The sequence below is a fragment of the Ictalurus furcatus genome, chromosome 23 (genome assembly GCF_023375685.1).
Source record: "Ictalurus furcatus strain D&B chromosome 23, Billie_1.0, whole genome shotgun sequence".
Lineage (NCBI taxonomy): Eukaryota > Metazoa > Chordata > Actinopteri > Siluriformes > Ictaluridae > Ictalurus > Ictalurus furcatus.
The window spans coordinates 5,472,064-5,595,745 of NC_071277.1; the positions used below are offsets into that span (position 1 = coordinate 5,472,064).

Here is a 123,682-nt window from a genome sequence, read left to right on the forward strand (position 1 = left end):
TATGTTGAGTTCCATCAGTAACTGTTTATAGCATCAATTCAGAAATTAACTGTTCCATGTTAACAATAAATTTAAGTTAAAATTAATAATGAGCAATAAAGTCTTACCAAAATAATTCTCATTGCTTATGTTTTTACAAATCAGCAATATCAAAAAAGTAGGTCCCTCTGAAAAACGATGAATTATATGCAGTTAATGTTTTTTTGTGTTTTTTTTTAAACCCAAAAAACCTTTGAATGAATTATTTCTAAAAGCTTTTCTACAAAACTAGATAAGCCTTTATCTGCTGTTGAATGTAAAATTTGGGGAAAAAATCTGTTTTTGCAGCCAATGGTAGCAAGCTAGATAGCTCAAGGACACAAGCTTGTTGAAGTCATCGAATCTGAAATAAATTCTGAAATATTATTGGTGTGTGGTCTGAATTTGTAACTATGACTATTCATTTAGATCCAAAGTATTTTCAGCTGGAGCTAGATAACGGTTAACTTTCCTAACTCTGAATTAAATTGGGCCAAAGAACTCTCAACATGCAGTTGCTTCTGACCGCTGCATCGGAGCTGGACTTTAAATACTTGGTGGACAAGTTTTTGAAGAGAAAAGCAAGAAAAGTGTAAGAACACCATCACTACTTAAAAACTCGTATGCATGGGGGTTTTTTTCATTTATTTTTTGTTCATGCTTAGGTTCTAACTTGTCCCTGGATGTGTATGTTTGAAAAATGCTTCCAGTTCGACCCCGACTGTGAATTACTTTTACAGGAGTTCCAGAGCGACTCATAGCCACTCAGGAACTGCTTTTAGAATATTTCCCCTTGTTTCATTTTTAGCAGAACATTTCCTCTGATTCCAGCAGGGTTTTTGGATGTCAAGATGCTGAAAGATGTAATGAATCTAAGAGCTCACTAAGAGCTCTGTCTACTCTCGAAGATATTCACATATAGAGAATATCACCAGTTTCACTAGACCCTGGCAATAAAGGTTTTGCTTAGCACTCTTGCTTTCTGCAGCAGTCACCCTGGCAGTGTCATTACCATTGCACTAAGGAGATAAATATACCAATGCTGACGTCGGTCAGAAAGTGTGACAGGATGAAAAGTGAGACTCAATGAGGTTAGAAATAACAACCATTGATCTTCCTCAGTGTCTCACTTCTGCTGAATCAGAGCACTGATATGGTGATAAATAGTGGCTGTGTAGTGTTGGCATGCTGAAGATAATGATTTTCTCCTTATCTCCTAATGTTTTCAGCGGTTTGAAATGCTAAAACAGACTTTGTAGTTCAGTGAAACCTTCCATAATATAAATGATGAAAAATGGGAAATAATTATTATAAATCGTTATGATACCTTTGTGTCTATTTATGTTGTAATCACTCTGGTACCAAAAAATGAATATATTGTGAAACATATTAGCACACAGTATAACCCATAAATTTGACTTGAAATTCATGTCCATCCCCTTTCTCATACATGCCAGTGGTTTCTATTTTCTGTCTATCTGTTGCGGGAAGAGAGAATACTAATAAGTGTCCTATATAGGGAGAATGGAGGGATACGTCACCCTAACAGAATGAGGATTGTTTTTCAAACAAAGGACAAAGCATCTGTTGAGTAGTGTCCTTCTAGTACACCATGAAGTATCATACATTCAATTGTCCCTCATCAAACAGCCTTTATTCCCTTTATGTCCTACTTGTAGCAGCTAGAAAGCTAAAACATCTGTCCCAGATATACTTGTGTAAGTCACTAAGCTGATAAATGTTTTATAGAATCCTTGGTCAAGAAAAAGCAAAATAATAATATGACAAATCAGAATTCTGTCTGATTGATGTGACTTGCATGCAAATATAAATACACTCCATGGCCATTTTTAATTGGTGTAGCTACCATACAGGTGCACTTTGCTCTCACTGGGTGGTGCTATCACCAATGGAATGACCTTGTTTTTAAACTTTTCACATCTCACATCTGGATCTCTTTGCAGAGAAGATGTTGTGTGATTTGAACTTTGATTTAGATTTGTATATATTTGCTAAACTACCTGCAGCGTTTGAATACTTTATTAATGCCTTATCATTGTCAGAGTGGTGGTGGATCCAGAACTTATCCTGGAAACACTGGGAACAAGGCAGGAATACAGAATACACCACAAATAGGAGAACTTTCACAGGACAAAGGTGTTCATGATAACCTCTAGAATTTTGGGCTGGGAGACATCATTACTACTAGCTGTGCCACTGTGCCATTCCCTACTGCAATTCATTAAGGTAATTTATTAGGGTAGTACCCTTAAACCCACCCCACAACCTCATTTAGGACTTGACCAGAATAGTAGCTTAGCGACTTTGGACTTGGCTTGATGGAAAGGGGGCTATGACTCAACTTGTACTTCAGACTTGTTGCCCTGAGACTCGACTTAGACTTGACACCTGTTGCCCTGAGAATCGACTTGAACTTGAGACCTGTTGCACTGAGACTTGACTAGGACTTGAGACCTGTTGCCATGAGACTCAAATTGAACTTAAGACCTGTTGCCCTGAGACTCGACTTGGACTTGAGACCTGTTGCACTGAGATTTGACTTGGACTTGAGACTTGTTGCACTGAGACTCAAATTGGACTTGAGACCTGTTGCCCTGAGACTCGACTTGGACTTGAGACTTGTTGCTCTGAGACTCAAATTGGACTTGAGACCTGTTGCCCTGAGACTCGACTAGGACTTGAGAATTGTTGCATTGAGACTCGACTTGGACTTGACATCTGTTGGCCTGAGACTCGACTTGGACTTGAGACCTGTTGCCCTGAGACTCGACTCGGACTTGAGAATTGTTGCATTGAGACTCGACTTGGACTTGACATCTGTTGCCCTGAGACTCGACTTGGACTTGAGACCTGTTGCCCTGAGACTCGACTCGGACTTGAGACCTTTTGCCATGAGAGTTGCGAATTTATTTCTATAAAGAAGCAAAATGTTGCTTCTGTGGTATTGGATTGGGTTCAAGCAGGGGTGTCATAAACATCACATGACATAAAGATAGTTTCTTCTTTGACTGTCACACAGGGAATGAGGTAAAGAAAGGAAGATTAAAAGGAAGGGAGATAAAGAATGTATAGTTGTGTAATTTATGGTGTCATCTACTATTCTGTTTTCTTTACATTTTTATAACTCACAACAGTAAAAAGAGTGTACTGAAAAACAGGTTTTGTTGTCACAGACTCATGGCCTTGCAATAATGTAGAAACTAACGAATGGCACTTTATGCTACCATTGTGATTACCCACCCCACCAGTGTTAAATATATATATTTTTTATTCAAGTGTATTGTATGTTGAACCATAGGAACATTTTAATCTCGCCTTCTGTTCCTTTTAGCAACCACTTCTTTTGATTTCACACTGAACCTTGGGTCCAAAGAAGCACCAAAATACTTTTTTCCCTGATTAGCACCTGCTCCCATGTTATTTTAAATGCATTGTTTTAGATTTTCTGTATGTTAGTCACGCATAGCTTCGACCTGCTGCCCTCTATTCCTTATCACACCAAATCCAGAGGGTTTACGCACAGCAGGGAATTAAGAATTGTGCTGAAGTGACTTTGGAGTTGAATATGTGTCTCTTGGGTTATAAGAGGCCACAGACATTCAAACCGAAGGAGAAATTTCCATATATATCTGCTGTTACACCACATCCACATGCTGCTGCAGCCAATACGGGCTGATTAATGCAGGTAGGGTTTTTCACACTTTAGTGTCTCGCAGCTCATCGTTTAGCACTTCAATACAAACACGCACACCTTCAGGGTTTACTCTGAATAATGAAGCCACACACTCATTACAGCAGAATCATGCATTTTGATTGACATACCAATCAACCATGTATGAAAGCAGTTTCAGTGCAGTCATGTTTTGTCCGTTAGTGTGTGTAAACAGTAAAAACACGTCAACAAGCTGCCAATAATCCAATATTAAGCTCACTAATTGTCTCAAGGGGCCTGCTGCTCTTGATTGCATCAAGCATTCATTGTAATCATGCGAGTACAAAGCTCAATCGATGACTACAGGGATTCTCTCTCACACCCCCCTCTCTCTTTCTCTCTTTTATGAAGTACACTCATATTGTAATGAAGTACACTCATATTGCAATGTTTTGTTTCGTTTTAAAAAAAACCTACTTTCGTCTTTTTGCCCTTTCCGGTTTCTTGTAGCTTTAACTATTCTATGTAGAATCGTATTTTTTCTTATTAAAGCACCTCCTGGTGTTTAATAACTGACACTGAATCCCTATGGCCCAATTAGTACACAAGCTTGGAAATGCAGACTTTCCCAAGGATCTCTTTATTTATCCAGTCATTTCCACACTGTTTTGGAGAAACATAAATGCCATGAGGAGGTTAATATGGAGGTCAAAATTTTCCCATTTTCCCTACAGATGAATACATAAGTGAGTTTACCCCATGGATCCTGGGAATACTGGTATACTCGGCATGAGGTATATTACACTGGATGGGATGCCAGTCCATGGCAGGGCACCATGCACACACTCTTTTACATTTAGGGGCAATTTAGTCACAAATACACCTACCAGCATGTCTTTGGGAAGTGGGTGGAAACCGGAGAACCCGGGGAAAACCCACACAAAGAAAATGCACAAAATATACACATAGACAGTAACCGAAGCTCAGGAATCGAACCCAGGACCAAAACCCAGCAATGATGCTCACTCCACCATGATAAGAAAAATAAAGAAATAGGTTTAGTGGTTTAGGTTTCATAGAAATTAATATATAAAGGTTTTCCATTGACCAATAAGAACAGTGTGTGTTATATATATTTTTTTATAAAGAAAATATATCTCATACAAAAGCTCGTTTTTGAAAATATAAGCATTAATCATAATCACACTTGTGACTGGTCGTCCACTGGGGAAATTCCTGTAATCTGGGAGTGACATCCATTAAAAAGAAACATGAACAGTGTAATTACAATAAATTAAATGGGAGCTCCTTTAGTAAAGAAAATGCGAACACTTCCACTGAGCAGCTGGTCACTGAAAATAAACAGCTAAAAGCAATAAAAACATACTGCATGCAGCTGTTTATACATTTGGGCTGTGTAAAGACGCATCTGCTTTCAAAGCCACCAGGGAAAGGAAGCGCACACACACATACACACATACACAATCCCATATAGAGAAATGCTCACAGGACGTCATAAGCCTCTCTGACAGGACCTCATTGCGTGCAAAGGCTTAACAGAGACGAGCAGCTTGGCTGGGTTAATGTGCAGTGAAGGACTGATTATGCTGGACAGAGGAAGAACGACACGTGTCTGAAGAAGAATCAAAGCATATTCATTAGCTGTCTTTTGCTATGACTTACTAATTAAACAAACACAGAGACAGCTGCCATCACTCACATTGTCATTTCATTCATGAGAAGTGTGAGCGTACTGTGTACACCGAGGTTTCCTGAATATGTTCACACAAAGCAGGCGCTTTTAGGGCTAAATACACTCGAGTGTGGTGTACATCTTCTCTCTCTCTATCTCTCTTTCTTTATCCTCATCCATCTTCAGAGCAGGCCTCCAGCTGGTCTGCTCAATACCCCCTGCTCAAACCCAGTCTGATTTCATTCTCTTTAACGCACTTCCTCCCTACCTCCTTTCATCTTTACTTCACTTCCTGTTTCATCCTTTTCTCTAATGTCCTTCCTCATGCCTTGGCTCAAGGTTGTTCTGCTTCAGTGTTGATTCAGTTTGGATTTATCACAAAAGAGCACCTGGAGTTTTTTTTTTTTTTGCTTTAATTTACAATAATATAAACATGTTACAAATGTAATGGGCCCCCAGCATGGTTTTCATAAGTATTAGGTGCCTTTAAGGGCTCAAAGCATCCCATTTAAAGAAGGTAGTACCAGATATGTACTTAACAATACTTAACAATACTTCATCAATAGTTCCATCCAAAAGGGCAGAGACAGACTCTTCTTAGAGACACATGCAAATACAGATGAAGCACCAGACCAGAAACTCAGGCTTCTTTGAACATGTAAGGAACAGAACATCGTCTGGTTACGTCCATGATTCGTACAGACTCACATGTTGATTGAGCCCTTGAGATCTCCTGATATGCGAAACAACTTTTAGGTCATATTATGCACATTAGGTCCTCAAGTAGTATGTAATCCACAAGCTTTTAGTCCAATGGATGCCAACTGCATCCTTGAGTCTCGTTAACATGATCCAAAGCAATTTTCTCTCGATAGATCTCAGTTCAAACGTCCAAGAATAAAGAAGGTCGGCACGTTATTCCCTTATTTAATTACTGCATCCAGTGGCCTCTTAAATATCCGGTTCACTGGGGTTCTTTGTTGGAAGCATGAAGTGATTTAGAACATGACCAGATTATGATCAGCTTTCAAAGGTCTTTAACATTTTGGCACACAGTTTACAGCAGATCAGCAGGTCAGGATTTTGATGAAGGCTCGCCGAAACTCAATGTTAAAAGTGGTGTAAATGACCGGATTGAGTGCGCTGTTGACATAGCCGAGCCAGGTAAAGGCGCTGTACAGCTCAGGTGGCACGTGACACTTCCTGCAGTGAGTGTTCAAGATGTGAGTCACAAAGAAGGGCAACCAGCAGATGAGAAAGACCCCTGGAGGATATCCATGCACACACACACACACACACACACACATACACACAGAGGTAAAAAGACTGGGTATGAACTCTTAATTAAAACATCACCAAACATGGCATGCTCATTAACCTGTATACCTAAGTGTGTTTATAGATTAGTGCTGTTAAAGGGTAGATCTCCAGTAGCTGCGCTTTCTACTTTCTCATTATCCACCAGTCAACGTGAAGCTTGTTCTTTTTTTGAAAAAAAGAGAAAAGAACCAATAACAAAAATGACCAGTTGGACTTTGGGCTGAGGCAGCTGTCATTAATGTGATTTAATTTCCTCACTAATTAACCAGACAGTTCAGATTACCATCAATGTCATTCATCAAGTTTAGGGTATGCTGGCTTTCACAAGGCACCGCAACACATCATGAGACAGAGCATTAATTGTGTGAAATTGTTTTCTAGGAACTGAGCAAGCCATCGAGCTCATTTTACAGAGCCTGACTTCGTCTGGATGGCTGAATGACACTCGTCAGGGTTCCCCAGGTGCCTCTGCTCCTCACAGTGTGATCTCTGAGATGTGATCTGTCGCTTTTAAATTCACAGGCATATGAAGCTAATAATGTGATGTGATACTAAATCAATGACTCTATAATCTCTCACTGGCTTTTCTTCAAAAGATTAGGTCAGGTGGTAAACCAGAATGGCATTCCGATAAAGATTTATCAGTGAGATACATGAGGGCTTTGGTGTTTGTTTACTACAGTGGGCCTGAGGCCAGATTCCTCGGAGCAGGTGCGCATTATCTTTCTTCGGCAGATGATGAGTTGGATCTCGTGCCAGGTACACAGCAGGAAATTGAGATAGCAGGTAAATGGCTCTGAATTAGCTAACTAAGTATTAATCTCCATCAACTTACTTTTTTTTCCATCGGCACCTCTTCACTGATTCATGCAAATAAGCTCTCTGAAAGTTCTGTACCAATGCAGTCACAAAGAAGTCCAGCCATTTTGTCAGGTTCCCTAGACATACAGTGGGGGAATTAATTATTGAACACGTCAAAATTTTTTTGAGGTTATTCACATGAAATTTTCACCAGACTTTGGTATTAACTCAAGAAATCCACGCATATAAAGAAATCCAAACATTAAAGTCCATAAATTAAGTTTTGTGTAATAAAGAGGAATGATACAGGAAAAAAGTATTGAACATGCTAACTGAAATTTATTTAATACTTTGTGGAGTAAGCCTTTGTTTATAATGACAGCTTCAAGATGCTTCCTGTATGAAGAAATTAATCTGTGCCACAGTCTTCAGGTGTGATTTTGGCCCGTTCTTCTAAACATATTGTCTTCAAATCTACTTCAATTGGTTTAAAGTCAGCTGATTGACTGGGCCATTCTAACACCTTGATTTTCTTCTTCTTCACTGAAACCAATTGAGAGTTTTCCTTTGCTGTATGCTTTGGATCGTTGTCCTGCTGGAAGGTCCACCCACGTCTCATCTTCATCATCCTGGTGTATGGCAGCAGATTCTTCTCGGTAAAGGGCTCCATTCATCGTTCCTTCAATTACATGAAGTCTGCCAGTACCAGGTGATGAAAAGCAGCCCCACACCATGATGCTTCCACCTCCAAACTTCACTGTTGGTATAGTGTTTTATGGGTGATGTGCAGTGCCATTTCTTCTCCAAACATGGTGTGTAGTATGACAGTCAAAAAGTTAAATTTTTTCTCTCGTCTGACCAGACTACACTCTCCCAGTATTTCATAGGCTTGTCCACATGAGTTTACAAGCAAACTTTAAATGAGCTTCGACATGCATTTTCTTTAGTAATGGAGTCTTGCGGGGTGAGCGTGAGCAGTGGAGTGCATCGCCTATTGTTTTCTCTGTGATGATGGCACCTGCTACCTACAAGTGTTTCTGGAGCTCTTTCCGAGTGGTCCTTGGCTCTTGGGCTACTCTTCTGAATCTTCTTCTGACTCTCTGGTCAGAAATCTTGCGAGGAGCTCCTCTGCGTGGCCGGTTGATGACGGCATGATGTTGCTTCCACTTGCGGATAATGGCCCCAATGGTGCTTACTGGAAGATTCAGAAGTTTTAAAATACGTCTGTATCCGATTCCATCAATATGTTTTGCAACAATTAGGTTGCGAAGGTCTTGGGAGAGGTCTTTGCTTTTACAAATCATGAGATGTTTCTTGTGTGCCACCTTGTTAACCAAAAGCCTTTTTATAGACCATCAATGTACTAACCCAGCTGATATTAATTTGCACAGACAGGAGGTATAATTACTTATGGATTTCAGCTGGTTCCTTGCCTTATCTTGCCTTGGAGACCTGCTTTTTTTTAGGCATGTTCAATACTTTTTTCCTGTGTCATTCCACTTTATTATACATAACTTTATTTATAGACTTTAATGTTGTGAATTCTTTGTAGTTCTGGATTTCATGAGTTAATACTGATGTCTGGGGAAAATTTTATGTGAATAGCCTCATTGGAAATATATTTACTGAAAAAAATGTTGACGCGTTCAAAACTTATTTCTCCCATTGTATAGGTTACTCAGTAGGTACACAATTACTGTTGTTACTGTATGTGCAATTTTGTCAGACCCCATATATCCTGGCAAGGATATCAAGAAAAAGGGACAACCATAGGAACACCACTGAACAGATATTATTTGAGTGGTGGGTCATCAGTACACAACTGACACTGACATGGTAAGGTGTGGAAGACTGGTATGAGTGTATTAGGTACAGTAGCATTGTTGGGTTTTAAACACTTTATTACACATACAGTACCTACTTTGTTGTAGGTGTAAGGTCTTTTTTCATGTACAGTATGGATTCATTTTCCTTTAGTCTTTATCAGGGTCAGGGATGTTCCTACACTTCATGCAGCAGTACTCACCCAGTACAATAGCCAACATCTGTGTGGCTTTCTTCTCTCTGGACTGTCGGTTCCTGTAGCGGGTCTGGTTGTTGCACCGCGAAACTCGAGCAGGCCGAACTGAAGTGCGAGCACGTCCGTTAGACATCTCCTTCACCTCGCTACTCCTCACAGTCGCCTGCTCTTCTTCTTGCCCAGCCTCTTCCTCGCGGTTGGGCTCGGGTTCAGTACGCGCAAAGGAAGCCTGGCTAATGCTGCAGTAGTTCGGCGTTTCCACCGGGGGAAGGAGGGAGTTATCAACGGGGACGGTTTTGGGTCGTTTACGCCACAGGCAGCCTGGGAGCAGCCGGGGATGAACCACCTTCTCTGTGCTCTCCTGGAAAGATCACAATACCAATAACAATATGTGTGAGAGTGTTCGTCTGAGTCCTCAGCTAGTTACTCCAAATGGAACAGTATTCCAACAACCTCAAGATATTAAAGGTGCAGTGTGGAATATATACAGGTGTTTATAGACCTTTAATAAGTATAGTATTTCAAAGACAAATTAGAGCAAAACATGATCCACACTACTGAAATGCAATATATATGGCTAGTTTCTTCTTTTCAGAGTTTTTTTTTTCCTGGGTCTAAGATTAGCTCCGCCCTCCACTGGATGTAAAAACACTGTAATGTTCATTTCTAAATCACCTGCTGGTGATATTGTTTTCTTCACTTATTGGTTTAAACGAATTATATCCTATGTGGTAAGAAAGTACTCTATTAATCTATACATCATATCAAGATAAGACCTCTCTGCACCTCCTGCTTCATTCTCATCTCACTCACTCTGAGACCCGAGCGTGTTCAGTGCCATATTAACTATCGTGTTCACTGGTGAGGTTATCTGTTAGGATGAAAATTGGTGTGAAATATTGGTATGACAGCGCAGCATTGAGACCCCGAGAAAGGAACGGAGCACCCAGCATGACGTGCTCCAAGAACCTGCGCTTCGGGATTGCAAATTTCCAGCTCGCAGCTTGCAGCCCCAGGAGTAATAATACAGCATGACAAAACAAACTCACTGGGATAAATAAATAGCATACTCAAAGAGCATGCTGTTTATTTCTCTTTATTTCTTATGCTCACTGGGCTAAATAAAGTGCATGCTGAAAGAGCATGCACGTTTAACACACACTAGATATACACACATTTACCACGTTGATCCGGATGGGAGACAGGTCATGTCTGTCTTTCCGAGCGTCCTCTTGCAAACAGGTCTCCTTAGGGAGAGAGTCAGAAAGAAAATCAGACGGAATAAGTTTGAGAGGAGGAGAAAGAAAAGACAGAAAGGGAGAGAAGGTTTAAGAGCAGGCTGGGAAAAAGAGCAGGAAGAGTAGGAAGAGGAAAGAAGAACCATCTTTCACATATTATACATGACTAGATGACTTGCACATCTATATTTTGCAAAGCCCTGCTGGTGATATCCTTGCTTAATAAAAATAATGCATGTCCATGACTTCTTTAACATGTAGTAATGAGATCCTCATGCGTAGCCACAGCTTAGTAAGGTGTTGGAATGAGATAATAAAATGCAGGCACATTTTAATAAGGCGTGATCATTGTGGTCTGTTGTGGCCCCATACAGAAGTGTGTGTATATACAAAGTTTTACGGTAACCACCAGACGCTCATCTTTTGTTTTTATTTCAGTTGAGCTGAAGACACTAGGAATGTTACATGCACACTTTATTATTAATTATGGTTCATGTCTAGAATAGAGCATTTGTTTTGCATACGTTTATTTAATTTAAAAAGACCTTCTTTTTTTAAAAAAAATGTAAACTGTATATAATATAAACAAAAAACAAATAATAAAGTTAACTTTTTTTTGATTAAGTATGGATGTTCACGGCAAGGCTCTGTAATACACCTTTTCATGTGCACACCGATTATTAGGCAATGGAAATCCTCTGTAATTCAAATCTGATTGTTTTCCACCCAAATTAATGTGCTAACCTTAGGATGAGTAGCCAGAAGTGGATAAAGTAGAATCCAAATGCATGGTAAAATAAATAAATACATACACAAATGAATAAATAAATAAATAAATAAATAAAACAGCATATTTAGTATTTAAAATGTATTAACTTTAGAATTTATTTTTATTTATTTTTATTTTTTTTGCAGTTGTGAATAAACTTCAAACAACAGAATCTCATTCAGATTTAAGCAAAAGTATATTCCCCCTCTTTTACTTACAAACACAGGTGTGGGATAAAGTCACAGTTTCCTCAGAATCTCCTCAGAATTTCTTGGCTTCTCGATAAATGATATATAATTCATATAAACTTATAAGATATATAAGGCAAGGTTAATTAAAGCCACAAGGTTTGCAATGTTAAAAAAATTACATTGGAGATCTGATATGTAATAAGCATTCATCAGAGGCAGATTTAAGAAATAATAATAAAAAAAACTATTTAATTACGGCTTCACCATACAAAAACTCATTTGAACTGTACTATAGGTACAACTGATACACCACAGTCACTACCAGCTAATTACCCACTACTAGGTGTAGACATCTTAATGCACTGCTACACTCAATGATTACTAGTATCTCATAGAAGTTAAAAATACTCACCATGAACATGCATAGTATTCTACTGCTATAAACTATTATTCTAAAAATGGGTTACAAAATAAAAGAAACGTTAGCTAGATGCAAATACTCTCGCAGTTGCTCATGGGGAAATAAGTCTGAATGAGCAGGAAAGAAGTCGTTTCAGTTTCTGAGGTGGGTTAAAGCAGGTAGATGCTGTAAGCATATTGCTAATTCTGATTGGCATACAGGGTTAGCTGAAATAAACTACATCCAATTTAGTCCCACTCGTTGAGAAATAAAAGTGGAAAGACTAACATGATGCTATAGCTAATTTAGAAAGATGCTAAGATGAAGCTCATAATGAAAATAAGTTGACAGAGGTTTATAAAATAAAAATCAGGTCAACCTGTGTTGTGCTTGGGTCAAATATCCGTGTAAACATTTTCATTGAAGGAGGGGGATAGCAAATAGCAGCGAAATGGCCTTGTTGGAACAGTTTCAAGGTCTCGGCTCAATTTGAAAGGAATGACATGGAAACCATGTTCAATGATAAGGGATATGGCTTAGATTGATCTACTTCAGTGATAGATGATGCTTTCTGACATGCTCTGCTGGGCAAAATGGATCTGAAATGGAGAAATATAATATCAACTTGGCATGTGATCCAAAATTGATCTGTAACATGCTATGTTGGAACACTAACACTTTACACATGAGAGATCCTTCTATTATTATTTTATGGTCTCTTGTATGTTTTAACAACATGTTAACACATTGACATGGCCAGGAACTCATTTCCGGTTGGAGGGGGCATGATCTGTGTGATCTGTACAATTATATTGATAAACATGACATGACATGCATTTTGGGTCGATGCCAGACAGTAAGTGCAGTGATTATGACTTCTGCCATGAACCAATCTTGTTATTTTAATAACACTGCCAAAAAAATACCTTTATAACAGTATATATGCATCATATCCTATGAAATGAAGGAGGAGCAGTGTGTGCTCTTTGTGATTGCAGCCATTGATCTGAGGCAATAGTGCAAGCACCGGACTGTCTGGGTCCGTGAAACAATTCGGATTCACAGGCAGCATGGTGGATCATGGATAAAGTGCACTCTACTGTCTTCATTCCCAGTAGCAGTCACTGCACCAAGTCACTCCAAATTTGCATAAAGTTAAACTTTTCTCAACTTTGTCATGTCACTGGACATGCCCACATCTAGTTGTCAACAGTTGCTGTCACTCATGTCATTCTCATTGAAAACTAATGGTCTCTTTGTCGCTGTGAGTTGCTGTACGTGTGAATTTACTTTAACATATTCGACCTGCTTCTATCTGTGCTATCTACCCTCTTCCTCATACATAAACTCACAGTTGCCTGTGATTGGTTAGTGTTGCTGTGATTGACAGGGGAAAGAGAGTATGCCATCCCTCCCACCAGGAGAGCATGGTCAATTTTGCTCCCTTGGCTCCTCTGGCATTGTTGGGACATGTTGTGATCTCCCACCAGTAAGATGAATGCCAGTTTGGAGCCTGGGAATATTACCTTTTATCTTCTCCTCCTTAAAACTCTCCTTTTTCTCAGAGCTCAGAGTGTAGCTAGCTATCTACTAATTAAACAGTAATGGGGGGGGAATTATCCTCTTTGATTAATTATGTTTCTCATTATAGCAGCTGGAAGGCAATAAAATGTGATTAAACAAATTAAGGATTCATGTTCATGTTCCCCCAGTCTACAGTATACCTCTGTGTGAACATGTGTGTTACTCTTACTGCAGTTGGCAGTGTGAATCCTGGCGGAGCTTCACTGCTGGCTTGCCGGAACGTTATCCTCTTCCTCCTCTTCCTGAGGAAGATGTAGATGCGCACGTAAACCAGCAAAGTCACCACGAAGGGAAGGTAGAATGACACTACAGATGAGTAGATGACAAAATCAGGGTTCGATATGGAGCACACCAGTGGATCATCTGCAAACACAAAGAAACCATAAATACATTTTATAGTACTCCTGGTAATAATAGAAAGTGTGTGACTGCCATTAGAAATCAGAAATAAACTAATGGGCCCATACTTTAGGCGATTTATTGTGTGTATACTATCTAACTGCAATTATTATTAGCAATTACCAAAATTAGCTCATTTTCGGTTGTGCGCTAGACATTAAAGCCATGATGTGATAACGGTTGGGGGTGATGAGTCAGCTGGGTCTAAATCTGCAATCAGTACTCTCATCTGTACAAATCTTTGGACTGCACATTTGAATGATCTTGTTTTTCTGGTGATATATTCAAACATCTCATGCCTAATCAGCCTTTAGTGAAGATGGAGCAGGAGGAATCTATTGGGAACCAATGTGACAAAGCTACTATATTATTCCTGGAAGATTTCTTGGTATATCATCCATTACATCTCAGCCAGAGACTTACTCCACATATCAAGTGGCTGCAGGGTTTCCTCTGCATATTCCACTGAAAATCCAAATCTAATTGAAAGGTCTCAGTGGTATTGACTATTTACAAAAACCAGCAACTCAGCTCTGTTAATTTCTTTACTGATGACTTTCGATCTAATATTCAGAGTCATGAAGCAGCGAATCCCATCTTTGATTCCAATCAGTCAGCACACAGTAACGTTCAAGTCTGATTCCATTATCGTGTGCTGTTTTCATTTATAGCACAATGCTGTTCAGTTGTCGATTGAGAAGGTGTTTAAATAACAGGAGTTCTGACAGTAGTGCAGGCTATAATTCACAGGTTCATATCACAAGTTTATATTAATGTACTTGTTCTAATACGTTATCATTTCCATAGTAGTGAGTAATTCATGGGGACTTGTATGGTGCATGTTCCACATAATCTAAGTCTAATCTGTATAATTGTGAACATTGTGGTATTTTGTAAGGAAACGTTTATTTTACATTTTGGAAGGAAACCCCAGTGTCAGTGTTTTGTAACAGTCGGTGGTTAGTCACTTTTTGCCTTAGTGTGGGGAAGATTGTTTTTTCGGTAACAAGCTGCTTTTCTTTGTCTGATTAACTTCAATAGAAAATATGGGAGTAACTGTTTATAGCTGCTGTAACATAAACGATAACTGGAACTAACTGGTTTTGTGGATATTCCACAATATTAAAATGTAACTTTGGTATATAAATGAATAAAAATATGATGTGTCATTGTTTAATAAATAATAATTGTAATTGTTGGCAAATTGCTGTGATATAAGAGGAATAAAGAGGAATATAACACTTTGGGACATGCCTTTATAAGAAAATAATCAACTGTGGTAAAAGTCTTCGCTTTTGTGTCACTCATTATTTTCTTGTAACAGCATGCCCTGTTGTGGTTTATTCCTAACTTAATTCATTCTGAAACACTAATACAACTTTGTCAAATTATATCTTTTTTTTGATATATTCCACTGTTGTGCACTAACAAGTACAAAACACTATGTTTTAATTGTCTGAAAGCAGTCAAGTTGAATACTGTGTTAGAAAGATCTATTTTAGATAATAATCATTAAAGAATAACAACAACACTGTGTTAGGAGACTGTATATTACCACTTCAATATATTATGGCCACACAGCAGTTAAGAAAATGCAACAAATGGGATTCCCAAGATATCTTTGGAATTCCATGACTGATACGGGACGAGAAACTTCTGCATTATTACCTGTAGTGTTGAAGCCAAACAGTAAAGGGCAGGAGACAGCAAAAGCCAGGATCCACACTGTGGCTATCATGACTGACACCCTTTTACGTGAACTGTCAGTTGTGTTGTAAAGTACAGGCATCACCACGGCTGTGTACCTGAAAAGAAACAGCCAAACTGCTCAAAAAGATGGTAAAGGAAGACAAAGGAAAACATTATTTCAAGGAACAAATACTGTATATGCCAGTGTTAATCCCAAAAGATTTCCTTAAGCAGTTTCCATAACTAAATCAAATAAATCAAATATATGGCAATAAATTTATATATATATATATATATATATATATATATATATATATATATATATATATATATATATATATATAGTATTTGCCTGTATGATTATAATAAAGGTGTGTTGAGACCAGCAGTCTAAAAAAAAAAAGCAAAGAGAAATATGGCTGTTGAGTACAGCAGTGCCTTCTAAAACATACATTTTTAATATTTTAATATAAAGTATACCTATCAAATCTGTAAAGTGCTGGTGGGAAAACGTTTGCAAGGCATTTCTCCCCATTTAGGACTTTTTCATGGATTCATGAATAACCTTACCTTCACATACTACATTTTTATTTTCTACTTCACACAGTACTTGTCCAATTTATTCTGCTGTCCCAGGGGTTTTAATTATTCAACTCTTCACTTTGCTCAAAATGAAGAGGCATTTATTTATTGCCCCTTAAAATATGATTACTATGGCAGAGGGATTTTAGGCTTTCTTTAGTAATGGTGTATTGGCATTAATAATAAATGACAGACAAGTCCAGGATAGGTGTGTTATTAGCACTTTCACCCAGCAGTCTGCATCGAGATTCAGGTTTAAATAGCTTTGACGGCGTGGTATGGAGTAAGAGGAAGAGCAGAGAGGAATGTGGACAGATAGGCTGGATACTACAATGTAAAGACAGGATGTGTGTGAACAGGGATAATTATCAAGATAGCTTTCTGTTTCTAAACAGAATTAATATTAATGTCCTCGTTTTGTAGTCTTGCCCATTTCACTCCATGCGGACAGACCTATTATTTCCCTCTGTTTAGCCGATACCTCTCCCTGTCTACTGATTGCATTTTGATTTGTCGCTGAAATAATTCATATGATAATGACAATGATGATAAAGGTTCAAACCTTGCTATTCATCTCGGAGTGTAATTAAAATCCCCTCAGATCCACGGACACTCTCACTGTATGCAAATTAATGAACTTTGAAAGTTAATTAAAAGTGTCCGTTTTATTGTGACAAACGGTGGCCCATTTCTAAGAAAGTCATCAAAGCGATAATTAAAATTATACGTAAAATTATGTAAATTGATATACTTTGCCTGCTCCTGATGGCTTGTATTATCATAAAATGCATAATGACAAAACAATCTGTTTTATTTAAGGATTAACCTTCATGTACACAAGCCTTACTGTCAGATTCATTCTTTTTAATAATCAGAGTATGAGCTTTGTCCAATTCAGTCAGATCTGGCCTTGAACTACTCTCCTTTATATCATACATCCATCCATCTTCTACCGCTAACTCCTTTATGATAATATATAACTTGGGCTGCCAGATTGGCTCATCTATCCATCCATCTATCCATTTTTTGTACCGCTTATCCTTACTGGGTCGCGGGGAACCTGGAGCCTATCCCAGGGAGCCTCGGGCACAAGGCGGGGTACACCCTGGACAGGGTGCCAGTCCATCGCAGGGCACAATCACATACACACTCACTACACCCGTCCATACACTACGGACACTTTGGACATGCCAATCAGCCTACCATGCATGTCTCTGGACTGGGGGAGGAAACCGGAGTACCCGGAGAAAACCCCCGCAGCACAGGGAGAACATGCAAACTCCGCACACACATGTGTTCCCCGGACCCTGGAGGTGTGAGGTGAATGTGCTAACCACTAAGCCACCGTGCGCCCTCCTTTATATCAATTAATCCCAAAGCAATGAATGTAATACAACTGGCTCTTAAATTGAGTGGCAAACAGTCAGGAAACACCTTCCAGGCATATAAATCTTTCCATTCTATATTTTATTCTAGTGCCTGGTACATAAAATATATGGCCTAAAGATGCCTTTGTGATAATATAGAACTTGGGCTGCCAGATTGGCTCATCCATCCATCCATCCATCTATCCATTTTTTGTACCGCTTATCCTTACTGGGTCGCAGGGAACCTGGAGCCAGTCCCAGGGGGCATTGGGCACAAAGCCATTGGTCACAAGGTGGGGGCACGGATTGGGGTGCCAATCCATCGCTGGTATAATCACACACATTCATACACCCATTCATATACTACGGATACTTCTGGACATGCCAATCCACCTACAATGCGTGTCTTTGGACTGGGGGAGGGAACCGGAGTACCTGGAGGAGACCCCTGAAGCACGGGGAGAACATGTAAACTCCGCATACACAGGGCAGCAGTGGGAGTCGAACCCTCGAACGCTAAGCCACTGTGCAAACGACCCCCCCGATTTGATAAGTGGTCGATTTTAAAATAGTTCCAAATTCATCATACATTGAATAAATAAAATTTCAACTAAGTTACTGTAGTTAATCTATAAGTCCAGAAAAATATTCAGTTTTTGACAGGAAATATACCCAACCTGGAAACAATATTTACAACCCTATATTAGGTTGATTCCATGATGGTGGTGCCATCTAACCCTTGTAACTCATTCAACTTCCTGTTGAACATGTGGCTTGTGGAATATTCCAAATATTTCATAGGGGTGAATGTGAAGGTAAAATGAATGTGAACTAAAATGTACACTTTTTATAACTTATAATGGATGAATCATGGAAAAGGATGTTTCAAGCTAATTGATTTAGATATTAATGTAACAATAATATGACTTTTGAAGCATTTAAATTATTATATTTCAGCATAAAGTGTAGATATAGTGGGCTGGGATAGGCAAATAATGCTGTTTCCTACATGTTTCCATTTATGTATTTGAAATGTGCATAACGTTTGATGTGAAGGAGACTTTACATTTTACATACACTTTACTTGACATATTTGTAAATGTAAATGTAATATCAGTGGGAAAGACATTGGGACACAATTGGTACCTCAATCGGGGTTCTCACACATTACGGTTTTTACTATCATACCTGCTTAGATCATTTTTTCCAGAAGAATGGTGTTGAGTGACCTAACACTGCAGAAGTATAAAACCTGTTTAAAGAAACTTCTAGCAGTTTTAAAACAGACGAGACAAACAAACCCAGTTTACAATTGACTGGTTTGTTGTAGGGCCTGTCAGATTGCAGCTGCTACTCAATAATAACGAATTTGAAACTCTCTGGATTTGGGGAAACTACAATTTTTCATATATCGTGTTAGAATAATTAGTGGTGATGTTACCTGTCGATGCTGATGGCACACAGGTTGAGGATGCTGGCTGTACACATCATCACATCCAACGTCACAAAAATATTGCAATACAAACGGCTAAAGAGCCAAGAGCCACCAACCACCTGCAAATGAAGCAGTTTTATACGCAACTCTCAGCAACATAATTGCTGTATTGGAATGGATTCTGAATAGACAAATACTGTATATTTCCACATCATACATACACATACAATGTAGCAAGATGAGTACACTTTTGTCCCTTTTGACAGTTCTTAAATCCCATGATCCTGAGTGAATAAGAAGCAATGCACAAACAGATACGCAGACAATTCTCATCTTCCATATTCCTTTGTGAAAAGCAGTTGTCATGGATGGTTGTGCTGTATCTAACAAACCCCTGATAGAGATGCTTCAGCTCCGGATTACAGATTCTGCTTTCATCAATGGAAATGTTTGTTCTCAATCGTAAATAGTGCTATTTCTGTGTCACGCTCTAATGAACTGAGAGATTTAGATTTAATAGCTTTGCTCCTCTACAGTATCATAGAGGCACTTCGGGTTTACTTCAGGTTTATATCACAGCGCTGTTGAATTTTTAAGTCTGATTTGATTGCTGTTGAGGTTTAGGCTATAACGTATGTCATAACTGGAACTAACTTGTTTCTCAGGTGTTCCACAACATTAAATGTAACTATAAATGGTAAAATGTAAGATATGTCATTAAAACTTGCAATTGTTGGCAAATTGCTGTGGTATAAGTTGAATAACACAATTTATAACATACTGTTTTTGGAAAATAATCCACTACAGGATGGTAATAGTAACTCTGCTTTATATCAGGCTGGATCTCATCACCCTCTCATGGATTAGTTTCCTATGACGCTGGCCCCCTAATTATTGCTGCCACTTGTTGCTCTGAATTATGTTCATTGTGTCTTAGTAATCTGTGGATATAGCCCATTGTTTGCCTTTGTGTTTCATAAAGTTTCTGACTTGGCGTTTTTGTTTTCCAGTTCTTTGTCCAAATTGTTTTGGAAACTGTCTTCTAGTTTGACTTCTGTCCATTTTGTACAGAATGATTATGGATTTGCATGTGAAGCCCCTGTCATTTTTTTGACCTTGCCTATGGTTATGGGCTCAGATTACAAATTTTGCTGTTGCATCCTATTGCCTCAGACTCCCAGCCAGATGGAGAGACTGAGACACAACAACATCCATCAATCAATTCGCCACTAAAATGAAATACAGCCACACTCACTCTCACTCACTCACTTTCAGTAACCACTTTATCCTGGTCAGGGTCAATATACCTACAGTGCAGAATAAATTTGGTTTTGATTACTTTGTGCTCACCTCTAAATAGACAGCCCAAGGCATGACGAGTGAAGCCACCAGCAGATCAGCCACAGCCAGACTAACCACAAGATAATTGGTCGTGGTTTGAAGCGACTTCTCTCGGACCACTGCCAAACACACTAGCACATTCCCGAATACAATCGCCAATATAAGTAGCGAATAGAGCATGGCGTAGTAGTTGCGCACCCCATCCTCCTCAGCTGGACCCAGGCTAGAGTTCGGTATCGCATTGGCAGATCGATCCGAGTCATTCCACCACCATTCACTGCTGTGTGACATTGCCATGGATAGCAAAACCTGAGAAATAGGCATGGATTAAGGAATCTGACAGGAAAACATATATTATAACATATTTATAAGATTGTCGTGAATGTTATCAGTACAATGGATTTAAATATGTAGACTAATAGCAAAGCTAAGAATGATCAGTTCTGACCATCTCAGAATGAGAGAGTAAAATACACGGACGAGAAGAGGGAGAGAGAAAGTGTATGGACATGAAGAAGACCTACAGCAGAACCTGGCCCTACAGTTTCGTCTCAACAGGGCCTGCAGTAGAGTATGGACTTTCCCTTTGCGTTCCCTTTCTGAACATGGTCTACACTTGGACCTACTTACCCCACGGAACAGAGGCTACAGAAGATTCTGGATCTGCTGCACATTGCCTACAGCAAAGCCTGAATCTGCTGTACCTAAATGAACAATGACCACAGCAGAGCACAAACTTACAGTATGCTTTCTGAATAGGGGCTACAGTCAGAACCTGTTGTTCCTCATTAAGCAGGTCTTACACCAGTGCGTAATTATGTTATCCCCTAGTGCATAGGCTGTACCACAAAGCCTGGATCCAGTAACGCTGGAAGACATACATCACATGATGGAATTTTAAGCAGCATACATGTGTCATGTGCTATCTATATATATTATTATTATTGTATTTTAACAGTTGAAGCTAAAGGAATCCTAAATGTCAGGGATGCTACAGCACTCTCATCATCCTCGCTTCCAAAGTTCATGCCTAGAGCTGCTATTCTCCACTGAATATGGCCTACATCAGAGCCTGGACCTGCTGTCCCTTACTACAGAGAATTCTGCATCTGCTGTCTCCCAGTGTACAGGAACAAAGCCTGGATCTGTCGACTCCTACTTAAAGGTCTTAAAGGGTCTTCAGCAGAACCTGAACCGCTTTAGTTTTTCAGTGTACAGGACCTACAAAAGATCCTAGACCTGTTGATTCTCAGTCAAGCACTGCCTGTTTGAGCAAGCGTTTAAATAATATAATTAAAAATGTGACACGTAATAAACCTCGAATATCTAATATGCTCTTGGAAACCTTTCTGGTCCTTTCTCTTTTATAGGGTTCTACGCTGAACCTTTAAGGATTCCCCTAAAGGGAAAACTGGAAAAAGTTCTAAATTTGACCTTTTTCTGTTAGAGTGAAAAGTCAATGTATGCAGAGTTCTGTAAGGTGCATTGGTATGCCAAAAAAGTATTTGCAAGGCATAATAAGGACAATATACACTAAATATACGGATGTAAAAAGGGCAAATCCTGGAACGACCTATTGTAAAACTCTGCAGTACCACAAGCTCAGCGAACACCACAGTCTCCTTACTCAAATGGCCCTGAGTCATTCTTTATTCTCAGCAACACACACTGACTAACTCTTCACAGGCTCAGGAGTACAATAAGACAAAAAAATCAATTTACCACATAGCATAAATGCTTTGTCTTTTGGATTTAACCATCAGTCTGTACAGGAATTTGATGAGTTTTTTTGTGATTGTTCCAGCCAAAAATGCTTGATTTTGCTGAGACTTTTTTCAAAATCTGTGATGCAATTTGCAGTTTTTTTTTGCTTTTTTGTTGAAAATTACTTGAATTGGCGAAATTGCAGGTGCATGAAATTGTCTTTCACAGTGGTGTTTTTTGGTAAATGAGACTTTTTAGCTGTACTCATGTTCGACGCACATGAATCGAAAGGGGGTTTGGCTGAATGTGCGTTGTGTTGATGTCACACGGCGTGTTGTGATGATGTCACACGACGGGTCTTTGCCCAAATCTGCAGAAAATCTGCAGTCATTTTGAAAAAATAGCTCCTGTATTTATATATATTGCGGAGTTTCCTGGAGGGACTGAATAATACTGGCAGACACTGAGAACCATGCTAGAAAATGTCATTTATCCTGAATTTAACAAACTTGTAAGTATTTAGGAATGAATTCTTTTGTTAGGGAGCACAGTTCATAGTATGTCCTTGTGTGTCACCATCAGAGGAACATGTAACTGACCTTGTAACAAACACACATACAAGCTAACACACATTAGCTATTAGTAGTAGTGGTAGTGATAGCAGTATTGTTGTTCTTGTTATTATGAATTATATTACAACTTTAAAATGTTCCATTTCCCAGCATTGGCAATACAAATGTGCCTTTGTCAGGTCAATAAATCACCTTTGGAATTGAGTGAGAGACTGAGAAAGAATGCCGCCACATACAGTTTTAAGTGTACATCAATTTAAACTGGGTTTAATTTCAGCTACAGCATTAATATTAACAATAGTGTGGGTCAGTCCTCATTCGACCTCTATTTTCTCAGTTTTGATGCTGCCATTTCAGTTAGCCTTGAGCTACAGTGTTCTCATTAATCCCTGGAAATTTAACAAAACATCCTAATATAAGCTACATTTTGTGCAGGAAGGGTCACTCTCTTAATATAGAGGGCCATAGGAATTAATGGGTTTTGTCAAATTAATAAATGTGGTTTGTTTTGTCTAATTGGTAATGAACAGAACGATTAGACAGATTTGGTTAAAGCTCATAAAGCTCTTTTAAATGAAAGAGGTGTCAACAAATACACAAATGTGAAACTGTCAAACACAATAGAATTGTTTCTGATAGATTCTGAATAATGACCAAGGGCCATGACTGTCCTAAAATCTTTTAAGCATTTTTTTTTCTTTATTTATGCAAAATCCAAACAGGATTCAAAGTGGAGGTCATATCAGCCTATTGTAGGTCTAATTAGCTTACTATGTAAATGCCATGACAAGTCATTAAATTCCCTTAAGGGTTTCTCACAAGTTTCTCAGGAAGGGGTGTGGGGGCTTCTAATACCCTTTTAGGATATGAAGAATGATTAACTTTTCAAAAAATAGAAAGAGTTGGGGTTATTTTTCAAATACTGTTTTAAAAACCATTCATGAAGCAGCAAACATCACCTCAGAAAAATACCTTGTCCATAATATAGTATTAAAAAAAATAAAGTTTCCTGCAGAATTTGATCCAGAGAATAATAATTAATAATAACTGCATGAGTGTTGAGTGTTATATGTGAATGATGTCTGTACATACTGGGTCAATATCATTCAGACAGGTAGTCCATTCAGACAACACATTTGGATGTACTGCATTAGATTATTCTAGAAAACGAAATGAACAATTTGCATTAACTAAGGTATAATATCTGATCTAATACTATGTGTGGATGAAGAGAGGAAACAGGACCATCTTGCTGATCTAAAACAGACAGACTTTCTGATGAGTCCATGGCTATGTTGCTGAAAATGTTTAATAAACTTTCTTACAATATTAACAGTGAAGTTTTGAAACCTAATGCATCAGTCACGTCTGTTATTTGGGTCTACCTGTTCACACATTGTTAACTCACATACACATACAATCATATACACCTTTTTAATCCATAAATATCTTCTGAATATTAATAAAAGTACCCATGCTTGTTATTTACCTGTGTTGCTCGTTCAGCTCGGGAAAGCACCTGCTCCTGTGCGCTCAAACTTCTGACACTTCGCCTGTCCTCTTCTCCATTTCCCCCCTGTTTTCTTCAGGATGGAGAGAACATACAGAGCTTCTCGTCAATGCACAGTGCTGCATATCGGATTTGAAAGACACCCACTGCGCTTTCTGGCCTCCATTTATTCCACTAAAATCCAGGGGGTTTTTGGTGAGCGCGCGCCGTGAGGACGCATCTCCGTGTGGCTCCTGATAGCGCGCGCCTGTTCCAGCTTTTCCCGTGTGCACGAGCCGAGCGGTTTTCTTTTCACTGGAGAAAACATTCTGCACCGGCTTCTACTTTCATTAAACAAAGGAAAAAGGATGTACTCGAGATTCGTCCATTCGCCCAGAAGTCCTTAAAGCAGCATTTGAGATGAGAAATGAGTGTTGATGGTCTTGCCTCTCCAAGCTGCTACTGGACTACTGAATCCAGTTTGCATACTGAACCCAAAGCAGTCTCAGTTTTTTATTGTCTAAAACATCAATACTACCGAATAGCGCACTATGTTGTCAGTTCGAGATATACTACTATTTACTGCTGTATGGTATGCTTTTCTTTGCATCTGGTTTGATTTGTTTTGCTTTTAGTTGTTTACAATGGAGACGCTGTTTCCTCCTGTACATGCGGATGCGTAATAATATCTTGTGGGAAATAAACACCTGCACTTCATACACTGTATACATAGGCGGGGGGGGGCGGGGGGGGGGGGGGGGGGGGTTGTGTTACACCCTATGGTAAATATATAGGAGGTCTATCTAACTGTATGTCCGTCTGTCTTTGCATCTGTCCATCATTCTAGCTATCTGACCCTCTATCCATCCATCCCTCTATCTATCCATCCATCCATCCATCCAGCCATCCTTCTCCTGTATTTATCAAAAATATATTTTTTTGATAAACCTGTGTTTTGTTTGCAATTGTTTGATATCCACGAGAGCAGTATTTTTGTGAATGTTTTGAACAAAAGATCAAAAGGTTAAACAATAAAGAAGATTTTTCACTGCCTACTTTGCTCATATTTACCAAGGGTGCCAATATTAGTGGAGGGCACTCTATCTATCTATCTATCTATCTATCTATCTATCTAACTGCATGACTGTAGGTCCTTCTGCCCTTTCGTCTGTCCATCCTTCTGTACATCTGTCAGTCTATCTTTTTTTTTATATCCATCCATCCATCCATCCATCCATCTCTATTTATCTGTATAACTTTCCATTTTACCATCCTGCTGTCCTTTCATCCATCAATCCCTTCTGTCTGTATCTATTTTAACATTTCTTTGTGTGTCTGTTTAGATGTCAGCCTGATGTGTCTGTCCATTCATCCATCTACTTGTGTGTTCATCCATTTATTTATCCATTCATACATCCATCCATCCATCATCTGTCCATCCTGCTGTCTACCTGTATATTTATATATCTACCCATCTGTGTCTGTCTGTCTGTCTGTGTATCAAATCTTATTTGCTCTCTACATTAATTATTGTCTGAATTCACCACTATTTTTTAAATAAAATTAACCACAGAGATATAACCCACTGATATAATCATACTGATGAAAAAATTATGCTTTTCTTTCCACTGCCTTGTCTGACCTTTATTAGAAACTAATTTATCATATTAACATATGCAACAGCCAGTTTGTGTGGAGACGTATTTGTTTTCATTAAAGCATTAGAGCATTAGGGAACTGCATATTGAGATTGAGAGAGAGAGAGAGAGAGAGAGAGAGAGAGAGAGAGAGCGTTTGTGATGAAGACAGACTGTAATCGACATTAACACCAATGTGAAGCAAACTGGAAATCCAGATGAAAGAAAGAGATAGTGTGTACTTTACTGATATCCGGACCATTTACGAGCCTCTGTAGTGTACAGAAACAATGCTTTGGGATTAATTTGATTGACTCAGTGACTGAAGGGATGTGTCAGACCAGTAATCAATAAGTAGACTCCTGAAAACTCTCCATCTATAGTTGTTGTGTGTTTTGTAATTGTCTTTTTTTTCAATGGGAGTTTGTTGCTGCACGATTTGTTAACCTTGAGCTGGGGATCAGACTGAGAAATGTGCTGCCCTTGAGTTGTGCATCAATCTGACAGCAAGGATGGCCACATCTATCCTGCATCAGTTTAATTAGCTCCTCAGCACCTGTGGCCATGAAGCTGGGTCTATAGTTCTGTCCATAAAAATACTACTAGTGTACCAAGGAAAGGTACAATAACGCTCTGCTGCCTCCTTCTGACTGCTGTTACACACAGCTTGTTTGTCCATGTGCTTCCTGTTTTATGTTTGGCAACCTTTCACCTTAGTGTGTCAGCGAGAAGGGTAAAAGGTTTGTCATGTGACATGGAAGTTAAAGCTGAACTCTAATATCTATCAGTAGCTCAACATTGAAGCTATTAGGTTTGAACAATGTACTATATCTCAAGGTTGCAACAATGGCATGATAAGGATGATGTGGGACAATTTATTACACACTTAAAGACAGATAAGCAGTTGTGTTCATAAATTCTCATTTTTATTTGACATGTTTAAAGTCTGTAAACATAAAAACTTACAGTTTTGTCATCTGTCCTTTTGTGTAATTTGTACTCGATTAGATAATATGTGTTTAGTGTATCAACTTTTAGTTTTTCCTCCAAAGGTTTTTTGGAGAAAATAGATGATAGAGTAATTAATCTACCTTGTTCACATTGATTACACCTACAGCAGTATTGTAAATGGAGTAAATGGAGATCAAATCTAGGGTGGTCTGTCACTCTGTGTAATCACCTGACACGATTGTCATGATTGTCACTGATAGATGACAACTGATGTTTTTTTAAATACTGTATGCATTCAAAGACAATATTCATACCATCACAAGCTCTTGGCAGATTAAGGCTAAATCCTACAAGGAGTGAACAGAATGGTAAATACATGACTGCAAAGGAAAGCAGAATCAATGATAGACGTTTACTTAAAAACGAAACGGTTAAAGTGATACTGGCGTGGCAAACTTTTCTCAATGTGCTTTACACACCGATCAGCTACTTCTTCTCTTTCTCAGCCCATTCACTGTATCCTCCTGCATAGTGACGTGCCCTGAAAGACAGAAACGGAGAGCGTGTTAGTTTAGCAAGCCAAGCCTAGCATGAAGCTCACAGTGCATATGAATACTGTTCTACTTGCCTGCTGAATCCTAGACGCCAGGCGGTTTCAAGAGCTGTTAAACTCCTACGGCCTCTTTGGCAATGGAAGACGATATCGTCATCCTCCTTTTTGGGGGCCTTCACCTTGAAAAGCTTTTCAAATTGCTCTGGAGAAAGCTTCAATGACTCCTCAAGCTGTCCCACTGTTTAAGGAAGGTAAATGACAGTATGATCAAACATTACATTTAGGCACACATTTATACAAATTGACTTATGGTTGAGTTAAGAGTTAGGAGACTTGCTGAAGCGCCTGACCTTTTAATCAGAAGCTCAGAATAGTGAGCCACTGTCTTCATCACATAAGGAATAAAACCCAATGTGGTGTGCTGTTATACGAAAATTATCCACACTGCGAAACATTACCACCACAAAGTGTTTTATTTCTCTTATATTACAGTATAGTGATTGCCAGTGATTCACATTTTTATTATTATTGAATGCTTTTTTAGTTATAATTACATTTAATGTTGTGGAACGTCTGCAAGACAAGTCCGTTCCTGTTATCACTTATGTTATAGCAGCTATAAACAGTCATTCAACAGCACTGGGGTTTAATGCAAATATGATGTACACCATTGTATATTTAAATGAGATGTTGCTCACGTGGAACATTGACAGAATCAGGAATGCGTCCTGCCTGGAACTCATCCGGATTTCGGACGTCAAATAATTGGATACTGTGATTGGCCAGCATCACCTTAAGCTGTTCAAGTGTCACGATTGAGTCTGAAATTATGAAACAAATACTGAATTAGTAGTCATTTAGGCTCACCACAGAATAAAAGGACAGTGCCTAAACTAATCTTGAAAAAAAAAAAGTTACACTCCCATCATCACAAAAGCTCATCATAAAGGAAGAAACGTGAGTCAATGTTTGAAGAACTTTGAACATGATAGGACACTAAGTTCTCGTTTACCTAGCTCACTTGGTGCCCTATGAACCCACAGGCGCAGGAGATAAAGGCTTTTTCAATTAACTGGCAAATGATCAAAGGCCATAAATAAAAAAATAAAAAACCTATCCAGGATGAAATTGCAATGTAGAAGTTGTGTATATTCAGCATTCTGGCTATGATATATGATATATGATATGTGTGTGTGTACCGTGTATACAGTAATATTAATATATATATATATAGCTAAATACATATCTTTAAGGACTTTTGCTTGCAGAATTGAATTCTTATATAGTTGTTTATAATCATATAAAATATATAAAATAATGAAAACTGCTCCATGGAAATAAAAACATAATGTTGTGGTGGAATTCTTTCAGTGTCATTTTTGTGCATGTTTTCCACATAATAAGTCTAAACGTATGTGTTTTAGTATCATTTTTAAAAACAATTTTCTATTATACAGAATGCTCTCAGACTGTAAAAAATATAAGCGATTCAATATATTTACCAAGGGCACCTTGGAAAATCCTTCATCAGCTGTGTAAGCAAACTGTAGGAGGGCATTAGGAAATGTGAACAAATTTTTGCACCTGAAATGGGTTTACTCGTACTGTAAATGTTATTGAAAGGTCATTTTAATTTTTAAATATAATGTGTATTGAATATTACTGATTATAATGGATCCATATGATCAATTCCCATACCACATAACACTTTTATACATATTTATATTTATATGCAAAATAGGATTTTATTTTTTCTGTCCTTACCTTGATGAGATTTGTCCTCTCTGGTGTGATGAATGCATGATGTCCTCAGTCCAGCTCTGAGTCCCACACAGTGACCAGGTCTAAACACAGACAGAGATACAATAACACGCCGTATACATGGGTACACCGTCATGGTCACTGGAAACTCAAAATCTCACTTCTGACTGTTGTTTTGTGAATTGAAGCAGTAAGTGTGTGTCACAGTAAGAGCTGGTGTCCACCCACTTTCTCTTCATCCTATAGGCTACTGCTCTACATCACTGAGGGTTAATTATTCACTGATTACATCACTGATTAATTATTATTCATTTATGCATATACTTCTGGAAAACAAAAGCACTAACTGGCTTACATTTTATTTTCATTGAAAATAAGCAATTATTTCCATGTAAGTGAAGCATACTAAATTATAGTTATAAATTTTTATTACAGACATTTGGGATTTCAAAGCCATTTGTGATTCAGCCTGATTTAGGTTATAGGGAAAAGCATCCATTCATTCATTTATTCATTCACTCATCTTCTGTTAGGGTTGCTACAGTATGGAATCCCAGAAACACTGGGTGTGAGGCAGGAATACACCCTGACTCACACAAGAGGCAATTTAACATAGAAAATACACCTTCTGGTATGTATTTGGGAGGTGGGAGGAAGAAGAACCTAGAGGAAATGTAATGGGCGTAGTGGTGGTGTAGTGGGTAGCATTGCTGCATGCCTCAGAGCTCCAGGGGCCTGGGTTTGATCCTAAGCTTGGGTTACTCTTTGGACTCTTTTTACCTTAACCTTATGATTGATTGACAGTGTGTCTACCTACTTGTCCTTGGTTCTCTGGGCTGCAGCTTTCGTGCTTCTGGCTTCTGCCACACTGAGCCACAGCCCCATTAGGACTTATTTGATATGCAAATGATTGCAAACTAGGCATTTGATTAAAGCAAACAAATCCGAAATGCATTGTATAGACCTTCTGCTAAATTTAGAGACATCCAGAGGTACTGTAATATTCTGCATTAAACTGTTACATTCTAATAAATTAAAAGGCAAGTCATATTAAAATAGATGTATGTAAAAACACAGCTTATCAAATAAATAAATAAAACAAGCACTGAATACGCATGCGCCGACAGGACGACTGCCTTCGGAATCACGCATGCGCAGTAGCATAATACCGGCGGACTCTTCAGATCAGTGGCCCGAACGACGAGGGGATAAATCGAGACTGTTTTTACAGGTCAGTGTTTAAAGAATTAGCTCAATTTCACTGATTATTTATTTATGTTTATTCAGTGAAAAATACTGATCAGAAAGCCGCTGAGAATCATCCCGAAGACACGATAAACAAGCCGTCCGGCGAAGTAGATCTAACCCTTGTCAGCTATCGACGCCAGTGAGGCGGTTATTTTTTTCCCTACTCATTTTCGACAGGTCCCGCCTCCTGCTTTAAGATTGGGTAATAGTATCCCGTTTCCTGCGATACGATTGGTTTATAAGTTTGTACGTACAAATCGTTTGGTGGACAAGCCAATCCTAGAAGAGTAGGCGGGGTTTTACGGAATGCGGGTAGGGAAAATATTCTCGAAAAAGCCGTTAGGACGACATTGCGGCTAGCTCTGCTATCTGTTAGTGGGTTTTGATTTGATTAGATTTTTTTGACACATACTCTGTGACGCAAGCGTAAATTAAAATATTACACAGAGGTAATGATAATTAAACGCGTATATAGTAGTGTAGAGATTCCCTACTAGTTAGGGACTGTTTGTGTAAGTGTACAGCTGGTTCTGGTGCTCAAGTGACCGAGCTAATGTTGGTGTCATAGCGAGGGGGAAAATAACAATAATAACAATAAAAGAAAATGTCATTTGGCGATATTATGGCGATTTTACTGGATCAATGTGTAAGTTTTAGGCTAGCTTTTTATGAAGTGTATTTTTATGCAGTGTACACTCTGTACAGTGGGCTTACTGCGCATGTCTGGAAAAATTGGTGATTCAAATGCACTCATTTCCATTCCTGGAATATTATGGAATGTTATGGAAATTCAAAACGTTTTGGGGAAAAAAAACGACGTATTTTCTGTTATCTAGATTGTCCTTAGACATCCCCTATTTTCTTCATTAATGCATCCTTCCTAATGCAGATCACATTTTATGTTTTTTTATGCTACACTTAATGACCTTTTTTAAAAAAATAGTAACAAAACTAGACACTTTTCACACTTTATTTGTTCATTCAATCATCTTCATTTAGCTTCATCCTGGTCATGGTGCAGTGAATCCGGTGTCTATCCCAGGAACACTCGCAGGCAGGAGTATATTCCTTACATGGTGTTTTTTTCTCCCAGCAGTCTTTTGTAGACACTTACACGCTCACATTCAGTGTATAGCCAGTCCACCTGCTAGCATGTTAAAAAAAAAAAATTTGGGGAGGAAACTGGCACGGATATGGGACGAGAGCATGCGCAGAAACTGCACGCAGACAGTATCCCAGAATACCCGCCCGGTTCAGAACTTGTTCTCGTGCAATGATTGTTGTTTTCCAAACACTGCAGATATGAGAGGTGTGTAATCCGCAGTACTTTGTTCTGGACCTTTAATCCAACTCCACCACAGTGATGTTCAGTGATGTTTCTGCTCAAACACCCGCTTCTGAAGTGATGACATTCAGGTGTATCGAGCTGCTAAAACACTCAGATGTGCAGTGCTGGCTTCGATGGTCCAAAAACACACTGCAGTGTTTCTTGTTTCCCCTTTTTGTTTTTGTTCAGTACGACGCACTTTTGGGATGATGATGAATGTTCTCAGCTGTTCATGGTTGCAAGGTTGTCGTGTTTTTGTGTGTGTGTGTTTTGTTTTTAATTCTGTGCCAATTCAAATTAAGAGCTAGTTAAGAAGCTTAAAGAGCGGCGAAATAAACAAATAGCGTTCTCTGTGAACTTTGTAGTCAGCATAAAATGAATATAATTCATCAGGCTTCAAGTTTTCAAGAAAAACCTTTTTGACCCTGCATACGTCCCAGCATTAGGATTGGGTGTACGTGTACTTTGATAAATTTTCACAATCCATTTTCTGCAATATCTCAGGCATATAAAATGTCATTTTTTCCAACATTGACCTGATTTCAGCTGATTTCATGTTAAAATATTGTTCTGAACCTTTAACTTTTTAAAATGTAAAAAAAAAAAATTAAGTTATAATTTAACATTATTAGAATAGTTTTCAGTTTAACATAATTTATTTTTGAAGACAAAACATTTGTAAACAATTATTTTTAATGGCAGCAGGTTACTAAACATGTATATCGTGAGACATATTTGCTACAGTTATTTTGGGACACACTAATTCTAATCTCGGGTACTGTTCAGGACTGATAGTAGGCGAATTGAGACGCAGCAGTTGTGTATCGTCAGAAATATCAGTATAGTGATCTGGTATTTATGTCATTTAAGTGTTCCTCTTGCACAACAGCAATTTTTCAACGATTACAATTAGTTTATGTTAAAAAATGACACACTTTAAACCTTTAGTTACATTTAATATTATGGATGTCTGTGTGACAAGTGAGTTTCTGTTTTCACTTGTGTTATTAGTCCCCATTTCCGTTTTTTTTTTCTTGTCTTGAAATTAATAAGACGAAAACACAACTTGTCATGTTACCAAGAAACCAGAAAGCATAAACTCCTCTGTTCTGTTGCAAAGCACTGACACTGGAGACTCCTTCCACACATGATAAATAAACAAACCGTCTTGGTAAGTGAGTTAAATGTAAACACATCCCAGGACAGCCACTTCTTCTTCCATTAAGATTTAATCCTCAGAATTTTGCAGTGCAAATGTACAAATTTAACCTGAATGCATGAAGTTCATGCTTAACACACTGTAATTATTATTATTTTTATTATTATTCCCTGAAGGCTACACCATGAGTCAAGGAAAGGACAATGCGCGACTCCGAAGCTATAAGAACAAATCGCTTAACACGGATGAGATGAGGAGGAGGAGGGAGGAGGAAGGACTGCAGCTACGCAAACAGAAGAAAGATGAACAGGTGAGATGACTGGCAGCTTCAGGACTTTGTTCACCCCTCTGTAGTTGTAGTTCTTTGGCAGATGCAGAGTTCACTCGGTTTATCTTGGTGGCAGGATCAGCTGAAATTGCTCATAATTGCTCTGGGGGATTTCCTCAGATCTTCAAGCTAGTAGTTTAACTCCATAAGTCATGTGATTCCATGGTAAAATGTTAAACCAGTAATGCAGTATTACATTGATTTGGTTACCCGTAAATAAGTCTAAACACTTTGAGCATCTGTGTGGCCTTACAGCTGTTCAAACGGAGGAACGTGGCTACAGTGGAGGAAGACTGCACCCTGGAGGATGATGGGATGTCAGACAGCGGCTACCTGGAATCCCAGGCCAATAACATGGAACAAATCACAGTAAGAGCTAAACACTGCACGTGAGAAAAAAATCATGTGGAGTAACAATTTAAAGAACAAAGTTTATTATTCGAAAATAATATTCTAGAGCTTGACCGATAACTAAGTTGGGCTGTGCCTGCCAATAACCGGTCAATCAACCGATAGTTTTTATAATTGATACTGAATGAAAAGATAACACTCAAAGTAAAATATTGCTGAATTTTGTTACAAAAATTAGCAGTACTGACTGTACCATGAAAATGTACTGTACTTTTTTAAAATGAAATAAATATTAATATAAATAATTCATATAAATAATATATTAATAAATATAAGTAAAATTAAATAAGTAACATATACATCGAAACTAAACCAAAAGTAACACTCCAAATAACAATTAAAAATAGAGACTTCGGACATGAATAAAAAAACACTTCAAATAACACAACAAAATTTGTCAGTGATAGTTTTTATTTCGCCTCTAGAGGACACTCTCGTACTGTATAATGACAGCGGACTCTTCTCAGCCGCTCCTGCTACCGGGAAGATCTATCTGTGTGGATTTTTGCCGATAAGTGATAGTTCCAGGAAATCAGTTATTGGTCAACCTCCTATAATATTCTAATACTAATTAGAATTGAAGAAGAAACTTGGGCTGCAAAACGTATACGTGTCATATGTTTTTGTAATTGTGTAATTTTCCAATTCAGGACACAATTTCATGCTTTTCTTGTGGCTAAATCTCAAATGCTGTTGTGTTCAGTGTGCATTGAGTGCATTATGCATGTTTTACAGTGTTATAGCCCTGTAATGAGCATAGAGTGGTGGACAAATCAGCAGCCTAAGCGATCCGACAAGCAAATTTCATGGCTAGGTTAGAAGTCTTTTATTCATAGTTGCCTGGCGAAAAAAAGGAAGTTAACAATCATTTCTGTTGTTCGCCCTGGAGCTATTCATCTCAAATCCCACCACCTGCTCCACTACACACATCAGCCATAATGTGATCTGAAATAGAGAAGAAACCAAGAAAAGCAACAAAAAAAACTATGCAAAGCTTTAACATGTGTGGTTAAACATATAGAAAGAAAATAAAGGCATTAGCCAGACTCGAATAATATCCTTTGAGCACAAAGTGAGGATTGAAATTCATATCTCATAGCTGAAACTTTGGCCAAACACTAAGGGCTAGATTAGAAACTTCCTTAGAAGGGGAAGGTGATCATCTATTCGTTTGTTTTCCCCAGAGTCTGTATTAATTGACTAACTAGCTAACTAACTTGCAATACGTTAATACATTACATTAGCTACCACTTTGTTTCACTCGAGTCAAGCAAAACCCAGGACTGGGCAGAACATAAGAGCAGTTTATTCAGCTGTTGTTCTTTATTCATCAGGGTGGTGTTATATCCGAGGACATGACCCAGATGATCTTCTCCACCTCTCCAGAACAGCAGCTTATGGGAACGCAACGCTTCAGAAAGCTTTTGTCTAAAGGTTAGGACACAAACACACACACACACACCCCTAGTAAGGACCTTTCACTGACATAATTATTAATGTTATACCTACATGTAAATATAACACTAACATCAATAATTAAAATAACATTTTGATTATTGGTGTTTTTTCTTTGTTTTTTTTTTTTTTAAGTCTAAAGTCCCCGTGGCCTCAAATTGGAAGTTTTGTGGCTTTTAGTATGAATATGCTCGCAGTAAGGTTCTCTATAAGCTAGTGTGCTCCAAAACAATGACAAATTTGCATTTAGAAGAAATATACATTGAAAATTCAGTCTCTCTCTACCACCGATATGGCTCAACAATTTTGATGACATCATTCTGCATGTCAGCTTCTCTTCAGATTTTCTGTCCAATCAAATGCTGTCTAGAATCTGAATTGTCCCGCCTCCAACATTATAAAAATCCACAGTACTAACTATCAAGTACGGCTTAGCCCGGGCTGTGAGGTAAGCTAAACGCTATTGGCTATTAATAAAGGGGGAGGAGTCACCCGTTATGTCCCGCCCTGACTTCCTGTTTCAGTAGAAATTACGTCAACACATTGAAGGCACTCCAAGGGGACTTTAAGAAGTAGTTTTGTTCCCAACGAGGTGTCCTACATGTCCCCGAAGACATAAACACATGTCGACACAAACTCGCGGTTGTGTATGCGTATATAATGTGTATAGTTGATCATGTGAGTGGTGTCTGTCCCTTCTTTAGAGCCCAACCCCCCTATTGATGAAGTCATTGCCACACTCGGTGTAGTGGAACGCTTTGTGGAGTTCCTGAAGAGGAAGGAGAACTGCACACTACAGGTGAAACCCACACAGAGAAATGTCATTGAGCATTCATATTAGCAAGTGACATGTTGATGATGTTGCCCCTTAGTTAGTCTCTTTCCAGTATTAAGTGGAAGTGTTAATATTTTTCGATGAACAGCCTCTTGTCTCTCAGATGTCCCTCACAACTTTGCATTTGGTTCCACTGCATCAGGGCTTGATTAGGATTAAAGCAAATTTCGAAGGTGTTCCTTGTGATTGCTACTAGACTGAATATTCGTATATGGCTTGCTAATGTCAGTGTAGGGTCAGACTGACAATAAACACACCACACCAACTCATTCCTCAGATGCTGAACAGCTAGGATCCCATTTTGAGCTCTCAGACCCATAACAGCCTTGAGTCAGTTACTTACTCCAGATGGAATGCTCTTGCGATAAGCTCATGCTGGAGGAATGTGTGTGTCTGTGTATGTGAGAGAGAGATATGCTTTGCCTGAAAACTACAGCAGTAAAAGGTCATGCCACTGTGCCACTGGTGTTGTATCTCCACAGTTTGAAGCAGCGTGGGTCCTGACAAACATCGCCTCTGGCACATCTCACCAGACGCGCGTGGTGATCCAGGCTGGTGCTGTGCCCATCTTCATAGAGATGCTCAGCTCTGACTTTGAGGATGTCCAGGAGCAGGTAGAGTTAACCATACTCTGGTGTTTATCTTTTTAAATAAAGTGTACATCTTCACTAGCTGTTAGCAATATAAATAGAAGTAAACCCCAAAATGGCAGCAAAGTGTGTGTGTGTGTGTGTGTAGATGGGACCAAGCCAACTGATAATAAATGATCTATACTAAATTGGTTGGCTTAGTCGTGTTAGTTTCTGCCAAGTACCTAGCAAAAAATTCATTTATTTCACAATTCTATTGGTGTAGTCACATTCCTGGTAACCATCAGGTAACCATAGCGACCACAGACTCCGATTCATCGGCTATTTCCCTCCTCACTCTCGGACTCTAAGGATGTTTCTGGACTGACGCTTTATCCTGGTCAGGGTCGTGGTGGATTCAGGGTCTATCCCGGGAAACACTGGGCATGCACACACTCCTTCACACTCAGAGCGATTTAGCGTAGACGAAACCAGATAATGCAGAGGAAACCCACATGGACATGGTAGAGAACATGTGAAACATCAGGAAGGGTGACCCTGGAGCTGCACTGTCATGCCACATGTTTCTGGACAGGCTGAGTGTGTGCTTTATATAGAGAAAGGGACAAATCCCAAATCAGGCAATTTGCCAAGAAATGAACAGTCAAACACTTGTGCTGTAGCCTTCTGTGGTGTGTGGATGTGTCTCTCTGCATCTTGCTCTGTCTGTCTCGCTGTCTGTTTCATTCTCTCTGTCCGTCTGTATGCATCTTACCGTTTGTCAGTATGGCTCGCAGTCTTTCTCTCTGATCCGTCTGCCTGCCCGTCTCATTTCCTCATGGTCTCGTGTTTCTGTGCAGGCGGTGTGGGCGTTGGGGAACATTGCTGGAGACAGCACAGAGTGCAGAGACTATGTGTTGGATTGCAACATCCTTCCCTCACTTATACAGTAGGATTCTTTCCAAAGTGTCCCAGTTTACCTGTTTGTCCTGGCTTGAGTTCGCATGTATCTTTTACTTTATATGCTACAATCCCTTGCAGTTTACACACACACGTACACTGTTTATCAACTCTCTGTGTAGTTAGTGCACCATTTATATAAACACTGTCGTTTGCATGAATTATGATATATTGTCGTGTTTACAGGCTCTTGACCAAACAGAATCGCTTGACTATGATGAGAAACGCCGTGTGGGCTCTGTCTAACCTGTGCAGAGGCAAGAACCCACCTCCAGATTTCACCAAGGTAAGACCCGTGTCTGACTGGATTGACATTTCATTTGGTACATCCTACTAGCTTTTTAGGATTCATACTGCAGCTTTGCAGTTTTAAAAGCGCATTATGTAAAGTTATGTAACAGTGGGTGTGTAATCTTCGTGGCAGATTGAATATAAAACGTGCGTTTGCTGTGTGCGTAGGTGTCGCCGTGCCTCAGCGTGCTCTCCTGGCTGCTCTTTGTGAACGATACAGACATTCTGGCCGATGCATGCTGGGCACTCTCCTACTTGTCCGACGGGCCCAATGAAAAGATCCAAGCTGTTATAGACTCGGGCGTGTGCCGCAGACTGGTGGAGCTGCTACTGTAAGATATGACACAGAATTAGAAGGTGGTGGAGGGCGCATGTTTTTAGACGTGTTTTGATCATCGAGTATATGATGTATTTTGATATCCGATACACGACGCTACATCCGCTGCAGGTAGATGGCTGGGCAGATGACCCGTTAGTTAGCTAGCTACGATCTAGGTGCTTAAATATCGTATAGTGCTTTTATCTACGCTGAGAAGCTAGGACACGACACACTCGATGATTTTTGTTTGTAATTTCCTAACACCTAACAGATTGTTATGATCTCCTGACTCAAGATAAGATGTGCCGATTTTTAATTTGCATACCACAATCATTTCCTACAGGGGATCCGAATCATTTGCATGTGTATGTTGTAATTTGCATATTTCATATTATATTTGCATATTACGGCATTTTATTATATTATACCCCTCTTATCTTTGTCCTGTATTGGATTCGAAAATGCAAAATAACAAAAACGCTCGATTCAGATTAGCAAACGATGAGACGGGGTAAATTGATATTTGTATCTTCTTCATTCATTGAGTGACGTCCAATTGATTTATCTGGATTTTAAAATGTAACCGTTTCATATTCAGTCCGTACAGGATTTCACAGTGATTGTTGCGGACAAAAATGAATCGAAGAGGGCTTTGTCTGAATGTGATGATGTCACATGATGCACCTTAGCCCAAATCTACGGTAATTTTTGAAAAATTGCAATCTCCTCCAAATATTGCAGAGTTTGATTGATTTTTGTGTTCATTTCCGCCATCGCAAAATCCTGGAGGGACTGGATATTGCTTGTATACAAATGTGATAAATTGAAAAGCCACAAATGTTTTATCTTTTAAACTTCAGCCTGTAGTCATTGCGAGATCAGTGCAAAACTCCATCTTATTAGCTTTTTGTCAAGTTATATTTCCAGCCCAATGATCCTTTACTCACTGTTCCTTTATTGTTGGTTTTTCTTCCGATTTTTGTTTTCGATAGACATTCGGATTATAAGGTTGTCTCTCCTGCGCTTCGGGCTGTGGGGAACATCGTCACAGGAGATGATGTCCAGACACAGGTATTAAAAGCAAAATTACACCTAAATTTACACTGCTGGACAAAAGTTTGTGGATACATGAATGAATGTTTCTCATGATCTTAAAACCTTTTGATCTGAAGGTGTATGATTAAATGTTTGAAATCGGTGTTATAGTCAAAAATATAATCATGCCGACGTATTCATTTCTTTCCTTAGAAAACTAACATTTTATTTACATTTTTTTTTTTAAACGGACGACTCGGAGCGAAATATTCTGAAAAGCAGCCGATAAGTGTCCAGCGTAGGTGGGAACTCCTTTAATACTGTTTAAAAAGCATCTCAGGGAAATTCCTCAAGAAATCGTACATTTCTGGAAATTCTAGGCAAAAAGGGCATCTACTCTGAAGATGCTCAAATATTAAATTATTTTGGATTTTTTATCACAACATAATTCCCATAGTTCCATTTGTGTTACTCCAGAGTTTTGATGACTTTATTATTATTCTAAAATGTAGGGGGAAAAAATTAAAATAAAGAATGAGTGTGTCTAAACTTTTGACTGGTAGTGCGTGTCCTATCTGGTTTCTTCCGAGTTTTATATATTGCTTCAGCGTTTCACCTTGAAGAGTGTGTTTAGCTTGGTAATTAAAAGGGCATTTTCTCGTTTCAGTTTTTCATTTTTATTTTTTAACTGTTGTTTTACCTGAACAGGTGATCTTGAACTGCTCTGCCCTTCAGAGTCTCCTTCACCTGCTATGTAGCCCTAAAGAGTCCATTAAGAAAGAAGCCTGTTGGACAATCTCCAATATTACTGCTGGTAACCGGGCACAGATACAGGTGTGTGTCTCTTGTCAGCCTCAATATAGACTGTGTGTGTGTGCTTGATTAAGAGTTCCCCCCCCCTCTCTTTCTCTAGATGGTGATCGACGCAGCTTTGCTTCCTCCTCTTATCAGTATCCTTCAAGTGGCTGAGTTCCGGACGAGGAAGGAGGCAGCGTGGGCCATCACCAACGCCACATCTGGGGGCTCCGCCGAACAGATCAGGTTGGGTGTTGCTTAAAATGAAACCATAGGCTTGAACTTTTAACTATGCAAGCATAAATGAAATGTCTAGATGCTACAGTTTTATTCCATTTCCTCATGCCACTGTTTCTAAAGATTCTTAATGAAAATGAGAGACAAAGGAAGCAGATTAACAGCATAATATTGATTAACAAGTTGCTGGTGCTGTTTGTAGTATTGTGGACCGGTAGTGACCTATGCTGTCACTTGGGGGCGTGGATTGTCTGTTTTTTTTTTTTAGTTATAGTCTACAACCCACTATCTGATTTATACTACGTTTATTTACTGCGTCATACCCAAGTTGCATAGACTTGAGACAATCTCAATTTCTAGTGCGCACGTACGGTCAGGTATGAGCACTTGTTCGAGTTTCAGGAGAGAACCTGACATTACCAACATTCAAGTAGATCCAGGCCCTGTCCTCACATAGCATCTAGTCGGGAATACCTGATTGTAAATAAATAAATAAATACGATTTTTATTAAAGATCAAAGGAAGCAAACCTACATCCCATATAGATCTCTCAAAGTATCTGGTAGATACCACCAACAGTGTAGAATGGGAAAAGCCCACCTTTGACCTGTTGTACAAGTAGAACCCCAAAATGTGAAGGGAATTTTAGGCCCAGATAAGGATGTCTGGATCCATCACTCTGAATAGGGCTTTCTTAAAACTTTTATTTATTTCAAACAGGCATCTGGTGGAGCTCGGTTGCATCAAGCCTCTCTGTGACCTTCTGACCCTGATGGACTCCAAGATTGTCCAGGTGGCGCTGAACGGCCTGGAGAATATCCTCAGACTTGGAGATCTGGAGGCCAAGCGAGGAGGAGGAGGAATCAACCCGTACTGTGCCCTCATCGAGGAAGCATACGGTAACGACACGTTCAGTCTTCTGTTTTTCTACTTCCTAAAAAAAACCCCATCTGTTTACAAGAGACTTCAGTGTTGTTGACTCTGTCTCTTCCTGCTGCCTTTTCCTCAGGTCTGGATAAGCTGGAGTTCCTGCAGGGCCACGAGAACCAGGAGATCTACCAGAAGGCGTTCGACCTGATCGAGCGCTACTTCAGCCCCGAGGACGAGGATCCAGCCCTGGCCCCCGCCGTCGACCTGCAGCAGCAGCAGTTCCTTTTCCAGCAGTGCGAGGCTCCCATGGAGGGCTTCCAGCTTTGAGCAACAGAAAAGCTACAGCAGAGAGAGTTATTAATATCTTTAATGATTGTAAAGAGCGTGATGCTGCAAGAGCCTGTGTTGCTGGTCGACTTCCTCAACCTTCACCATAACCTTATCCTTAACCTTAACCTTTCCTGCTCCCTTCACGCCTGCTGTCACTGGTTTTGAAGAACGGCTTCAGGAAAATAGAACCAGATTGATCCAAAAATAATGACCATCAGAGCAGCTCTGGAATTCTTGAAAGACTCCCATATTGCCCACCTTGCATTAATTCCCAGCCAAAAAAAAAAAGATCCCCCGTCCAAGTTAAAACGAGCATTAAGATTAAATGCTGCATCCAGCTAAGAGTCGATTAGAAACTGGGTATTGACTGCTTGTACGTATGTGTATGACCTCGCCACCGTACGGACGTCCCGAGACGGGCGGCCTGTATGCGATCCTTTTTTTCGTTCGTTCAGAAACACTGGACTGACCGTGTGACTGTGTGAGCGCCTGGAAGTGCGCAAACAAACCATGAAACAACAGAGAGGCACAACTCGGCCAGTCTGCCCTGAAGACTGAAAAAGACTTCAGCAATTTTCTCTACTCATTAGAACCCACACTGCCTGCAAAAAGGCAACTCTTGCTGACGGACTGAAACAGGAGTCCAGACTGTATGTGAGTGACTGACCGTGTGCCACTTAATTGAATATCGAACTTCTTTGCTTTCATTCTCATGCATTCCTACGACGATTGTGCAGACTCCTAACAATTACACGTTCGCACCTTCTGGGAGTTGAAATCTCCCTGCGCACTGAGACTAAGACTCCCCCCTCCTCGAGCCTGTGTGCGACTCTTCTGACTTAAGAGGACAATTCCATATGATTATCATCCTTTATCATCAGCAGCACTTTATGTTCAGGACACAGAATCCTTTGGTTCGAATGGAAATCATTTTTTCTTTCCATGCAGTACTCGGCTCTCCTCTCCTCAGGAAATGAGACGAGGAAAAGGGTGCACTCGGTGCACGCCCCAGACCGCAGGACGTTCTTTTACAGAACTAAACACACTAAATACCGGCGTGAAATCTCATGGCTGATGAGCTTTGCCCCTTCTGAAGCTTCCTCCACTACTCGGACTCTTGATGACATTTAATGAGCTGAAATCTTAGCTTCCCAGTGTGTAACACATGCACACACACACTTTAACATGACTGATATTGACATGTTATAACATGACCCCATATAATATCATCGTTAACAAGAGTGATATGTGGAAAAAGGGGGAAAAACAGCATTTTTTCACGTCTCATTTTGGGGGTGGAATATGTTCGTACCGACTGTGCCATAGTCCTTATGTGAAATTAAGATTTACAACCCAGCAGCAATTTAAATAAGACAAAACCATACAGAAAGGAATCCAAATCGAGCTTGAAGCATACCGGTGATTTTGTTTGCTTAAAAAAAAACTGCAAGATTTGTTTACTAGGGTTTTTTTGTTTGTTTGTTTAATGTTGGGTTCTTCCAGAGAGAGATGACCAGCTCTTCATTTTCAATACTGCTGTCGTATTGAGATTGTGTAACTGTTCTCTGTTAAGCCATTTGCATAAATGCTGTTTCATGAGTTCCCGTGGCCGTGCTCTTTTCCACTTCTGCACGTTAGTTCAAGAAGCCGAAGAACCGCGAATGAAACTGAAACAGGTAGGTAATCCATTTTAACGGTCTGTTCGTCACCATCTTTGAATCGGATTACTGTTTTCCAATCTGATAAGAAACTTAGCGTCAAATAAAAGAACCATGTAATTATAAAGTTACTTGCGTTTGCGGTCACATACTTCACATACGCCTTGCAAAATCTGTAAAATGTTAATTTTTTTTTTTTTTTTAAAGAAAAAAAAAGTGAGATCATAAAAATTGCATTTTGTTTTTTTTAGTTCTGCTAAAAAAAAAAAACCCAGATGTAGCAGATGTTTACATATTTTAGACACAATAATAATGTAAATTCATTATTATTATACATTAAGATCCCCTGGCTCTTAATGTACGTGTTGCGTTCTTGATCATCAGTGAATGTTTGCACCTTTTGTAATAGTCATGTATGAGACGAGTCCCTCACTTGGCCTTGGTGTGAAAAGATGGATCTCAACATCATATAGCGACTGTTTGGAAAGGAGTGAAATCTGCAGAAGAAAAATGCTAGAAAAGCAAAGGATGTGCAGGCCCTGAGGATTTTTCTGAAGAACAGTGGGCAGTTTAACTGCTCAGGACAAACAAGGGACTCGTGGACAACTATCACAAAATATAACATACAGGTAACAACACACAGTATTAAGAATCAAGGGTGTGTAAACTTTTGAACTGGTTCATTTGTGTAAATTCAGTTATTATTGTGTCTTGTGGACTATAATGTAAAACTCTGTTATGTGAAATAGCTTCTTCAGGGCAGAACTAAATAAAAAACCAATGCAATTTTAATGATCCATCTTTCTTTTTTTAATTATTAACATTGTGCAGATTCTGCAAGGCGTATGTAAACTTATGTCAACTGTAATTATTTACTAATTAGCAGCTAATTATTTATTACACTTTCTTAATTTGATGGATGAGCCTATTCTAATTTTTCTTTTTCATATGCTACTAATATCAGAGCAAAGGGTCAGAAATATATCATGTGATATATAATGAAACATTTTCTAAGACTCGTGTATCACAACACACAGTAACGTTTGCTCACAAACTGTCAGCAATACAGTAGTCTTGGATTTTCAAAAAGCTGTGCGACGATACTTTAATTAATAAAATGTCTCCAAAACGAAATGTATTTTTATTATAGTTTATCACGATCTCAATATTATATCATCATATCGCCCAACCCTATTCAGGGCTCTGGATACCGGTCAGATCTGATACTTACTTGTTTTCTTTCAGAAGATGAAAGATGGAGAATAATGTTCAGGGCTGCAGTAGAAAGGGGGAAAGGTAAGCAGCCTTAGGAATGTGTTCTCATGGCACATTTTTAAAATATTCCCAATCTGCCACTAATCCGGCGGTTCAGAACGGCATTATGTCAGTACTTGGTGTCATTAGTGTATCATTTCCAAAAGTGTTCATATTTAAATTAAAAACCTCAGTCCACACTTGTAACCTCTTTCCTTGCACTGCTCGCTCAAACACACTCTGATTACAAGGAAGTGGAAAGGTAATTTGCTCTAAGGATCTGGCTTTGCAGTCATTTTGCCTCGCTTATGACAAAGAAAACAAGAGCAAGAAAAGTGACACAGATAACAGAGGAATTCTCTCTTTTTTTTTTTTTTTACTCAATTCTCTATCTGTGAAACAAATATATATTAACAATAATCGAGCAGATGATCAACACTTTCCAACAATGCAGGAACATGACTGCGCTACCATGTAGTTATTTCAGGATATGTGATGCTTTTTGAACCATGAACACGTGACAGATTTTAGGGTTCCTGTTTTGGGGTGGAAGCTCCTCACTGTGGTTTTTTCTCAATCAGAGACGCTGCCACATCTAGTTCCTTCTGTGCCTCTTCTCTCAACCGAGCCTTTTTCTCCATGTTTCTGCTGGTCAGGTTGTCATGGCGATTTACAGCCTGCAAGGGCAGGAACATTTTTTTTGGTTATGGACCAATGTAAATGTTTATGACTGTGTACAACAAGGAAGCTTTCAGTCGTTTCACTCCAAAATGAGAGGATAAGACGAGTGTCCTCATGCTGCCTTACGAATGTCGATTATTCCCGTACACGGAGTTTCCAATTTATTAGGTAACTTCCACTGATTGTCTATTTTTTAATGTGAGCTATATGGAGGTATAGCTAATAAAGTAGCACATCTGAATAGTGCATGATTAAGGCAGGTAGAGTTGTTATAATGACCTACCTGTTTTCCCAGGACGACCATCCAGATGCAGCCTCCAATCGTCAGAACTATCATGACATAGCAGGCCTTAACACGCAGTCGGTTCCTGGCTGCATCAATCATCTCAAATCTGAAAATCAGATTTGTAACAGAAACAGTTTGTAGGCTGCTTTAAAGTATAAAAACGCTTTTACATTTAGCGGTGTTGAAAACCTGAGAGAAGATGAACACACTGCACGATACACACAAGAGCCAGCCTTGGTAATGACAGCAACTTGTAAACTAGAGGAAAATTATTAGGAGCTTAATGATGAACAATGTGGCTACATTCATAGACATGGTTAGGGAATAGCAGTGAACTATCCACCATTCAGTCTGTATTTCTTGTATAAAAAATTTTCACATCTTAATGTGATTATTTTTATATTTTATATATAAAACCAGTTGAGGGCTGTTACAGGTTGAAAATATGGTAGCGTTTAAGATTGAGAAACCACGCCTCCTTCACTGTGACTGACGGGCACCAGGGCAACGCCTCCTCCACTGACAGGCATCTTTTCTTGTCATATGAACATCTCCAGCTCTCCGTATGAGCCACATCTGTTCTTTGATCTCTTCCCGGATCGCACGAATTACACCAATTAACTTTACACACAGGGAAGTGACTTTGAGAACAAATGTCACATGACTTCATAAACACACTGTTTTATCTGGCTACGGAAAAGGACGTGGCCACTTACGACACGAGCTCTGGGATCTGCTCCTTGGATTTGAAGCGTCCGGACCACACAAGAATCTTCTTGTCCATCTCAGACGGACTGTAGCCGGGCGTTTTGAACCCTGCTGTTTGTGCAAGAGAATAATAAATAAATGAAAAAAAGTCATTTCAAATGTAATTTAAGACCACCTTTGTAGTGATGTACAAAATATGTATAGAAAATATACATGCATAAACATTTTACCTATACAGTGCCCTCCACTAATACTGAAATTCTTGGTAATTATGAGCAAAGAAGGCTGTGAAAAATTGTCTATTTTGATATTGTCCTTTTGATATTTTGGTTGAACAATTTCCTGTTCCTAGTCATCCAGGTGTAGTTAAAAAAAAGTCATATCAATGGCAATATACTTCAATATATTATTCTCGTATGAATTCATAGGGGTGCCTATAATTGTTGGGGCATGGCAGCGATCAGCCTGTGGCACTGCTGAGGTGTTCTGGAAGCCTGGGTTGCTTTGATAGCGGCCTTCAGCTCGTCTGTATTGTTAGGTCTGGTGTCTCTCATAGATTCTCTATGGGGTTCAGGTCAGGCAAGTCGGCTGGCCAATCAAGCACAGTAATACCACGGTCAGCAAACCAGTTACTAGTAGTTTTGGCACTGTGGGCAGGTGCTGAGTCCTGCTGGAAAAGGAAATCAGCATCTCCATAAAGCTTTTCAGCAGATAGAAGCATGAAGTGCTCTAAAATCTCCTGGTAGATGCTGCATCGACTCTCGACTTGAGAAAACACAGTGGACCAACACCAGCAGATGACACGGCACCTCAAATCATCACTGACTGTGGAAACTTCACACTGGACTTCAAACAACTTGGATTCTGTTCCTCTCCACTCTTCCTCCAGACTCTGGGACCTTGATTTCCAAATGAAATGCAACATGTAATTTCATCTGAAAAGAGGACTTTGCACCACTGAGCAACAGTCCAGTCCTTTTTCTCCTTAGTCCAGGTAAGACGCTTCTGACGTGGTCTCTGGTTTAGGAGTGGCTTAACACTAGGAATGTGACACTGTGACATTTCTGTATTCTAATATTTTGAGAAACTAGATTTTTGATTTCTGTGAGCTGTAAGCCATAATCATCAAGATTAAAATAAAGAAAGACTTGAAATATTTCAGTTTGTGTGTGAAATTAAATTACAGGAAAAAATTGACTTTTTCACGATATTCAAATTTTTTTTAAATGCACCTGTATAGACACACACACACACACACACACAGTGGTGCTTGAAAGTTTGATGAATTTCCTACATTTCTGCATAAATATGACTTAAAACAGATTCTGATTTTCACTCAAGTCCTAAAAGTAGATAAAAAGAACCTAATTAAACAAATGAGACAAACATATTATACTTAGTCATTTATTTATTAAAGAAAATGATCCAATATTACATATCTGTAAAAAGTATGTGAACCTCTACGATTAGCAGTTAATTTGATGGTGAAATTAGAGCCGTTTTCAATCAATGGGATGACAACCAGGTGTGAGTGAACGAAGTGAAAAAGTTGTTCATCCATCATGATGGGGGATTGCGCTAAGCTTTTGCTGCCTCCAGAACAATAAAAACCACAAGTTATGTCAAATACACAGAAAAATTAAGTCCTGATCATGAGAAAGCAACAATTGTGATCATGAGAAAACAAGACAGAATGAAAAACTATAATACATATATAAATTAAAGTCACTAAAAGTGTTTAAAAACAGTCGCTAAACCCAGTGGCAACACTGATGAGCGATCCAGAAGATGGCAAGTGACGTGATGTCAGGTGTGTTGTTTTTTTTTTTTGTTTTACATAATTGATACAAAAGTAGGTTGATTTAAAAGAAACTAATCTGAATAATAAAACAGACAAAAACAGTCTAAAACCGTTTTCTGCGTGTGAAGCGAACGATGACTGAAATAAAACCATTGGCAAGCCTACACCTTATAACCACCCACACCCACTTAACCTATATATGCTTCGTGAATTGCCTAAGGTGTGTCTACAGGTAATCTCAGCTTAGATATTTAATGTCATTTAAATTTTTTTATTATGTCAAACATCTCATGAGGAAATGGAACAGGTGTATTTCTAAACCTGTTACAACAAATTCAATTTTTTTAAAGGCTCCACAGACATCATGAGCAGAGCTGAATCTTACATAGAAAGATAGGCTTCAATGTACCATAAATATATAGTTATAAACACTCATTTACTAACCTTGTGTTGGCACTGACGCGTCATGTGGTTTACTACACAAATTCCTCCAGCTTGCTGAATTTAGTGCAGATCTCTGCAATTGGCCTGAAGGCAAACCGGAATGAAAACCAGATTATCATCATGACATGGCAGTGGAGAAAAACGTGCAAGGTACAGGAAGTACTGTTTACAGAAAGTGATGTCACTAAAATGACGTTATATTCCCACCAATAATATATAAACTATAGTAATTATGAAGTTTGCAGTCAAGAGTCTGCTCAGGAAAGATTTTTAAAAAAATTTATTAGCCTTTTTTTTAATGATCAATGTTTATATATTCTTCCAGAAAGAAGCAGATGTTCCCCAAAACACACAATAATGTTTCTCACCTACAAAAGTACCAAAAGCGGCACGAGATCTGCAGATTGCGTTGAAGATCATGTCTTGAAGATAAATATAGCTGTGAAATAATTGTAAGAAAATATGTTTGTTTCCTAAACCATTAAAAAACACACACAAAAGTCAACTCCGTTCTCCTAGCACTGGAATCAAGACAGTTCATTTGATGTGTTTGATAAAGTGCGTAGCTTGACTAGCCGCTCTGTGCTACCTTCACTGGTCCAGCGAATCTGCGTCAGACACGTTTTCCAATTAAACAAGCAGCAGTGTCATTTCCTGTCCATATTTTCATTTATACTATAAAGAGTTGCAAGCTACAGTGGTTATCTTAAGTACACAACTTTTTTACAAAACATTGCTGCTCATCATGCGCTTTACGTGTTCATGTGTGGGCTCAATGTCGTGATTACTATGTTGTCTGTTCAGTTCATCGTAACATTCATTACAAACTTAATTTAATATAGCTATATTATAATAAAGTACAAACAGCATTGTGTTTTCTTTTCCACGAGCCATTTAGTGACTCGCTTAATTAACAACGTGATTCACATTTTACTGTTATCAAACAGTTGGGTGTGTTAAACACGTTTGAACGCATAGGTACAGTGAAGGTACGTTAGCCAAACAGGCCCTTGTGGAGACTGTTAGTAGTCCGTAAAGACTGCCTGTTTAGGGCGTTCAAGTACAAAAGGACATAAAAATAAAACAAGAGTTACTATAAATGTAAACATTTAGTAATTTTTCAAACCCAATCATGCATCCGACTGAAATAGTCATTTCCATTTGTTTTTATAGTAGTTTTAATTTCATATTAATCTTTATTATGCGTTCGTAACGTAACGTCTCGTATTTCTTTAAATATATATTGTTCATTTCTATTTTATACAACCTTCTTCATCTGATATCCATATACAACACATCAACACGAAACATTTATCGAGTTAGTCGGCCAAACTAGTGCAAAATTCTTTCACCAATATAATTCAGGCACTGTATGGGCAGTTATGGACTCTCACAGGTTTTGAGGACCTTTCAGTCCATCATGGCGGCGCCCGGTGGCACTCTGAACTGTGCGGACTTTTTAATGTTTCAGGTAAAAGCTTTTGTTTTGCCTTTTATGTTATTTTTTTTTAACTTCAAGCTAATTCTGTCGGCTAGAAACCTGTCTTTGTGAGCTTGTTGCTGTTTTACTGAAGTGAAGTTTATTAGCAGCGGGCTTCCGAAGACCCGAGTTCATAGTCACAGGGTTGACCACGGCTGGTTATTAAACGTCTCCCTGTAGGGTATATATAGTGCACTAGCTAGGGTGTAGTATCCGTTATTTCACATGCTCCATGTAGGGCACGTATATAGGGAGTATGGAGTTATTTGGGATGTGACCCAGTTCTGTACAGGATGCATACAAGGGGACGCTATTATACATCTTTAACGCTTTCTCAGTTATATGTACAAGTGGCACCATTTTTGTTCTTGGTTTATTTTTATTTACAATATATCCACCTCAATGAGCAATTTCTCTAGCAATTAGTTTTTTTTTTCTGACTACAGAAGTGTTCAGTGGCAATTTAACACACACACACACAAGCACATATATCTTGTCAGTAGCTTGGTAACATATTTAGGATTAAATGAGGTCTATTAATGAAATCCATGAAGGCAGAATACTCCTGTGTTTCTCTCTTTTAGGAGGTGTTAAAAGCAATGCGTACCTTTGATGACCGGATTGTCCACGCTCTCAACACTACCGTGCCCACGGTGTCCTTCTCAGGAAAAGTGGATGTCACGCAGACCTGCAAAGAGCTCTACGAGTCTGTACGTCTGCTGTGGAACTGCACTGATCATATGTACATATCGTTCAAGTCTTAATCAAATTGTGTGTTTGCTTGCATGAGGAAGACACTTGATAATGTGTGTGTGTGTGTTGCATGTATCTTCCAGCTGGTGGAGGCCCATTTGAGTAGAGATAAAGCAATAAAAACGTGTATTATAGAAACCTCAGAAGTTGTCGGGCGGTTACGTGAAGCGAGGGCGAAGGACAGCGACAACCTGTCGATCATCAAACAACTCAGGAAAGAGCAAAACAAGGTAGTGTGCTTATTTACTGAGGTTGTTTACATATGTCAAGGTTGGGTAGATGTCTACTGGGGTTGTTTAGATGTTTACTGAGGTCGTGCAGTTATACACAAAACCTACACAACCTCAGTGTATATCTACCAATATTTTGTGTATATATATATATATATATATATATATATAACACTGAGGTTGTGTACATGTCTACCTAGGCTGTGTGTGTATTTGCTGAAATTGTGTACATATTCAGCGAGGTTGTGTAGTTATCTAGTGAAGTTGTGTACTTATCTATCTACTTGCCACTGGGGGGAGACAAACCTCAGAACATGGGTTCCAGCACATTTATAGGAAAAGGTCATGAACATGGTTTAACATTTAACATTTCAAGTCTGTTGTTGTACAAATATTGTATAATTCAAAGTTAAGAAATAAAATAGTTTTTACATTTTTAATTTTCCAAGAACCTGATTCCTGTGTCTACTGCATTCAGTTCCAAAAAAAAATGCAGCTAACCTTCTGTGTTCAGCTCTGATTGTTTAAAAATATATATATTTAGTTAGTTCTAGCTATTTTTTAAAGACTATTTTTTTTTAATTTTAAGAGTTGAATTGATGTATAGGATTTGGTTATAACTTCATAAAGAATGACCTTTTTCTCTTTATTTGCATTTGCTTTTAGTTAAAACTCATGCAGTCTGAACTGAACGTTGAAGAAGTCATCAATGATCGCAGTTTGAAGGTCAGAATGTCTGCGTGCTCTTTCTGTGTATTTGTGTGAGCTGTGATTTCTGTGTCATTCTTTACTCTTCATCTGATTCAGAAACATTACTCATAAACTGATCACCTCTCACCTACATCGCTGCCATTTACATATTTCTGGCCTCCTTTTCAAAACCACTCAAGAAACTACATTCACTAGCCACTGTATCAGGAACACCAGTACCCCTGTTCATTCATGCAATTATCCAATCAGATCCAAATCAAACTTCAGAATGGGGGGGGGGACGTGATCTCAGTGACTTTGATCGTAGCATGGTTCTTGGTGCCAGACAGAATAACAACTCTGTACAGCTGTAGTGAGTAGAAAAGCATCTCAGAATGTACAGCATATTGAACCTTGAGGTGGGTGGGGTACCGGAGCAGAAGACCACATTGGATGTAGACAGTAGAAAAGTTTACATGCATGCTTCTTTAGTAATTGCCCTACGAATCATATACATTTTTCTAGAATAGAAAGAAAGGAAGTACTTTCATTCATGCAAACTTTTCTCTGATATTTGCAATAAAACCCTGTATATATCAGTCCCTCCAGGATCTTGCAATTTATTTATTTTTTCTCCTTTTTTCCTTTTTTTCCCCTCCTGTCGCAATCAGCAATATTCAGAGGACCTTGCAATTTTTAAAAAATCACCACAGATTTGGCCCGAGACACATCATGTGACGTTATCAGCACAACGCACATTTAGTCAATGCCCTCTTCGATTTACGTGCGTCGAACATGAGTACAGCTAAAAGGTCTCCTTTACCAACAAACATCATTGTGAAACAACATGCGAAACCATTTATAATTGCAATTCGCCAATTCCAGTCGTTTTCCAAAAAAAAAAGCACAAAAATCTCTGCCAGTTTCATCGCAAATTTTGAAAGAAAGCCGCGGCACAATCACACAAAAAACGAACTTTGTGAAATCCTGGATGGATTGGTATATAGTATGCGCAGTATATTTTCTACCTCAGATAAGTGTTTGTTTATAATTATAATAATAAACAAACGCTTATTACAATGTATTATTTCTCTTCAGTGTTAGCAGGTCTGCATCAAGAAAATCTCTGGCTTCCAGTAAACCAATTTCAACTTTTATTTGTTTTTATATTTATCCATCTTACTACTCTTCTCAATTCTCCTAGATCATTTATCGACACTTCCATTTGTTTTAGAAATATGAACAATTGCATAACAAATTGTATTTCGATTATCTGTAGGTTTTCAACGAACGATGTCGGATCCACTACACCCCCCCTAAGAACTAATTAAAGCTCCGTTCCCTTTGGAGAGGGCTACAGTATACACTGAGCTGGCTGTGAATCGCTGGAAACAACTGGAGTGAGTTGGGATACCGCTCTGTTTTAAATCCCTCTCATTTCCCACTGTTAGTCTGAACTCCTGTGTTTCTACAGTAACATGAGACTTCTTGCTCTTTATGCCAGCGTTGTACTAAATGTTGTACAAAGATTTTTATAAACATTTAGTTGTTTTTTTCCAGTGGCCAGAGTGTGTTCAGTTGTACTCTCTCTCTCTTTACAATTTACATTGCAACCTGAATTACAGGTGAGACAAAGTGAAAGTGTGGGTGTGTGTATGCGGGATTGGGCGGGAACTAAATGAACCAAAAAAAAAAACACAGACTGAACATTTGATTGTAAATCTTAAAGGAGTTTAGTTGAAGTCAGATAACAGATTAATAATTAAAGGTACTGCAATTCTGGTCATGTTCTCTACAGATACAGTTGAGGCCATGAGTTTACATACGCCTTGCAGAATCTGCAAAATGTTAATAATTAAAAAAAAAATAAATAAAAATAAGAGGGATCATAAAAATTGCATTTTTAAAAAAATGTAGTATGTACAGTAGATGTTTACATGCAGTAGACACAATAATAACTTAATTTACACAATGACTATAAAGTAATTATTATTATTATTATTATTATTATTATTATTATTATTATTATTAATATTATGTATGTGCTGTTTCTATAGTGTCTTTGTCTTAATGAAACCTCTGCTCAGAAGTATTCAGTGGGCTCATATTAGGCTTTGGGAGTCTGTATTCCTTATTGTGCCCTGTATTGTTCCAGTTACCACCCCTGTCGTATAGGATTTAGTTTTGAAGACGTCAAACATTTTTCCAGCCTGTTCCTCTGCATGAGGCTTCACCTGCAGTTACCCAAAACAGCCCGTTTTCCCCAGGTTAACCCCTTAAACTGTAATCACTTGTAACTAGATACCGTTTGTGAATAATTACTGCTTCCTAAATCATTATAAAATCTTTATATGGTGTTTATTCTGGGGTTGAAAATGAAAGCAATAAATAAATCATTGTTCTAAGAACGTATTCAAGAATATAGAATACAGAAAAAGAACTAGAGGGTGAAGAAATTGGTTCTTTTTGGTAGGACTTATATCAGCTCTGGTAGTTTTAGTAAGAAGAGGGAGGAATATGAATTATGATAAATAAGGAATAAAAATACTCAAGGGTCGTGCTGTTTTTGAAAAATAACAATGACAGGGTGGTGCAATGGGGCATAATGAAAAGCCAGAGTTATTGTTACTGCACCAAAGGGAAATATTTTCTTATAACGCTCTAAGTGGTTTATTCCTCCTCTTTATTTGACAGCGATGATCTTTTTTTTTCTTCTCACCATTATTGAATCACCCCCCCCATCCTAATGATGTCCCTCCCCCTCAATCCTGTATCCTAATGACGTCCCCCCCCGCCCCTCTATCCTAATGACAGAGAACAAAGTGCTGACACTGTAGACTGCTTCCACAAATGTTACATAAATGTCTCCTCACAGAAAAGCTTACCATATTATTATTAAATAATACACATTTATAATCTGTTTACTATTAATATATTACATGCAAGACTGTACAAGTCCCTGTGAATGAGTTAAAAAAAAATTAACAAATACCTTCTGAATTTAAGAATTGACCAGCGCTGTGGAATAAAGGCATAAAATACACTGAAACATAGCCTCAGTAACTCGGACCAGCTTAGGAACAAATATTCGACCATTCTAATTGTTGTTTTTTTCTTAAAAAAGAGGTAACCACTTTGTTTGGCAAAGATTGAAACCGTGCTAAATTTATGATCATTAATTTGATGCTGAAACGTATTGAATGAACACACTGAAGAAGGTTTCTTGGTAAAGCAAGTGGTGAGCAGTTATGATGATTTAAGCCATAAGGGCAGAACACACCAACCTCATCACAGATTTGTTGCACACTGGCAGCGACATCATACTCCTCTGAGATTCCTCCACAACATATTATTACTGTATTACTACTTTTTAACTCATTTTTATATATACAGTATCTCACAAAAGTGAGTACACCCCTCACATTTTTGTAAATATTTGATTATATCTTTTCATGTCACAACACTGAAGAAATGACACTTTGCTAAAATGTAAAGTAGTGAGTGTACAGCTTGTGTAACAGTGTAAATTTGCTGTCCCCTCAAAATAACTCAACACACAGCCATTAATGTCTAAACCGCTGGCAACAAAAGTGAGTACACCCCTAAGTGAAAATGTCCAAATTGGGCCCTAAGTGTCAATATTTTGTGTGGCCACCATTATTTTCCAGCACTGCCTTAACCCTCTTGGGCATGGAGTTCAGCAGAGCTTCACAGGTTGCCACTGGAGTCCTCTTCCACTCCTCCATGATGATGTCACGGAGCTGGTGGACGTTAGAGACCTTGTGCTCCTCCACCTTCTCATGCTCGATATGGTTTAGGTCTGGAGACATGCTTGGCCAGTCCATCACCTTCAGCTTCTTTAGCAAGGCACAAGAAGTTATCATGCTGGAATACTGCATACTGATCATGCTCTGCTTCAGTATGTCACAGTACATGTTGGCATTCATGGTTCCCTCAATGAACTGTAGCTCCCCAGTGCCGGCAGCACTCATGCAGCCCCAGACCATGACACTCCCACCATGCTTGACTGTAGGCAAGACACACTTGTCTTTGTACTCCTCACCTGGTTGCCACCACACCCGCTTGACACCATCTGAACCAAATAAGTTTATCTTGGTCTCATCAGACCACAGGACATGGTTACAGTAATCCATGTCCTTAGTCTGCTTGTCTTCAGCAAACTGTTTGCGGGCTTTCTTGTGCATCATCTTTAGAAGAGGCTTCCTTCTGGGACGACAGCCATGCAGACCAATTTGATGCAGTGTGCGGCGTATGGTCTGAGCACTGACAGGCTGACCCCCCACCCCTTCAACCTCTGCAGCAATGCTGGCAGCACTCATACATCTATTTCCCAAACACCACCTCTGGATATGACGCTGAGCACGTGCACTCAACTTCTTTGGTCGACCATGGCGAGGCCTGTTCTGAGTGTAACCGGTCCTGTTAAACCGCTGTATGGTCTTGGCCACCATGCTGCAGCTCAGTGTCAGGGTCTTGGCAATCTTCTTATAGCCTAGGCCATCTTTATGTAGAGCAACAATTCTTCTTTTCAGATCCTCAGAGAGTTCTTTGCCATGAGGTGCCATGTTGAACTTCCAGTGACCAGTATGAGGGAGTGTGAGAGCGATGACACCAAATTTAACACACCTGCTCCCCATTCATACCTGAGACCTTGTAACACTAACAAGTCGCATGACACCGGGGAGGGAAAATGGCTAATTGGGCCCAATTTGGACATTTTCACTTAGGGGTGTACTCACTTTTGTTGCCAGCGGTTTAGACATTAATGGCTGTGTGTTGAGTTATTTTGAGGGGACAGCAAATTTACACTGTTACACAAGCTGTACACTCACTACTTTACATTGTAGCAAAGTGTCATTTCTTCAGTGTTGTCGCATGAAAAGATATAATCAAATATTTACAAAAATGTGAGGGGTGTTCTCACTTTTGTGAGATACTGTGTGTGTATATATATGTTATATTTAATGATACATTTTAAAGCCATTTGTAGTTTAGTTTTAAACATGGTATATTGCATGCTGTCTGTACTGAAGACTGTCTGAAAGCTTTACTTCTGTGTGTGACAGCACTGACACTAGAGACTCCTTCCATAAACGTTACATGTACATTTATGACATTTGGCAGACACCCTTATCCAGAGCAACTTACATTTATCTCATTTATACAACTGAGCAATTGAGGGTTAAGGACCTTGCTCAAGGGCCCAACAGTGGTAGCTTGGCTGGGGTTTGAACTCATGACCTTCTGATTAGTAATCCAGAGCCTTTAACCACTCAGCCACCGCTGCCACTGACGTTAAATAAACGTCTCCTCATAGAAAACATATCAACGATTGCACGTTTGCACCATTTTTTAATTTGGTTTTTAGTATGACTTACACTTTGACATCAACAAATTCATGTGCATTAAAACGCTTTAAAAATGTGTTAAAAGTTTTTTTCTTGCCTTTTGCCCAAAATTCCTAGGGTGGGCCAACCTGACCAGGATAAATACAAAAATGAATGATGATTATGACTGTGAGAATAGATAAATATAGAACCCCACTGCTAGAACACACCTTCTTCAGGGATTTGCTGCAATGAAGAAAAATTGTGATCTCTGTGACTTTGATCATGGCATAGTTGTTGGTACCAGATGAACTGGTTTGAGTATTTCAGTAACTGTAGATCACCTGGGATTTTCTCATGCGCACACACACACACACCCACACACACACACACACACACACACCAGTTTATAGCGTTTACATAGAATGGCCAGTTGAAGATTAGAGGAAAAAATCACTGGGTCCTTTTCCAGTCTTCAACTGTCAATGTGACATCTGCGATTTTGAAAAGTCGTTAGTAATCAGGACTCTTACCTTTTATTTGGAAATCACTTTCTCTGACTTTATACTCATACAGTAACTGTTCTTACTCATCACTGTCATGTGTAGAAGTCGTGGCAACTTCAATAATACAACCCCTGTTTTGTTTTTCACTTAATTTTTACACGTTGTAATTTCACATTGAGAGTAGGAAAAGCACTGACATGATTGATCTTGGTTTCAATTTTTTTTTTTACACATCACAAAAGCCTACCATGTCAAATACCACATACCACTCCATATGTTCCCTTTGACAGCAATCATTTGTAAAAAAACAAAACAGTAACTGAGACTGTGAATGACTGCTATTTCTCACTGTCTTTTTATTAAATGAAGTAGTATCTCATTTTTTCAGTTCAGAATTGAAAACAGAACAAAGATGTTGTGATTAACGACACTCAGGGTTAACCCTGTGACATTCCATATGTAATACAAATTCACACAGAGTGTTAGTGCAGTGTCTGTGGTGTCTTTCTTAATGGAGAATATGTTCAGAAGTATTCGATGGGGTCCTGCTGGGCTTTGGCTGTCTGAATTTCAGTAAGTTCCAGTTTTTCTCCAGCGTAAGGCAGCATCTTATAGACACGCAGGTGAACAAAGTCCTCGCCACCCACATGGACCTGCAAAATACATTTCTCAGTGGCTATCAGGGAGAAGTTATTACTTGAAGAAAAAGGGCTTCAAGTGTATTTAATAGGAGACTGTGTAAGTGTGGGTTTGTGTCCTACCTTGATGAAATAGTTTGTCCCAGCTACCAACTGTGTCTTGAAGGATTTAGCAGTGAAGACGTCAAACGTTCTTCCTGCTTTTTGTTCCACATGAGGCTTCATCTGCGATTTCCAAAGAAGTCGTTAGTAATCAGGACTCGCTTGACTTGACTTGTGACTTATACACATAGCAGTTATTGATCATGCTTGTGATTCAACAAAATGACTCAGAATAACCTTTTACTGACTGACACACACAAACACACAGAATTACAGAATTACACAAGCAATTCACGTGTAGAAGTCATGGTAACTTAACAATAACACAACCCCTAATGATGCTTTACTGACTGAAACAATCACGTTCATACAAATCACAACGTAATGAGGTTCTACTGAAACCGTACAAGTGACGTGGCTTGTTATGTTCAGAACAATGTTATAAAAGAATGCAGAAAAAACGAGTGCACCTGAAACTATAAAGAGTCGTTCCCTCTCCAGCCATTCTTTTTCTCTCTCAATCTCGAAGCACATAAGACCAAAAAAGCAGCTCGTCCTGTTACTGAGAATCCATAAAAAGCACAAGCTCCCGTGTAGGAAAACGTACCGAGTCCTGACACTGTAGACTCCTTTCAAAAATTTCAAATAAATGGCCCCTTATGGAAACAGTCACTATATCAAAGGTTATGTTTTTCTTCGTTAATCAGCGGCACGTTTTAATCTGTTTATTATTAGTAGTAGATTTTGTAGCACGTCCACCAAACAAGTCCTTCTGAATGAGCTGTTAGGAAATGAATCAACAACCTTCTGACCATAAAGATTTGAGAATGAATCAGCACTGTGATATAAAAGAAGGGATAATATGCAGTTTGAAACACGACCTCAAGCAACCAGCCTAGGAACAAATATGAATGATGATGAAAAGGAAAGAAGAATTAAACCGTGCAGAAACATAGTTGTATTATTATGGCTTGTTTTTCCTGGTAGATCAACATCTGCACACTGACCAGAGCTTGTTGGTAAAGCAGGTGGTGATCAGGTAGAATGATCTAAGCAGTTTTAGCAGGAGAACAGGAAAAACTAAGTACACCAACCTCATTACAGATGTTCTGCACCTCAGCAGTGGCGTCTCTGACCTCGGAGAGCCCTCCACACAAAGCCATTATTGCTGTAGCTGTCAGAAAAAAGTTTTGTTTACGTAAACTTCAACATTAAAAGACAATTAAACTACACGCAACACTGACACTCCGCATGTAGTAACACGTACCAAAAAGCGCGTAGTTTCAAACTGCAAACTTCCGGTTTACACAGCAGAAAACAAAAAGGTGCAGCAAACACAATACATGTACAACTCTGAATAAACCCCGCCCCTAAACAGAACAGCAAATCACATGACTACGTCCGGCCCCTACCGCGAACAACCAATCGAGCTGCGTTTTGAGCTCGTTATTGATTTTGGTTAGTAACTAAAATGTACAAAGTACTATAATGTTTTTAAAAGTATTATATTTAAATTGATTTAACCTTTAACCTTGATTTAAATGTGAGTATCATTCTGTTATCACAGGGTTCAGTCTCTCTATTAAATTTGATTTTATTTCCACACAATTCTGTCCAAATGACTACATTCAAACCAGAGCATCAAGGCATCAAAGTTTATTGTGTTCTTCAAGATGGATATACAGACATTTATAAGCATCAAATACGACTCCTTGTGTTCCCTTTAACACTAAATATTTGTGAGAAAGATATGACATTTACGAATGATATTTACCACTGCCATTTTATTAATTGAAGAAGCATTTCTTGTCAGTTCAGGAAGTAAGACAGAATACTGTTTGAGAGTGTTAGTGTATTTCTGTGGTGTCTTTCATAATGGAGCGCATGTTTAGAAGTATTCGATGGGGTCATGATGGGCTTTGCTTGTCTGAATTCCATGAAGTTCCAGTTTTTCTCCAGCGTGTGGCAGCATCTTATAGACCCGCAGGTGAACAAAGTCATCGCCACCCACGTGGACCTGCGAAGCACACATGAACACACATTTATTACCTCTATTAGTGGCCATTAAATACAAATTTTACATGAGGACTGGGTGAGTGGGTTTGTGTCCTACCTTGATGAAATAGTTTGTCCCAGCTACCAGCTGTGACTTGTAGGATTTAGCAGTGAAGACGTCAAACGTTTTTCCAGCTTTTTCCTCCGCATGAGGCTTCACCTGTGATTTCGAAAACAGTCATTAGCAATCAGGACTCCCATGACTTGACTTGTGACTTATACACATAGCAGTTATTGATCATGCTTGTGATTCAACAAAATGACTCAGAATAACCTTTTACTGACTGACACACACACACACACACACACACAGAATTACACAAGCAATAGTCAGTGAACCCCTAGTTTTACTAAATGAATGGAACATCCTACCCTTTTACTTCATAAAGGAATCCCCTTAAATTGAAATTCAGTTTAAAAATAATGTATTTATTCTTATGCATTTATTTTTCTGTTTTGTCCTGTCTTTTCATCTGTGGTTTTGTTTGATAGATTTATGTCACTTTATTCATAGTTTATTTGTTTGGAATTACTTTATTTTATTGTACTTTTTATTGACAGACAAATGTTTTTTAAAAAAACAAAAAAACAAAAAACAGTCCAAGTTTGAAATCATTCCCCCCCAAAAAAAATATATACTAAAACACCAGGTCAAATGTATCTTAAGTTCAGAACTAGTTAACTAGACACTTTAGCCAGTCACGTAAAACGTTGTGACAATCCGGCTTGATGATGCAATCACAGGTACAAAAGGCTATTTTTGCTATACACTAGGGATGGCTTGATACCACAATTTTGGCTTCGGTACGATACAAGAATCTAATACCTCAGTATCAATACTAAATCGACACCATAGGCAACAAATAACCAGCCTGAAAAGAAACTCTGCAGTAAAAAATTTGTTAAATAAATAAATAAATGTATCAATATGTAACAACAAAAAACCCTACAGGGAATGTAGGTTAAATTTAGATTGTGGAAAAACTTATTAATCTTGGTTATTGTTAGCTTTGTGTTCATATTAGTTTAATGCATAAAATAATGTTAACATCTTAAACATGTATTAGCATATTTATAAATCATTACTGATTGACCTAGATTAATAAATGCTATAATACTGTTAGGTCAGGTTATGTAATGAATGCTGACAAATGTAGCTTTATTGTAAAGTGTTATTCTAACGTTCATATTAGTAATATTCGTCTTTATCTTTCTCCTTTTTCATCTCTTAGGTAGGCGAAGTAATGCCATATTTCACTCCTACTGCTCTCTGTATTACTTTCGCGTCAGTTCAAACGTCGGAACAACAGCACATCAAATACTGAATTGAGCAAAATGATATGGTATCGTTTGAAATATAATATACACCGGTATTTTTCCAGTACCAGTATACCGCGCAACCCTGCTATACACAATACAGCCCTGGGCTAAGGTGTGTTGTTTACCTGAGAAAGCAGAGTCGGGACACGGAGAATATCCACACTGATTAAAACTAGTACTAAACTGCATCATTGCTTGTAACTTCAGTATGCATCTATTTCCGAGAAAGGTTCATACAGTAAACTCCAAAACACTCCAAAACACTCCAACAAACTCCCCAAACACACCCACAAACTCCAACAAACTCCTCAAACACACCAACCTCATCACAGATTTTCTGCACTTCATCAGTGGCGTCCTGCTCCTCGCTAGTCCCTCCGCACAACAGTGACATTTTCTGTCTGGAAGCAAAAGTAGCTAAATAAAATAACAGTTTAATCTTAAGTTCCTACAGCTTCCACAACACACCCAGATATGGTACTTAACACGTACTGCCACTCCCAAAATCATCTGACAGGAAATACGTACACAACAAAACCACATCCAAAACCATCCTCCTCTTCTTCGTCTTCTTCCTTCTTTGGTTTTAACGGGGGTTGGCAAACCAACTTACCAACTTACCATCTATTTTATTCAGTTCCATGGCTTTCCCTTGCTGGACTTTCTTTCTACAAACAATGAATAGTGATCCATTTCTCAATACCTTAGCACTTTTGATTTCACCCAGCAGTTTGTCTATTGATTTTGTTAGCTGAACCGGATTCCACTCACCAAACGTCGTCCCTTCTTGAGATAATTTTATGATCACTTTGAGTTCCTCTTCCTGTTTTGTTGCTACCCTAACACTTTGCTCGCTGTCTGTTTCATCTGTGTTAGACGTTCTCTTTTCCTTTCTTCCGTATTATGTTCCATACTCTTTTTTTTTTTAATTGAATAATTCAAAAACTTTACATAGCATAACATATGATTAGTACAACACAACCTCAATTGTAAAAATTGTCAGGGGGGTGACAAAGGGATACATTGATCATTTACAAATGTTGTGAGATGCCATCAGAAGCACAGTTCTGTTTGCGTTGGGATGATCTGGAATATAATATAGTACTATAATATTGTTTTAACTCATTTAAAAAAAGAAAAGAAAAGAAATGTAGGGTTTTAAACTACTAAACTTGCACTTATGTAGGCTATATGATATTTCACTAGCAAAAACTTACTTAATATCTATTACAGTCTTTCCTCTCATAGTTATGGACACCAAATAGCACATGCTGATCAGTAAAATCAAATTCGGATTGTATGCTGGTCTTAATAAAACTACAAAGATCATACCAAAATTTTGAAGTGTGATTACAACTCCAAAATAAATGAAGAACTGTCTCTGATGAGTTGTTACAAAAACAGCACTGAGTGTCTGTGTCATGTGTCGTGATCGTGAAGGGTGGCGAAAAGATCGTCCGTTTATTCGGTCTTGTATTAATTCACAAAATAAAACTAAAAACTGGAGATGACTCATAGAGCCGAGTCGTCCGCAAACGACACATCACTAACACCAATTGGCCATGTATTCTATAATCTGGGCTATTATATATTTGTATACAAAAATATTAAACTGCTCTTCTTTAGTTGATCTAGTTTTTTGTTTACTTTTATATCTGCGCTTAGGAGGCATAAAAAGAGAAACCCTTTATCACTTAATTGATAATGTCCGAATGGACTCTGTTTTCCACACTCTGAGCTCATTCATGTCTCAACAAAGGCTTAGTGTCACGAACCTCGAATCGGCACGGAAGCAGGAGCGGGCGGCAGGTGTAGAGCGTAGAATCGGGAAGTTCAAGAAACGTAGTCGTAGGGCAGGCAAGGGTCAAGCGATCGGGCGAACAACACAAACGGGGTCAGGCAGAGAGCGTAGACGAAACAGAAAACAAGGGTCGAGGATCACGAGAAAACAAACAGACTAGAACGGCTTGGTAACGCAGAGAAACGAGCGACTGAGCGTATACTTCGCGTAGATTCTGGGTGAATGACTTCCCTAAATACTAGCGGTGAGAGTGTGGATGATTGGTGCCAGGTGTGTGATCAGAACTCCGGGGATGGTGAGCGCATGCGTGCATGAGAAGTGAGTGTTGCATCTTGGGAATTTGAGTTCTGATCGGGCTGAGCTGTGACACTTAGGGGCCGTTTACACAACAGCAGCGTTTTGGGGCCTGAAAACGCAAACTTTTGAAAACGGGTTTCAAAGTGCAAGTTTCGATTTTGATTTTTAAAATTTTTTAAATGTGCTAAAAGTTTTTTTCTAGCCTTTTGCCCAGAATTCCTAGGGTGGGCCAACCTGACCAGGATAAATACAAAAATGAATGATGATTATGATTGTGAGAATAGATAAATATAGAACCCCACTGCTAGAACACACCTTCTTCAGGGATTTGCTGCAATGAAGAAAAATTGTGATCTCTGTGACTTTGATCATGGCATAGTTGTTGGTACCAGATGAACTGGTTTGAGTATTTCAGTAACTGTAGATCACCTGGGATTTTCTCATGCGCGCACACACACACCCACACACACCCACACACACACACACACACACACCAGTTTATAGCGTTTACATAGAATGGCCAGTTGAAGATTAGAGGAAAAAATCACTGGGTCCTTTTCCAGTCTTCAACTGTCAATGTGACATCTGCGATTTTGAAAAGTCGTTAGTAATCAGGACTCTTACCTTTTATTTGGAAATCACTTTCTCTGACTTTATACTCATACAGTAACTGTTCTTACTCATCACTGTCATGTGTAGAAGTCATGGCAACTTCAATAACACAACCCCTAATGATGCTTTACTGACTGAAACAATCACGTTCATACAAATCACAACGTAATGAGGTTCTACTGAAACCGTACAAGTGACGTGGCTTGTTATGTTTAGAACAATGTTATAAAAGAATGCAGAAAAAACGAGTGCACCTGAAACTATAAAGAGTCGTTCCCTCTCCAGCCATTCTTTTTCTCTCTCAATCTCGAAGCAAATAAGACCAAAAAAGCAGCTCGTCCTGTTACTGAGAATCCATAAAAAGCACAAGCTTCCGTGTAGGAAAACGTACCGAGTCCTGACACTGGAGACTCCTTTCAAAAATTTCAAATAAATGGCCCCTTACGGAAACAGTCACTATATCAAAGATTATGTTTTTCTTTGTTAATCAGCGGCACGTTTTAACCTGTTTATTATTAGTAGTAGATTTTGTAGCACGTCCACCAAACAAGTCCTTCTGAATGAGCTGTTAGGAAATGAATCAACAACCTTCTGACCATAAAGATTTGAGAATGAATCAGCACTGTGATATAAAAGAAGGGATAATATGCAGTTTGAAACACGACCTCAAGCAACCAGCCTAGGAACAAATATGAATGATGATGAAAAGGAAAGAAGAATTAAACCCTGCAGAAACACAGTTGTATTATTATGGCTTGTTTTTCCTGGTAGATCAACATCTGCACACTGACCAGAGCTTGTTGGTAAAGCAGGTGGTGATCAGGTAGAATGATCTAAGCAGTTTTAGCAGGAGAACAGGAAAAACTAAGTACACCAACCTCATTACAGATGTTCTGCACCTCAGCAGTGGCGTCTCTGACCTCGGAGAGCCCTCCACACAAAGCCATTATTGCTGTAGCTGTCAGAAAAAAGTTTTGTTTACGAAAACTTCAACATTAAAAGACAATTAAACTACACGCAACACTGACACTCCGCATGTAGTAACACGTACCAAAAAGCGCGTAGTTTCAAACTGCAAACTTCCGGTTTACACAGCAGAAAACAAAAAGGTGCAGCAAACACAATACATGTACAACTCTGAATAAACCCCTAAACAGAACGGCAAATCACATGACTACGTCCGGCCCCTACCGCAAACAACCAATCGAGCTGCGTTTTGAGCTCGTTATTGATTTTGGTTAGTAACTAAAATGTACAAAGTACTATAATGTTTTTAAAAGTATTATATTTAAATTGATTTAACCTTTAACCTTGATTTAAATGTGAGTATAATTCTGTTATCACAGGGTTCAGTCTCTCTATAAAATTTGATTTTATTTCCACACAATTCTGTCCAAATGAATACATTCAAACCAGAGCATCAAGGCATCCAAGTTTATTGTGTTCTTCAAGATGGATATACAGACATTTATAAGCATCAAATATCAAATACAACTCCTTATGTTCCCTTTAACACTAAATATTTGTGAGAAAGATATGACGTTTACGAATGATATTTACCACTGCCATTTTATTAATTGAAGAAGCATTTCTTATCAGTTCAGGAAGTAAGACAGAATACTGTTTGAGAGTGTTAGTGTATTTCTGTGGTGTCTTTCATAATGGAGTGCATGTTTAGAAGTATTAGATGGGGTCATGATGGGCTTTGCTTGTCTGAATTCCATGAAGTTCCAGTTTTCCTCCAGCACATGGCAGCATCTTATAGACACGCAGGTGAACAAAGTCATCGCCACCCACGTGGACCTGCGAAGCACACATGAACACACATTTATTACCTCTATTAGTGGCCATTAAATACAAATTTTACATGAGGACTAGGTGAGTGGGTTTGTGTCCTACCTTGATGAAATAGTTTGTCCCAGCTACCACCTGTGTCTTGTAGGATTTAGCAGTGAAGACGTCAAACGTTCTTCCTGCTTTTTGTTCCACATGAGGCTTCATCTGCGATTTCCAAAGAAGTCGTTAGTAATCAGGACTCGCTTGACTTGACTTGTGACTTATACACATAGCAGTTATTGATCATGCTTGTGATTCAACAAAATGACTCAGAATAACCTTTTACTGACTGACACACACACACACACACACACACAGAATTACACAAGCAATAGTCAGTGAACCCCTAGTTTTACTAAATGAATGGAACATCCTACCCTTTTACTTCATAAAGGAATCCCCTTAAATTGAAATTCAGTTTAAAAATAATGTATTTATTCTTATGCATTTATTTTTCTGTTTTGTCCTGTCTTTTCATCTGTGGTTTTGTTTGATAGATTTATGTCACTTTATTCATAGTTTATTTGTTTGGAATTACTTTATTTTATTGTACTTTTTATTGACAGACAAATGTTTTTTAAAAAAACAAAAACAAAACAAAAACAAAAAACAGTCCAAGTTTGAAATCATTCCCCCCCAAAAAATATATACTAAAACACCAGGTCAAATGTATCTTAAGTTCAGAACTAGTTAACTAGACACTTTAGCCAGTCACGTAAAACGTTGCGACAATCCGGCTTGATGATGCAATCACAGGTACAAAAGGCTATTTTTGCTATACACTAGGGATAGCTTGATACCACAATTTTGGCTTCGGTACGATACAAGAATCTAATACCTCAGTATCAATACTAAATCGACACCATAGGCAACAAATAACCAGCCTGAAAAGAAACTCTGCAGTAAAAAATTTGTTAAATAAATAAATAAATGTATCAATATGTAACAACAAAAAACCCTACAGGGAATGTAGGTTAAATTTAGATTGTGGAAAAACTTATTAATCTTGGTTATTGTTAGCTTTGTGTTCATATTAGTTTAATGCATAAAATAATGTTAACATCTTAAACATGTATTAGCATATTTATAAATCATTACTGATTGACCTAGATTAATAAATGCTATAATACTCTTAGGTCAGGTTATGTAATGAATGCTGACAAATGTAGCTTTATTGTAAAGTGTTATTCTAACGTTCATATTAGTAATATTCGTCTTTATCTTTCTCCTTTTTCATCTCTTAGGTAGGCGAAGTAATGCCATATTTCACTCCTACTGCTCTCTGTATTACTTTCGCGTCAGTTCAAACGTCGGAACAACAGCACATCAAATACTGAATTGAGCAAAATGATATGGTATCGTTTGAAATATAATATACACCGGTATTTTTCCAGTACCGGTATACCGCGCAACCCTGCTATACACAATACAGCCCTGGGCTAAGGTGTGTTGTTTACCTGAGAAAGCAGAGTCGGGACACGGAGAATATCCACACTGATTAAAACTAGTACTAAACTGCATCATTGCTTGTAACTTCAGTATGCATCTATTTCCGAGAAAGGTTCATACAGTACACTCCAAAACACTCCAACGAACTCCAACGAACTCCAACGAACTCCAACAAACTCCAACAAACTCCCCAACCTCATCACAGATTTTCTGCACTTCATCAGTGGCGTCCTGCTCCTCGCCAGTCCCTCCGCACAACAGCGACATTTTCTGTCTGGAAGCAAAAGTAGCTAAATAAAATAACTGTTTAATCTTAAGTTCCTACAGCTTCCACAACACACCCAGATACGTTACTTAACACGTACTACCACTCCCAAAATCATCTGACAAGAAATACGTACACAACAAAACCACGTCCAAAACCATCCTCCTTTTCTTCGTCTTCTTCTTTCTTTGGTTTTAACGGGGGTTGGCAAACCAACTTAAGGTGCATTACCGCCACCTACTGGACTGGAGCGTGGGCAGCAGCTTGGCGGGGGGGCTAACAAACAACAACAACAATAATAATAATCATAATAAATAACTAGATACTAGATATTCATATTAAATTACCAAAGTCTCCCAGTATTTTTCAGATCATTTATTAGAGGATGGTGCACTTTTCCAGATGTTTTTCCCAGCAAGTTCTCTAGTGTCATGTTTTGCTTTCCAATCTGCATCTCTAACTCAGTTCTTTCTTCCTCGTATCTTTTGCAGTCTAACAGAAGGAGTTTTACTGTCTACTGTGTATTGCAGTGGGTGCTGAGTCCAGTGGGGTGTTTTCTTACTCTGCGTAATGCTAGATTTAAGCCAGCATGACCTATTCTAAGATGCGTAGTTATCATCCCTTCCTTTGGTTTCCTGCCCTGCCTCATAATCACTCATGCCTACTTGTTTTTGTATATTACATAGATGTCGTCCAGTATCAGCTATGTCCCAGTATTCCTGCCATATTTTATGCGTGTGTCCCTTTAGAATGGTTTTAATCTCCGATCTGCTTAATGGTACTCGTATATCAACTGTTTCATGCTTTATCGATCTTTTTGCCAATACATCCACAGTTTCATTTCCTTCTACCCCTACATGTGCAGGGATTCAAAAGAAGGAGACATTCAGCCCCCTGCCATGGAGTATGAATCTCCAGGGTGGTACAGTTGGTATCGCCACAATGGGGCTTACTTTTAGCTGGCTGAGGCCTGCATTTTGTGTCTTTGCATCTCCTACCCATTCAAAACTGTTAAAGTTAGTTCTATAATGCTCTGAGCAGTCTTGTTAGATGGCTTTGCGGGGTGCACCCTGCTATGCCCTTGTAGATTTATCCAATACGCCAGCATGATCTTGACCCTCCTGATACACAAAGGCATCTCTCCTGTCTCAACCTGTAATGCAGTCACTGGTGATGACCTAAATGCTCTAGTACAAATCCGGAGTGCTTGTGCTTGTTTCACATCAAGTTTTTTAAGGTTTGATTCTGACACTGACGTATATGCTAGGCAACCATAATCAAAGATAGATGTTTATGAGCGATGCCCTACTTGCTCCCCAGTCGCGCCCTGACAGACACCTCAATACATTATTAATCTTTTTACATTTATTCTTAATCAATATGCTGACACCAAGTCAACTTCTCATCAAAGTGCACTCCGAAAAATCTCACAACCTTGACCTGTTCAAGATCTTGTCCATACAATTTAAGTGGTGCCTGTTTTATGGCGCTTAGAAAAACATATAACTTGTGATTTTGAGATTGATAGTTTAAATCCCCATTCATTTGCCCACTCCCCATTTCTAGTTGTTTTAAGACATTTCACTTCTAGTACTTTTGCCCCTGTCACATTGTCTTTTATTTGTTCCTCTGCAACACCTGTAGGTATTCCTGAAATCGAACCAATTTTTTGCATTCAGTCAACAAACACTGAACTTTCTTACCATCTATTTTATTCAGTTCCATGGCTTTCCCTTGCTGGACTTTCTTTCTACAAACAATGAATAGTGATCCATTTCTCAATACCTTAGCACTTTTGATTTCACCCAGCAGTTTGTCTATTGATTTTGTTAGCTGAACCGGGTTCCACTCACCAAACGTCGTCCCTTCTTGAGATAATTTTATGATCACTTTGAGTTCCTCTTCCTGTTTTGTTGCTACCCTAACACTTTGCTCGCTATCTGTTTCATCTGTGTTAGACTTTCTCTTTTCCTTTTTTCCGTATTATGTTCCATACTCTTTTTTTTTTTAATTGAATAATTCAAAAACTTTACATAGCATAACATATGATTAGTACAACACAACCTCAATTGTAAAAATTGTCAGGGGGGTGACAAAGGGATACATTGATCATTTACAAATGTTGTGAGATGCCATCAGAAGCACAGTTCTGTTTGCTTTGGGATGATTTGGAATATAATATAGTACTATAATATTGTTTTAACTCATTTAAAAAAAGAAAAGAAAAGAAATGTAGGGTTTTAAACTACTAAACTTGCACTTATGTAGGCTATATGATATTTCACTAGCAAAAACTTACTTAATATCTATTACAGTCTTTCCTCTCATAGTTATGGACACCAAATAGCACATGCTGATCAGTAAAATCAAATTCGGATTGTATGCTGGTCTTAATAAAACTACAAAGATCATACCAAAATTTTGAAGTGTGATTACAACTCCAAAATAAATGAAGAACTGTCTCTGATGAGTTGTTACAAAAACAGCACTGAGTGTCTGTGTCATGTGTCGTGATCGTGAAGTGTGGCGAAAAGATCGTCCATTTATTCGGTCTTGTATTAATTCACAAAATAAAACTAAAAACTGGAGATGACTCATAGAGCCGAGTCGTTCGCAAACGACACATCACTAACACCAATTGGCCATGTATTCTATAATCTGGGCTATTATATATTTGTATACAAAAATATTAAACTGCTCTTCTTTAGTTGATCTAGGTTTTTGTTTACTTTTATATCTGTGCTTAGGAGGAATAAAAAGAGAAACCCTTTATTATCACTTAATTGATGTGATTGTAGATGAAATGTCCGAATGGACTCTGTTCTCCACACTCTGAGCTCCTGACTCATTCATTTCTCAACAAAGGCTTAGGGGCCGTTTATACAACAGCAGCGTTTTGGGGCCTGAAAACGCAAACTTTTGAAAACGGGTTTCAAAGTGCAAGTTTCGATTTTGATTTTTAAAATTTTTTAAATGTGTTAAAAGTTTTTTTCTAGCCTTTTGCCCAGAATTTCTAGGGTGGGCCAACCTGACCAGGATAAATACAAAAATGAATGATGATTATGATTGTGAGAATAGATAAATATAGAACCCCCATTGCTAGAACACACCTTCTTCAGGGATTTGCTGCAATGAAGAAAAATTGTGATCTCTGTGACTTTGATCATGGCATAGTTGTTGGTACCAGATGAACTGGTTTGAGTATTTCAGTAACTGTAGATCACCTGGGATTTTCTCATGCGCACACACACACACACACACCCACCCCAGTTTATAGCGTTTACATAGAATGGCCAGTTGAAGATTAGAGGAAAAAATCACTGGGTCCTTTTCCAGTCTTCAACTGTCAATGTGACATCTGCGATTTCGAAAAGTCGTTAGTAATCAGGACTCTTACCTTTTATTTGGAAATCACTTTCTCTGACTTTATACTCATACAGTAACTGTTCTTACTCATCACTGTCATGTGTAGAAGTCATGGCAACTTCAATAACACAACCCCTGTTTTGTTTTTCACTTAATTTTTACACGTTGTAATTTCACATTGAGAGTAGGAAAAGCACTGACATGATTGATCTTGGTTTCATTTTTTTTTTACACATCACAAAAGCCTACCATGTCAAATACCACATACCACTCCATATGTTTCCTTTGACATCAGTCATTTGTAAAAAAAAAAAAAAAAAAAAAGGAACTGAGACTGTGAATGACTGCTATTTATCACGGTCTTTTTATTAAATGAAGAAGTATCTCGTTTTTTCAGTTCAGAAATGAAAACAGAACAAAGATGTTGTGATTAACGACACCCAGGGTTAACCCTGTGACATTCCATATGTAATACAAATTCACACAGAGTGTTAGTACAGTGTCTATGGTGTCTTTCTTAATGGAGAATATGTTCAGAAGTATTCGATGGGGTCCTGCTGGGCTTTGGCTGTCTGAATTTCAGTAAGTTCCAGTTTTTCTCCAGCGTAAGGCAGCATCTTATAGACACGCAGGTGAACAAAGTCCTTGCCACCCACATGGACCTGCAAAATACATTTCTCAGTGGCTATCAGGGAGAAGTCATTACTTGAAGAAAAAGGGCTTCAAGTGTATTTAATAGGAGACTGTGTAAGTGTGGGTTTGTGTCCTACCTTGATGAAATAGTTCGTCCCAGCTACCACCTGTGTCTTGAAGGATTTAGCAGTGAAGACGTCAAACGTTCTTCCTGCTTTCTGTTCTGCATGAGGCTTCATCTGCGATTTCGAAAGCAGTCGTTAGTAATCAGGACTCCCATGACTTGACTCGTGACATATACACGTAGCAGTTATTGATCATGCTTGTAATTCAATAATGACTCCTAATAACCTTTTACTGACTGACACACACACACATGGAAATCATTTCCTCTGACTTATACACATCACTGTTCTTACTCATAACTGTCACGTGTAGAAGTCATGGTAACTTAACAATAACACAACCCCTAATGATGCTTTACTGACTGAAACAATCACGTTCATACAAATCACAACGTAATGAGGTTCTACTGAAACCGTACAAGTGACGTGGCTTGTTATGTTCAGAACAATGTTATAAAAGAATGCAGAAAAAACGAGTGCACCTGAAACTATAAAGAGTCGTTCCCTCTCCAGCCATTCTTTTTCTCTCTCAATCTCGAAGCACATAAGACCAAAAAAGCAGCTCGTCCTGTTACTGAGAATCCATAAAAAGCACAAGCTCCCGTGTAGGAAAACGTACCGAGTCCTGACACTGGAGACTCCTTTCAAAAATTTCAAATAAATGGCCCCTTATGGAAACAGTCACTATATCAAAGGTTATGTTTTTCTTCGTTAATCAGCGGCACGTTTTAATCTGTTTATTATTAGTAGTAGATTTTGTAGCACGTCCACCAAACAAGTCCTTCTGAATGAGCTGTTAGGAAATGAATCAACAACCTTCTGACCATAAAGATTTGAGAATGAATCAGCACTGTGATATAAAAGAAGGGATAATATGCAGTTTGAAACACGACCTCAAGCAACCAGCCTAGGAACAAATATGAATGATGATGAAAAGGAAAGAAGAATTAAACCGTGCAGAAACATAGTTGTATTATTATGGCTTGTTTTTCCTGGTAGATCAACATCTGCACACTGACCAGAGCTTGTTGGTAAAGCAGGTGGTGATCAGGTAGAATGATCTAAGCAGTTTTAACAGGAGAACAGGAAAAACTAAGTACACCAACCTCATTACAGATGTTCTGCACCTCAGCAGTGGCGTCTCTGACCTCGGAGAGCCCTCCACACAAAGCCATTATTGCTGTAGCTGTCAGAAAAAAGTTTTGTTTACGTAAACTTCAACATTAAAAGACAATTAAACTACACGCAACACTGACACTCCGCATGTAGTAACACGTACCAAAAAGCGCGTAGTTTCAAACTGCAAACTTCCGGTTTACACAGCAGAAAACAAAAAGGTGCAGCAAACACAATACATGTACAACTCTGAATAAACCCCGCCCCTAAACAGAACAGCAAATCACATGACTACGTCCGGCCCCTACCGCAAACAACCAATCGAGCTGCGTTTTTAGCTCGTTATTGATTTTGGTTAGTAACTAAAATGTACAAAGTACTATAATGTTTTTAAAAGTATTATATTTAAATTGATTTAACCTTTAACCTTGATTTAAATGTGAGTATCATTCTGTTATCACAGGGTTCAGTCTCTCTATTAAATTTGATTTTATTTCCACACAATTCTGTCCAAATGACTACATTCAAACCAGAGCATCAAGGCATCAAAGTTTATTGTGTTCTTCAAGATGGATATACAGACATTTATAAGCATCAAATACGACTCCTTGTGTTCCCTTTAACACTAAATATTTGTGAGAAAGATATGACATTTACGAATGATATTTACCACTGCCATTTTATTAATTGAAGAAGAATTTCTTGTCAGTTCAGGAAGTAAGACAGAATACTGTTTGAGAGTGTTAGTGTATTTCTGTGGTGTCTTTCATAATGGAGCGCATGTTTAGAAGTATTCGATGGGGTCATGATGGGCTTTGCTTGTCTGAATTCCATGAAGTTCCAGTTTTTCTCCAGCGTGTGGCAGCATCTTATAGACCCGCAGGTGAACAAAGTCATCGCCACCCACGTGGACCTGCGAAGCACACATGAACACACATTTATTACCTCTATTAGTGGCCATTAAATACAAATTTTACATGAGGACTGGGTGAGTGGGTTTGTGTCCTACCTTGATGAAATAGTTTGTCCCAGCTACCAGCTGTGACTTGTAGGATTTAGCAGTGAAGACGTCAAACGTTTTTCCAGCTTTTTCCTCCGCATGAGGCTTCACCTGTGATTTCGAAAACAGTCATTAGCAATCAGGACTCCCATGACTTGACTTGTGACTTATACACATAGCAGTTATTGATCATGCTTGTGATTCAACAAAATGACTCAGAATAACCTTTTACTGACTGACACACACACACACACAGAATTACACAAGCAATAGTCAGTGAACCCCTAGTTTTACTAAATGAATGGAACATCCTACCCTTTTACTTCATAAAGGAATCCCCTTAAATTGAAATTCAGTTTAAAAATAATGTATTTATTCTTATGCATTTATTTTTCTGTTTTGTCCTGTCTTTTCATCTGTGGTTTTGTTTGATAGATTTATGTCACTTTATTCATAGTTTATTTGTTTGGAATTACTTTATTTTATTGTACTTTTTATTGACAGACAAATGTTTTTTAAAAAAACAAAAAAACAAAAACCAGTCCAAGTTTGAAATCATTCCCCCCCAAAAAAAATATATACTAAAACACCAGGTCAAATGTATCTTAAGTTCAGAACTAGTTAACTAGACACTTTAGCCAGTCACGTAAAACGTTGCGACAATCCGGCTTGATGATGCAATCACAGGTACAAAAGGCTATTTTTGCTATACACTAGGGATGGCCTGATACCACAATTTTGGCTTCGGTACGATACAAGAATCTAATACCTCAGTATCAATACTAAATCGACACCATAGGCGACAAATAACCAGCCTCAAAAGAAACTCTGTAGTAAAATTTTTTTTTAAAAAATAAATAAATAAATGTATCAATATGTAACAACAAAAAACCCTACAGGGAATGTAGGTTAAATTTAGATTGTGGAAAAACTTATTAATCTTGGTTATTGTTAGCTTTGTGTTCATATTAGTTTAATGCATAAAATAATGTTAACATCTTAAACATGTATTAGCATATTTATAAATCATTACTGATTGACCTAGATTAATAAATGCTATAATACTGTTAGGTCAGGTTATGTAATGAATGCTGACAAATGTAGCTTTATTGTAAAGTGTTATTCTAACGTTCATATTAGTAATATTCGTCTTTATCTTTCTCCTTTTTCATCTCTTAGGTAGGCGAAGTAATGCCATATTTCACTCCTACTGCTCTCTGTATTACTTTCGCGTCAGTTCAAACGTCGGAACAACAGCACATCAAATACTGAATTGAGCAAAATGATATGGTATCGTTTGAAATATAATATACACCGGTATTTTTCCAGTACCGGTATACCGCGCAACCCTGCTATACACAATACAGCCCTGGGCTAAGGTGTGTTGTTTACCTGAGAAAGCAGAGTCGGGACACGGAGAATATCCACACTGATTAAAACTAGTACTAAACTGCATCATTGCTTGTAACTTCAGTATGCATCTATTTCCGAGAAAGGTTCATACAGTACACTCCAAAACACTCCAAAACACTCCAAAACACTCCCACAAACTCCCCAAACACACCAACCTCATCACAGATTTTCTGCACTTCATCAGTGGCGTCCTTCTCCTCGGTAGTCCCTCCGCACAACAGCGGCATTTTCTGTCTGGAAGCAAAAGTAGCTAAATAAAATAACTGTTTAATCTTTAGTTCCTACAGCTTCCACAACGCACCCAGATACGTTACTTTACACGTACTGCCACTCCCAAAATCATCTGACAGGAAATACGTACACAACAAAACCACGTCCAAAACCATCCTCCTTTTCTTCGTCTTCTTCTTTCTTTGGTTTTAACGGGGGTTGGCAAACCAACTTAAGGTGCATTACCGCCACCTACTGGACTGGAGTGTTGGCAGCAGCTTGGCGGGGGGGAGGGTGGGGGGCAAACAAACAAATAAGCAAACAACAACAACAACAATGATCATCATCATCATCATAATAATAATAAATAACTAGATACTAGATATTCATATTAAATGACTAAAGTCTCCCAGTATTTTTCAGATCATTTATTAGAGGATGGTGCACTTTTCCAGATGTTTTTCCCAGCAAGTTCTCTAGTGTCATGTTTTGCTTTCCAATCTGCATCTCTAACTCAGTTCTTTCTTCCTCATATCTTTTGCAGTCTAACAGAAGGAGTTTTACTGTCTACTGTGTATTGCAGTGGGTGCTGAGTCCAGTGGGGTGTTTTCTTACTCTGTGTAATGCTAGATTTAAGCCAGCATGACCTATTCTAAGATGCGTAGTTATCATCCCTTCCTTTGGTTTCCTGCCCTGCCTCATAATCACTCATGCCTACTTGTTTTTGTATATTACATAGATGTCGTCCAGTATCAGCTATGTCCCAGTATTCCTGCCATATTTTATGCGTGTGTCCCTTTAGAATGGCTTTAATCTCCGATCTGCTTAATGGTACTCGTATATCAACTGTTTCATGCTTTATCGATCTTTTTGCCAATACATCCACAGTTTCATTTCCTTCTACCCCTACATGTGCAGGGACTCAAAAGAAGGAGACATTCAGCCCCCTGCCATGGAGTATGAGAAGCAGATGAAGTATTTGGTAAACAATGTCTTGTCAACATGATGTTTTCCCAGATTGTATATTTGGCAGTGCAGATAGACTGTGATCGGTTTCTCTTTTTTTGACTGCTACTTCATAACGAGGAATAAAAAAAGCAGCACCAGTGCTGCCTGTCTCAGGCTGTTTTGACCCATCTGTATATATGAGTAGTTTATCCTGATAATGGTCCATATAGTTCCGAACTATTATCCACTGTGGTGCTATTTTAGATTTCTCTTTTAATATTTGTTGTAGACTGTAGGGTGGTGCAGTTGGTATCGCCACAATGGGGCTTACTTTTAGCTGGCTGAGGCCTGCATTTTGTGTCTTTGCATTTCCTACCCATTCAAAACTGTTAAAGTTAGTTCTATAATGCTCTGAGCAGTCTTGTTAGATGGCTTTGCGGGGTGCACCCTGCTATGCCCTTGTAGATTTATCCAATACGCCAGCATGATCTTGACCCTCCTGATACGCAAAGGCATCTCTCCTGTCTCAACCTGTAATGCAGTCACTGGTGATGACCTAAATGCTCTAGTACAAATCCGGAGTGCTTGTGCTTGTTTCACATCAAGTTTTTTAAGGTTTGATTCTGACACTGACGTATATGCTAGGCAACCATAATCAAAGATAGATGTTTATGAGCGATGCCCTACTTGCTCCCCAGTCGCGCCCTGACAGACACCTCAATACATTATTTATCTTTTTACATTTATTCTTAACTTTATCAATACGCTGACACCAGGTCAACTTCTCATCAAAGTGCACTCCGAAAAATCTCACAACCTTGACCTGTTCAAGATCTTGTCCATACAATTTAAGTGGTGCCTGTTTTATGGCGCTTAGAAAAACATATAACTTGTGATTTTGAGATTGATAGTTTAAATCCCCATTCATTTGCCCACTCCCCATTTCTAGTTGTTTTAAAACATTTCACTTCTAGTACTTTTGCCCCTGTCACATTGTCTTTTATTTGTTCCTCTGCAACACCTGTAGGTATTCCTGAAATCGAACCAATTTTTTGCATTCAGTCAACAAACACTGAACTTTCTTACCATCTATTTTATTCAGTTCCATGGCTTTCCCTTGCTGGACTTTATTTCTACAATGAATAGTATTCCATTTCTCAATACCTTAGCACTTTTGATTTCACCCAGCAGTTTGTCTATTGATTTTGTTAGCTGAACTGGATTCCACTCACCAAACGTCGTCCCTTCTTGAGATAATTTTATGATCACTTTGAGTTCCTCTTCCTGTTTTGTTGCTACACTAACACTTTGCTCGCTATCTGTTTCATCTGTGTTAGACGTTCTCTTTTCCTTTTTTCCATATTATGTTCTGTTGTGGATAAAAATGACATAAAATAAACATGAGGGAGACCTAGTATGAGTAATATGTCATTTTATTGATAATTCACAGGACTGGTGGGTGTGTAATCTTGAGGAGAGCGGTAGGGGGAAGAAAATGGGGTGTGTCCTGGGGACATGGGTTAGTCAGCAAAGGTGAAATAAGAAGACCACTGAGAGTAGAGTGGACTGACAGGTGAGAAGAGGGAAGAATGGTCAGAGCCCAGATCAGAGGAGGTTCTGTCTGTGTAGAGGCGTCAATACACACATTCACGGGGTGGATTCTGTATCGGGGGGGGGGACCCCGCATTTCCATTTCCAGAGGGGGTGCTGCGAGGAACGTTGAGTAGCACTTTGGTGTCAGCGGTGAGAAGCGCGAGCTGATAGAGAGTGTCCAGATCCAGATCCAGACGGGCACCTAGACACACAGAAGCGGTATTAGGCGGATATTGACGAATTGGATTCACACTTTAAGATCTTTTAAGAGTAACACACTATGGTTTATTAGTCAAAAAGTCAAATAGAAGTATAAGAGCTGAGGAGTGCAAACACATACACACACACTCTCGTATAGTCAAGGACGGGCATGTGGACATAACACACACACACACACACACTCTCTGTCTCTCTCTCTCACACACACATAACATTATAACTTTATAAGAATAGTAAAAAGGAGTATTAAGATATTATAAGGGTAATATCTTATAATAATAAAATATATACTCTTTATAAAATACTCTTTATAAACAGTAGTAGGATATGTAGGATAGTAGAAGGGTAATATAATGATATTATGAAGTAGGAAGTACAGTAAACCAAGCAGTATAACTATATATAAAATAGAGATATAGAGCAAATATGAAAATAAAATATAAACCAGAAATACAGAAAAATGTAACTTACTCATAATTCAGGTGGTGAAGATTCTTGTCTCGCAGGGAAGGCCTTAATTTTAAGAGAAAACCATGAGGAGCCATTTATAAGGGTAGCTGAGTCAAGCTGCCCCCGCGAGATAATAGTGAGAGCAAGGTCTTTCTAAATTGTTTTGTCTCTCTCCACTTTCGAACCTAATGGTAAATTGGAAAGTCCTTTTTCAAAACATAATGGTAAATTGGAAAGGCCTTTTTCAAAACATAATGGTAATGTAGATGAGCTCTTTTTTTAACCCTATTGGTATTGATATCATAGTCTTTCTGAAATATATTGGTTATCTACTGTGTAAATACAGTATAAATACTGGAGCTTGAGCTCCGGGTGTCAGATCACTTCTGAGAATTCTCATCGGTGTGGATCTCGTGTGGTGGAACGGAACCAATAAATCTGGACCCTTGCTTCTTTTCACTCACGGCTGGTGTCTTTTTTTTCTATCTCCAACTGGGTTCGGAGATGTGAGTAATTGCTTGTATGTTGAATTTTAAGTGTTTTTGGGTAATAGGCTAAATTTGAGCCAGCAGTTCCATACTCTCTTTTTTTAATTGAATAATTCAAAAACTTAACATAGCATAACATATGATTAGTACAACACAACCTCAATTGTAAAAATTGTCAGGGGGGTGACAAAGGGATACATTGATCATTTACAAATTGATAAATGAATTACACTTTAATACGTTACACATCAATCAGAATCAGCACGTTCGCCTCACACCTCCAGGGTCGGGGGTTCGATTCCTGCAGCTGCCCTGTGTGTGTGGAGTTTGCATGTTCTCACCAGGGGTTTCCTCCGGGTACTCCGGTTTCTTCCCTCCGTCCAAAGACATGCATGGTAGGCTGATTGGCATGTCCAAAGTGTCAGATTGTTAGAACACTGAAAATCAAACTCTGGAAAATAGTTCCACGAAATTTGGTTCCTACTTCCATGCTGTATCCTAATAGTATACGTGTATTTTGTTAGCTTTTTTAAGTTGCCATATTTCATACTTTACAACGAAAGAATCTATGCTTATTGAACTTTGCAGTTAAATGTTATGACCAATTAAAGTACAAAAGGCAGCGTGGGTAGTATTGTCACAATTTTGTCTTTATGAGGCAATTTTGGCTGATATTTACCACTGCATTTTTATTAACTGAAGAAGCAGCTCATTTCTTGTCAGTTCAGGAATTAAGATAGAATAAAGATGTCATAATTAGCAACAAATACAGTCCCTGTTTGTAAGCGTTACTGTAGTTTCTATGGTGTTTCTTTCTCAATGGAACATATGTTCGAAGTATTCGATGGGGTCATGATGGGCTTTGGGTGTCTGTATTCCAGTAAGTTCCAGTTTTTCTCCAGCGCAAGGCAGCATCTTATAGACCCGCAGGTGAACAAAGTCCTCGCCACCCACGTGGACCTGCGATGAACACATGAAAACACATATTTACCTCTATTAGTGGCCATTAAATACATTCTACATGAGGACTGGGTGAGTGGGTTTGTGTCCTACCTTGATGAAATAGTTTGTCCCAGCTACCACCTGTGTCTTGTAGGATTTAGCAGTGAAGACGTCAAACGTTTTTCCGGCTTTTTCCTCCGCATGAGGCTTCATCTGTAATTTCCAAAACAGTCATTAGAAATCAGGACTCCCATGACTTGACTCGTGACTTATACACATAGCAGTTATTGATCATGCTTGTGATTCAATAATGACTCCTAATAACCTTTTACTGACTGATACACACACACACACACACAGAACCCCCCCTTAACTTAAAATTTAATTAAATAATTTATTTATTTTTCCATGTATTTAAGTCTTTAAGGGACGTATAATTGATTTTTTTTTTTGTTTTGTCCTGTCTTTTTAAATTGAATTATGTCACTTTATTTATAGTTTATTTGTTTGGAATTACTTTATTTTATTCTACTTTGGATATACAATTGTTTAAAACAGTTCGGTTTGAATTCATTCCATGACAAAATATACTAAAGTATCAGGTCAAATATATCTAAAGTTCTGAACTACTTTGACACTTGGTATTGGACACTTTGTTGGACCAAACATTGGTATAAAAGGCCATTTTTGCTATAAGCAATACAGCCCTGGACTAAAGGTGTGCTGTTTTCCTGTGGAAGCAGAGACGGGACATGGAGAATAAATACACTGATTAAAAACTAGTATTAAACTGAATCATTCCTTGTCGCTTTTATTCTTTTACCTTTAGTATGCATCTATTTCCTAGAAAGTTGCATGGAGCGGGAAAAAAAATACTCCAATAAACTCCCAAAACCCCAACCTGCAAAAACTCATTTCAGGGAGGTGGCTTCACTGGCTACTGCCATGAATATGAGATGACTTCTGATTCTCACTCTTTGACTCAAAATATGAAAGAAAAGCTGGCTGTTGGTGGAGGAGATGGTCCAAACCTTTTCCTAATGAAAGCCAGCCTGTAGGATAATGCTTTTGTACTCTCTGCTGGGCAACATTGCAGAACTCTTGAAACTGTTTTAGGTCTTCTCTTCGTTTACAACTTTTCTCAAAGTAGTAGTAGATGTCAATGAACAGTTCTTCAGGTGACATTGAGAGCTCCTTAGTGGCAGTTTTGGCACAAATGTTGACCAGATGAACAGCCAACCAGACTTGTTGACCAGACTTTGACAGCCAACACTGTAAATATTAGGGGCCTGTGCTTTCACGCTTGACGATACAGAGTTGTTTTTGCTATTCATCACATTGCATTTGTCACTGCTAAATCCTACCCAATGAGATCATTCAAGACCATGACAAAGGCCTTGAGTGGTCTCATTGTGTAGGATTTAGCAGTGACAGCCACAACGTAATGATTAGCAAAAACAACTCTGTATTATCAAGAGTGAAAGCACAGGATGGTGATGCAAAGCAGATTAATATGTTTTCAGCTTTGGCATTATTGCACAATGGCATGTCTACAAAGACATCTGTTACCTTACCATGTGTTTCATTATAGTACCTGTCTAAAATGTCAAATTCCTTCTCACACATGATATTGTTGCTTTCGTCAACTCAAATACTGTATGGTCTTTTTTCTGTCCGGATGAACTTTTACAGATCCATTACAGATGTGTTACATTACTGCGTTATCAGAAAAAAGTAATTAGATTAAAGTAACATAAGTTATACCCAACTCTGGTGCTTACACACCTGGAATGGCAGGTTATGCTCGACAATGAAAGATGTAAAGTACACCTCAGCTCTAGTGACCTTCTCTGTCAGACTTTGGTTTTCTGCTGAAAAGCTCCCCTAATATGTAGTGGTCCCTAAAAGAAATAAAAGCATAAGGTGTATCTTTATTATATTATCTTATGTAATGGGTTACATACATACTGTGTTTATGGGATTTCAAGTCTGGTATATGCAGAAAATGTGACATTAAAATAAATACACTGTTTTGTATTATATTATACCATATTATATTACTTTATTATTTTATAGTATTATTCAACTCGTCATTTTTTATTCAATAACCACTTTACACATGTCTACAAGGAGTCTGGCCCTATTACCTAGACATTAATACAGTAGCTCCTTATAGCAGCTGGCTAAACTGGACCGAACTGATGGATGAACTGGACAGAGAGACGGGGGGTGGGGGGGTGTTAGAAAGGGATCGACTGTAAAGCCCGCCTACTGAGAAAACTGATAGGTTAGTTAGCACAAAGAGAGACCAATCAGGACGCGCGCTGTGTCACACTCTCTCTCTCTCTCTCTCTCTCTCTCTCTCTCTCTCTCTCTCGGTTTCTCCAGGGCGTGTCTACTGTTAGAAATGACAATTGAACGCGCTTTCTCTCTCTCTCTCTCTCTCTCTCTCTCTCTCAGAAAAAAAAACCCCCAAAACGATTTCCGGGAGATTGTATATAATTTGCGGGCGTCATGGAGCAGCTATTAAAATGCGGGAGACCCCCAGAACTTCCGGGAGAGTTGGGAGTTGGGATGTCTGCAAAACACACGAACCTCATCACAGATTTTCTGCACTTCATCAGTGGCGTCCTTCGTCTCCGTGGTCCCTCCGCGCAACAAAGGCATTTTCTTTATCTGGAAGCAAAAGTAAATAAAATTATTGTTCTTCCCAAAGCTTTCCCGAAGTAACCAGACACTTCCAAAATCATCTGCCAGGGAATTCGTTCAAAACAAAAGCTGAATAAGCGAGCATACACAGAGCAGCCAATCATGAGGCTGGTTCCCGCCCCTAAACAGAACATCCAGCCAATCATATGTCTGCTTCTTGTTTCTGAAGAGAATAACAAATGACAACGTCATTGCATGCGTCTCAGTCTAAAGCACATTTTAAAACACCATTCATAAATTGTTTATCGTTCTGTTCTGCTTAAAAACAAACATGAAAATGCAAAGTCTGTAAAATGAAGAAACTGTGAAACACTGAGTGTTGCTAGATACATTTGCTTTAAATTTGCTGACTGTTAAGATGTTTCTGTGCTGAACACCTGTTAACAATATTACAATGATACTACACAAAACGAGTTAGAGGCCTAAGCGTCGTTTATTTCGATAATCTTTATTTATTTGTTTATTTTGTATTTTGGACGTTTTGGTACGTGGAGTCTAAACGTCCTCTGTTATATTTATTCTTATTGATTAACTTAGGTGGTGGTGTAATAAATAATGCACAGTCTCACGGTTTTGAAGAGATTAATTGTGCATTTTCTTTCTGAGTGATTGTTGATTTTCTCTATTTTTGAAGCAAAGATTCTAATTGCAGTCCGCCTGCAACCACTAGAGGGCGCCAGAGAAAAAGAAATCTATAAACTACCAGTTTCAGTAGGGGTCAATCAAATATAAGTGATGGCTATTAATACCCCCATTTTTCAAGGTATTTTTTAATCCGGTTTAAGTACAGATTATGGGAATACAGATATCTACTATCTGGAGTGTAGCTAGATCACACATCGCATATTCTGGCAAATCATTCTATTAACTGGTCAGATAGTCCTATACATAGGGGTCATTCCATCTCAAGTGGTCCAATAATTACAAAGTTGGTTGCTTGACCGTTTTTAATTTCTCAAATTTTTTTAAGTGATTACCTCTATGTATTGGCATTGCAAAACCACCCGTTTTTTTGTTTTGTTTTTTACTTGGTTAAACTACGATGGCCATCTTTGTGTGATGGCACACAACACATTTTGGTTATATAGCTGTTTACGGAAACCTCAATATCTGAGTTTAGGATAGTCCTAGCTCCTTGGAACAAAAACTGATCTCTAGAGCACATTACAATGCACACACATGTATAAATGTATAACTGTATAAACATTTTGTACATTCGTTTTACTTAGACTTAGAACTTAAGTCCAATTGTAATGCTGAAGATTGCTTTAAGTTCCACTTTAGTGTCAGTTTATGGGAAAGGTTCAAATCTCAGTCTCAGTTTTTTAGAGGGTACGTAGTTAATTATAGTGTGTGTGCAGAACATTTCAGGTTTGAGACTTCTCTTTCTTTCTTTTTTTTATTTGTGCAAGGAAGTGCAATAAAAAAAAAATTCCCTCAATTTCAGGTTATGTATCTCTGCTGGGGGACCGATACAAACCTGAAATTTTCACAGAAATAAGTCCTCACTAGTAACATTCTGTTGTAAAAATTGTGAGCTTGAGGTTGGAGGTAAACTCTGCAGGGCAGTGGACCTACTGGAGAGATATTGAGGTTTCCGTAAACAGCTGTATAACCAAAATTTGTTGTGTGCCTTAATACAGAGACAGCTGTCATAGTTAAACCAAGTAAAATAAAATAAAAACAAAATTGGTGGGTTTGCAATGCAAATACGCAGAGGTAATCACTCAAAAAAAAAGGAAAATTCAAACCAGTCAAGCAACCTACATTGGACCACTTGAGATGGAATGAACCATAGACTGATAGACTATAAATGTAGTCTGTTTTCATAAATGTTCCTGTGGGTCGAATTACACTTTGGAATCAGATTTCTCACTAGATGACAGTAGAGTAGAGGGTGTGTCACGCACACTGAAGTGTAGAAAACCTGCTGGGGGATTCAGTTTTCAGAATCACCTCAGACATATACTCTATACAAAACATAGGAAACAAACTGAAAAACTTTTTTTTTAAAAAGAAGAAGAAGAAGAAGAAGAAGAAGAAGAAGAAGAAGAAGAACTTAATTAGAGCTAAACAACACCCAGAATGAGTCTAAGGAATGTTCTACACTTTAGTGTTTCTTATTAAAATGAACAAGGTCAAAAGTTGCTAAATTATAGGTCAGATTAGCAGAGTTATCACTAGAGAAGTGGATTTTGTACTGTAATGGGCACTTATGCAAGTCTAAAAATTTGGTTTTGGGTTTTTAAACTATAAAATGAAACAAGAAGAAGTGACAGATCAAGCCTTTTCTATGTATTTATAATTTTAAATGAGATATTTCCTTTAGAAATGAGTCATTTTGTATGAATTGTGTAGGTTTCATAACCGTCAACACGGAGGTTAGGTAACAGGAATACATAACAAACACACGTGACTTATTACATGAATGGGAAGTAGTAGGTGGTGCTTTTGTTGTCATGTAACCATTACTTAACTCACAGGTATATAATGCTGAACCAATAACTATAGTTCAGTGTCTTTTCTTCAGTCTGTTTCTGAAATCTGACCACATTAACTACAAAACAGGTAAGACACACAAAATGATATGCTCTGGATTATGTAATATAGTATAATAATAATCATAATAATTATTAGTATTATTACAATTATGGCATGGTCTTATATACAGTTTTTATCAGACAAAGGGTGTCTGAGTGTAATTTGAGATTTTAGAATGTTGACTGAAGTTTTTTAAAGATTATTCTAAAGGTTTTCCTCTTCTGTGTTTCAGCTGAACACAATGGGAGCTCATAGCATCGCCCGTATAGCCATTATAGTGGTCTCAGTTGTGGTTTATATAGCCGGGATCACGTTCAACATCCTTGCTGCACGAGGGACGGGTAAGAGAGCAGATAACTAATAATAACTTTATTTCCAAAACATATAGGAAATGTATCTCAAAGTGCTATAGTGTGTATGTAAAACCACTAACATGGCAATAAAAAACATAAATAAAATAATCATTCTAGTAGAGAATTCCCTATAGTTTGATATGATTTTACTTTGGCTATAGTGTGTTATAAGACTAGCTATCATATAGCTACAGTGTGTTTATTTTATTGACTATGACATTACCGTGAAAGTATTTAGTAAAAATATGACATAGTAACCATTGTAAAAATTGGTAATTTTCCAGCTCTTCCCTATAATACAACAGCTCCAACCAGGGAGGGTGAAGGCTAACAGGTGGTTCCTCTGATATACCTGATGCCAGTCAAACACATCTTTTCGTGTTGCTGCTCATGTAGCGTCACAGGGCAACGTAGCACACTCGGAGTAAAGCACTATCTGCCCTATTCCTCATACATGAGCTCACAGGCGCTCATGATTGGCTAGTGTCGCTTCATGGGGGAGAGAGTAATACTATCACTCCCACCCAGAGAGCACAGACAATTTTCCTCCCTATAGAACAAGCAGTCCCATCTATGGTCTTGTACCTTGATTGATCGCCATTTTTGGGGTTATGGACGAAAAACAACAACAACAAAAAAACAACAACCAAAAAGCCAAAAACAAAACTAAGAATCTATTCCATTCTAATCTCGTTGTAAATACAGACCTTTACTAAAAATGCTAGAAATCACATTAATTAACTGATCAGTCTATAACATTTCAGTATAATAATCCATTTATTATACACTGTAGATAAATAGACCAGTGCCAACTTCGCAGTTAATTATTTATTCTAGTACCCATAAGGTTGTATGGTTTAAATCCCAGAACTGCTACTGCTGAACTCTTAATCTTCAATTGCTCAGTGCTGTGTTTGAATTATATACTATCTCTCTTGCTTTGGTTAAAGATGTTTGCTAATTGTATAATCCAAATTTTATTTAAAAAGACTGCCTTGTTTCTTTTCTTTCAGGTCCTTTCTTGATGATGACTGCAAACGTCTCTGATACATACAACACACAAATCACTCCATCTGGATGGACCTTCTCAATCTGGGGTGTCATCTATTTCTGGTTAACTGCTATGTTTATCTACATTGTGTCTACTATATTCAGAAGGTAAATGTCCACTTAAAAAGGTTAAATCATTTTAAAAAATAAAATAAATTTTAAAAAACGGAAGAAATATGTTAAATTCTTGCTGTAATGGAGTCTGAAGTGTGAGTTCTATTTCAGGAATGCCTTCGGACCGATGTACTGCAGCCATTCAGTGTTGCCGTACGGCTTCTTCATCTGCTGGATTTTGAATATTCTGTTTAACATTAGCTGGCTTCTGCTGTGGGACAGAGAGTAAGTATACCCATGCTGATTGGTCACCTCCTGTACTGCTGCTCATCTGATCATTTAGCAGCAGCACAGTGAATAAAATCATGCACATACAAGTTAAAAGCAGTTAATGTTCAGTTAATGTTCATATCAAACATCAGAATGATGGAAACAAAATGTGATCTCAGTGACTGGGGCAGCCAGATAGGCTGGGTTAAGTGTTTCAGAAGCTGCTGATCTTTTTGGATTTTCTTGCACAACCATCTCTAGAGTTTATACAGTGTACTGGTGTGAAAAACAAAAAACATCCAGTAAGTGGCAGTTCTGTAGACAGACACAGCTTGTTGATGAAAGAGGTCAGAGGAGAATGACCAGACTGATTCGAGCTGACAGTAACTCAAATAGCTACTCTTTACGACCATGGTGAGCAAAAAAGCATCCTCAGATGCAGCTCATCTTACATCTCACATGTAACATGTTAAGTCTTGTAGTAGATGGGCTACAACAGCAGAAGACCACATTTAGTTCTACTCGTGTCAGCTAAGTACAGGAATCTGTGGCTGTAGTGGTCATAGAAACTGGACAGATGAAGATTGGAAAAGATCTGATAAATCTTCATTTCTGGCAAATGATATGGTCAGAATTTGATATCAACAGAATGAATCAAAAGTTCAGGCTGGTTTTGGTGGTGTAATGCTGTGAGGAATGCTTTTTTATGGCCATCTTTTAATGTACCATCTTGTAATGGTGGCTTCCAGTATGATAATGCACCTGGGAAATTTTTTTGTTTAAATCTCTGAACCACTGAAGGCTTCTTGAGCAACTGCTCAATGATGTACTTCATTGCATTCAAAGTGAAGTTGTTTTGGATAAAAATGTTTCCCAAATGACTAAATGTAAATATTTAGGACATGTAAGGCCTGTCGCTAAATGATGAAATCAATAAAAGTGAATGATGTGTGATTTTCTGTTCTCTTAAAGGGTGATGATCGCAGCATTGATCATGCTTGCTTTTGTTGCATTCACAAACTACATGATGATTTTCTTCTCCTGTCGTGGACTTAAAGAATACGGAGCCTGGTTAAACAAGTATCACAACAAGGATCTCTGGTGCATTCGTATACTGGTAAAATATTCAGAAATAGCATGACACAGGCATCCGATTCATTACATGATCAGCAAACACTTTTAATGCTTTCCTCCGCATTGATCCAGGTTCAGAACGGCTTGGCTGTATACACAACATGGACGTCTATCGCTACCCTGATTAACCTGACCATAGTGGTGAGCTACGATGCTGGAATGAGCAAATCAGACGCAGCAACGCTGTCACTCTCACTGCTATCGGTGGAGGTCCTTGTTTGGTAAGATTCTTTAAACCACAGCGCTGTTGAATTCTCAACTTTGATTGGTCAGATGGTGTTGCTTGATTTTTAATAAAGATCTAATATGTTAAATCAACCACTCATTCACAGGGACTTGTATGGTGGACGATCCACATAATTTAAGGCTAATTATAAACAAATTAAAAATGTGTGTGTGTTTAACAAAGAAAAACATACAATCATTGTGATGTGGGGAAGTTTTCTATAAGGAGATGTTTAGTTAACATTTATGGAAGGAGTCTCCAGTGTTAGTGTTTTGCTAAGTGCTTTTTAGTTCCTCAGTAACATGAAACTATGTGTTTTATTATCCCTATTATCCCTGCTCACAGAAGTTCTAAAGGTTTCCACTACAAATACCATTACAAACCATCAGCTAACCATTACAACTATTACCATTACCATTATTGGTCCTTAATGATATCCACTAACACAAGACATAAGACATAACATTCCACTTATGAGTGTGACGGTCAGGAGTTCACAAACTTTTGGTCATATAGTGTATGTTTTATGGTTGTGTTTTGTGTGTGTAAGAGAGAAGATATTGAAAATAATTTATGATGTTGTCCTCAGGTTTGTTCTGGAGAACAGTTTTCTTGAGAAGCATGTACGCTACATCCTGACTGTCTACCCTGTTATCATCGTTGCCTTATCTGGAAACATGACAAAGAATTTTGACGCTTCGGCTCCTGGACAGAATGGTATATTTACTGGTGAGTGCAAATATAATGGGACTAAACAGACTAACAAAACACATCAATTCATTTTTCTTCCTCTTTCTCACTGATTTCCTGTGTATGTGTTCCTCAGCGTTGCTGCTTGCTTTAGCCTGTGTGCTGTTTGTAATCAGGGTGTGTTTGGTCATCTGGAGGCACAAAAAACATGCACACACACAGGATGTCACATCAGAGATGGAGATTGCAACAAAGCAGTAAATGTTCTTAATATGAACAGTAAATCTATACCTGTTCCAACCAGTATAATGTATACATGAAATGTGTATTGCATTTTTTGTTATTATAATATACTGTTAATATAATAATTATATTGTATGATTTCGTAATTATGAGGCAGTTAAAGCACATATTTGTGATGTGCTTAATGACTCAGGTGCTAATTCACAGATTTTTTATTTCTGAAATGAAGAAATGTAATATTATCAGGAATGTATTATAGAGTATATTTTTTTATTTACCAGAAATGAAGACATTCATAAAGACATCTGTTCCATGTCTTTTAAACTATAAAATATGAAGTCTGTTTTTTTATTTGAAATAAATAGATTATAATTCAATACACTGATGCGTGTTTGTGTTTGCTTTTTTTTTTTTTTATCTAAAACCAGACATTTATATAATTCTCTTAAAAAACAGGTTTCAATTTAAAAGGGAGCTTGAATAAAAACAACATTGAAATCAAAGAAGACAAATATTAAAATGAATTACATTACACAGATATTAAGTTTTGGGAAGAAACTAAAAAAATCGAATTGAAGCAGGTCTGTGATTCCCTATCCTAGATTACCAGATATAATATATATTGATTAAATGTTTGGTCATCTCTGCTGTTAGTGTGCTCTGTAGATTTTTTTCAATATTTTTTTTGTGAAATCTATAAAACGTCTTGGGAGTTATAAAACGTCGTCGTCGCCCCCCCCCCCGCTTTTGTTATATAAAACTGCAACTGTCCAAGTGACCATGGCCTCTGTACCGCAGTAATGACACTGTAAACCCTCAATAAAATCTATTAATGTGTAATGTGTTATGTAGCATGTTATGTATAGTGTTATGTATGCGTGTGTCTGTAACTTTCCACCCTACTACTGGTTATAACACAACACTTGTTCTCAGATAGATGCTTTGGATCGTGTTGTTATTCACTCACCTCCTAAACTCCTAAACACAGATTCTGAATTAAATCTACTCCCATGGTTGAAATGCTTATTGTATTTTATCTAGCAATCTCTTTTTTATTATTATAATGTTAAATAAAACATAAATAAAGTGTCTTTCAAATTATATAATGAAATGTTTGGGTAATACTGTATATTGATAGTTGATAATGAAAGTTAACCGCCATTTTGGCTTCCCCTATACCGCAGAATTATTGGCACCCAATCATTTTAAAGCATGCACAAAATAGTTGTATAGAACGATCACCACTTACAACGATTCAAAATATTCCGCAGAAACCGACCCATCAAAAATAATCTAATAATTTCAATCTCGTACATTTTTTTCCCTGGTTTTTTTTTAAGTACCTACATTTTCTCTAACAAAATTGTTGACAATACTAAAACATATTTAAATCAATTCAGACAAATGGTCATTGTAATAAATTCCTCTCAATCTCCAGAAAATGTTTTTGCCTCTGGCTAAATGTGAGGTTGCAAACATGGAAAAACTCTTTGTCATCCATCAGCATTTGGTAAAATTAAAGGGACTTGAAATGTTCTCTTTAGACGAGGGTCTGACATCCATCTACAAGTGTCTCGAGTGCACAGTTTTCCCAGGATAGGCTCTGAAACCCCAGCAACCCTCACCAGGATAAAGCGGGTTACTGAAGATTCATGAATGAATGAGTGATTTAGGCTCATTCAGATGGCAAGGTAGCTCAGTGTTGCTGTTTCACAACCCAAGGGTCCCCAGTTTGATCCTGTGCTGGTTACTGTCTGTGTGGCGTTCAAATGGGTTTCCTCTGGGTTCTCTGGTTTTTTCTCATTTCCCAAAACATGCCAATAGGTGGACTGGCTCCTCTTAATTGCCCCAGGTGTAAATGAGTGTGTGTATGGTGTCAGGGTGTATTCTCAGCGTTCCCAGGATAGCATCTGGATCCACCATGACACACGTATTTACTGTGGGCAGTGGTAGCTCTGCGGTTGAGATGTTAGACCACTGAGCGGAAGGTTGCGAGTTCAAATCCTAGGACTATGAAGCTTCCACAGTTGGGTTGTTGAGCATTTGGCATCTGCCAAATACTGTTAATGTTACTGAAGATGAACACAATGAATTCTGACTCGTTTCAAGAACAAGTGCCAATCATTCTGAAGTTGATTTTCTAATAAATCTGAGCATTTAAAAAACAATGAGCTTTGAGCCTTGAGTTACTTGTTAATTTTTTTAATTTTGTTATTTATTTATATTTTAAAGCCTACAGTTGCTTAACTGGGGTGGCTGTGGCTCAGTTGGTAGAGCGGGTTATCCACTAATCGTAGGGTAGGCGGTTTGATTCCTGGCCCACGTGACTCCACATGCCGAAGTGTCCTTGAGCAAGACACTGAACCCCAAATTGCTCCCAATGGCAAGTTAGCACCTTGCATGGCAGCTCTGCTACCGTGAGTGAATGGGTGAATGAGACACGCAGTGCATTTACATGGACAACAATAATCCACTATTAACCCGATTAAGACAATACTGTGATTAAGAAACTACCATGTAAACAGCAATTTTTAATTACCTTAATCTGATTAAGGTCATACTCGAAGTAAACACTAATCGAATTAAGACAGGTGGAGTACTTCTGTTTTAATCGCATTTTGGACGTGTATTACAGACATGTAAACACCTTAATCACACTATTAACATCATGTGAGAGTTTTCACCACATTTTGCGACAGGATACGTACACACATGGCAGTGCTCAACATTTTACGGCGAACAAGAGAGTACGGCTCCATCCCAAACCGCATACTTGCCTACTATAGGCCTGTAATGGGGAAAAATACATGTATCATGGCTACTATATAGACGGTAACCACGGCTTCCAGCCGTTGTCTATTTGCACGTAAAGCATGACAAATAATTAACTGCACTTAAAGCGTTCGTAAAAAAAAAAAATAATAAAAACACCCAAAACTGTAAACTGTACCATAACGAAGATGAACTGTATGTTAATACGTGAAATTCTGGAGGGACGTCGGATGGAGTGGTGCGGTGACGTAATGATGTGTGCCGTTAATCTAGTTATGTTCTATAACATGTAAAACGGATAAATGAAAGGATTATTCTAAAAGCAACTCATGTAAACACCTTAATCACATTATTATCTTACTCAGAGTAAGGTCAATAATTAGATTACTGCTGTCCATGTAAACCTAGTCACTTTGGCTAAAAGCGGTATATAAGTGCGCCTTTTACCGTTTAACTGTGATACTTCTATTCACGTCCACTAGGTGGCGACGGCTGTTATTCATGCGCTCCAAACCAAAAGCGGGGCGGCGAAGAAGAAGAAAAAAAAGTGGGCGCGGGAATTTGTGTTGACAACTGTTTAGCGCGTTGGCTTCTTTATCGTTCGTTTGCGGTTTCTTGGCTCTAGAAAATACAGCAATATTGTAAAAGTCTCGTTTATAAATAAGGGAAATGTTAACATTTTTGTTCTGGTTGAGAGTTTTACGAACTGAGCCAGCTAGGCAGCTAATGCTAGCTAGCTAGCTAAAAACAATATTGAATTCAATGAGTATCCATCGCTACGTTAAGCTAAGCTAAGCTAAGCTAAGCTAAGATAAGATAAGATAGAAAGTTTGTGCTGAATTTACAGAATAAACTCCACCGGCGCTGACGCTTTTCTCTTACGATGGATCGAAAGATGATGAATTTGGTCAGTAGCTAAAAGTTGCTAAACAAATAAACAAACAAAGGCTAGCAGCTAGTTAGCTGTGGTGTTAGCTAAGTTGATTCTGGATAAAAACATTAGCATTGTAATGTACGCTGGAGGAAATACTGACGTCAATGAAACACGGACTAATTAATAATAATAATAATAATAATGCAGAACACGTGTGATTACATGATGCTAGCTGACAGATTCGATATTTATTTTTATGAACGATTTAAGAGAATTTTAAAAAATGTTTTAACATTAAGGTTATTTTTACAGTACAAACATCACTGACTGCTTTAAATGTTCTTCCAGGGGCGAGCGAAAAAGAAACTTCGTTACTTTCAGTCAGAGGAAAGGTCAGTAATATACACTTATACACAATATATACTCTTACACTTACTGAGTAATACATTACAAATCGAAGGAGTAAATAAAAACAAACGTGTGTGTGTTTCGTTTTCCAGCACTCCAGGTCAGCTGAAGATTAAAGATGTCTTTAGTATGCAAGACCTTGACAATATTTTTGACGATTTAGGTGAGGCTTATTTATTTATTTCTGAATGATTAGCTACCTGCCTAATTAATCCACTAGATTAACTGCAATAACACTTGCATACATGGGAGGTGTGGTGTGTAAGAACAAACCTAATTCCCACCCCCTGCTTTTCAAATATAAAAATATAACTTTTCATTTTTGCCACCCAGTTCAGGTTATTTGCTGCTGTCTAAATGTTGGGTTGTTTTCCAGAACCAAGCGTTATTCAGTTCTGATCTCGTCTAATCTAATACTTGATATCACCAGCGTCTGTCACTGATTGTCTGAAAACTGTGCCATGGTATAGATTCTGATCCGGGGACGCCGCTGCTCTCACCGCTGCCCAAGAGCCCGAGGTTAGACGAGCAAAATAAAGGAAGCCAGTCGCCGGTTCTGAAGTCACCCTTACCTTTCAAAGGGCAGATCAGTCCTCTCAAGGTGTGTGAGGTTTTATTTGCTGTATTTCATTAGGCAGAAACATGCACGTCTCGTCACTGGTATGCATATATAAAATACACACCCTAATCCTCATTTGGTCTAGAAGTCCATCAGCAATATAGTCAGTTTATTACCGACATGTGTGAATATTTGCTGAGGGCATGTGGCAAGGAATATCGCTTGGTACGTTAATTTATGATATAAATATACTACTGATCAAAAGTTTGGAGACACTCGACTGAAATGTTTCTCATGATCTTAAAAACCTTTTGATCTGAAGGTGTATGATTAAATGTTTGAAATTGGTGTTGTAGACAAAAATATAATTGTGTCAACATATTCATTTCTTTCATTAGAAAACGAACATCTTATTCACAAAAATATATATATATATTTTTTTCAATCGGACGACTCGGAGTAAAATATTCCGAAAAGCAGCCAATAAGAGTCCAGCGTCGGTGGGAACTCCTTTAATACTGTTTAAAAAGCATCTCAGGGAAATTCCTCAAGAAATCGTTCAAGAAAATGCCAAGAACACATTTCTGGAAATTCTAGGCAAAAAGGGCGTCTACTTTGAAGATGCTAAAATATAAAATTATTTTGATTAATTTTGGATTTTTTTTTTATCATGACATAATTCCCATAGTTCCATTTGTGTTACTACAGAGTTTTGATGACATTATTATTATTATTATTATTATTATTATTCTAAATAATAGGATAATAAAGAATTATTAACTCATTCTCATATAATGATTCTCATAAAGAGTGAGTGTGTCTAAACTTTTGACCGTTAGTGTATATGCAGAATCTTATTGGACCTCATTTATCAAACAGGATACAAACGGATTTATGAGTACATTGTTTGCATGAGCATTTACACAAGTAATTTGGTATTCATGAAAATCCCATGAATAAATTCGGAAAAAAGGGGTCGGATGAATAGGACCATCTACAAATACGAGAAACAAGCAGAAACATAAAACTGTAATATTCCACAGCTGCAGTATGTAATATTTGTCTAAAGATCTAATCTTTTAATTCTTATCCTCAGGGTTCAGATGTCTTGGCAGCGGAAGCCGACGTTCAGACGGATCATTTAAACGATAAAGGTAATGTCATTTTTTGACGGCACGGTTTGCAAGGCTGTAGTTTGTGTCCGTCTGCGTCAAATGGCTTTCACTTGTGTTTTTATGTTCCTATATCTGTCCTCCAGCAGGAAGCCCATTTGAAGAAATTGCTCCTATTAAGACCTCCAGTCCTATTGAGCTGTTAGCAGTCGAGGGCTTTGCAGAGGATGCAGAAAAGCCCGAAACCTCACCACTGCTCTTCGTCATCGAGGACGAGGAGCCAGTTGTTGGTGACTTGAGCAAACCACAGATGAATCAGAGATCAGAATCTCCTAATGTCGTTCCTGAAGGGTGAGAATATCAGAAATTGCTCTTTTTTTTTTTTTCTTTTTTTTTTTTCCCCAACTCAAAAGTTTTTTATGTTTCAAAAGTCAGTTATGTTTTCTTTTTTTAATGATGATTATTATTATTATTATTATTTTTACAGGGACAGTGAATCGCTGGCATCTCCTCCAGCACGATTGGAGTTTGGAAAGCCCCCAAAGCAGAATGATCCTGTAACAAGGTTAGTTAATAGATTTAAAGTGTAGATTCATGGATTTGCTGATCTGTACATGCTAGACTTCACTTTATTCTATGTTTTCTTTCTTTCTGTTCAGCTCAACACCACTAAAAGCACCAGAAGCACCAGACCAAGTGTGTGATGCATCAGCACCGGAACCTGAGGAAGAGTCACAAACGTGAGAATTAGATTTTGCAGAAATGTTCAAACATGAAACGACAAGAGCAGTTTGTAACCGATATTTAATCCTCCCGTTTTCTCATAATGAATTTGTTTGCTTAGTTTGCTTTTGTTTTTTTTTCTTATGTCAGGGATGGACGCTTAACTTTATTCCCAGTAGTTTTGATTCAAAAGCATCTGCCTGAACAACTGCTGGAGGAGCAACCTAACAGACAGGTGCAAGAAGTGGCAGTGGAAGTTGAGGTTAAACAATTGTTGTTCCAGAAAAAGCTGAAAAATTCCTTACAGCCTAAAGCCTCATGGTGAGTTTTTAAAATATCTTATTTTTTAAATTTTTTGTTTACCATGTGCATTATGATGTCAAAATACAAAAATGTAACACATGCTTAAAAAGATGAAAATGTATAGATAAAAATGTCATGCAACACCATTAACAAAACCCGTTTGATCATTTTTAACAGCGCTAAGTGTGAATATCTTTCAAGAGAGTGAATTCCAGCAGTTATAGAAGCTGAAAGTTTATATTGTGTCCTGATTTGGATAAACGATTGAAAAATAAATAGATAAAGAAAGAAAGAAACAACCTTAAATTACTGGTCAGTGAGGTTGGAGAAATCTAGAAGTTGTCTAGAATTACTTTACTCATTCTCCAAGTGATACAAATGCTATAGTTACATTATAATATTATATATATTTTTCTTTTATATTGAGTTTCCAGACTAAAATAGTTTACATTAGAATACAGTTATCACTCAGAAATAAGATAAATCTTCTTTTTGCCTGCAATAAAAATGGCAGAGAAGCCAATCATGTGAATCTGGTATGACTGACAGTTGTTTTGACTTTCTGTAAGCTCCCTGTAAGCCTTTCCCTCCACATCTCAGATTAGTCTCTCGTCTACTTTGTATTTCCCTGCTTGAAAGGTTATGCGCTGATGTAGCGCCCTCACTTTTACTACAGTTTCTACCTTATGCAAGTGATTTGTGAAAGGAGGACTAGATCAGAAATATAGCTGTAGATTACAAGTGGCTGTGTAATGTCATGTAGGGCCGCTACAGCAAATCGATAATAGATAATTGGAATAACCGACAACGAATTTCATTGTGGATTAGTTGGGTCTGTGACGTCACTGTGGATAATTCCCGTCAGTGACGTCATTTTATAACGGTGAAAAACGCATGACTATGAATAAAACACATCTGGAAAACAGCGGAGGTTACAGAGTGAGCTGCTGCGGGAAAAGTGCCTGATCCAGGTCGTCCAACAGCACGTGATAGAAAAGAAGCGCAATAACTCTGACTAAAATATTCATTTTGATCAAATATGTTGTTTGATGCTATATATAGAAACAAAGGGAATTGTATTTTTATTAGAGCAGTAACTGTAATGGGGTTAGAACATGTAATTGTAAAAACTGTAATGTAATTTACAGAATTATTATGTTACTGTGTTCAAATGCGTGAATGTGTGTGTTCCTCTTACCACTTAACACTTAGTTTGTGATTTTGTTTTTCTTTTTTAGCATTTTTGATATAGTGATTTAACTTCTGCTTTAAAGCTTGTGGACAATCGGTTGTTTTTTTTGTTTTAAAACTATAATGTTAATTTAAAAAAAAAATCCTTTGCACAATGTATAGCATAGCCCACATAGTTACATGTAATACCTTTTTCCCTTAGCCTTCAATTTGCACAATGTTTGAAGGACAACGTTGGGCAGAATGTGAAATGTTTTTTATTTAAAAAATACATAAAATAGAAATCGGCCCATTAATCGAAGAAAATTTTGACAGATTAATCGATTTTCAAAATAATCGTTAGTTGCTGTTCTGACATCATGAAGGATTACTTTTATACTCTGCACGTTCTTTGTGCTTGAAAGGCGATTAAATTCCCTTTTATGATTAGTTTCAGGAAACAGGAAACCGTGAAACAACCAGTTCGTGCTCCTTCACCACACGTTCAGGAGGAAGACTTCATGATCCTGGAAGATGACAGTCCCATTCGCTTCACCATTCCGAGGAAGACCGAGATTAAAGCAAAACCTGCGCCAGAGAGTGGGTCTGCGATGCCGGATTCGAAAGAGAAAGCGTCTCCGAAGCAGACCGAAGAAGCTGAGAACCACAAAGATGAACCCAAGAAGAAAACAAAGGCAAAGCGTGGAAAGGCCAGTGACATGACCACTAAAGACAGCGCGGTTCAGTCAGCTCCAGAAGAGAGGGAGGAGGAAGCCAACGAAGACGTGGGAGATGGAGAACAGATCTGTCTTTCTCCAGACACCAATCAGGATGCTGATATACCTGGTATGCTCAGAAAATAGAGACTGCTGATAGTTATAATATCATCTTCGCTGCAAAGATATCTCTATCCCTTACAGCTTTACTGTACAGTTGCAGGTATGCAGATTGCTTGAAAGCATACGACTTTGTAAAGGATGACTAACGTGTTTAAGGGAGTCTGTCTGAATCAGAGTGAAATTGTTTGGTTTGGATTGGGTTTACTGTGTTACTGTGTATTTAAATTAAATCACCCGAAATAATAAACAGAGTGAATTACAAGCACAGAAAATGCAGAGCCATGCTGCTAAGCAAATGATTATATTATATTGTAAATATCTAGTTGGATATCTAGTGCGCACTGCGTCCAGGATTAATTTTTTACACTTTTAAAAATGTATTTTTATTTGATTCAAACATCCACAACACATCGTAGTACTAGAGAAATAATAAAGAATTTCTGCAGCAATTATGTGGGTCAGTTTAACAGCTCGCATATAAAAAACAAAACAAAAATAATACATATACACAACATGCTTGGTTAGCTTGCTACAACGACGTAGGCTACAATCTGTAAAATTGGTGACGGGACACAATTTCTTGGGTAGAAATGCAGTTGGTTGGTCAACTAATAAATACCTAAAAATCTGTCTTCCTCTGATAAGGAAGGTTGATGTTGATTCCATTTGCTTTGTCCAATTACGTGGATTGTTCAACTGACTCTGAGGTGTATGTTCATTACACAGAAGTCAGAGTTGCTTGTTAGACAACTCGTCTTGTTAGATGTCTGGAGACCACTACTTAATAGGAATGTTTTTTTTTTTCTTCTGCAGTTTTTATAAAAATATTTTTGTTTTGTTTATAGTTACAGGTAAGCAGAGACCAAAAGGCAAAACCTCTAATCAGCATGGCAGCAAAGATGGAAATGATGGTGGTGGCAAAATTCCAGCTGAAAAGCCTACAGCTAAAACAAAGAAATCTGCAAACTTGCCCACCAGTACTATTGCAGGACAAGAAGAGCCTGCGTCAAACGTGAAGAAGAAACCCAGGAAAATAAAATCTGCCATAAAGGCAGGTGCGCCTGAGTGTACAGGTTTAAGCTCTGCAAAAGCAAAGACACAAAATGAAGACAGGAGGACGATAACGAATAAGAAACGGGCTAAAGAACAGGAGCATGTGGACGAGGTGCAAAATCACACTGAACCACAACCGGAGGTTCAGAGCACGAGTACAGGTACAGGAATGATCATGATAATGATTCAGTTATCATTGATAATTGATACATACACACACACACACACACACACACACACACACACACACACACACACACACACGCACACACGCTTTCTTGTTGATTTGTATATAATTGCAGGATGTTTAAAGATTAAACATTGTATATTTTATTGTTTTGTTTTCCTTTGGAGATCTTGTTGAACACATAATTAGTAATTCTATGTGTATTTTGTTTGCTTATAATGAAATATTTTTTTAATTGTTAACATTAACATGTAATAACAAGTGATTTAAAATAACAAGTAATTGTTGCTCTTTGTTGTTTTTTATTTATTTTTTATTTTTTTTTATACGTACCAGTTAATAAAGCAAACAAAGAGCCTGCACCTAAGCACCGTGCTCCAAAGAAGCCACTAAAGGTAAAGAAGACCGAGAAAACAAAAGAAATCTTTGAGGTAAAGGAGCTCCCTGTGCCTGAGTCTGCAGATGTTTCTGCAGAGAATCCTGCAAGCAGCAGGAGGAAAAGAAAACCACCCGGTGAATGGTGGCTCACGCAGCACGATGAGAATAGCATGCAGGAGCAACAAAATGCAGTTCAGTCTGCACAAGAGCTCAAATCCAACAGGAAAACCCAAAGGAAAGCTCCAGTGTTAACAGACTCGACCGAAGAAGAGTTCGTTACGACTTCTCGGGAAACCCGGAATGAGCCTGTTCCTGTTCAGAAGCTGCCTAAAAAGGTGAAGAAGTCACAGACTGATAAATCTGTGTCTAATCCTGCTGGTTCCCTGAAAAATCCCAAATCGGCAGGTGGCAGACGGAAACCAAAGCTAGGAGCTCAAGACCATCATGAAACGACACCAGCTCTGAGGGTTGCAGAAGAGGCGAGAGATAATGAGGTTTCAGGGCAGCTCAGTCCAGAGGTGGCATGTAGTCGACTTCCTAGACAGCGCAGTCTAACTCCAGGTAAATACACACAATGAAACATTTGTCTCTTAATAGCCGTTTCCTTATTCTGTTATTTTTTTCATCTAATTTCGAAGATCTGCTTCAACCTGTCCCCACCTCAGCGACAAATCTTGCCATGCTGACAGCTTGTGTAGTGTGAGTGGTTCAGCGACAATATTTATCTTTATGCATTTATATTTATGAATACCTATTTCCTCACAGGAGATAAAAGGGTGTTTGATAAGATCTACACACGGGAAGATCAGAGCGGATCTGCTCAGAAACGTCCTCCACGGTTACCCGATGCCCTGGAGAGTGTTCCGGTAAAACGCCAGAGAAAAACACCTCGGAACTGGTGGGAGGTTCCACAGTCTCAGGGACCTGTCGAGAGCTCTCGGTCTCCACGAAATTCTTCTCCGCAAACATCCAGACCACAGATGGGCCCTCCGCAGAGTGCGTTTCGTAAAATGGACAGTTTAAAAAAGACAGTGGGCCGTAGCCGGAAAAGTACTAAAACGAACAACATGGTTAACACTCCAAAGTCAGTCAGAAAATCGTTGGCGACGTTTGATGCCTTGTATGACTCTGGGAAACTGGGCCCCTCTACAGGGAGAGGGCAAGGACCCCGGCAGAAGGGCCGCAGAAACTTGTTGCACTCTCTGGAGGAGCAGTCAGAGCAGTCCAGTGAGAACATCCACAACGACTATCAGCAGCAGCAGCATGCTACTTTTGACATGTGTGCGAGTGGTGACGTCCCAGAGTCCAGTGCTGCTTGGAGGAAAACAAATCCACGAGCATCAAGCGGATCCAACAGAGCATCCGCCGATTAGTAAGTCGCCTCAAAACGAACAAATAATGTGGGGTTAAATAGTCTCTAATGAAATTCATCTGAAGTGTGTATGTGTTGTGTTTTTTTTTTTTTTTTTTTAAAAAACTAAATTTTCTTGTGATTTAGTGACATCGCTTTCAAGAGTGGTCCTTCATCACTAATTGAGCTGGAGCGATATGAAGAGGATGAGGATATTGGTAAGTAATAAATAATTAGCCTGAATATACAGTACGGCTCACTAATTAGAGGTATTCAAACTGGAGTGTGCCCAACTGGAGTATTGGGGGGAGGGTATGGGGGGGTGAGGGATTAGATGGAAAAGGTTGTGTCAGATCTGCCAACATGTACACATTCTGTGTAGGTGCTTGGGATTTGAATGTCGGAGCACGTTGTAATGTACACTTGAAGAGCTGCTTTTTTTTTTTTTTTTTTTTTTTTTTAAATGGATATTGTCAGTCAACATTTGTATAGATATTTTGAACACTCTCTGGAAAGCCTGCCCCATCCATTACAACAAACTTACATTAGTAATGTTTTTGCCTGTACTTGAAGTACTGGATGATGCACTGATGTGGCACAGTCAGACTTTCCATCAAGGTAAATGAAGAATTTTTTGAATTCACTGGAACGTTTTTTTTTGACCATGGTTAAAAAAAAAAAAAAAAAGGTATAAAACAAAACGACAATACTCTCCAACAACTGAAATGGGCTTCATGGGGGAAAAAGTTTGTAAATAATTTTTTCATCTAGCCTGTGAAATCTGAAAATCTGTTTTATATATATAAAAATTATTATTATTCATCAATTACACTCTGATTTCAGATATGCCATCATCTAGGGTGATTCCTCAAACGCGATTCACGCCCCGTGTTCTGTCCGAATGCGATCTGTGTGGCCCTCCACTAAAGCCCATTGTTCTCGATAACGAAGACTGGGATAACCTCTGTATTTGGTTCACTCATATCTGGCCAACCACTTCAAAAGGTAAATTCTCAGCGTGGTTAATCGGATATAAATATTGTATCCATAACGCTGCGCAAGGTGAAGCTGAAGGTTACAGAATGAATTATCATTAGTGAACTTTGGTGACGTGGTTATATTAAGACAAGTTCATTTTCCTCTACTAGATGGTAAAGGCATTAGCCCAGATGACTTCCACTGGCACTGTCATGCGGGACGAGCCATGGGTCATATGGTCGACATTCAGAACAACACGTTCTCAAGTGGCAAGATTTTATTGGGCTCGTATATGAAGAAACCTGTTCAGACGGATCTTAACGCAATTACCGTAAGTGGCGTGTTAATCGTTTTGAAAGTTAATATTCACAGAGTACGTGATCAGAGGTGATTACCCTTTCCATCAGATATAGAAATTCCTTTAGCTTTTTTTTTCTTTTTTCGGTTAAGGTATTTAACGTAGCATCAAGTTGTGTGCGGGTGGAAACCGACAGCGCCAAGGAGGTCTACAACTCAGGGCAAACGTTTATGACGTCTTGTGGTAAGAAGTTAAAATATAATGAATTAGATTGACTTCGATACTTTTTTTTTGTTATTTATATTGTTTAATATTGTTCTCGTGTCTCTTCACTAGGACAATCTTACAGCATTCACAACTTGTGCCAGGAGCCTGCTGTTTTGTGGTACCACAGGATGTTACCAAATCACACAACGAACTGACTTGGAAGAAGCAGCACTGCAGGAAATCATGTCCTTTGGTACAAGTGTTCATGGATGTGATAGGATTAAGATATTGATGTCACATGATGTAAATATATTGTTGTTTTTAAAGTCTAAAAGGCTTAGTATTTGCCTGTAGAGGGACAGTTCTGCTTGTTGTGATTTTATTTTAATTATTTTTTTTATGTAAATAACATTGTTGCACCATTACAGATTGAATAGGCAGTATGACTCTCATTGTTGAACTTGTTATTTAAAGCATTGCTTCCTGTTTTTAATATGAAGCATAAATGTTGGTGCAATGTCCCTTTAAAATGTCAAATAAATGAACTGGTCAGTAGGGGGCATTGTATCATAATGCAAGTCTTTGTTTAAAAAAAAAAAAAAAATCCAGTGAAATTCTATATATTTGGATATTTGGCGATTGTGGCTGAACGTAGATCGGAGAAGTCCTGATTATCCATCAGCATCAGTATGTGAAGTGGCCTCACAGCCTCTAGTGGGTATTTAGGACATGAACATTATTAGTATTCATCTCTAACAATGCACCAGTGATGAATCTGCATTGAAATGTTTTCTATTAGAAATGATTGAAACTCCACAGTCTGCTTTGTGTGCTGTCCGTCTGTTCTGCAGCGATCAGGAGGTGTCCTCTGTCTTTTTTGTGTTTTGTTTTTTTGGTCCACTGTTATTCAGATGGGATCGTGCTTCATTTACACAACATGCTCAACATTACACAACTTCAAATCCAAACCCAGCAATCAAAGAAAAGCGGTTGAGCATCTTGCAAAGTGACAACGTTGTGCACAAACAGGAAGTCCTGATTAAGATGTAGGACACATGTGCCGCTGCTTGCGTTCACTAGTAGTACAGACGTGTTCGAAGTCTTCACTCTTGTATACGCAGAGACATTCGGTCCTGTTATGGTCATGTTCAGCTAAATTCAGCACTTTGTTTATGCTGACGTTAAGCATGCTTAGAGATTACATGTGCTGCTCACAAGTGTTAAGACAAACCTTGTTGAAAAGACTTCTGAATCAGAAGCTGACAGTGGGAGATGTAGTAATGTCACAACTTATGAGATTGAAGTTAAGATAAGCACCATATAAATTTGTATTTATTTGATAGAGTTGTGGAGGGATGTAGAGTTGTTCATCGCCCAGACATTTTTGGTTCTGAGACGGAAAAAACCCTACATTTAACTTTTTTTTTCTTTTTCTTTTCTTTTTTTTGGGATTGTGTTGCTGTTTTAGACACTCAGATCCTTTTGTCATGATGATTTTTTTTGCCTTTAAGTGGCATAAGGCAAGCAATTTCTTCATATTTTTATTAGTAGTTTCTAAATGAAATTAAAGGATAAAACAGTTTGGGGAGTGCTGTTATAAGGAAATAATCACCAGGGTGTGCGGGGTTGATTATTTTCCTATAACATCACATCCCAAAGTGTTTTGTTCCTCTTCAGAAATTTGTTGGTATTTTACATTTATTAAACAGTGGCATCATAGTTTTATAGTTACATTTAATGGAAAAGAATGTCCGTAAAGTTAGTTACTCTTATCGCTTCCGTTATAACGGACTGTCCCTCAAAAGTAAAAAAAAAAAAAAGACAGCAAATGCAGATTACCATGTTACCAAGAAAACAAAGCGCTCTGTCCTGAAAACTTTACTTTATCGGAAAACTTAAAAGTAACAGTTTTACTGGAGTCTTCTTCCAAAAATGCTACGTAAATGTCTCGCCATGAAACAAACAACAAAAAACCCAATGTACCATATCAATGGTTACACATTAAAAAAAAATCTATTTATTTATGTGGCTTGTCCACCATACAAGACCTTGTGTAAGTTGTTACCTTAGAAACGATAACCTATTAAAGCGAGAGCGTTAATATAAACATGTGATTTGAATTACAGCCGGCACCACTTTCAGAGCTACTGTTGTGCAAAATCAATCCCCACTTTCTGACCAATCAGATTTGACAACAATGCTGTGGTGTAATCTGAAGTAATGGACTTTCCACCATTTTATTGAGTTACAGACACAACATAAAAAGCATTTTTTAAAAATTCAATTAATTACAATGAAATTAAAAGTCCTCAGCAAAGTGTGTACTGTTATGTTATGAATCAGCCGTTTTGATTAATGATGCATTGTTTCGCATTCTAGGATCAAGTAACAGGGATCAGAAAGATATCAGCAGCTTGTGTCATCAATGTCTTCTCTTTTATCTTAAAGCCTTTCTGGGTTTTAGAGACAGCATGGCTTTGAAAAGATCAGAGCAGAAGAACGAGTGGATAAATTTCTTCTCTAAAGTGAGTGCCAACTGGCTGCCTGGAGTCAGATATCGAATAGCACTGATTTTTCTAAAACGATGAGCTTCTGTCTCCTGCCAGTCTGGATGAAGCTAACAGCAGTAAAAACAACCAACCTTTGAACCTCGTTTGTTAACTCTATCCATGGAGGAAAGGTTATGTTGGAAATGCGTCTGTAAAAAAAAGATAGGTGATCTTTTTGAGCCTACATACTCACAAATACGTGCAGCTCTTGTCATCTTGTTCCTCCTGGCCTTTATATTTAACTGGTATGGAGATGAAGAGCACGTCTGTGTTCAGGGAATAGTTTTGCTGTCTGTAAAAAAAAAAAAAAAAAAAAAAAAAAAAAAACCACAATGAAGAGCTCTGCAGTCACCTAAAACCATATAATTCAGGAAAACGATTTCCTGACGCAAGCCAACTTCACAAATCAGGTGTGTTCTTAGAGGTAAACCAAAGCAGAGTAACCAAAGAGTAAGGTTTAATTAAGTTACATGCTCCTGGCAGCACTGATTAGTGTGTTCTCTCATTTTCAGGGAATGCGGCAGGTGGGAGTTCAGCGTGGATGTAGGTGATCGGAACGGAGGATGAGAAAGTGGCTTAGTGAGGCAGTCGAGAGAGAAAAAAAGATCAAACCTCTCAACAGAAGACGCTTCACATCTTTATCCTCCCCTCCATGTTTTTGTGAGATCAAACTCAGGTACTTAGGCGGTAATGCAAACTTATCACTTCATCCCGAGCTGAAAATAGTTATATTGAAGTTTGGCAAGAAGCTGCAGTTAACATGTGGTAGGAAATTGGGGGCCATGTGGCAAAAATGTCTCACAACAGATGACAATGTTTAAAAAAAAAAAAACATTTTAAATGTAGCATGTTGCAAATTATTTAGGGTTTGTTGACAAATTGGCATGTTTAAACCTATTAAAAAGAGTTCGGTGTGAGGCTGATAAAAGTTATACAATATATAGCCAAACATTTGTGGACACCTGACCATCATAAATATATATGCTTGTGGAACATCTCATTTCAGATTTGGTCCCCTGATTTGCTGTTATAATAGTCTCCACTCTTCTGGGAAGGCTTTCCATTAGATTTTGGAGCGTGGCTGTGGGGATTTGTGTTCATTCAGCCACAAGAGCACTAGCGAGATCAGGCACTGATGTTGGGTGAGCCCTGGTGTACAGTTGGTGTTCCAGTTCATCCCAAAGGTGTTCAGTGGGGTTGATGTCTGGGCTCTGTGCAGGACACTCCAACAAACCATGTCTTCATGGAGCTCACTTTGTCCCTACAGCATACAAAGACATTCTACAATAATATAAAATTGTATGCTTCCATCATTGTCACAAATGTTTTGGGTAGGAGCATATATGAGTGTTATGATCAGGTGTCCAGAAACTTGCCATATAATGTATGTCTCAACTTGCGAATATGAAATTACATATGTGAGATATAATGATAATTTAAAAAATGTGATTTACAAAAATGATTTATACCTTCGTGGGGGTTTTTTGTGGGCGTTTTATTCTCATCAGGTTGTGGTGGATGCAGAATCTGTTCTAGGAACATTGCGCATGAAGTGGAAATACACCCTGGGATAGGATGCCAGTCCATTGCACAATTTAGTGTATACATTCCACCTTGGGAAGTAACCAGAGAACTTTGAGGAAACCTAGAATTACACGTGGAGAGTGCACGAGAATCCAAATAGACAGGAGATGCATCATATTGTATGAATCACTTTGAAGGTCACAATGAAAATGTGATCAGTAAAAAAAAAAAAAAAAAAGAAGTGTTTTTCTCTTGTAATTTTACTTGAGTTAGATTATTCAGTTTCATTAATACTTGTGTGAAGATCTCCCAAAAATAATACTTAAGTACAGTAACAAAGTACAATTACACAAGTATTGTCCACGCCTGGCAAATACTGACTGCTCGGAAGAGTGTATTGTTACACGTTTCCTCAGGAAAACAAGACTACAGAATTATTTTTTTTATTTTATCTCCCTGATTTAGTTTCCTTACACTTGATACCAGAGGTGGGTCGAGTAGCCAAAATGTTTACTCAAGTTGAAGTAAAACTACTTATAAAAATAATTACTCAAGTAACAGTAAAAGTAATAATGTTAATAATTACTTGAGTAAGAGTAATAATGTATCCAATGAGAAGATGACTCAAGTAGCAAGTTACTTCGGACCTGATTCAAATGAAGGGAAAATCCCGAATTTCAGACTACATGGAGAACTGTTAGTCACACCTCTTCTCGAAAGTCTGTCTGTTCTGTTGATATGATATAAAACCTGGGTTCAAGATGAAGCAGTGTATCCCAGTCCTGTGATGGGTACAATAACACACAACCTGTCATTTTCAACAGAAACCCCCCCCCCCCCCCCCCAAAAAAAAACAAACATTTTCCCAGCGGGTGAGTGTCTTAACATGTTAACAATACAAATTTGTCAGCATCTGCATTTAAACAAGAAAACAGAGAAGAAAAGAACAGACTATGGAACGGAAGAGAAAGTGTGCGTAGAGAGAGAGTGAGTGTTTGTGTGCGCTTCTTCCCCCTCTCCAGGACTGGGCCGCTAAAAATTTGAGCGGTTGTTGCATCTGCATTCAGACCACTGCAGCATATTACGAGACTCGCGACCTCATGATCCCTGATATAAACGAATTATTAAAACTACACGTATTCATTAACCTTTAAAAGTAACGGAGGAACACCACCGAATGTAGATTTCCGTGACTAAAAATTTACTTGAGTAAGAGTATAAGTATATCCAGATAAACCTACTCTTAAAAGTACATTAAGAAAAAAAGTTACTGAAGTAAATGTAGTGCGTTACTACCCACCTCTGCTAGATACACCAAATTTCATTAAGTCACTAAATGATCTAAGGAAGCAATGCTGGAACTGATTGTAGGAGGTTTCAATTTTCTATTTTACTGCTGTCAGTTTGACAGTTTACTGAAAATATATTTGTGTGTGTGTGTGTGTTGGCTCTCGAGCCATAAATTCCTGCCCTCATTTCTACAAAGTAGCAGCGCTTTGGCATCTCCAAGTGGAAATGTGATCGTGCAAGATTGACCTTGACTTGAAGTGTGCTTGTTCCCTTTATTGTTTACCTTCGCCCTAAAGCTTCAGCCTGCAGCAGCCCCATCTATCAGCCTGCCTGGACCTCATTAAAAGCACATTAGCCATGTAAGGAGCTTTTTTTTTTTCCTCAAAAGATCTTTACTTATATATCAGATGTAAACAATACAGCTCAGAACAAGCAAAGGAAATGGCCAGGCCCATAATGTAAATGGAGTTCAGTTGTTAGAATGCTTAAAGGTCTTCTCGAAGCTGTGGTGAGAACTGCAAAGAAAATCTGTTTCTCACATTAATAAATGACACACAAGTATCCGGCCTGCCTATAACGGCTCAATATTCTTTAGTTTTACCAAGTCCAAATATCTTATGCATAATTTGTAGCACTCACTCAGCTTTGGATGCGATCTGTTACAAAAGCCATTAGCTTTTGACCAAAGCTTCTGTACATTTAACATGTTTAATGGCATTCTTGTAGACGTGAATGTAAATCTGGAGGTTATAAAGGTTGTATGTGCTGGTAATAAGGTGCAAGCTTAATGATGGAAACACTGTGTCTTCCCAAGAAAGTCTAATTAGGCAGGAAGTTCACAAGGTGTATTTACAAGGTGAACATACTCTTTAATTAACTAATTAAAGTTGATTTATATTAGTCTCACATGTGCAGTTTTACAATTAGCCTTAGCCTTGGAATTAGCGCTTAATTCTGTAAAATTTTGTTTATCACTTAATAAATTACAAAAAAAAGTTTTGTGAATTATGAAAATTAGACATTCAGGACCGCCATTAATGAGCAATGCAAAAAGGCTCCCTTATCCAAAGGCACTGTAGCAAACATCCCCTCTGTTGTTCGGGCTAATTAAAACCACAGCATGATTGAGGGACAATATCTCCTAGGTTGTTTGGGCTGAATGCTTTTCTTCAGGACTTTGAAGAAGAGTGAAAGAGCACCGGGTCTATTTGTTAACCCAGGAACCTGTATTATTTCCCCAACATGACATGTTGAAAATATAATTGAAGCAAATATTTGCATAACATTTTTCACTCTCAAATACATAATAAATGTCATTTTGTCTAGGTATGATCGTCTGAAACGCGTTCTTCCACGCTCCTCACTGTTCCATTATTAACGCTGTGCTGGAGGTGATGCTCCTGAAGGAAAGTGACTTTCTGGGCTAATCTCTGTTTTTCCAAGGCACCAGTGACAATCGATTTCCTATAGCTGTCAGCTACAAGCTGCTGCTCAGAACCAGTGTGAACGTCACGCTTGCGCTTTGCTCGTTAACAGAAAAGGGCAACAGTCTTTGCATGTCAGAATCTCTCCAAGCTGTTAACACGTTTCTTTTTCTGTAATCTCTGCTGCTCCTCCTGATAAATTGTTTCTGGAGCCCGTTTAGATTGTTCGTGTGTTTGATACCGGGCGAGCACTTAGAGTCTGATAATGGGCACTCCAGATTTGTTCACCCTCTTGTGTACTGCGACGTGCCAGGGGTGATGAGACGTCTGACTTGAGCTGTCACTTTCATTTGCAACGCTCCAGCTGTGAAGTTGGTCTCTGAGAACTTGGCGGACAGATGTAGTATCCGCTTTGCCCGCTTCACTGGCTTCATCAAATGAGGCGTCTGCTGTGATGTATGCCTAGCCACAGGGGCAGCTGGGAAATGAGCATGTGCACAAAAGATCCTCAGGTGGGAGGAAGGCACGTCCGGAATATACAAACACTCGATTATGGATTGGAGTTGTCTTTGGAAATCAGAGCAGCACTCTAGAACAGTTGTTTTATTTAGTTGTTTATGTCAAACGCAACCATTTTTGGACCAATTACATTTTTGCACCAACATATGGATGGCTGTTTTTGTAGTTGAGCTGTTTTCTATGGGGAAGATTTGATTCCAGAATGAAATGCAGTCACACCGTATTGCTCTTCATTAGTCACATGCAGAAAACATACCACACTGAAAAGCAAAACCAGTTTTTTCACATATATTTTTTCCCCCCTGTATAGCCTTCACTGAGCATGAGCTGAGAGCACAAATTCATTCTTCACCAACACTCAGTGATTGGTGGAATATAGTTTCATTAATTGACTGAGTAAAAGTTTGTATAAGCAAAGCCAGAAAACTATTGTTTATTTACATTTAATCATTTGGCAAAGGGAATTAAAAGCGTGGCAGAACATTTTGTTCTGCCAGCAGTATATTCATAACTCAGATGATCTTTATTGGAGGTGCAGGAGGGGGTGTAGCCAATCCCTGCAGCATGTTTCCTGTATAACTAACTGTGTGCCAGAGGGTGGCCCATGTTTCCCTTGTTAAGCCAACCCGTACATTTTTTTCAAATGCCACACGTCTCATGATAGAGCAGTTGTATGTGACCTGCCAGATGCATTGCTCATTATACAGCCATCCAATAAGACTAGTATCAGACCTGTCATGCAGCAGGAGCTTATTTATATAACTTTTCCCCCCACACCAACACTGAAACCTGGGACATTTGTGTTGTGAATTATTATTATTATTATTATTATTATTATTATTTCCAATTGGTCAGAAATCTGTTTCACATATTATCAGACATCATGCCATAATAGTATGGCAGTTTTCATACATTTGGCTCTATTGTTTTAAGATATCAGCATAATTAAAATGTGTGCAAAACGAGCTCTAAACCAAGATAACCCTGCAGTCATATTGCAGTCATATTCTCCTAAGCATTCCTGATTTAATTATGTTTCTGGTTGCTAATAATTAGTGCAATGGATATCTTTTTTTCCTGTCATAAATGCATTTAGCCATATGGTCAAAACAGCTAATATTTGCAATTAATATAAATAATTCATATTTTTAAACTGATGTGTAAATAAGCTTTGCCCATAAAAATGATACTTAAATTAGTCTGTCACGTAATTTGCACGTTAGATTCTCACTAGATTCTCAACTAAGTTGGTCACATATTGATATTAAATCGTATTGTACCATATCCATCCATTCATTTTCCATACTGCTTATTTTACACAGAGTCGCAGGAGAGCCTGGAGCCTTTCCAATTGAACTTGGGGCACAAGGCGGGGGACACCCTGGATGGGGTGCCAACCCATCGCAGGGTTGCACACACTATGTGAACACTATGGAAGTGCCAGTCAGCCTACAACGCATGTCTTTGGACTGGGGGAGGAAACCGGAGTACCCGGAGGAAACCCCCGAAGGGGAGTACGGGGAGAACATGCAAACTCCACACACACAGGGCAGAGGCAGGATTGAAACCTCCAACCCAATAGGTGCAAGTCAAACATGCTACCCACTAAGCCACCGTGTCCCGCATATCATATTATCAAGCAAACCGTTGCCTTATGAATCGCAATCACAGTCGTTTCGTGTGGAAGCCTGGGGATGATATGTGGTTAATGCAGCTGTTTATTTATTTCACTTTTTTGTTTTGTTATTTAAAAAAGAATTTTGATTGAGGCAAGTCTTAGTTGCTTTATTAATGTTACTAATGGTGTATTAATGCTGAAGTTCATTGTTTGGTCATGTTAATTAATGGGTTAAGTAATGTGAGTTAAAGGCTCTTGCACCTTACATGGCCTTGCTCTCATGCAAATTGTACCATTAATTAATCAGAGGCAATGGGATTATCGCTATCTAATGAAGGACTCTTCCTGATTTATTGTCTCTTGTTACAGCTTTTTTATTGAAGATGCCGTGATCATTATGGGAAACAGTGATCTGATTCCCCAAAACACAGGCTGATATCTCTCCCCATCCTGAATTTATATTAATCATGAAATGTCATAAAGCCCCAGAAGGCCACTGTTCAACCTGAGTGCTTAGAAAGCGTCCTTATTGAAGAAGTCCCGTATATCCAGTGATACTATCTCTGATTGTTGTTTTAATTTGTCTCTTGTCTCATTTAGATCCAGCGACGAGTTCAATCAAGGTTTTTAATTAACACACTGTCAAATGAACTAATTAAAAGGAGATAGAACGTACAGGTGAGGACTGATGACTTTAAAGACCACAATAAGGGAATAAACCTTATAAAATCTAGTTATAGACATCCATAACCATGTAAACATCTTTAAAGGAGTCATTTGTAACTTTTAGAGCTGCCTACTTCCTGTGAGGTAAAACTACAATTGCTAAGAAATCATCGAAAGCCACTTTTCTTGCCTCCTCCTTTTGAAACTCATTTTAAAGAATGGACAGAACTGAGCAACTCTATTATTTCTAATTTCTGTGCCAGAAAAATGTAAACCGAAGTTTGAAATGAAGAAATGAACTGGATTGCAAGCAGTATTGTGTATCACTATTTTTCTTCAACAGTCCAGTTTCGGTGACCACTGTAGTATCAGATTCCAAGGTTGGAAATGTTTTGCATTCTGAGATGCTCTTCAGCTCACCATGGTTGTAAAGAGTGGTTATTTGAGTTACCATAGCCTTCCAGTCAGCTCAAACCATTCTTCTCTGACCTCTCTCCTCAACAAGATGTTTCCCCCATGCAGAATTGGTGCTCAATGGATGTTTTTTTTCTTGTTCTTTGCACTATTCTGTGTAAACTCTAAATACGGTGGTGTGGGACCTGTTTCTGAAATGCTCAGACCGGCCCGTCTGACATCCGCTTGATTTTATGAATTGCGCTGCTTCCACGTGATCAGCTGACTGGAAAATTGCATAAAAGTACAAGTATTCCTAAAAAAGAGGACAGTGAGTATACGCTTTAAGCTTCCACATATTGAAATGTCTCTGTAGATGACCTTATGGTAACGGCAATGTCTTTGGTTTGTTGTATTATTCCCTTCTCCTAGCCCTGTGCCATAAGCAAGCAGTCGATTTTTACTGTCGAAGTGGCTAAATTCAGCATGCTGGCTGGGTGCCGTGATCCTAATGCATTCAGGAGTCAATCTGGGAGCCTCTCAGACCTTAAACTGCACGTCCAATATCCTGTGCTCTTTGTGATCAAGCAGCCAATTAACGTAAAAGCTTCAGGGAACTTCTCACTGCAGTGACAGTGACATCTTGCAGTGCAATATGGAACACAGCATATTATTGTGTTGAACAAGAGCCATAGGGCTTTTAAAGTGCAGTTGACTAAGTTGAAAATGAAAAGTAATGTGTGTGAGGTGACCGAGCATCAGGTGGTACCTCTGAGTGTTTGGACGTAGTCTGGGACGTACTGCATCAGTTAGTATTATTCGATATATGGTGAAATAGTTCAGCATTAGCCTTATTCCTGAGAAGGGAGTAGTTGTTTTATCTGTGCTTAAGTCTGGCCATTAGTCTGGCGGCTCTGTTTCCAAGAATAGCACTCCAAAATCCTCTCTAGTCCCTAAAAAGCTAGGGATTCACAGCTGGGTAGCAGACAAGCGCATGCATTTGGTCACCCTAACAAGACAGAAAAGATAAAACGCAACCTGATGCCTTTACCTAAATCTTCCTGACCCACACAAGCTGGTGTTTTCCAGCTATCTGGAAACAACAGCAAGAGATGAATCAAACACATTGTTCATCATCTATAATGCATGCAACTGAGGCCACCGCAGTATTATGATGAAATGGCACATCTGGAAGTATAGCTGATAAAGGAAACACAAAGCTATAAATATTACCGCTGTGTCATTTGCAGAGAACTAAATTTAGCTCCAGCAGCTTCAGCACAGAATGTATTCTGCAGCAGCGATGTTATCAGATTTCAGATGAGAGTGGAAATAAGGGAGATAAACAGTCTGCCGGGGCAGACGGGACGTAGGATAAAATGAATGAAACATGTGCCCTGGGTGATATTCTTTCCCAGATTTCTGCTTAACATCTTCCAAATGAATGTGTTGATAGTGGATCATGTCCTTTCTGAACCGAACTAAAGAAGTTCTGTAGTTGTTGGCTCGTTGTTCAGAGCTGAGGCAGTCTCAGATGTATAATTACAGAATAAATCTTGCGCATGATTTTTTAGTGAGAGGTGGAGATTTTCAGGTAGAAACAAAAAGAGACTTTGGTTTTTCCCTCTCTTTTTTACCGTGAGTTGCCGTGATTACCAGTTGGGTCTTTTTTATTTTTATTTTTTATCATGTATGTGATCGCCATTAGTTAAAACTGTTATAGCTAATATTTTCTGATTTGCATGATGTGACATGTCACTGTTTTTGGGTGTCATGACACATCCACAAGTTGAACAAGAGGGGCACTACAGAGGAAGAATGATAAACCTTTTTCCAGTTTTGAATTTCAGTGAGATTGGTGTGTGATTTACTCTTACCATGCAATTCATTTCAGTTTTTATCGAAAAGTGCTCTGATACTGAAAACCAGTATAAATCTTTTAAATTAGTTTTCAGTGAAAGGTTAAAATTTTTGGGATAGTGTTTCCTCAAGAGTACAAACAGAAGTCTTTCCTTTTGTCTACTGTAAGAATTATTGAGTAATTAAAAAAAAAAAAGACGAATCAGACTGCAGATCAGATGAAAAAAAACCCCAAAATGTGATTTATTAATAGAATTTCTTTTTATGATGTTCAGAAGCATAATAAGACAAAGAAGAGGAAAGGTTAACTGATAAAAAGGAGTAATATCACACAAAGGATTAACTCCTCATCTAGATAGCTCTGATTTTCCCTTTAGAAAAAAAACAACACTAGTCCCCAGGTGTGTCTAAGCCTTGGCGCTTTCACTGTAGTCACTGCCTCAAACCTGACCAACCTCTATATCTCTCAAAGAACCCTGGAGCTCCCTTGCAAAGCTCCAGTCTCCTTCACTTATTGATGTTATATAACATGTAGAGAAGACAAACTGGTGTGTGTCCTGTTCTGATGTAGACGTCTTTTACAGTGGCATCCGGAGTTGTCTATAAAGGGTGAACATACCCTAAGGAGAGGACACCAAGCTCTAGACATTGGACTGACCTGACTGACAGCCAGTAGCCTCCTTCCAATCCTGTTAATGTACAGAGGTGAGGAAAGCACACTAAAGAAAAAAGTGCATTTTAAATTCCAAGTCTATAATATACAGTACAGTACTTTATACACAGGCCATGTTTACACTGTAAGCAATAAGTTATTTTTGGCGTTAATATGCCGTGAAAGACAACTGGAAACTTTTGAGTCCTCAAAGCTTTGGCAAAACATTAACTATTTGAGGACAGACAAAATAGAAGCTCATAAGAAAATTATTTAGGTTATGTTGCTATGTGAATATAGAAAGCTTATAAATAAATTTTACATGCCTGAGAATAGCAGAAGATACAAATACACATTCGAAAAAAAACGTTGAGGAAGCATAAAGCACACTACTATGTCTTGCTCTTTATTTTCACTACAAATACAGCCAAGAATTCAAAGCTTTTGAGAAAATTAGGGCTATTCAAATGGAAACAGCCCAATTCTAATTTAGTCATGAATGCACCATAATTATGGAATGATTATGAAAGCGAGCTGCATCCATTTAGTCTGTTTACTATTTCAAGCTTGAAAACTTCCAGAAATAAGTTTAATAAACATATATTTTCTTTACTGTAATTTAAAAATAGGAATTGGTATATGCATTTGACTATATTCAAAATCCCTTGCTTTGATGTAATGTTTTGTATTTAAAAATACATCTACACTGGATAACTTTTGCCTGCAGTGTGAAGCTTGGTTGAATCTCAGATGCTCCTCTCTTATACGTTGTGTATACTTCTCTGGTCACAAGTTTCAGGATCCTGAAGGTTAAAATTTGATTGGCTGTTTGAATGTCCATGTGTTTAAACTGTGACACAATGGGCTTTTCCATGCCATCACATCTTTAAAAGTTTTTCCAGAATTTTGCTTAAAACAGTTATTCGTGAGTACATGTAATTCTCTTTCATGTTGGTTGTGGGACCAAACGGTCTCTTCCTGTTAAAGTAGCTGGTTCACCACTATGTTTAGTAATGAAGTACTAGACAGCTGTGAAATTAGACATATGTTATTCGTAATATGTATGTAATTAGACATTCTTACAATCAGTCATTCTTACTAATAAGCAGCCATAGAACTACTTATAAATGAATATACTTTTTTTTAGTATAATTTTAAAGTGCTAAATCGGGAGAATCATGAGCCAAGACCACAATGTTTTACACTTCTGAATTCCCAGTACTCGCTAACCGAGTCTTATAATAAAATCTATCTACCCTGAGCAGACCCATCATCAATCAAACACCACTTCACCCTGACTAGCATATTTCTGACCTCATACACATCTCATTTAACATCTAGTATAGGCGCACAATTTATTCCAGCTCTCTCTGTGCTGCACAAACATCCATAAATGCAAGTGCACATATCTTTTCTCTAGTTTGAGAGATCTCTCTGGGGGAGACACTCACACACTAGCCTCATAGTGTTGACTTGAACAATACGTGCAATCTATTCTGCTTGATACGTTTCCCAAAGCCATTCACTAGACCCATCTGTAGGTGAGCATTTGTGCGTGAAAGAGAAGCCTGGATTGTTTCCTGGAACATCTTTTGTCAGAGGAATCAGCTCATCTCAGTGGACTTAATGTAACACATGTAATTTCACATTGGCAAGAGCAATCATTGCTGTAATTTGTTGTTTACGCCAGGTGACAATAGCGCTAAAATGATACTCCAGATGAGAGATGGATCATTGCAACGAGATGTGAAGAGACACACACACCTTCCTCTATGCAGCGTCATTTTAATCACCGTTTTGGCCAAGTGGACAAAAGGCTCTTTATTTTGATGAAGGGCTGTGAGCCAAAACTCCTTTTGTAAACATTTGTGTTAAATGTCAGAAAAAATTATTTAGAAGTTCTATGTCATTGCTTATTTTGGAGATCCGTGCATTTCAAGACTTGTTGGCATGAAACATTAATTACTGATTACGGTTCTGGCAATGCTCCTGAATATCAGCACTCATACCAGGCCAATAACACCGTCTAGTATCATTATCACAAACATTTTCTACAAACTGGTCATGAAAGCAGTACAGCAGAATTGGGCATGCTGTCAGGGGCCTGTTGTACCACCTTTTCCATTAACGTAAAAAGGGCATGGGAAAACTCTTGCAGTGACTCTTCCTCTTTGACCATAAAGTACTTTCAGAACTGAAAAAATCTTATCGGGACGCTCTCTATCTTCTCCAGCTCTATACTTAATCTCATTTTTAGCAGACCCCTTTAAATGGTCAATGACAAAGAAAGCTTATTCTCCAGGTGACATAGCCAGAATTTCCTCAATCCACTTAAACACATCTTCATTCCCCCTGATCACTAAAGGCATGGCATCTTCTTTCTCTAGGGACAAAGATGACATGTTCTGTAATGGATCTAAAAACAGGCGATGTACTAGATGCAGAGGGATTCTTCCAACTCACTGTCCATCCTTGCCACTTAAAGAAAGATAGGTACGGGAGTGGTGGAGGGAGTACATTTAGTAATCTAAATGATCAGCTGTGCTCTTCAACAACAATGGGCTACAGACCCAAGGACGTGGAAAATGCTCCAATTCACACTAACCGCTGCTCTGCTGTTTCGACACAAGGAAAAAAGTACAAAACAAGCACACCGCACAACGATTGCTCCTTAAAAATTCATAATTTTTCTCCAAGAACCAATAAGAACCACGTCTCTGCTTGTCAATGCAGAGTATGGCAGAATTTATGGGCGTGGGACCCTAATGGCCACGGCCGATACAAAATTTGAGTAGAATCCTTGTAGCAACTATGCCATCCTGAGAAACCCATGGAATCTATTGGTTTGACCCAATGACAGATCAATCACAATCCTTTCAACTGAATGAAAGAAGACAAGCAGAGATGTAAATTCCCAAATATGTTTGTATTTATTGCAAGGGAAAAGGGTGCAAAAAACATTTAAAATCCAATGCAACAAAGAGACAACATTAACAATCATTAAAAACTCTCTATAACTTTACTATGGATTAACAATATCAGCTACTCTGGTAAATCCAGCTGTACCCCAAGCTATCTGTGGAGGGGTCCATGCCAGCATTCTAGGGGGCAATCTAGCAATTTATACCTACTTAACTTTGTGAGATACACACCAATATCAAATTCCATTTCCCACTGATCACAGCATCTATTGTCCACAACAGTACATGAAACCACGCAATACTTTTCAGACCAGGCACTGCAGAACCGAACTCTCCGGCTGGGTGTTATCCTAACTGGGAGATGTTCCTAAAACAACCAAACAACAATTACAAATGTGATAATTCCAGTTAGCAAGATAATAGAAGAAAAATAATTGTCCTTTCCCCTAGTGGGAGAAGCCCAAACAGCCAGTCAAAAAGAAAATGCTAAAATATTATAAAAAAAAAAAAAAAAAAGGGTTGGGGGGATAAATACAGGAAAATAAAGTGAACAGCTGCCTTAAAATCAGCTTAATTATAAAGTTTAGAGAGGGGAGGAAAGGGTGTAAAATGAGCAAAATAAAGATGCTGCTGAACACTAGAGCTTATATAGGACATTCGGGAAGGATTGTTTCACTCCTGGTTCACTCCCCTCCACTATGTTGTGATAGGATAATGAACCCCGTAATAAAACAAACAAACAAAAAAAGCTACAAATGGAGCTAAAAGACTACCACCGGAGACCGATTTGCTGCTGGCCTAAGGCCGTGAATATAGCTGCCGACAGTGCAACCCAACCAGCCGCGAATGTGGCGAACACAAATGCAGTCACTCACAACCAATCCACAACGCCACAGCAAAGAACACGTGGTTACATAATCACTATTCTTAAAAGGATTGGCTATCATTGCTCTGATTGACAGGGGAGAGAGAATGCCACCCTTCACAGGGGAGTTTTGCTCTCTAGACTTTGTGTCATCATTGGGATTTGAACTTGTGACCTCCTGACCCCCACAAATCCCAGGACCTTCTGGAGAGATTTTTTTTCTCACAGGGGACTTGGGAACATTTGGAGATCCCAGAGGATGATCTGGGAAAATGAATTAATGAATGAGTGACTTATTTTGCTCACATTGTCTATGATATCAATGTTGAGAATGCAAATTGGCACCCATTATAGCACTGGGACTCCTCCATCTCCTAAAACCCATTTTAAATCCTGCTTAGATTAGAAATATATTCATACAACATTGTTGGAAGATTTCTCATTAATTCTTTGAAATATTCTTTGAAAAACAACATACCAAAAACATGATGGACTGGTATTACATTTTGGTAATCCTGAATAAATCAGGATATGAATAGACATAAAAGACACTGCAGTTCTCTGATATATTGTCTTACATGTCATAGGGATGTGATGACAATTTGATTATCATTGTGGGGTTATTCTGCATTTGTATTTCAAATGAGAGAGAAAGTGCCTCATATAAAGGTGTTTAATAATCTACTCTACTGAAGACAGATTCATTACTGTCTGTCACAAAATTTTGTTATCCATTAGAAGTCATATCTAGTAGTAATACCTTCTAATATGAATTGTACCACAGTGCTGTTGAATGCTTGAATCTGACTGGTCAGAAGGTGTTGATTAATTTTCTATAAGAACAGCACTGACAGTAGTGTCAGCAATAATTCATATTATTTCTGAATATATATATATATATATATATATATATATATACTATAATTATTGCCTTACAAAGTGTTGCCTTAAGAAGCCCAACACCTATAAGTACCATGTCACTTCCTGTGGATTATCTAATTTATACAAACATCAGTAAAAGTCATTCCACAGCATGACAGCTGGTGGACATGGACCTCCCACCATGCCGAACTGATGTTCTCAAATGTTTGTCTATAATAGATTGAAAACAGCAACGTCCACCCTTGTAGGCCATCCACATTCAAATGTGACACGGCATTTATTTGATTTATAATAACAGACATTTTATAGCTCGAGGGCTGGGTTAAACGTTCTGATGAATGTCAGGGACTGAAGTAAGACTGTCACACATGTAGTCTGCAAAGATTGGAATCTAGAAGAAGTAGTTAAGGACAGATTTGTGATATGTACTGTCCCAAAACACAATCTTTCTAAAAGCTTTTTCTTGGCCTGACATCAAAAACTTGAACAAGCTATATGATATGGAAGAATAAAACTTTTGAGAGAATTTTCTTGTTATTAGAAGTTCAATTTCAGTGTGGAATTGAGAAGAGATTGGGTGCACACACCATGCCATGCACAAGGGAAAATCCTACTTCATAATATTTTTTGATTTGCTAGAAGATTTCGACCTACAACCCGTAAACAAATCCATCCCATTAACTTGAGCGTGCTTGTCCAGGCTATAATGTTGTCTGGAAATAATGGCTTATCATGTTTTGGAATAGTTTAACTACATCTATTGTGTTCAAAATGAAATGCATGGTTAATGAGGTGGCTAAAAAAGCTTAAAAGATCAACTTCACCCATCTGGCATGGTGCCTCACTAAAGAATTTTCCCTCCGCTTCAATCATCCTATGGTACATTTATAATAGCGATGATAATAGAGATGGCCTCTCAGATTATAAAGTGGGTTTTAGCTTTCAATTTATTGTTCCAATTCCTGTTCTTAATATTAGCTTTTAATTACTTTCCAATTTAAGACTGACAGCTTTAATGGAGAACAAATTATATATCGAAGTAAAAAGGCATTTTGTATGACGTTATCTTATAAAGCCTAATGCGTTTTCTCTCTCAGTAGATGATGCTTTGAAAGCATGTTAATTATTATGATGATGATAATTTAACAAGTACTTCAAATACATATCCAGTGCAGCTTTTCAAACATGAAAACCGACAAATGGGAAACTGTTGTAAGGCCACTGTGGGGTTTTATTGCGGGGTATTTCTTAGTATAAAGCCAGTCTTATATTGCTGAGCGGACATTTTAATGTCATCTTTTTTGTGAAAATAATCCAACTTCCCTGTGCTTCTCACTCAGTCACACTTAGTCACAATGTCCACAGGGATGAGACCGATTATGTACTTGAGTGAAGTAGTTGAGGTTGAGGAAATGTTCAACTACAGTTGTGCTCATAAATTTACATACCCCTTGCAGAATCTGCAAAATGTTAATTATTTAAAAATAATAATAAGAGGAATCATTAAAATGATATTTTGTTGTTTATGTAGTGCTGCCCTGAATAAGCTATTTCACATAACAGATGTTTACATATAGTCCACAAGACACAATAATAACTGAATTTACACAAATGAACCCGTTCAAAAGTTTACACACGCTCGATTCTTAATACTGCGTGTCATTACCTGGATGATCAACGACTGTGGTTATGTTTTGTGATAGTTGTTCACGAGTCCCCTGTTTGTCCTGTTTGACTTTTGAACAGGATGATCAGTGTAAATTGTTATTATTTTATCTTCTGGGAAACATGTAAATATCTTATTTAGCTTCTGAAGTGTAGTACTAAGTGAAAAAAACAAGATCTTTAAACAAAATAATAACGATTTACACCCATCGTTCTGTTAAAAAGTTTACACCCCCCTTGCTCTTAATGTATCGTGTTGCCTTCTTGAGCATCAGTGAATGTTTACACCTGTCTTGTAGACTGTATGTAAATATCTGTTATGTGAAATAGCTTATTCAAGGCAGCACTAAAAAAAAAAAAACAATTTTTATGATCTCTCATATATTTTTTTAAATTATTAACATTTTGCAGATTCTGCAAGTATTATGTCATTTTATGAGCACAACTTTATGTTCTGCAAATTGATATTTGCTATTATAATAAATAAATACATAAATACATTTCTGACAGCATAGTGGTGGGGTTACTAAAAGTCTTCCAGTGTAAACCATGCCTACTTCCTGTTTAAATCTGAATACAGATTATATGCTACATATATATAGCATTACAAATGCAGCAATAAGCAAGTTATCCACCCAGTCACTATAGCTCAACAGCTTCAGGAAATATAACAATATTCCATTTGAGGTTTTCGTGTCCTTCTGCCTTCAGACAACAGATTTTCTGCTCCGTTGCAGCAGATGACTCACTTGGACTGAGACCCAACTGTGAGCTTTTTACTCCCAGAAAAAACCTTTTGTGCATTGAATCTTTTTCTTCTGTTTGTTGTAGAATGGACTCCCAGTCATTTGTTTAATTGGGTATAAATTTCCAACTGAGGTCTATTGCATTTTATTTCAAAATGGATTTCAAGATAGCTTCCTCAGCTTAATATTATATTCTCATGCAAGACATTTGTGGACTTCATCCTAAAAGTTGTGACCATGATGGAGCATCAGTGTGAGCTGCCTGAAGACCTTTCAGTGGGATTGTGATTGCTGAATCTTCTTATCGAAACCCAATTGCTTAAAAAAAAAATAATTCTGGTTGTCCATTATAACTGCACCAAACTTTTATTCACACCATGTCTGGCAAATCTACGTGACGTTTCTGAAGAACTCTGTGCAGTTTGAGGAAGGCGTATAGAAATATATATACTGAAATTATTTTGCATGAGGAGAACTAGTGCAAATCAAAAAAAAAAAAAAACTACATTTAGGGTTTTTTTTGTTTGTTTGTTTGTTTTGCTTGACCATCCCTTTAAAATCAACAGTGCCATCATTTTCTGAGCTTGAGTATGAAGGTGTAATGCTCATCAAGAAATCTTACAAAAGTGGTTAATTTGTTGTCTGAAGGCTTTGAGAACTATTGGGATGATGCAAATCCCTCTGTCAGCACATCTCCAGTATTACGCCATGTACGGGCCTGCAAACCGCAAGGTTTTTCTACTCAGTCTAAAATATTGTGTTTCTATAGCGATATAAGCAAAAATATACACTTCTGAAAGATCAGTGAAAACAATTCTTCTACTTGACTGCAGTAATTGCAGAAAAATGTATTTGACCCTCAGTCTGAGGTCTCACACAATCCCCGCTGTCTTATTATCTATAAAAGAAGAAGAGTGTGGTTAGAATGTAAGTGAGCACATAAAACGCTCCTAATTGGTTGGTCCAGAGAGCAAAATGTCATCTAAAGAGAGATCTCAGCTGCAGGTGGTGAAGTATTAATACGTTGTGATTCCTTCAACCTTTATCATATTACTGGTAAAATGCTCTTCTTCTATGGCTTGAGAGCTTATTTAAGAGCCATAAAAATAGGTTGTTTTTTTAAAGTCGTCTTAGATCTTCACAATCTGGGGCTTTCATGATGATCAGTAGGACAAACATTCAAATTCAATGTAATGCAAAAATTACATTTCAAAGGATTCAAAGTACTATATCACAGGATGTAAAGCCATGAGAATGACTTTAAAGCTTATGAGGGCTCAAACAAGCTTTGGCCTTCTGTGTAACAAAAATATTTTTGACTGCTCTGTTCAAGATCACACAGAAAAGGTGTGAGTGAGCACTTAATCATTTGCAGCTCTGGGTCCTTTAGAGGGTGGGAAAGCCCTGAATGAGTGATGGGGCCTGAGCTAAAAATGTGCATGTGTTTTGGGGTTCACACGCTAAACCTGGGTTACTATCAGCATAGCTTCACAGGTAATGAGTGTCATTTATCAATCTTTGATAAATAAAGTTGTGTTTGAATAGTTTCTTAG

The 123,682-nt window shown here is 38.3% G+C and overlaps 13 protein-coding genes across 15 annotated transcripts; 4 read left to right on the forward strand and 9 right to left on the reverse strand.

Moving 5' to 3' along the window:
- Positions 1–6,390: 6,390 nt before the first annotated feature.
- Positions 6,391–20,756, reverse strand: drd3 (dopamine receptor D3). Its single transcript, XM_053612049.1, has 7 exons — positions 20,530–20,756; positions 19,186–19,298; positions 15,775–15,911; positions 13,877–14,070; positions 10,701–10,772; positions 9,532–9,886; positions 6,391–6,648 (listed from the first exon to the last, which is right to left on the reverse strand). Exons 1-7 carry the CDS (start codon positions 20,698–20,700, stop codon positions 6,452–6,454), a joined length of 1,239 nt encoding a protein of 412 aa, XP_053468024.1. The 5' UTR covers positions 20,701–20,756; the 3' UTR covers positions 6,391–6,451.
- A 6,104-nt stretch (positions 20,757–26,860) lies between these two features.
- si:ch211-161h7.8 (thiosulfate:glutathione sulfurtransferase) lies at positions 26,861–29,385 on the reverse strand. The gene is made up of 4 exons (XM_053611648.1): positions 29,191–29,385; positions 28,125–28,247; positions 27,502–27,664; positions 26,861–27,414 (listed from the first exon to the last, which is right to left on the reverse strand). Exons 1-4 carry the CDS (start codon positions 29,321–29,323, stop codon positions 27,360–27,362), a joined length of 474 nt encoding a protein of 157 aa, XP_053467623.1. The 5' UTR covers positions 29,324–29,385; the 3' UTR covers positions 26,861–27,359.
- Positions 29,386–30,217: 832 nt separating this feature from the next.
- On the forward strand, positions 30,218–42,956 carry kpna1 (karyopherin alpha 1 (importin alpha 5)). Its single transcript, XM_053610973.1, has 14 exons — positions 30,218–30,418; positions 33,098–33,231; positions 33,505–33,618; positions 34,995–35,094; positions 35,820–35,914; positions 36,433–36,564; positions 37,380–37,468; positions 37,666–37,765; positions 37,939–38,102; positions 39,082–39,160; positions 39,833–39,958; positions 40,038–40,165; positions 40,877–41,055; positions 41,166–42,956. Exons 2-14 carry the CDS (start codon positions 33,106–33,108, stop codon positions 41,351–41,353), a joined length of 1,620 nt encoding a protein of 539 aa, XP_053466948.1. The 5' UTR covers positions 30,218–30,418; positions 33,098–33,105; the 3' UTR covers positions 41,354–42,956.
- Positions 42,957–44,136: 1,180 nt separating this feature from the next.
- fam162a (family with sequence similarity 162 member A) lies at positions 44,137–48,753 on the reverse strand. The gene is made up of 5 exons (XM_053610975.1): positions 48,557–48,753; positions 48,189–48,272; positions 45,952–46,054; positions 45,233–45,341; positions 44,137–44,945 (listed from the first exon to the last, which is right to left on the reverse strand). Exons 1-5 carry the CDS (start codon positions 48,606–48,608, stop codon positions 44,826–44,828), a joined length of 468 nt encoding a protein of 155 aa, XP_053466950.1. The 5' UTR covers positions 48,609–48,753; the 3' UTR covers positions 44,137–44,825.
- Positions 48,754–49,576: 823 nt separating this feature from the next.
- On the forward strand, positions 49,577–52,903 carry mix23 (mitochondrial matrix import factor 23). Its single transcript, XM_053610974.1, has 5 exons — positions 49,577–49,659; positions 50,253–50,378; positions 50,505–50,651; positions 51,318–51,377; positions 52,621–52,903. The coding sequence occupies exons 1-5, from the start codon at positions 49,609–49,611 to the stop codon at positions 52,666–52,668; spliced, it is 432 nt and encodes a 143-aa protein (XP_053466949.1). The 5' UTR covers positions 49,577–49,608; the 3' UTR covers positions 52,669–52,903.
- Positions 52,904–57,534: 4,631 nt separating this feature from the next.
- Positions 57,535–59,303, reverse strand: LOC128599438 (cystatin-B). Its single transcript, XM_053610981.1, has 4 exons — positions 59,203–59,303; positions 59,030–59,109; positions 57,957–58,058; positions 57,535–57,848 (listed from the first exon to the last, which is right to left on the reverse strand). The coding sequence occupies exons 2-4, from the start codon at positions 59,096–59,098 to the stop codon at positions 57,720–57,722; spliced, it is 300 nt and encodes a 99-aa protein (XP_053466956.1). The 5' UTR covers positions 59,099–59,109; positions 59,203–59,303; the 3' UTR covers positions 57,535–57,719.
- Positions 59,304–59,576: 273 nt separating this feature from the next.
- Positions 59,577–63,318, reverse strand: LOC128599437 (cystatin-B). 2 transcript variants are annotated; one of them, XM_053610980.1, is made up of 4 exons: positions 63,086–63,318; positions 61,633–61,711; positions 60,049–60,150; positions 59,577–59,952 (listed from the first exon to the last, which is right to left on the reverse strand). In XM_053610980.1, exons 2-4 carry the CDS (start codon positions 61,702–61,704, stop codon positions 59,824–59,826), a joined length of 303 nt encoding a protein of 100 aa, XP_053466955.1. In that variant the 5' UTR covers positions 61,705–61,711; positions 63,086–63,318; the 3' UTR covers positions 59,577–59,823. The 2 variants fall into 2 exon arrangements, with proteins under 2 accessions (XP_053466955.1, XP_053466954.1); XM_053610979.1 differs by lacking the exon at positions 63,086–63,318 and having other exon boundaries at positions 61,633–61,813.
- A 2,122-nt stretch (positions 63,319–65,440) lies between these two features.
- LOC128599433 (cystatin-B) lies at positions 65,441–67,931 on the reverse strand. Its single transcript, XM_053610976.1, has 4 exons — positions 67,707–67,931; positions 67,501–67,579; positions 65,920–66,021; positions 65,441–65,823 (listed from the first exon to the last, which is right to left on the reverse strand). The coding sequence occupies exons 1-4, from the start codon at positions 67,796–67,798 to the stop codon at positions 65,704–65,706; spliced, it is 393 nt and encodes a 130-aa protein (XP_053466951.1). The 5' UTR covers positions 67,799–67,931; the 3' UTR covers positions 65,441–65,703.
- Positions 67,932–71,277: 3,346 nt separating this feature from the next.
- LOC128599439 (cystatin-B-like) lies at positions 71,278–73,126 on the reverse strand. Its single transcript, XM_053610983.1, has 4 exons — positions 72,974–73,126; positions 72,801–72,880; positions 71,707–71,808; positions 71,278–71,598 (listed from the first exon to the last, which is right to left on the reverse strand). Exons 2-4 carry the CDS (start codon positions 72,867–72,869, stop codon positions 71,470–71,472), a joined length of 300 nt encoding a protein of 99 aa, XP_053466958.1. The 5' UTR covers positions 72,870–72,880; positions 72,974–73,126; the 3' UTR covers positions 71,278–71,469.
- A 221-nt stretch (positions 73,127–73,347) lies between these two features.
- LOC128599435 (cystatin-B) lies at positions 73,348–75,573 on the reverse strand. The gene is made up of 3 exons (XM_053610978.1): positions 75,379–75,573; positions 73,820–73,921; positions 73,348–73,723 (listed from the first exon to the last, which is right to left on the reverse strand). Exons 1-3 carry the CDS (start codon positions 75,448–75,450, stop codon positions 73,595–73,597), a joined length of 303 nt encoding a protein of 100 aa, XP_053466953.1. The 5' UTR covers positions 75,451–75,573; the 3' UTR covers positions 73,348–73,594.
- Positions 75,574–77,646: 2,073 nt separating this feature from the next.
- Positions 77,647–82,856, reverse strand: LOC128599434 (cystatin-B-like). The gene is made up of 3 exons (XM_053610977.1): positions 82,669–82,856; positions 80,185–80,286; positions 77,647–80,091 (listed from the first exon to the last, which is right to left on the reverse strand). Exons 1-3 carry the CDS (start codon positions 82,738–82,740, stop codon positions 79,948–79,950), a joined length of 318 nt encoding a protein of 105 aa, XP_053466952.1. The 5' UTR covers positions 82,741–82,856; the 3' UTR covers positions 77,647–79,947.
- A 1,904-nt stretch (positions 82,857–84,760) lies between these two features.
- Positions 84,761–90,507, forward strand: si:ch211-161h7.5 (uncharacterized). Its single transcript, XM_053612205.1, has 8 exons — positions 84,761–85,350; positions 85,556–85,664; positions 86,690–86,834; positions 86,952–87,065; positions 88,023–88,167; positions 88,257–88,405; positions 89,000–89,139; positions 89,237–90,507. The coding sequence occupies exons 2-8, from the start codon at positions 85,565–85,567 to the stop codon at positions 89,359–89,361; spliced, it is 918 nt and encodes a 305-aa protein (XP_053468180.1). The 5' UTR covers positions 84,761–85,350; positions 85,556–85,564; the 3' UTR covers positions 89,362–90,507.
- Positions 90,508–92,632: 2,125 nt separating this feature from the next.
- si:ch211-161h7.4 (nucleolar and coiled-body phosphoprotein 1) lies at positions 92,633–103,371 on the forward strand. 2 transcript variants are annotated; one of them, XM_053612072.1, is made up of 18 exons: positions 92,633–93,022; positions 93,338–93,381; positions 93,490–93,560; positions 93,868–93,998; positions 95,053–95,110; positions 95,215–95,419; positions 95,556–95,633; positions 95,728–95,808; positions 95,942–96,112; positions 97,716–98,110; positions 98,949–99,317; positions 99,680–100,282; positions 100,487–101,093; positions 101,220–101,290; positions 101,916–102,077; positions 102,221–102,381; positions 102,501–102,591; positions 102,685–103,371. In XM_053612072.1, the coding sequence occupies exons 1-18, from the start codon at positions 92,999–93,001 to the stop codon at positions 102,768–102,770; spliced, it is 3,408 nt and encodes a 1,135-aa protein (XP_053468047.1). In that variant the 5' UTR covers positions 92,633–92,998; the 3' UTR covers positions 102,771–103,371. The 2 variants fall into 2 exon arrangements, with proteins under 2 accessions (XP_053468047.1, XP_053468048.1); XM_053612073.1 differs by having other exon boundaries at positions 95,218–95,419.
- Positions 103,372–123,682: the final 20,311 nt, after the last annotated feature.

What these genes read in the sequence shown, in the direction of transcription:
- drd3 (XM_053612049.1), bottom strand. Translation starts at nt 20,700, where the DNA reads ATGCTCTATTCGCTACTTATATTGGCGATTGTATTCGGGAATGTGCTA. An exon ending in GATTCACACTGCCAACTGCA is followed by an intron (nt 10,773 to 13,876) that starts GTAAGAGTAACA and finishes TCTCTCCCTAAG; the next exon opens with GAGACCTGTTTGCAAGAGGA. An exon ending in TCCGGATCAACGTGGTAAAT is followed by an intron (nt 9,887 to 10,700) that starts GTGTGTATATCT and finishes TGATCTTTCCAG; the next exon opens with GAGAGCACAGAGAAGGTGGT.
- si:ch211-161h7.8 (XM_053611648.1), bottom strand. Translation starts at nt 29,323, where the DNA reads ATGACGGTGTACCCATGTATACGGCGTGTTATTGTATCTCTGTCTGTG. An exon ending in AGAGGACAAATCTCATCAAG is followed by an intron (nt 28,248 to 29,190) that starts GTAAGGACAGAA and finishes TCATAATTTCAG; the next exon opens with ACTCAATCGTGACACTTGAA. An exon ending in TGATTCTGTCAATGTTCCAC is followed by an intron (nt 27,665 to 28,124) that starts GTGAGCAACATC and finishes TTCCTTAAACAG; the next exon opens with TGGGACAGCTTGAGGAGTCA.
- kpna1 (XM_053610973.1), top strand. Translation starts at nt 33,106, where the DNA reads ATGAGTCAAGGAAAGGACAATGCGCGACTCCGAAGCTATAAGAACAAA. An exon ending in ATAACATGGAACAAATCACA is followed by an intron (nt 33,619 to 34,994) that starts GTAAGAGCTAAA and finishes TTTATTCATCAG; the next exon opens with GGTGGTGTTATATCCGAGGA. An exon ending in CCTCATCGAGGAAGCATACG is followed by an intron (nt 41,056 to 41,165) that starts GTAACGACACGT and finishes CCTTTTCCTCAG; the next exon opens with GTCTGGATAAGCTGGAGTTC.
- fam162a (XM_053610975.1), bottom strand. Translation starts at nt 48,608, where the DNA reads ATGATCTTCAACGCAATCTGCAGATCTCGTGCCGCTTTTGGTACTTTT. An exon ending in CGCGTCAGTGCCAACACAAG is followed by an intron (nt 46,055 to 48,188) that starts GTTAGTAAATGA and finishes TTGCACAAACAG; the next exon opens with CAGGGTTCAAAACGCCCGGC. An exon ending in TGGTCGTCCTGGGAAAACAG is followed by an intron (nt 44,946 to 45,232) that starts GTAGGTCATTAT and finishes CTGCCCTTGCAG; the next exon opens with GCTGTAAATCGCCATGACAA.
- mix23 (XM_053610974.1), top strand. Translation starts at nt 49,609, where the DNA reads ATGGCGGCGCCCGGTGGCACTCTGAACTGTGCGGACTTTTTAATGTTT. An exon ending in GCAAAGAGCTCTACGAGTCT is followed by an intron (nt 50,379 to 50,504) that starts GTACGTCTGCTG and finishes TGTATCTTCCAG; the next exon opens with CTGGTGGAGGCCCATTTGAG. An exon ending in TCAATGATCGCAGTTTGAAG is followed by an intron (nt 51,378 to 52,620) that starts GTCAGAATGTCT and finishes GATTATCTGTAG; the next exon opens with GTTTTCAACGAACGATGTCG.
- LOC128599438 (XM_053610981.1), bottom strand. Translation starts at nt 59,098, where the DNA reads ATGGCTTTGTGTGGAGGGCTCTCCGAGGTCAGAGACGCCACTGCTGAG. An exon ending in TGCAGAACATCTGTAATGAG is followed by an intron (nt 58,059 to 59,029) that starts GTTGGTGTACTT and finishes TGGAAATCGCAG; the next exon opens with ATGAAGCCTCATGTGGAACA. An exon ending in GGACAAACTATTTCATCAAG is followed by an intron (nt 57,849 to 57,956) that starts GTAGGACACAAA and finishes TGTATTTTGCAG; the next exon opens with GTCCATGTGGGTGGCGAGGA.
- LOC128599437 (XM_053610980.1), bottom strand. Translation starts at nt 61,704, where the DNA reads ATGTCACTGTTGTGCGGAGGGACTAGCGAGGAGCAGGACGCCACTGAT. An exon ending in TGCAGAAAATCTGTGATGAG is followed by an intron (nt 60,151 to 61,632) that starts GTTGGTGTGTTT and finishes TCGAAATCACAG; the next exon opens with GTGAAGCCTCATGCGGAGGA. An exon ending in GGACAAACTATTTCATCAAG is followed by an intron (nt 59,953 to 60,048) that starts GTAGGACACAAA and finishes TGTGCTTCGCAG; the next exon opens with GTCCACGTGGGTGGCGATGA.
- LOC128599433 (XM_053610976.1), bottom strand. Translation starts at nt 67,798, where the DNA reads ATGCACCTTAAGTTGGTTTGCCAACCCCCGTTAAAACCAAAGAAAGAA. An exon ending in TTTGGACGTGGTTTTGTTGT is followed by an intron (nt 67,580 to 67,706) that starts GTACGTATTTCT and finishes TTTTGCTTCCAG; the next exon opens with ACAGAAAATGTCGCTGTTGT. An exon ending in GGACAAACTATTTCATCAAG is followed by an intron (nt 65,824 to 65,919) that starts GTAGGACACAAA and finishes TGTGCTTCGCAG; the next exon opens with GTCCACGTGGGTGGCGATGA.
- LOC128599439 (XM_053610983.1), bottom strand. Translation starts at nt 72,869, where the DNA reads ATGGCTTTGTGTGGAGGGCTCTCCGAGGTCAGAGACGCCACTGCTGAG. An exon ending in TGCAGAACATCTGTAATGAG is followed by an intron (nt 71,809 to 72,800) that starts GTTGGTGTACTT and finishes TCGAAATCGCAG; the next exon opens with ATGAAGCCTCATGCAGAACA. An exon ending in GGACGAACTATTTCATCAAG is followed by an intron (nt 71,599 to 71,706) that starts GTAGGACACAAA and finishes TGTATTTTGCAG; the next exon opens with GTCCATGTGGGTGGCAAGGA.
- LOC128599435 (XM_053610978.1), bottom strand. Translation starts at nt 75,450, where the DNA reads ATGCCGCTGTTGTGCGGAGGGACTACCGAGGAGAAGGACGCCACTGAT. An exon ending in TGCAGAAAATCTGTGATGAG is followed by an intron (nt 73,922 to 75,378) that starts GTTGGTGTGTTT and finishes TCGAAATCACAG; the next exon opens with GTGAAGCCTCATGCGGAGGA. An exon ending in GGACAAACTATTTCATCAAG is followed by an intron (nt 73,724 to 73,819) that starts GTAGGACACAAA and finishes TGTGCTTCGCAG; the next exon opens with GTCCACGTGGGTGGCGATGA.
- LOC128599434 (XM_053610977.1), bottom strand. Translation starts at nt 82,740, where the DNA reads ATGCCTTTGTTGCGCGGAGGGACCACGGAGACGAAGGACGCCACTGAT. An exon ending in TGCAGAAAATCTGTGATGAG is followed by an intron (nt 80,287 to 82,668) that starts GTTCGTGTGTTT and finishes TGGAAATTACAG; the next exon opens with ATGAAGCCTCATGCGGAGGA. An exon ending in GGACAAACTATTTCATCAAG is followed by an intron (nt 80,092 to 80,184) that starts GTAGGACACAAA and finishes TGTTCATCGCAG; the next exon opens with GTCCACGTGGGTGGCGAGGA.
- si:ch211-161h7.5 (XM_053612205.1), top strand. Translation starts at nt 85,565, where the DNA reads ATGGGAGCTCATAGCATCGCCCGTATAGCCATTATAGTGGTCTCAGTT. An exon ending in GTGTCTACTATATTCAGAAG is followed by an intron (nt 86,835 to 86,951) that starts GTAAATGTCCAC and finishes GTTCTATTTCAG; the next exon opens with GAATGCCTTCGGACCGATGT. An exon ending in CTTCTGCTGTGGGACAGAGA is followed by an intron (nt 87,066 to 88,022) that starts GTAAGTATACCC and finishes GTTCTCTTAAAG; the next exon opens with GGTGATGATCGCAGCATTGA.
- si:ch211-161h7.4 (XM_053612072.1), top strand. Translation starts at nt 92,999, where the DNA reads ATGGATCGAAAGATGATGAATTTG. An exon ending in GGCAGATCAGTCCTCTCAAG is followed by an intron (nt 93,999 to 95,052) that starts GTGTGTGAGGTT and finishes TCTTATCCTCAG; the next exon opens with GGTTCAGATGTCTTGGCAGC. An exon ending in CCTAATGTCGTTCCTGAAGG is followed by an intron (nt 95,420 to 95,555) that starts GTGAGAATATCA and finishes TTATTTTTACAG; the next exon opens with GGACAGTGAATCGCTGGCAT.